Genomic DNA, 144,179 nt, shown 5'->3' on the forward strand with positions numbered 1-144,179 from the left:
ACAGTGTTCCAGGGGGACACAGAGGGTGGAGGGCACAGGGCAGAGGCAGAGGCAGAGGCGGAGAGGGAGAGATATTGTCCTGTTCCTCCACAGTGGTCTCTATAATGCCCTGTAAGATTTCTGGTTGGACAGGACAATTGAAAACCACTTGTTTTAGCATGGCCCATACACAATCATTGCAGATGAGATCTGGATGATGTGGAGACCATTCCATCCTACTGATTCTATGATCCACTAGCACTAGGAAAGTGTTCACAAAGTGTGATGATGGGGACATGCATTGTCATCCATCAGTAGAAACCCCACTCCAATATGTTAACCAAATGGAGCCACAAAACATGAAAGGATGTCATTCCAGTTTCACACATACTGGCACAAGGGATGTCCTACAGTCATACGCGAGTCTTCCCCAAAACATGACTGAAGTTCCTTGCTAAAGGTGGTAGTCTACAATACAGATACAGAGTAAATATTGTGCCCATTGCCTCCACACACAAATATCAGTACTGTCAGGGTGGAGATTGATATGAGTCTCTTCAGAAAAAGAATATTGTCCTCCCATTGCCGCCTAGTACGCAAAGAGGAGTTTTGTGTCCATGCAACACAAGCCCCTCTCCAAACCCAATTTAGAGGTGCCTTGTAAGGTCATCTAGCATGTAATCGCTGCTCATTGAGCCTATTTCATATCATTTGTATGGACACTCGTATTCCCATAGGGGTTTCTGCCTGCTGTTTCACATAGGCATTGGTCCTGCACAGCTATAGCTTTTCTTCCACAGCCACTTCTGCAACAATCTTTGACTGAACCTGTCACTGGAAATTTGTTTCAGATTCTAGAGAAATCATTTTGACTGACAGTGATTTCCAATGTGATATCCAGCACAGTGACTATACAGAGCCTCCAATTGTATGTTACTGTTGTCCGAACCATACTGAAGCACCATTACTCTCATAATAACAAACAGCACAAGTACTGCAATGTTTACAGGTGACAAAGTTGCCACAGAATGCACATACTGCCGCCTATCAGTAGAAACTTGCACTGCTTCCACTATAATTAAATTACAAACAAACCAAAGTACTGGTATCATAATATAAAGTGTGATTCTAATTAAAGTTAAACTTTCAAACTCCTGTAGAAATAACACCACTGATCAAAATGACACCAAATTGCAACGGAATATTATCGGAGAAGGGGGAAAACATATGGCAGAAGAAAAATAAATAGTTACAAAATGTAGTAAGCATCGCAATTTAATAGTGGTCGACTACAACTGACAAATAAATCATACAACAATGCCTAAGGTGTATGTTTGATGTCAAACAAACTGTACTACTCAGTGTGCATGTGTGTACAGGTTTGATACTGTTAGTTACATAAGCCCATCCACCACAGCAAGATTACATCACATTGGATGGGAAAAATCGGTTTTCAATTGTCCTGATGGCAAAAAACACATAAAAGGAACAATCAAAATCAAATCGGGATTATTAATTTCCGTGTGACTGGCACAAATATGTTCAATATGCTATCCACTGTTTTCTGCAACAAGTTGAAATCACGAAACACTGTGTTCCACAACTGATCAAAGTGTTTCCTGGGTCATGTTCAGAATGTGTTGCACAGTGCATGCCTTCAATGCAGCTAAGTTTGCAATTGGAACACTCAACACAACATCTTCCAAATAGCCCCACAGCCAGAAGTCACAGGGATTAAGATCAGGTGATCAGGACAGCCAGGCTGTAGGGAAATGGTGGCTGGTAATTCTAGTGTCAGTAGCTGCTTAACTGGATTTTCAATGTGCAGAGGTGTGCCATCTTGCATAAAAATGATCCCATCCACACATTCACACTGTTGAAGAGCTGGAATGACATGGTTGTGCAAAAGACACTCATAACACTTACCAGTGACGTTACAGGTAACAAGACCGGAAGCACCTGTCTCTTTGAAAAAATATGGCCCTATGATAAATGGTGCCATAAATCTGCACCACACAGTGACATTTTCAGGATGAAGTGGTACTGGTTGATTTGTGTGTGGATTTTCTGTTGCCCATATTCAACAATTCTGTGTATTGACATATCCTGCCTTATGGAAATGGACTTTGTCTGTCCACAAAATCTTCCACAGCCAATCATTCTCCACTTCCATGCAAAAAGAAATTCTGAAGCAAAGGTCTCTCTTGGTGGCAGGGCAACAGGAAACAACTCATACACATGTGTAATTTTGAATGGATAGCAAAGAAGGATATTCCATAGGATTTTACGCACTGTGCTCATGAGTATGTCCAATGTTCAGGCAATTCTCTGTGCATTACACATTTGCACACCACCACTCATCTCCTCCTGCACTGCTGTAGCCACTGCTTCCACTGACATCAAATCAATTCGTTTCCCCCCCTCTACTAGGTTGCACAACAAAAGAACCCGTCTTTTCAAATTTCTGAATCATTTTTTCGAGACCCATGGCAGTCATCGGATCAACATCTTTTTTCAAACCTTTTACTGTCCGGAACGTCTGCAGTGACATGTGCACAGTCATCATTCTTGTAACACAGCTTTATGAGCAGAGAGCGATGCTGCATTGAGACAGTCATGGTGAACATTGCAGACGTGAAAGGAGGAAAAGCTGTGTACCCAGCATGTTTATACCAACTTCAGTGGGTTGTGCGTGTAACAGTTGTTTTCATTTACATATTCTGACACATGTAGCGCCATCTATTGATCAATTTCTACATTATTTTTTTCTTCTGCCATACTTTTCCGATAATATTCCATTGCAATTTGACGTCATTCTGACCAGTGGTGTTATTTCTATAGCATTTTGAAAGTCTAACTTTAATTATAATCACCCCGTATTTCTGGATCACAACATTCAATGTTAAAGTTTCACCAACGTGCAACATTTATTTCGACCACTGTATTTGCATTAATAATATTTGATCATAATCCATCCTAGAAATTTCGTCCATTTCACTAATACCGTTCCAGTTTTAGAAGCATTGCCAGAAATTAGTTTAAATGTTTGAGAAAGCATATCAAACAGAAGCATTCCTACTGCGTTTATTGTGAATAAAACATTTTGTATCTCCTTGGAACAAAAATTATATTGCCATATATTTCATAATCATAAGGAACAATTTGCTGAACAGGGTCGACTACTGTAATGATGTGTACCAGTATTTTCAAAGGCTTCATTTTAACTGTTCTGAATATGCTTGATACAGTCCCTGAATATACACATATGGCAGATTTGCAACTCTATAGTGAGGACAAGAGGATGTGAACTAAAAAAAGCTTTCTGCTGAATTCTTACCAGAAAACAGAATATTACATAAATATTTGGTCTTTCTTTAATCAGAGAAAATGATTGTGTGTTTTATTTTGCAACTGTATACTATGCCCATGTGTGATATTTAACTAAATTTGAGTGGCTGCACATCATATTTATTTACAATTTTCATATCTATTAGGTAAATAAAATTTTGTGGAATAAAAACTCTCAGTTTAAAAAAATAGAACAATCTCTTCCTCTGATATTGTAGTTTTGCGTTATTTAGCTTCAGTGATTGTGAGATGTCGAGTTGTCACTTATGTTGCATTATCAGGTATTTTATTTCCAGAATGAGATTTTCACTCTGCAGCGGAGTGTGCGCTGATAAGAAACTTTCTGACAGATTAAAACTGTGTGCTGGACCAAGACTCGAGCTCTGGAAACATCCCTCAGGCTGGGGCTAAGCCATGTCTCCGCAATATCCTTTCTTTCAGGAGTGCTAGTTCTGCAAGCTGTAAAATTTGGAAGGTAGAAGACAAGATACTGGCAGAAGTAAAGCTGTGAGGATGGGGCATGAGTCGTGCTCGGGTAGCTCATATGGTAGAGCACTTGCCCGTGAAAGGCAAAGGTCCTGAGTTCGAGTCTCGGTCTGGCACATAGTTTTAATCTGTCAGGAAGTTTCTTTCAGGTATTTTATTTTTTACTGCAATAAATTCATGCAGATTTGTTTACAAAATTTATAGCTTTGTAAGACTTTTCTTTTAATATATTACTAAAGTTAGCAGTATTTATATTTTTACATCCCACAAGGGGGGGGGGGGGGGGGGGGGGGGTGCAAACAGAATGCATAATTACTTCTTTTTAACCATCAGCACCCCCCCCCCCCCCTCCCAATTGCTGTTCCTTTTACAATTTTTTTCCCCCCCAAATCGTTTAATTGTCTTGACCACAAAAATAAAATACTTTATACCTGATTACTAGTTTCAGTTACTAAACAACCATCTTCAGAAGATCACTCATGGTAAAGACATTGTGTCTATGTACACTGTAGGCTAGAACAATATCATCTGATATTATTTCTTAATACATGCCCATTAATGAAATAAAAATTCAATGCATGCTGGATATACCAACGAAGTTACTGAATGAAATGCTGAACAAGCTTAACAAGTGGTGTACCCGAGTACAAAGTTCACACATCCTTGTTGCAAAGTGTAACTTGTCAGTTCCCGGAATGTGAAATATAAAAGAATGCAAAGTTGGTCAAGAATGTTTGTCACCATCTAATGCCATTAGAAAATTCAACACTTCATTTTCATCGGATTGTGAAGGCCTAGTATTTTACTGTGTTGGACCTCAATCAGACATAACACCAAATTTCTTTGGCTGAGGAATCAAAGGCTGCTACCACTTTCTGTACGGACTGGAAGCTCTACAGATTTAATCATGTTCCCTTTGGGTTGTCTATGGGAGCTGCCACATTATTGCAATTGTTATACAACATTCTTGGTTCAATAAAATTTAAGTTCTTTTATCACTATTTAGATGAGGCAGTAGTTTTTAGTAAAACTTTTGAGGAACATGTGTGGCACATTAGCGACATGTTGGAGCACTTGTGAGAAGCTAAATTAATGATACAAGGTTAATATCCTTCCTTGGACACTTAGTTTCTGGGCCAGGGGTGCAAATAAATCTTGTACTAAGCCTATTGCAAAGTTTCTGCCCCACCAACAGAAAGGGAATTGCAAAATTTATTGGGATGGTTAATTTCTTTCACCTGTTTGTTCCCAATTCTGAATGAATTACGAAGGAAAGGTTATGGATTTTAATGGTTGGAGCCACAGTGGGCAGTGTTCCAGATTTTAAAACAAGTTTCAGCCAATGATCCTGTACTTTTGGTGCCATTTCTCTTTGTTTCTTTCTTTTTTTAATCCTTTTATCTACCAGATGGATGCATCCATATCAGGGGTTTCCACATAGTTATTGCAAATGGATGAACATGAGGTGAGGTCAATGGCATATGTTTCCCAAACCTTATCAGCACTTAGGGAACAAAGATATATAGTATATGAGTTATAACCTCTACTATTCCATTTGCCTTGGAAAAATTTCAAGTTTATCTACAGTATAAGTGGTTTAGTTTGGAGACTGATAATGAAGTCTTGATTTGGCATCTAGGTAGGCCATGAAAAATGGATAAACTAACATGGCAGGCGGTAAGGGGCTCTGCCTTCTCGTTTGATTTTCAACACATTATGGAAACTGAAAATGTGGTTTTGGATGGTCTAAGTCGCATGTTCTCTGAACAAGAGGATACTGCAGGTGATAAGTCAGAGTCTTGTGCTCCTGATAGTAAAGCTATCAATAGGTGGAGTAATGATCAATGTATTAATACAATCTTCATTGGGTCACCAGTGTTGTTTAATGACTTGATTATGTACCAAAATAAAGACCTCAACATCTGTGCCCTAAAAAACAGTTAGAGAATGGTCAGAAGCTGAAACCATACCTCATTAACAAGCAAGCAGTTTATTATATGAATCAGAGGAAAGGAAAAGATAAGATATACTTCCCAAGGAATTGGTGCTGGTTGTGTTTAATATGAACATGAGTCTGTTATGGAGTGCATATTTGAGAATCTCTAAAACTAGGATGAAAATAAAAGAATGCTATAATTGGAAAGGGATGGATCGTGACAATAATCAATTGGTTAGTAACTTGATATTTGCAAAATTAGTAAACCAAACCAAATGCACTACAAGGGTTATAAATGTCATAGTAAATACATATTCACTGTGGTGAACTCCTTTATTTATTTTGTGTGTTTAATACCTACAAGGGGGATGATTGCAGCTACAACTATTACATGTCTCAAGAACACCTTTTCAAGTTTTGGTCCTCTATAAAACTATTGTAAATGGTAATGTACACCCCATCCTGTAAAGGACTTCCAAATGGTTATGTTTTGAAAGGGTCATTCAGCAAGTCACCAGGACACCATATTAACCTCTGTCACCCTTTTCTCACAGGATAAATAGGAATTTAAAGACCACATTAACTGGTTTTCACCATAACGACCAGACTATGTGGGATCAGTCTCTCCTCTTGATCTGCTTTGCATTTAATATTTAATACTACCATCCATGAGTACCACAATACTGTTCCACTTAAAGAGTGATGTTCATGTAGGTTCCTAACTCTCCCATTTCCTTTTTGTGGTCTATCAATTATCTGTTGCCAGAAAATAAAGACCCTAGTGTTAGGTAAAACTCAAAATGCATGCTAACATTCAGATCCCCATCAGAGAAAGGCACATTAGTATAATAAAGCTATCTAGCCAACCTCACTTCATCCTGAGCAAAAGGTCTTTGTCAGAAACTTCCATATAGCCAGTACGGCCATGGACAGGATCTCACAGAAAATGCCTCCCCATTTATAGAGCCATAAGGAATTCTGAGGTTTGTTACCCTGGTAATTAACCTGCTTAAGAATCTGCAGATGCAGAAAGTCAATGGAGTACATTCATCACAAGTGAAGACTAGTTATGTTTGTAGTCACTCAGGTGGCAAAGCAGCTCTGTATGACATGACAGTATTTAGTGGTAATTGTATTTGTTAAGTTGTAATGTCTTAGTGAGGCAGTGCCAGATGATTGGTTACCACTTTTAGTAGCTGTTGTCTTGCTCTGTAAAGTCTTCTATGGAAGTCCAGTCAGTAATATTTTTTGTCCCACTTTCAGTTTTCCGGCCAAAGTTGACAGACTTAATCACTGCTTTTATGCTGAGACATTTGTTCTGTCCATATGCTACTATGTTTCAGTTATTCAGCAGCCTTTGCTTCTGATTAGACAGGAGAGAAAGAGCCACTTGGGCAACAGCTCTGTTTATCAACTCCAAAGAGTGTCACAGCAAGGGGTACTGTGGCTCAAGATTCTTTATTGCAAAGGAAGAAGTCAACGCAGTGTCTGCTGGTGCTCTCAGTGAGTGAGTGTTCAGCCTTTGTACGACAATAATGCAAGTGCAGCCAGTGAGTGCCGTGTGCACAGTTAGCAAGAGACAGCCAACTAGTGCAGACCCTCTTGCTTGCTGCCTTCCTGCTGTGTAAGGATGGTGCGCTGGTGCAAGCTATGCATATCACATTCTGATAAGGCTAGATAATATGCTAATGTTATGTCAACTGTGGTTGCAGATCAATAAAGTAGCCTCCAAGTATTGGTGGAGTCAACTTTGACTGTTAGTCTGCGATGCTCAACATTTATATCTATTAGGGGAAAAGCTATATATTGAGGTTTCCACATTACTTCTGTGGATCAGCACAATAGTGCGGCTGCTATGTTAAATTACAGCTGATCTGCTTTGTGACAACACTGATACACAGGCATATAGTTTCTTCACGGAACTGTCTTTTCTTTAATTGTCTCTCCTGTTGATTGTTGAGATGTTGGTTGGTCTGGTTATGTTGTTGCCTGCTAGAATAAAATAATATGTAATCAGAACTGCATAGTTTAGTGTATTTGTGTTTAGTACAAGCTTCTTGCAAGACCAAGTGTGAAGATGCTTCCTTTCCTCAGTCTTACTTTTTTTCCAAAAATTAGTATTAAGCTTGGTGTTTTTTCCTATTGGTTAATTAATTATGCTGCAACTGTGTGTCTCTTAAATAATGTTATAAGGTTTAATGTTTTACTAAAAGATTATTTTTATTAAACTTATAACCCTTTAAGTCTTTTAACATTTAGTGCACATTTCACACCAAGATTAGCTAAAAGGTAATTGAGTGTATGAGGTCTGTTTAAAAAATTCCAGAACCTTTGTTATTTTGCCCCAATAGTATGTTGGAGTGAAATGTGGTTGGTATCCCCGCAAATGCCTATGTTCAATGTGTAACTGATGGAGGTTTCATTGTTGTCAGTTATTGTTCAGTGCTGTATTGAGCAGAACACTATGTTACAGAGTTTAATTTTGAGATGGCAGAGTTAGAGGAGCAACACATCTGTATTAAATTTTGCATTAAACTCAAGAAAACCTTTACAAACACACACCAAATGATGCAAGAAGCCTACAGTGATGAGCGCTTAAGCTGTGCTTGTTGTTTCCAATGGTTCACACAATTCAAAAATGACCAGACAGAAGTTAAAGATGAACCTCATTCAAGACAGACTTTGATGTCTATTGACGATGCTCATGTCAGGAACATCAACGAAATTGTGCATGCCAATCAAAGACTGACTGTCTGAGAGATTGCAGAAGAATGTAACACTCTAGTTGGACCATGTCAAGAAATCCTGAAACAGCATCTTGGAATGCATCATGTTGCCGCCATGTTTGTCCTATGGCTTATGAGTTGATCAGAAAGGCATTCGGCTCGCAATCTGTAAGGGCTTTTGGATTGCACAAATGAAACAAGATGTTTCCTTAAGAGAATCAAAACTTGTTATGAGACATGAACCTACAGTTGATGCCAAGACCAAACTTCAGTCTTCATGATGGGTTGGGAAGAGTTCTCCAAGACCAAAAAATGCTGATCAGATCAGGTCAAATGTCAAAGCCATGCTGATAGCTTCCTTTGGCTTTGGAGGATTAGTTCATCATGAATTCATGCCACAGGGACAAACTGTTAATTGATGATTCTATTGGAACATATTACAATGCCTGCGAGAAAATGTGAGAAGGAAATGGCCTGAAATGTGGCAACGCAATTCATGGCTCTCGCATCAGATAATGTACCCACACATTCATCCCTGTTCGTGCACGACTATTGCACAAAAAAATGAAATCACTGTGCTACTTCATCTCCATACTCTCCAAGACCTGCCCCCTATGGACTTTTTTTTTATTTCCCAAGTTGAAAACCCCGTTGAAAGTACGAAGATTTCCAATGATAGGTGAGATAAAAGAAAATTCACAGATGGCACTTCATGCAATTCAGCAAGATGCATACCAAGATTACTTCCTGAAGTGGAAATGGTATTGGCAGTGGTGTATCAGTTATGGAGGAGAGTTTTGCAAAGGAGACCATGCACAATAAATAAAAGGTAAAGGTAAAAAAAATTGTGTGCAAGGTTCCAGAATTTTTTGAACAGACCTCATATATGTAAAAGCAATTCATGAATATCTGATAATTCATGTTCTTAAGGAGTTCTGTGTTTTAAAGATTGGTTTTAAAAAAAATTGAGAAATACTTGCTACTGATTTGTAAATGCCTTTAGCACTCCGTAACAATAAAGATTTGCCCTATCACCCCATTTAGCTTAAATATATGTGACTCTCAAACTGTCATATTCTTTGGCAATTATAAACTGGCTCTTGTAGCTATGTGTAATATTCTGATTGTTCTTATTGATAAAGTTTTGAATTTTTTATATGTCCATGTTAAAAACCTGCACATTCCCTTTCCCATGCCCAAGCTCCATCATCTCCGTAACTACACACTGAATAATAAGATTTTGAAACACAAAACCTTGATAAGAATTTCAATACAGTATTTCATACATGCACAGTAAGCAACCACAAATATTATAAAAATGGATGTCTGTAGCCTCCTAAACCACTGGATCGATTTGAATCTAACCCAGTACACACATCTCTTATTGTCAGGCAATAATTGCTGTGGTGGTCAGAACCACTTACCTATCATAGTTTAGGAGATGCAATGTCACAAACAATGAAATGTTTTGAAAAAAAAAAATGCTGCATCATGCATCAAGCTCTAATACACTTATTCTGTACTACTAAGGCATTCCAACAGTCATGTCAGCTTAAGGAAATCACTCACATCTGACAGCACTTTTGATAGCTTTCAACTGTGAAGCAGAAATGGCTATGATGAAAATGACAGCTGTCTATAGGACTACGAAGAGGTGTTGCCATAGAGACTGCTCTTATACATTTGTAAATTATGCATATTTCTTTGTACAACTGTTTTATAATTTCAAATGTGTTTTCATGAATACATGCAAATGAAACATACCTATCTAATTTTTTTGTTTTCATTCCTGATAGAAAATTGCCAAAATGGGTACCCAGGCAATACCAGATTTGTCAGCTACTACTACTTATAAAGCAGAGAGCTCACCACATTTTAGAGTGGACTTCTTCCAGGTCTATAATACTACTGGGGCAATGAAACTTTATCTCTAATATTTCATTATCACTCTTGCCTCTATAAACCTGAGAAAGGAGCATAAAATAGAGTCTATCATCTGATGACACTGCCACACAAAATACACAACAAACCAATTTAGCCCAATTGCCAACAGAAATCACAGTAGAACACTACACCACAAATGCAGTTCCCTCATGATTTGATAATGTGGGTCAATAAAATTCCATCTTATATTATAATCGATGAAGAACATTAGCTACCTTTTTCTCAACAAACTAATAGCCAGTCAGATTACGAATTTTATTTATGCTCCTTTTACTGAGTAATATGGATAGAAGTGAAAACAATATGTTGGAGTTATGGTAGTGTTGCCCCAACACTATTACATACTCTGATGATGACTGCTTGCTATAGTGACTAAAATGTTGGTACATCATTTTACGTGACAATGTACAACTGACTAGACTTTTATGGAAACAGGATAAAGTTGTTTTCCTCAGTGTCCGCAATTGCTAGAATGTGATATTTTACAACCAGGAGAAATGTGGTATTTGTGACAGCTGCAGGGCATTACATTTTAAAATGACTAGTAAATACATACTGCTTACAATTACCTTACCTCTAATATATTTTTTGCTTTGAGTGGATAATTTCATCTATTTTCCATTAGCTTCATTATTCCATCAATTTAATTTGTTTGTAAAACATATTCAGCTTTATTAAGTCTGAAACACACTGCCCTAGCAAATTTTTAGAAGTTTTGTGTTTTTAACCTATTCTTACACTCATCTTGAAGCCACCAATGCTTCCTTTCTTGTCAATCCTTCTCGTTAAGAAGAATAATCAATAAAAGGTAAGGTGTTAACACTGATGGTTGGTTCTGTGGTTACAATCCATGTATGATCTATAATCCTGATGCATGTTTGTCAACTTTATCTTTCGAATAATTTCCGGTCATCATTCTCGAAGTTAATTACATTCATGATCTTCCTACGCAGTGCCACAGAGCCATGCCATTGGACTTCATTTATGGAAGATTGCTGGAAGAGATCTCCAATCTCTCCAAGCTACTAAATGATGTAAACAGTTTTGTGTCAACTCCTCTGTATTTTACACACAATGTTTTTCTTGTACAGCTTCAGTTATAATAACAGATGAACAGATTTATCTTACTTCATAGCTCATGACAGATTAAAGCATAAATATTTATTGCTTTGACATTAGCCATGTAACTGATGACTGTTCTTGTAACAATTTTTCTGTTATTTATGACCGATTACATTCCTGCACTTGTCTTTCCGCTCTTTGACCTCCAAGGCACCGCCAAGCCAAGATTTCCAAAGAACAAGTGACGGAGTCACACAATCACCATCATGTCTTGTTGATGTATGGAGCTGTCAGCTTTCACCCCCCATCTCCACATACATTAATATTTCCACAGTGGGATGTTCCACTACTTACAAACTACCTAAACTATGTTTTCAGTCACCACAACATCTTTTGTCAGCCTAACACGATAAAGGTGGAACATGTTATTCTGAAGAATCCTATGTAACACCACAAAGTGAAAAAAATTACTGCCTCTTCTATAATGATGAAAAGCACAAGTTAATGGTATTATTTTGTTTGCATTATAAATGTACACTAAGAACATACTTTAGCAGCAAAAATAGAGGAAGATATATTGGAGGAGATTCCAGTCAATCAGCATAAAAAAATTACTTTAACACAGGTGTAGGCAATCTGCCACATACAATATTGAAGATGACTTCAACAGTCGCTATAAATCTTGAGTTTTTTGGTGGTCACACTGTTCACAGGAACATGCTGATTCCTTACTGTGGCAGTAGTTTTGATGCAGTTCTGCAGTCAAGAGGCATACAAAACTTCACAGAAGTGTCAAAATAATGTCCTCAATCTTCTCTCTGCCAGTATAGCCCTTATCATGCTGCAGAAAAGGTCTGATCCAACACCCTGTCATGCACATTCTGATGCCAATTCTAAGCACACCACAAACTTGTCAACACTATAGTTGGCCAATATCTGTCCCCTGTTCCTGTAAGGATGTCCCCTCCCTTTACCACACAGCAGAATCACAACAACAGTGGACAAAGAAACCCATGAACAACTGTTCATTCCACATTCAATGTTACACAGCAAAGCTATTGTAGTGGTCTCTGACAGATGCTTACATTTGAAAAAATAAAATACCATTTTCTGCACTACAAAAAGAGAAAACAATTGTGAATTTCTAAGGTCAAAAATATGTTCTCCCCAGGAACTGAGAAGGTCTCAAACTCTATGGTATGCAACACTGCAGTTTTTATCATCAACCTTTTGACTGGTTTGATGGGGCCCACCACAGATTCCTCTCCTGTGCCAACCTCTTCATCCCAGAGTAGCATTTGCAACCTGCATCCTCAATTATTTGCTGGATGTATTCAATCTCTGTCTTCCTCTACAGTTTTTTCCCTCTACAGCTCCCTCTAATACCATAGAAGTCATTCCCTGAAGTATTAACAGATGTCCTATCATCCTGTCCCCTCTTCTTGTCAGTGTTTTCCACATATTACTTTCCTCTCTGATTCTGTACAGAACCTTCTCATTCCTTACCTTATCAGTCCACCTAATTTTCAACATTCATCTGTAGCAACACATCTCAAATGCTTTGAAGCTCTTCTGTTCCAGTTTTCCCACTGTAGTTTCACTACCACACAATGCTCTGCTCCAGACATACATTCTCAGAAATTTCTTCCTAAAATTAAGGCCTATGTTTGGTAATACGAGACTTCTCTTTGCCAGGGATGCCCTTTTTGCCAGTGCTAATTTGCTTTTGATGTCTTCCTTGCTCTGTCCACCCTTGGTTATTTTGTTGCCTAGGTAGTAGAATTCCTTAAGTTCATCTACTTCATGACCATCAATCCTGATGTTAAGTTTATCACTGTTCTCATTTCTGCTACTTCTCATTACTTTTATCTTTCTTCTATTTACTTTCTGTCCATAGTCTGTACTCATTAGACTGTTCATTCCATTCAGCAGATCATTTAATTCTTTCACTCAGGATAGGAATGTCATCAGGGAATCATATCATTGATATCCTTTCACCTTGAATTTTAATCCCACACTTGAACTTACTTTTGTCATTGCTTCTTCGATGTGTAGATTGAACAGTAGGAGCAAAATACTACGTCCCTGTCTTACATCCTTTTTAATCTGTTCACTTCATTCGTCGTCGTCCACTCTTACTACCCATCTTTGCTCTTGTACATATTGGATACAACCCATCTCTCCCTATAGAATTTTCTCAGAATTTTGAACATCTTGCACCATTTGACATTGTCAAACGTTTTTTCCATGTTGACAAATCCTATGAACATTTCTTGATTTTTCTTTATTCTTGCTTCAATTATCAACCACAACATCAGAATTGCCTCCCTGATGCCTTTATCTTTACTGAAGTCAAACAGATCGTCATCTAACACAACCTCTATTTTCTTTTCCATTCTTCTGCATATTATTCTTGTCAGCAACTTGGACATATGAGCTGTTAAACTGATTGTGTGATAATTCTAACACTTGTCTGCCCTTGCAGTCTTCGGAAATGTGTAGATGTTATTTTTGCAAAAGTCGCAAGATTCATACATTCTGTACACCCATGTCAACAGTCACTTTGTTGCCATTTCCCCAATGATGTTAGAAATTCTGATGAAATGTTATCCATCCCTTCTGCCTTATTTGAGCTTAAGTCCTGCAAAGCTCTTTTAAATTCTGATCCTAACACTGGAATCCCTCTCTCTTCTAAATCAGTTGCTGTTTCTCAAATGAAATTTTCACTCTGCAGTGAAGTGTGTGCTGGTATGAACTCCTGGCAGATTAAAACTGTGTGCCGGACCAAGACATGAACTCGGGACCTTTGCCTTTCATGGGCAAGTGCTGTATCGACTAAGCTACCCAAGCATGACTCACAACCCATCCCCACAGGTTCATTTCCTCCAATACCTCATCTCCTACCTTCCAAACTTCACAGAATGTCTCCTGCGAATATTGGAGATCTAGCACTCCTATTTTCTTCCAGGAACCTCTGTTAAAGAACACTGGGGCAATAATAAGAGTGGAATTCTGTACACCAGAAGACAATCTTAAGACCATGAATAGCTTCCTCAATACTTTTAGCTGCCTATGATTACTAGCCTCATTAGCAACAGAGTACTTCAAGAATGTGAAAACAGTTTCTCCAATATGGTGCAAAGTATTCACACCAATGAGGAATCTGTTCTGAAAGTATCTAATAGACAAAATAGCATGATTAACAATTGTTTATTACAGTAAATCTGCAGTTATTAACTAGTTATTAATGCCTACTTTTAACTTACTTCCCATACTGCCAGTCCCCCTTCTGTATCTTACATTTGACTTTAAAATAAATAAACATGTTTTACCAATGCTCATGCTCATGCTGATCATAAGTAATTTTAAACCTTGCTGACAAGGACTCAACAACTGACCACACCCTTGTTAGATATATAGGAAATATAAATATTATATCCCTCCAAAGAAATAGGATTTATAATGAGCAACAGAGAGGGACATACTGAACAAAAATATGCAAACATGTTATCTTTGTTGCTTCCTCTGGTATGCAAGGGTAGCCGTGCTACGCAGAAGGCACAAGCTTAACCTTGCTCAGATACTGGAGCCAACAAGAGAAATGGAAGCCATGTTTAAGAGATTAATGAAGATTAGAAATTCCTACAGAACTTTTAACATAATTTTGCCTCGGAAAAAAAGGATGAAATAGGGGGAAAAGGTAGGGTAATGTCTGGGGACTGAAACATCTGCCAGGGAATGAGAATGCTATGTCACCAAAAGAATAAGCAGTAAACAAGCATTGAATTAAAATAATAATAATAACAATAATAATAATAATAATAAAACCCGTGGAGGCCCGGGAAAAGAATAGGCCTCCGGTACGTACTGCCAGTCGTAAAAGGCAATGAAAAGAACAAACCACTAATAGGGTTAACCCCCCTTTTAGTGTGATTAGTTGGTTCAGGACAGAACTAATGAAGCCTCGGACAAGCGCTGTCATGGTCGGGGACGACGCTTGAACTCTATGCCCGTCCACAATGGTAATGACACTGCTAGCCACAATGATTTAAATCCAAATAGAGGTGTTTTGCAGGATATGTTTCCTCCAACCACTCTAGAAGGAAAACAAAGACCGAGGATGAGATGGTCAGATGAAGTTAACTGACACCTCATGTTCTGTTATTACCAAGCAACAAACTTAGGAACCAACACAACTGGATACAGATCACAAGTATACACAACATTCATTACCAGATACCCAGAATTAAAATTTTTAACAGAACAACGACTAGCTGATCAGATCCGTGTAATAATCAAAAATAACAGGATACCCCAGTCAGAATTAGAAAACATCAAACAACAAGTACAACAAATACTAGAACAAAATAATGTGCAATCAGAAGAAGAAGAAAATACAGTAATGGATTCAAACATCCCAGAGCAAACAAACAAAGAACAACACGCATCAATTAAACAATCAGAGGAAAACGAAATCTTAAGACAGCCATCAGAACAAGCACAAATAGAACACGAAGTGACACACATGTTAGATATAGAAGAAAAATCTCAGCTGACATATATAGAATACAAAGACACAAATACAGACATTAGGCCATTCTTGCATAGACCACCAAATAACCCACAAGTCGAAACAACAATAACAACTATCAACACAATCATACACAACAAAATAAATGAAAATACAACTATGGAAGAGTTACAACTACTGGTTTATATAGGTGCACTCACTACACTAAATATACACACTAGGCAGAGATCAGAACCAACCAACACACAGAAGAAACCCACAAAACCAGCATGGCAACACAGGCTACAGATCAGAATAGCAAAACTGAGAAAAGACTTCGGACAGCTAACACAATTTATAAGAAATGAAATGTCAGAAAAAAAACAAAAAAGGTTAGGTAAAATCTCACAACAAGAAGCGATAGAGCAATTAGATGAAAAGAAGCAGAAATTACAAGCATCGGCCAAACGACTTAGAAGATACAAAAAAAGTGAAAATAGAAGGAAACAAAACCAAACATTCAACACAAACCAATAGAAATTTTACCAGACAATAGATAACACACACATTAAAATAGACAATCCACCAAACATAACAGACATGGAACACTTCTGGAGCAACATATGGTCAAACCCGGTACAACATAACAGGCATGCACGGTGGATACAAACAGAAACAGACACATGCAAGATGATACCACAAATGCCTGAAGTGATAATTTTGCAACATGAAGTCACCCAAGCAATTAATTCTACTCACAACTGGAAAGCCCCTGGAAAAGATAAAATAGCAAATTTCTGGCTAAAAAAGTTCACCTCAACACATTCACATCTAACTAAATTATTTAACATATCTAAAAACAAAGATGATGTGACTTACCAAAAGAAAGCGCTGGCAGGTCAATAGACACACAAACAAACACAAACATACACACAAAATTCAAGCTTTCGCAACCAACGGTTGCTTCATCAGGAAAGAGGGAAGGAGAGGGAAAGACAAAAGGATGTGGGTTTTAAGGGAGAGGGTAAGGAGTCATTCCAATCCCGGGAGCGGAAAGACTTACCTTAGGGGGAAAAAAATACAGGTATACACTCGCACACACACCCATATCCAACCGCACGTACACAGATTGGAATGACTCCTTACCCTCTCCCTTAAAACCCACATCCTTTCGTCTTTCCCTCTCCTTCCCTCTTTCCTGGTGAAGTAACCATTGGTTGCGAAAGCTTGAATTTTGTGTGTATGTTTGCGTTTGTTTGTGTGTCTAGTCTATCGACCTGCCAGCACTTTCGTTTTGTAAGTCACATCATCTTTGTTTTTAGATATATTTTTCCCATGTGGAATGTTTCCCTCTATTATATCCATATCCTAAATTATTTAACAGTTACATTGCAGACCCATACACATTCCCTGATACACTTACACATGGAATAATTTATCTGAAACCTAAATTTCAAGCAGACACAGCAAACCCAGCAAAATATCACCCCATAACATGCCTACCAACAATATACAAAATATTAAACTCAGTCATTACACAGAAATTAATGACACATACAACACAGAACAAAATTATAAATGAAGAACAAAAAGGCTGTTGCAAAGGAGCACGAGGATGTAAAGAGCAACTGATAATAGATGCAGAGGTGACATATCAAGCTAAAACTAAACAAAGGTCGCTACACTATGCATACATTGATTACCAAAAAGCTTTTGATAGTGTACCCCACTCATGGTTACTACAAATATTGGAAATATACAAAGTAGATCCTAAACTGATACAGTTCCTAAACATAGTAATGAAAAATTGGAAAACCACACTTAATATCCAAACAAATTCAAATAATATCACATCACAGTCAATACAGATTAAGCGTGGAATATACCAAGGAGACTCATTAAGTCCTTTCTGTTTCTGTCTTGCTCTGAACCCACTATCCAACATGCTAAATAATACAAATTATGGATATAATATTACTGGAACATACCCACACAAAATCACACATTTGCTATACATGGATGATCTAAAACTACTGGCAGCCACAAATCAACAACTCAACCAATTACTAAAGATAACAGAAGTATTCAGCAATGATATAAATATGGCTTTTGGAACAGACAAATGTAAGAAAAATAGCATAGTCAAGGGAAAACACACTAAACAAGAAGATTACATATTGGATAACCACAGTGACTGCATAGAAGCGATGGAAAAAACAGATGCGTATAAATGTCAAGGATACAGACAAAAAATAGGAATAGATAATACAAATATTAAAGAAGAACTAAAAGAAAAATATAGACAAAGACTAACAAAAGTACTGAAAACAGAATTGACAGCAAGAAACAAGACAAAAGCTATAAATACTTATGCTACACCAATATTGACCTACTCATTTGGAGTAGTGAAATGTAGTAACACAGACCTAGAAGCACTTAATACACTTACACGATCACAATGCCACAAATATAGAGTACATCACATACATTCAGCAACAGAAAGATTCACATTAAGCAGAAAGGAAGGAGGAAGGGGATTTATCGACATAAAAAACCTATATTTTGAACAGGTAGACAATTTAAGAAAATTCTTTCTAGAACGAGCAGAAACTAGCAAACACAAAGCAGTCACTCATATAAATACATCGGCTACACCACTGCAATTTCATAACCACTTCTACAACCCTTTAGATCACATAACATCAACAGATACGAAGAAAGTAAATTGGAAAAAGAAAACACTACATGGCAAGCACCCGTATCATCTAACACAGCCACACATCGATCAAGACGCATCCTACACATGGCTAAGAAAAGGCAATATATACAGTGAGACAGAAGGATTCATGATTGCAATACAGGATCAAACAATAAACACCAGATATTACAGCAAGCATCTTATTAAAGATCACAATACCACAACAGATAAATGCAGACTTTGCAAACAACAAATAGAAACAGTAGATCACATCACAAGAGGATGTACAATACTAGCAAATACAGAATACCCCAGAAGACATGACAATGTAGCAAAAATAATACATCAACAGCTTGCCTTACAACATGAACTTATAAAACAACACGTTCCCACATACAAGTATGCACCACAAAATGTACTGGAGAATGATGAATACAAATTATACTGGAACAGAACCATTATAACAGATAAAACAACACCACATAACAAACCTGACATCATACTCACCAATAAAAAGAAGAAATTAACACAACTAATCGAAATATCCATACCCAATACAACAAATATACAAAAGAAAACAGGAGAAAAAATTGAAAAATACATCCAACTGGCTGAGGAAGTCAAGGACATGTGGCATCAGGATAAAGTTGACATTATAGCAATTATACTATCAACTACAGGAGTCATACCACACAATATCCACCAGCACATCAATGCAATACAGCTACATCCAAACTTATATATACAACTTCAGAAATCTGTAATTATTGATACATGTTCAATTACCCGAAAGTTCCTAAATGCAATGTAACATATACCGTACAGTTAAAAGGAAGTCACGCTTGATCAAGGTCCGCGTCACTTTCCATTTTTGACCAGACATAACATCTGAGACAGGAAAGAGAAACAATAATAATAATAATAATAATAATAATCATATCATCATCATTATCATCATCATCATAAGTCATCGTGCTCACTGCTGAGTGTCATGACCCCATGAACCAAGCATCTCCATCCCGGATGGTTGCCAGCTTCTCTTAGTGCCTGCTGAAGAGGTAGACCGGAGATCTTCTCGATTTGATCTATCCATCTGCTCGCTGCTCTTCCTCTTGGTCTCGTGCACTCGATCTTTCCTTGCAAAATTATTTTCTCTAGATTTTCTCCATCTCTTCTCACAATATGGCCAAAGAACTGGAAATTTTTTTCAGTGACTCAAAAATAAAGGCATCTGGAGATATCAAGTTGTTCAATAAAGGACACATTTGTTCTTCTTCCGTTCCATTTTATGCATAGCATCATACACCAGCAGCAAAGCTCAAATGCATCAATGTTATAAAATGTCAACAAAAAGAACATATAACCTATCTCAAGATTTTTAAACAGAAACCAAATCAAAACACCTGCAGAAATATTATTCAGTTCCTAGAAAATTTAATGCCATTGACATATGCAGGAGGATAAGAGTGGAGAAACTTCAAGATAAGGAAATCAGGCTCAAGTACATAACAGCGATCTCAGAAAGGTACCAGTTAGTTGAATGTAGTCAATTACAGTCACTGGAAAAGGAATGGACAAGGTACAGGGACACAGCACTAGAAGTGGCTAAAGAATGTCTTGGAACAGTAGTGTGTAAAAGTAGGATGAAGCTAACAGCTTGGTGGAATGACACAGTCAAGGCAGCCTGTAAAAGGAAAAAGAAGGCGTATCAAAAATGGCTACATACTAGAACTCAGGTATACAGAGAAAGTTATGTTGAAGAAAGAAACAAAGCCAAACAGATAATTGCAGCATCCAAGAAGAAATTTTAAGAAGACTTTGGAAACAGGTTGGAGACTATGGGTCAAGCTGCTGGAAAACCATTCTGGAGTGTAATTAGCAGTCTTTGAAAGGGAGGTAAGAAGAAAATGACAAGTATTTTGGACAGGTCAGGAAAACTGCTGGTGAATCCTGTGGATGCCTTGGGCAGATGGAGGGAATATTTTGAAGAGTTGCTCAATGTAGGTGAAAATACGATCAGCAATGTTTCAGATTTCGAGGTAGAATGGGATAGGAATGATGATGGAAATAGGATCACATTTGAGGAAATGGAGAAAATGGTCAATAGATTGCAGTGCAATAAAGCAGCTGGGGTGGATGAAATTAAGTTGGAAGTCATCAAATACAGTGGAATGTCAGGTCTTAAATGGCTACACAGGATAATTGAAATGGCCTGGGAGTCGGGACAGGTTCCATCAGACTGGACAAAAGCAGTAATCACACCAATCTTTAAACATGGAAACAGAAAAGATTGTAACAACTACAGAGGTATCTCTTTAATCAGCGTTGTGGGTAAAATCTTCTCAGGTATTGTTGAAAGGAAAGTGCGAATATTAGTTGAGGACCAACTGGATGAAAATCAGTGTGGGTTTAGGCCTCTTAGAGGTTGTCAGGACCAGATCTTTAGCTTACTGCAACTAATGGAGAAGTGTTGCGAGTGGAACAGGGAATTGTATCTATGCTTTATAGATCTAGAAAAGGCATATGACCAGGTTCCTAGGAGGAAGTTACTGTCTGTTCTATGAGATTATGGAATAGGAGGCAAACTTTTGCAAGCAATTAAAGCTCTTTACATGGATAGTCAGGCAGCAGTTAGAGTTCACAGTAAATTGAGTTCATGGTTCAGAGTAGTTTCAGGGGTAAGACAAGGCTGCAACCTGTCTCCACTGTTGTTCATATTATTTATGGATCATATGTTGAAAACAATAGACTGGCTGGATGAGATCAAGATATGTGAACACAAAATAAGCAGTCTTGCATATGTGGATGACTTAGTTGTGATGGCAGATTCGATTGAAAGTTTGCAAAGTAATATTTCAGAGCTAGATCAGAAATGTAAGGACTATGGTATGAAGATTAGCATCTCCAAAACGAAAGTAATGTCAGTGGGAAAGAAATATAAACGGACTGAGTGCCAATCAGGAGGAACAAAGTTAGAACAGGTGGGCGGTTTCAAGTACTTAGGATGCATATTCTCACAGGATGGCAACATAGTGAAAGAACTGGAAGCGAGGTGTAGCAAAGCTAATGCAGTGAGCGCTCAGCTACGATCTACTCTCTTCTGCAAGAAGGAAGTCAGTACCAAGACTAAGTTATCTGTGCACCGTTCAATCTTTCAACCAACTTTGTTGTATGGGAGCAAAAGCTGGGTGGATTCAGGTTACCTTATCAACAAGGTTGAGGTTACGGATATGAAAGTAGCTAGGATGATTGCAGGTACTAGCAGATGGGAACAATGGCAGGAGGGTGTCCACAACGAGGAAATCAAAGAAAAACTGGGAATGAACTCTATAGATGTAGCAGTCAGGACGAACAGGCTTAGATGGTGGGGTCATGTTACACGCATGGGAGAAGCAAGGTTACCCAAGAGACTCATGGGTTCAGCAGTAGAGGGTAGGAGGAGTCGGGGCAGACCAAGGAGAAGGTACCTGGATTCGGTTAAGAATGCTTTTGAAGTAATAGGTTTAACATCAGAAGAGGCACCAATGTTAGCACTTAATAGGGGATCATGGAGGCATTTTATAAGGGGGCTATGCTCCAGACTGAACCCTGAAAGGCATAATCAGTCTTAAATGATGATGATGATGATGATGATGATGATGACAATAAAGCAATATGAGTGGCCACCAAATTCATACAAAGGTCTATTCTACTTTCTAACAGTGGCAGCAACCACAAATACTGATAATACACAAATGGTGATGTAGTAGTTTTAGTCCAGCTGGTACTACATGTACCACCAATTGGCTCCTGGTACAAGAATAAGATAAATATATCCAAAAGAAGAGTGCTGCAAAGCAATATTTATTTTAATATGAGGATGTTTTTAGGCAGTATTAAAGTATGGTGACAGAATTCCACTTGAACAACTTCAATGACTAATTTGAGACACATTTCTTGTGTCACAGAACTCATTTATAAGAGCAGACACCAGTAAACAGCCACTGATAAAGAATTTACTAGCTGTCTTTTACTTTGGCATCTACAAGGGATTGTCCACATAGAAAGTCATACCTAAGTACTTACCTGTAGTACTGCCTATAGACACATATAAAAGTGAAACACTGTCCAAACTTTCAGACCTCAATTTCTTCATCAGGTAGGAGATAAAGTTAGTTTGGGTTAGGCTAAGTAAAACAAGTCAATCAGACCTGAGAATGAGAGAGACCCCCTATAGTGGAGGCAGATCCAATGATTTAGGCTCTCTGGAAAAAGATTTTACTATGAGTCATGCAATAATCATTGGAGCTGCACGCAAAAACTTGGACTGAAACATCAATCACACAACAAAGGATGATATCAAACACAGTGTTAAGAATGCTCCTCATACTAAATGGACAATCTTGTCACTCTCTGGATGACACAAACTGTAGAGAACACTAATGGCAGACTTAGAGACTCACTCATGAAAACTGGGGAGCTCACAGCTACCTATTCTCATAAAATGCCTTTTACTCATTACAACATATGCAGCATAGGGGTCACATTTTGAAACAACTACCAACAAAAAAATATATATACTGCTGTTTGGACTAACCTGTGGAACAGAAAGAGTACTCATTTAATGTCTTTCATCAAAACACAGCAGCCAAATAAATTAAAGAGATTTAACTTGTGATATCAATAAATGAATATGACAGAGTAAGTAGAAACCCAAAAGGTACAGAGAGTTTATCAGAACATCACTTGGAAGTCTGTAATTGAACACGTAAACCTAGATGGATAGAAGAAGGAATCACAGCAATCATGTGTTAGTCATGATGCAAATAAGTGTAAACAATGAAAAAAAAAGTGATGATAGCAAGTGTATACATGGAGCTTAGAAAGAATAAGACAAGAAGGAATGAAAACACTGGAGAAAAGACAGACCAAACCACAAAAGAAAACAAAAAAGAAAGGAAGAAGTTGAGAAAAAATGAACAAAAATCAAAAGTGCTATAAACCAAACTGCAGCAGAAGAAACAGGACAGTTCAGTGAAATAGAGCAAAGAAATTTACTGCTCTCCAGGAAAGTTCTCGTACTCAAATTATTCTTGGTATTGAGAGCTGGCTGAAACCCGAAGTGCAAAGTTGTGAGATATTTAGCGAGTTGTGGAATGTATTTTGGAAAGACAGATCAGAGGCCGTAGGAGGGGGAGTTTTCATCGCAGTTGACAAAAATATAGTCTCTATTGCGGTTGAAGTTGAGTATGACAGTGAAATCGTCTGGTCACATATAACAGGTGTAGGTGAAACTAAGTTATTTGTTGGATGTTTTTACCAGCCACCAGCCACTGTGGCTGTTTTAGAGTCATTCAAAGAAAGTCTACAGTCAGTAGCACGTAAATACTCAGATCATGCAATACTAGTTGGAGGCGACTTTAACCTGCATACATTGGGATGTCTATGGATTCACTGCGAGGGGTACAGACAGACGGTCATGCAAAATACTTTTGAACACGTTTTCTGAAAATTGTCTTGAGCAGCTAGTTCGGCACCCACAAGCAATGGAAATATCTTAGACCTTGCAGCCACAAACAGGCTGAACCTTATTGACAATGTCAGTATAGAAATGGCGATTAGCAATCATGATATCCTGATAGCAACTATGATTACAGAAGTTAATATATCAGTCAAGTAGGCTAGGAGAGTAATTCTACTAGACAGAGTAGATAAGCAGTTATTAACATCTTACTTAGACAGTTAACTGGCATCACTAAGTACCAATAAGATAGACGAAGAGGAATTATGGGCAAAGTTTAAGCAGATTGTAAATCACAGTCTGGAGAGTTACGTGCCTAGTAAGTGGATAGAGGATGGAAAATACCCACCATGTTTTAATAACAAAATTCGTAAGATGCTGAGGAAGCAGAGTCTGTTGCACTCTAGGTTCAAAAGGGGACACACAAACGATGACAAGCAAAGGTTAGTTGAAATTCATGTGTCTGTGAAAAAATCTATGCATGAAGCATACAACAACTATCACCATCACCCCTTAGAAAAAGCTCTGGCAGAGACCCTAAGAAAATTCTGGTTATATGTAAAATCCCAAGTGAGTCTAAGGCTTCCATTCAGTCCCTTGTGGATCAGTGTGGTATAGCAGTTGAAGACAGCAAAATGAAAGCCCAAGTTTTAAATTTCACATCTGAGAAATTGTTTACATAGGAGAACCGTACAAACATATTATCATTTGACCATTGGACAGACTACCTTATGGATGACATATGTAAATAAGCATACCTGGTGTTGAGAAGCAACTTGAAGATTTGAAAACAAATAAATCATCAAGTCCAAACGGAATCCTAGTTCAATTTTACAAAGAGTACTCTACGGTATTGGCCCCTTACCTAGCTTGCATTTATCGTTAATCTCTCCCCCAGCACAAAGCCCAAGCGACTGGAAAAAAGTGCAGGTAATTCCAGTCACTAAGAAAGGTAAAAGAACGGACCTGCAAAATTACAGACTTCTGTTTGCTACAGAAGCCTTGAACATATTCTTGGTTCGAATATAATAAACTTTCTTGAGACTGAGATGCTTATTTCCACGAATCGGCATGGTTTTAGAAAGCAGCACTCATGCGAAGCTCAGCTTGCCCTTTTCTCACATGATATACTAAGAACTATCAATGAATGGAAATGGGCAGATTCCATATTTCCAGATTTGTGGAAAGCATTTGGCACAGTGCCCCATTGCAGGCTGTTATCAAAGGATTGAGCACATGGAATAAGTTCACAGACATTTGAAGGCCTTGAAGATTTCTTAAATAATAGAATCCAGTATGTTGTCCTTGATGGTGAGTGTTCATCAGAGACAAGTGTATCATCAGAAGTGCCCCAAGGAAGTATGTTAGGACCACTTTTGTTCTCTATATGCAAAAATGATTTGGCGGACAGGATGGGCAGCAGTCTTTGGTTGTTTTCTGATGACGCCGTGATGTACGGAGAGGGGTTGAAGTTGAGGGACTGTAGGATGATACACGATGACTTAGACAAAATTTCTAGTTGGTGTGATGAATGGCAGCTAGCCCTAAATGTAGAAAAATGTAAGTTAATGCAGATAAGTAGGAAGAACAAACCCGTAATGTTCAGATACAGTATTACTAGTCTCCAGCTGGACACAGTCAAGTCATTTAAATATCTGGGTGTGACACTGGAAAGCAATATGAGGTGGAACAAGCATGTGAAAACTGTAGTAGGGAAGGCACATGGTCAACTTCAGTTTATTGGGAGAATTTTAGGAAAGAGTGGTTCACCTGTAAAGGAGACCGCATATAGGACGCTGGTGTGACCTATTCTTGAGTGCTGCTTGAGTGTTCAGTATATGTACCAGATCAGATTGAAGGAAGACATCAAAGCAATTCAGAGGAGGGCTGCTAGATTTGTTGCTGGCAGGTTCAAACAACATAAGTGTTATGGAGATGCTTCGGGAACTCAAATGGGAATCCCTGGAGGAAAGGTGGCATTCCTTTTGGGAAACACTACTAAGAAAATTTAGAGAACTGCCATTTGAAGCTGACTGCTGAACGATTCAGCTCCCACCAACATACATTGTGTGTAAGGACAATGAGGATAAGGTACAAGAAATTAGGGCTCATACAAAGGTGTACAGACAGTCATTTTTCCCTTGCTCTATTTGTAAGTGGAACAAGAGAGGAAATGACAGGGCACCCTCTGCCACACACCTTACAGCAGCTAGCAGAATATGTAGATGTGGATGAAACAATCAGTAACATAGAGATGGTAAAGAAAAGGGACAAAAGGAGGAGAGGTCAAGACAAAGGAGACAAGAACAGTCAGGCAATGTAAAAAAGTTTCCACAGACAACACAGGGTGGAAAAGAACATTAGTTCTTTTACGCTTTTTGTGAGTACTACTCAGTCATCAGTTTTCTGTTACAGTTTCATTTCTGAATGACTGCGTATCCATAATTGTAACACTCTTGCCACCAACACAGGGTGTGCCAGAAGATGGAACTATATTATTCTGAAAATGGTCATAGATAATAAAATATTAGCTCTGTCTAAGCTTATCCTGTTGAAAAAGGGGGAAGGACAGGAGTAAAACCTTGTAAAAAAAAAAACCTTGGTTCACCTGACCTGGGTGATAGAACCTTGTAAGGGCTCCTTTCCAGAATAACGGCAAAGACCTCAACAGCAGTGAAAGTGGAGATGCAGATCATCAGAGTGGTGGAACTGGCAGAAGAGGCAAGCTTTATAAAGAAGGTAAAGCATATTTAAAACTCCAAATACATCTGTGTGGTAACCACCAGAACTCTCGACAGCGTCTGTTCACCATGTGTGATGCAGCTGAGCACGGAGCTCCAGGAACTAACAATTACTATATCTATCAAACCAGCATTAACTGGAACCTAATTACAAGAAGAATGATTTGCACAAGTAATATTAACACTACCCCAGGTGGTCAATCCATTCACCTGTGGTGAAAACCATGCTATCAGATTCTGAGGAGCTTGGGCTCATACAAAAGAGAAAGTCAGATTTCTCTGGTAAATTTCCACAAAAATTTCACACATATATTGGCACTTTTAACACCCAAACACTTATTCAGAGTGGCAAATTACAGAATCTTATTAGAGAACATGACTTTCAAGTCTGCAGTGGGACAAAAATACATTCTGAGCACTATCTTACCAGAGTCAAAATTAAATCCACACCAAAAAAGGAAATTCTAAAGAAAAACACCACTAATTCCAAAATTTGATTTGAAAAAAATATCCAAGAATCAAAAATTACAGAAGTATGGGAAAACAACCTACAAACAAATGGAGAGGTTTCCAAATGACAATTATACAGAAAGCAAAAGAACTGATCCCATTAAAGAAAAAGTCAAAGCACCCATGGTGGAATTCAGATTGTGATAACGCAGTAGAAAAGAGCCAATGAGCCTCCTTAAACTATGATTGTGACAAAACAGAAAAAAACACTAGAGTAATTTTTTGAAGTCAGAAAACAAATGGCTAAAATACTTAGACAAACTAAATGAAAATATCTTAATTAACAACTGAACTCAATTGAAGAAGACTTTAGGAAGCACTAAACACACGGCATTTACAGAATGTTTGTAAATAAAATCAAAGGATACAATCCACAAAACCTGTTTCAGGAAACAGAATAAAAAGTTGGCACTAACTAACAAAGAAAATTGTCAAGAATTATCCAAAATTTCTCGCAACTTCTAAATTGTACGAGATTCCCCAGGTTACAACCAGAACGTACGAATGAAACTTCACTACTGCCAACTCAAGAAGAAATTTGTAGTCACATCAAAAAGCTCAAAAATAAAAGTCATCGGGAGGAGATGGATCTGTAGCTGAACTACTGAAGCACCTTGACCCAAATTCCTTAAAAGAGATGACTCAAGTCATCCAAGAAATTTGGCAGAAAGAAAAAATTCTAGGATTGGCAATGTACACTAATTCATCCACTCCACAAAAAGGGAGAGAGATCAGATGCAAAGAACTACAGAGGCATTTCACTTTTGCCAGTCACTTACAAAATTTTATCCATGCGCCTTCTAGAAGGGGCACAAGAACAGCTAGGACATACAGTTTCAAGACTACCATGCAGGCTTTTGACCTAATACATCATGCCTGGAACAGATCTTTAATCTTGAAACTATATTAAAAATTAAAGCAATCAGATCAAAACCAATAGTCTGCACATTTGTTCATATTTTTAAAAAGCATATGATTCTATAGATAGAGAATTCTAGACGAACACAGAGTAGTCTATAGAACTAGAAAACCAATCAAACAAACACCGTCAGAAACCAAACCAAAAATTAAATTCATACATGACATTTTAGAACCACCCTTAGTTAAAACAGCAGTCAGGCAGCAATAGCCGACAGACACAGACCCAGCAGCAGGCATGTAACCGCATTTGTCATTTACGAGTTCCTAACCAGGAGCTAATTTTATTATATCTATAATAGTTCAGTTTCTTGAGTTTCTGCATGGAAATTTAATATCTATAGCCACAGTTGTCGCGTTTTTCGTTTGCATCTGAAAGTAGAACGATTATGTGACATATTACAAGTTCCATATCAGGGTCAAATTATTTAGTTTCACCTGAGTGCTTCAGTTGTTAGGTTTCTGAATGTCTGCGTATTACTAGACACAGTTTGTGCGTTTTCGGCAGGTTCTACAGAAGAGTTGCACAGCATGTGCCGATAATCCGTTTACCTGCATAGTTTAGTTTTCCACAGTTTTTAGTATGGACAGGGACTGCGATTGCTGTGTGCGAATGCGAGTCGAGTTGGTGACACTTTGCTCTCAGCTTCAGGCTGTGATGGCTTTGGTTACACAGCTTGAGGCTGCGGTGGATGGGCACCACTGTTGTGGGCCAGCCGTGGGGATCCACCAGACGTCCAGCACGTCAGAATCCTCCGATCGGTCCTCACCAGTGGCCAACCCAGTTACTGCTCGCACTGAGGCTGACCCCTCACCTGTGGTCGAGTGGGAGGTTGCTCTGGAGTGAAGCAGGTGGCGAAAGATTTCCCAGGCGGCCGCACATAAGGCCTCCCCAGTTTGATTGACAAACAGCTTCCAGGTACTATCTGTGGCTGATACTGTCGCTGAGCCAGATGCTGTCGCCTGTCCTGTTTCAGAGGAAACCATTCAGCCTGCAAGATCCAGGCAATTGCAGAGGGTGGGATTATTGGTAGTTGGGAGCTCCAACATTAAGCGCGTTGTGGGGCCCCTTAGGGACTTGGCTGACAAGAAGGGTAAGAAAACCAATGTGCACTCCATGTGTATATCGGGTAGAGTCATTCCAGATGTGGAAAGGGTCCTCCCGAATGCCATGAAGAGCACAGGGTGCAGCCAACTGCAGGTGGTGGCTCATGTTGGTACCAATGATGTGTGTCACTTTGGATCAAAAGAGATTTTCTCTGGTTTCGAGCAGCTAACAGAAGCAGTAAAGGCTGCCAGTCTTGCTTGCAAGATGAAAGCAGAGCTGACCACTTGCAGCATAGTAGACAGGACCGAGTGCGGACCTCTGGTACAGAGCCGAGTGGAGGGTCTGAATCAGAGACTCTGACAGTTCTGCGACCGTGTAGGCTGCAGATTCTTTGACTTGCACCAAAGGGTGGTTGGGTTTTGGGCTCCACTGAATAGGTCAGGTGTCCACTATATGCAGGAGGTGGCTACATGGGTAGCAGGGGCTGTGTGGCATGGACTGGGCAGTTTTTTAGGTTAGAGGGTCTCGGGAAAACACAAGAAGAGCTTCAGTCACAAAGGGGGCAGGCTGAACAGAGGAAAAAAGTAGATACAGGAACCTTTGGTATAACAATTGTAAATTGTCGAAGCTATGTTGGGAAAGTACCAGAGCTCCAAGGGCTAATAGAAAGCACTGATGCTCAAATTGTTATAGGCACTGAAAGCTGGCTGAAGCTGGATATAAGCTCAGCCAAAATTTTTGCAAAGAACCTAACGGTGTTCCAAAAGGATAGGATAAACACGGTTGGCGGTGGCGTGGTTGTTGCTGTCAGAAGTAGTTTAACTTGTCACGAAGTTGAAGTAGATACTTCCTGTGAGTTAGTATCGGCAGAGGTCATTGTTGGCAACCGGAATAAAATAATAATTGGATCCTTTTACCGACCTCCCAGTTCAGATGATACAGTTGCTGAAAGGTTCAAAGAAAACTTGAGTTTTATTTTAATCACGTACCCGACTCATACAATAATAGGTGGTGGTGACTTTAACTTACCCTCGATATGTTGGCGAAAATACATGTTTTATTCCAGACGTACGCATAAAATGTCATCCGAAATTGTGCTAAACACATTCTCTGAAAATTATTTCAAGCAGTTAGTTCATGAGCCCAAGCGAATAGTAAACGGTAGTGAAAACACACTTTACCTCTTAGCAACAAATAATCTTGAGTTAATAACGAGCATCAAAACTGATTCAGGGATTAGTGAACACAGCGATGTTGTAGCAAGATTGAATATTGAAATCCCCAAATCCTCGAAAAATATACCTATTCAAAAAAGCAGATTAAAAATTCACTTGATGCCTTCCTGAGAGACAATCTCCACTCATTCCAAATTAATAATATAAGTGTAGACCAGATGTGGCTTAAATTCAAAGAAATAGAATCTGCAGCAATTGAGAGATTTATACCAAAATAAATTAACAAATGACAGAGCTCATCCTCCTTGGTACACAAAAGTGTTAGAACACTGTTGCAAAAACAACAAAACAAACATGCCAAATTTAAACAGACACAAAATCCCCAAGATTGGCAATCTTTTACAGAAGCTCAAAATTTAGAGCAGACTTCAAAGCAAGACGCCTATAACAGTTTTCACAATGAAACTTTGTCTCAAAACTTGGCAGAAGATCCAAAGAGGTTCTGGTCGTATGTGAAGTATGTTAGTGGCAAGAAACAATCAATGCCTTCTCTCCATGATAGCAATCAAGATACTATCGAAGACAGTGCTGCCAAAGCAGAGTTACTAAACACAGCCTTATAAATGCCTTCACAAAAGAAGAAGTAAATATTCTAGAATTTGAATCGAGAACAGCTGCCAACATAGAAGTAAATATCCTTGTAGTAGTGAAGCAACTTAAATCACTTAATAAAAGCAAGTATTCTGGTTCAGACTGTATACCAATTAGGTTCCTTTCAGAGTATGCTGATGCATTAGCTCCATACTTAACAATCATATACAAACATTCGCTCAACGAAAGATCCATACCCAAAGACTGGAAGATTGCACAGGTTACACCAATATCCAAGAAAGGTAGTACGAGTAATCCACTAAATTATAGGCCCATATTGTTAACGTCGATATGCAGCAGGATTTTAGAACATATATTGTGTTGGAACATAATGAATTACCTCAAAGAAAACGGTCTATTGACACGCAGTCAACATGGGTTTAGAAAACACCGTTCTTGTGAAACACAACTAGCCATTTATTCACATGAAGTGCTGAGTGCTATTGACAAAGGATTTCAGATCGATTACATATTTCTGGGTTTCCGGAAGGCTTTTGACCTGTACCACACAAGCAGCTCATAGTGAAATTGCGTGCTTATGGAATACCGTCCAAGTTATGTGACTGGATCTGTGATTTCCTGTCAGAGAGGTCACAGTTCGTAGTAATTGACGGAAAGTCATCGAGTAAAACAGAAGTGATTTCTGGCATTCCCCAACGTAGTGTTATAGGCCCTTTGTTGTTCCTTATCTATATAAAAGATTTGGGAGACAATCTGAGCAGCTGTCTTCGGTTGTCTGCAGATGACGCTGTCGTTTATCGACTAATAAAGTGAAACTTCCTGGCAGATTAAAACTGTGTGCCCGACCGAGACTCGAACTCGGGACCTTTGCCTTTCGCGGCCAAGTGCTCTACCATCTCAGCTACCGAAGCACGACTCACGCCCGGTACTCACAGCTTTACTTCTGCCAGTATCTCGTCTCCTACCTTCCAAACTTTACAGAAGCTCTCTTGCGAACCTGCAGAACTAGCACTCCTGAAAGAAAGGATATAGCGGAGACATGGCTTAGCCACAGCCTGGGGGATGTTTCCAGAATGAGTAAAGCTGTGAGTACCGGGCGTGAGTCATGCTTCGGTAGCTCAGATGGTAGAGCACTTGCCCGCGAAAGGCAAAGGTCCCAAGTTCGAGTCTCGGTCGAGCACACTGTTTTAATCTGCCAGGAAGTTTCATATCAGCGCACACTCCGCTGCAGAGTAAAAATCTCATTCTGGACTAATAAAGTCATCAGGAGATCAGAACAAACTGCAAAATGATTTAGAAGAAATATCAGAATGGTGCGAAAAGTGGCAGTTGACCTTAAATAACGAAAAGTGTGAGGTCACCCACACGAGTGGATGACCTCCATAAATTCACCTAAATACCTAGGTAATACAATTACGAACAACTTAAATTGGAAGGAAAACACAAAAAATGTTGTGGGTAAGGCACACCAAAGACTGCGTTTTATTGGCAGGACACTTAGAAAATGCAACAGACCTACTAAGGAGACTGCTTACACTACGCTTGTCCATCCTCTTTTAGAATACTGATGTGCGATGTGGGATCCTTACCAGATAGGACTGACAGAGTACATCGAAAAAGTTCAAAGAAAGGCAGCATGTTTTGTATTATCGCGAAATATGGTAGAAAGTGTCACAGAAATGATACAGGAGGTGGGATGGACATCATTAAAAGAAAGGCATTTTTCGTTGGGACAGAATCTTCTCAAGAAATTCCGATCACCAACTTTCTCCTCCGAATGCAAAAATATTTTGTTGACACAAACTTACATAGGGAGGAACGATCACCAAGATAAAATAAGGGAAATCAGAGCTCATACGAAAAGATATAGGTGTTCATTCTTTCCGCACACTATACGAGATTGGAATAATAGAGAATTGTGAAGGTGATTTGATGAACCCTCTGCCAGGCACTTAAATGTGATTTGCAGAATATCCATGTACAAGTAGATGTAGATGTAGCAGTAAGACAAGTAGGTTAGATCTCACCACTATTATTCAATATAGTTTTAGAAAAAGTAATGAAAGAATGGGAAATGGAACTAAGGAAATAAAACTTTTGGAAGCCAATCAAGTTCAAGGAAAACCGTATGTTCCATACTTAGCATTTGCCGATGACCTGGCAACAGTAAAACAAATTGAGACCCTCAAAGAATGTGCAGAGAAGGTTGGCCTGCAAATCTTCTTTGAGAAGACTGAATCCATGTGTTCCAATTTAGATATTCCAAAATTTGAAACAAATTATGGTGAAATCAACAGAGTCAAACCCATTAAGTACCTCGGCGAAATTATTGAACCAATAGGACTTCAAAAACTAGCACAAAAACCAGATTGTAGAAAACCAAGAAAGCGTCCAGACCGTACCTGTCAAAAGGCACTAAAATCAGACACTACAACACAGAAATCAAACCAACAGTTACACATGCAAGTGAAACACTCTCATTGAATCAAAAACTAGATTTACAAGGAATTAAGAAAGTAGAGAGAAAGATTATTAGAAAAATTCTGGGACCGGAATATATACAAGATGATACAGATTGCAAACCATCAAGATAACAGAAAAATTATCAAACATCAAAACTGACATCAGAAAGAGATGAAGTAAGTTCTATGGACACTTAGACAGATTACCTGGAAACAGACTAACTAAACATCTATTGGACTGTGTGACATCCCTTAAAGCATCAATACCTTGGTAACTGAAGTTAAGAAGGATTTGACAAAAGCAAAAATTGACATAACAAACATATCAGACAGGAGTACATTCAGAAGAAAAACTGATAAGCGGAAGTTTATTCCAGAGATGGAACCAAAACAATACCGACCAAAGTGGACCAAAGAAACAAAGAAGGCCTTCAAGGAGAAAATGAAGAAACATTGGAGGAATAAGAACCCTAAGACAGATTGAAAATCACCTGCTTATCATTCTCCAATGGAGACATTCGCTAATAATAATAATAATAATAATAATAATAATAATAATAATAATGAAATGTGATTGGCTCAACAGGTGTTGTGGGTTTCATCATTTTGTGAGAATGGACATGTGCAGTTGCGATTGCCCTACAAAATATACATTTTGTGAATGTAAAAAAAGCCTAAATGATCAGTTGAGAAGTGAGACAGAAAAAGTAAGAGAGCAGTGATTAAAAAGACTGTGATGACATAGAAGACATGGAGAGGAAAGGGCAATATATTCCTGGAAAAATAGCAACAATATTTGCAATTAAAGGTTTACGTTACCATTGGGGGCTATATAATATAGCTTGAAATCCTTCATAGTATTTGGCTATATAATACTTAATAATTGTAATTCAGTGTATGTGATTCAAAGAATATGTTTAAGAGGTAGTTAAAATGTTATACACCACCACACATAAGGAAACTGCTGCACCATTCAGTTGCTTCATTAGCTTCATGTTAATAGAATGCATTTATATTGTCTCTGTTCTTTTTTCTACTCTGTCTTAAAAAAAATGCAATTTCAGGGTCCTCAGACAGCCATTTTGTAGTTAACAGATTTTAATCATTCTGTATTGAAAACCACTGGAAAAATATATATACAGTCTTTCTGGTGAACCCTGACGAGCTTTCTACATATTAATTTTGTGATTAGAAATTCCCTGATTACTCATCATCTATGTTTTTCCTTCAAATATTTTTGAACCACATCACTGCAAGAAACCTTTGCCCACATCTTTTTTCATTGCCTGGAGTTCATCAGTTACTGCATTTCCTACACTAGTGTGCTCAGTTGAAATGTGACTTACCACTGCCTTAACTTTGTGATCGTACTGGATGATTGGTTCCAAAACAAGGAAGCAATCCAAGTTTCACTCACCCAAGCTTTAAAACTGTTGCTGAGTCCACCGGCACAGTCATTGAGCATCCAAGTGTAAGACATAACACTGCATTTTATTTTTATAAATTTATTTTTCTGAAAGCTCATCCTGAGCTGCTGGAGTTGGTGGTCATGAATGCATGATGTGTGCTTTCTTGTGTGTATGAATAGTGTGTGTTTCTCTTTTGCTGATGAAGGCTGTGGCCGAAAGCTTTATTTAAGTGTCTTTTTACTGTGCCGGTCAGCAACATAATGCCTCTTTGATACAGTAAGTAGCAATTTATCTTTTCATACATTGTTGCATTTAAAATCGGAACTTTCCAAGAATCATATGAAAAATAAGAGTGCCGTAGATTACATTTTTAGTTTCTTCTTTGCAGATGTAACAGACACTGCTTGAAACAGTTGATTGACGATGAAAAACTACAAATGTTTTCTTAATTCTATGATCTGACAACAAAAAACGAACAAGACATTTTTCTGCAAAGTATGATTGAGGCTGAAACAGTGTACCACAAATGTTCACACCTGGAAACTCATGTGGAATTACATAAACCTAGATCTTCTAATTTTCTTCCATCATACAGCGGGAACACATGCGCCCAAAACGCAAGCATTGAAAACATCGCACAGGTGGTGGGACATACAGCTTCATGTCACACAGATAACACATAACCTTGATCTTCTCTGGGAGGGTATCACCCTCAAATGGTGGAATAAAGGTACCATTATCAGTGTGATTGTCATTACAACCTTTCTGAACAATCCAAACAAAATGAATTTCCTGTCATTCCACACTGACCTGGAATTCCTTACAGTTTGAAGGATGAGGTTCCTTTGAAAAATGACTCCCTGAACCATGTTCAAAGACTGGTGAGAATTAATTGACACCAGGATGTCGCCAAGATGGTCACAAACATGAAGGGCTTCAGAGTGGGTGGCAAAAGAAGTTTTGATCAACAGCGAACCCAACTGCATCTTACTGAGCACTCCACTCCACAAAACTTGTTCTCAATATTTTCCACAAAAAATAACGGCTTGGTGGTGGTGAAAGTGTCCCCTTCAGTCCTAGTGCACACCACGTAGCAAGGAAAGTGTTTTATGCCCAGCCTGTGGGCGTGGATGTCCTCCCAGGGTGTAGCCTGGGAAGAGAAGGCTGCAGGGTCATAAGCAGCAGCATTAAATGATCCATTGCCAACTGAAGAGATGCCCACAGAAGAACAGCCAGGTTTTTTGGAGCTTAAGAAGTTTCATATCCAAAATATCCGTCGTGATAATACCAACTCCAATCAGAGGCTCTCCGTAGTGACAGCAAGGACTGTCTGACAGTGGCCATTGCCAGGAGCTGCGATTCTCCAAAATGACAAGCAACCACTTCAAGGCAAACATGGGGAGGTAGCAGCTCATTATCGGTAGGGTGATTCCTGTGTTGTCAGGGGGCTCAGCCAGATGGTTACATATCAGCTCCACCACACGGACTGGTTACATGTGCTGGTGACCTAGCAGGGTGAGACAGGAAGAGGGGCAAGAGGGGGAGAGAGGAATCCATGCTGTACATGCTGGGGGGGGGGGGGGGGGGGGGAGTTCATCCCCAAATGGCTCACACCGCAGAGAGAAAATTTACAAGTGGAGGTCAAATCCCAAAGGTGGACCAAGAACACCAAAAAGGAAGGATGAAAAAGAAAAGACAAGGGGAACAAGACTGGAAGGAATAAAAGAAACCAGGTGGATAGGCAGGTCACCATGAAAAAGAACACCGAGAGAAGGGAAGGAGGGGGACAGGGAGAGAGAGGCACGGAGAAGGCAATGCAGCCCAGGGAGGAAAAATGGGCCACAACAGCTCGAAGCCCCATGCATGTCACACATGAACTCATTAAAGAACCGGGGTGGGGGGGCATAAATTTTGCTACGATTGTGGTTATTACCACTGGTGTGGTTCCCAATATGAAAATTTTGCTGAATGTCATGATGGGGTCCACAAAAATCATTAGATGGTCCAATTTATTTAGTGTTACTAGTACAGGCAATAGCCCTCAAGTTTCATTCATGATTATTATGAATTTTAGTCCCTTTGTGAAACAGATCAATTGAATCAAGACCAAATATTAAATCTTCTACATTCGATTCATTTACATGGATCAGTTTTTCAGGTGCCTCTACTGTAGTTTCCCCTTTAGTAAGCATAAAAGATCATAATGAAGACATAGGCTCATCCCAGTACTGGGTTTCGTTGAGCTCTTTCTCAAAATAATGGTTCAAACTGCCCTGTCTTAAGCTGAATGGTTCAAGATTAAACACCTTCTTGTGTAGTCTTCCCTCGGTTCCTATTGACCTGACAAAGGATATCTATTGCACACATCACCACATTTGTGATAACATTCCACAAAATACTTCTATGAACTTGACTGGGTGTGTACTTCTCTTATTTGGCACGAATGTTTGAAACTGCCTTATCAGGTACAGACCCCAATGCAATTTTCTGTGGTTGCAACAGTGTGCCAGATGGTGACGCTCGCTCATGACACAGCTGTCCTACATTCGAATCAAATGCATGAACACCATCCAGCTCTAGTATCAATGACTGATTATCATTTACAACCTCTTTACTTCAGACAATTCATAAATAATTCTTTCTACCCGCTGGTTGAAATTATCAAGCCACAGCGAGAACCCTTCACCCGGCTCTTTTTTCATTGTCTTGATTTCATCAATTAGTGTTTGCTACACTACTGCACTCAGTTGAAACCACTCTATTAACTCTGTGATTGCCTTCTCAAGCTGTTCATCCTTGGACAATATCCAGTTTATGAAGTCAGTCACAAACTTCTCACCCTGTGAGGCGCAATGTTCACTTATTTTCCTCTCTTGTTTGAGTGATGAATTATCATCTCGCTGAGACAGATTATTAACAGACTCGGGTTAACTATCTTGAGCGATATGAATTCCTACTTCATCATCATCTACAAGCTTATTTATGGTTTCAGGTGAGGCGGACAGGTTTCCGCTGCCTCAGTTGCTCAAAGCACAGCATTCCCACACTGCACACATTTCAGCTCATTAATCTCTTTTGTTAACGATACTGCAACATTAGAATTTTCATCATTTGTGGGTATAATTTCTGGTTTCACTGAGCTAATACTAACATGATTAATAATAGGAAACATAGTTCCTGCTAGTTTTTCCATCTTATGAAATAATTCCGCTAATGTATCTTTCAGTTCAGTACTCTGTGTGGTCCACTCAACATTCTCAGCAGTTGTCTGATAATAGCCATTTTGACTTGTCTATTTTTAACACAACAATCAAAAATTCTCAAAAGAAACTGAAAAATATAACAAACAGAGTGTTACAACTGATAATTAATAATAATGTTCAGATCTAGTTGTTTTAAATAAGACTGCTAAAATACATTAGTAAGAAAAAACAGCAACTGACCTCATAGTGTCCAAGCTCACATGGTATGGCAATTTAAAAAAGAAGTTTGTATTTCTACTATTCTACCAAATACCTACCCAACAGGTTGAATTCTGAATGATTAGATTAATTTTTACTTCGTACAATCTACCAGATCCCAGTAGTAAGTACGATGAAACTTTGTTAACTTTTGCTGGCTCCACCATGAAGTCTTCAGCCATGGAAAACTTTTTGTCCTTGTACATTAACTGGACTCAGTTGGTAATACTAGACTTCAGTGCTAATACAAGTATAACAAAAGAATCACAAACATACGATACATATTTACACAATCACTATGAAGGGATTTTTCATTTAATTTTCTACAACTGTATACAATTTGCAGGGTCCCCAGGCTGATGAAATGGTCATTTTTTATTATAGTTTATATATTCCATTCGATCATGTGTGTGAGATTTTAAAACTGATATTATTATTCCAATTATTATTATTATTATTATTATTATTATTTAAAAACATATTTCTCAAAGTGAATCAAATGGTAGTTAATTATTGGCTTAAATATGTCACACAAAAACATCAAATGGTGGTGAAATGTACATGGTACTGCTATGCATAGTGATCTTTTCCAGCTAATGGCCCACAATGTTTGGTTGCTGTAAAAATAATTAAATCTTTCTTCAAGTAAGTAGCAGAGTTCAAAACTTGATCCAAAGTTGCAAACTGCATTGGGCCAGATCATAAGCTGACGATGATTCCATTCCACATACATTTACAGATGCTTGAAGAAAAAATGCATTCAAACAATTGTTTTTCCTGTGCTCCACATGTGACCCTCTGCCATGGACCTCACAGTGGTTTGCAGAGTATAGATGTGAATGTAAATGTAAGAAGATAGATAAGTAATCAGAGAATTTCTAATTACAAAATTAATATGTACAAAACTCATCAGTCTGACCAGAAACATTGTATTTATATTTTTCTAATGGTTTTTGATACAGAATAATTACAATATGCTCATCACGAAGTGGTTACCTTAGAACCTTGAAATTGCACTTTTACTGGACACAGTACAAACAAGAACAGAGACAATATAACTGCATTCTTTTAGCATGATGCTAATGAAACAACAGGATACCACAGTAATTTTTTTACATGGAATGGCATCTGATGTTTTGACTACGGCTTAAACATATTCTCTGAATCATGCATGGAAAATTATGATTAATAAGTACTATACAGCTGAACACGGCGAATTATTGTCAAGGTATATTATTATACATACAGTTGTGGTTACCCTATAAGAAGAACACTATGAGAATTTACAAAAGGTAAAATGATCAGTTCAGAAGAGAGGCAGAAAAAGCAAGAGAGTGGTGATTAAAAAGAAAGTGATGCTGTAGAAGGCCTGGAGAAAAAGGCAAAATGACACACTTAATAGGAAACTGCCATGAGTGGTTACATGTGCTGGTGACCTAGCAGGGTGAGATGGGAGGGGGGCTACAATTGGATAAATGGACAATGAACTGTTGGGGAAGAGAAACTGATGATGAAAATGATAAGATACTTTACACAGAAGAAGAAATAAGAAAGAGATGGAAGAGGTGCATGGACGACCTATACAAAGCAAAGGAGAAATCAGATCTAACCATTGAAATGAAAGATAAGGTAGAAGCGGAGAAAAAGGAGTTTCTGTTCTGACCTCTGAGGTAAAAATGGCTGTAAACAATATGAAGTGCTGTAAATCTGCTGGATTGGATGGTCTGCCTACAAAATTATTGCAAATGACTTAGCAGAAATTATAGCTTTATGCATTGTAATATATGAACTGGTACATAGTCAGAAGACTGTCATAGCACAAATCCAAAAGAAATAAGGTACCAAGAAATGCGCACAATACAAATCAATAATAATAACCTTTCATGCTGCCAAAATTATGTTGCACATACTGAAACATAGATTGGTACAGATAATGGAAGAAAACAGTGGAAGAGCTACTCAGTTTCAGAAAAGGCAGAGGTACAAGAGCTGCCTTGGACTAATTAGAATGAGTGGTGAAAGATGTAGTAGAAAGCGGAAAAGACTTGGGAGAAGCCTTTGACTGAGTGAAATGTCGTGAGATGATAGAAATTCTAAAATTTAAGAAGGTGAACTGGAAGGACACAAGAGTAATTAGGCAGTTACAAACAAAGCAGAAAGCAATCGTGAAGCTAAGAAAGAGTATGACACACCTGTTAGAAATTGGAAGAGGAGTAACAAAAGGGCTGTTGTCTTTCACCTGATGAGATGGTACTGCTTGCAGATACAACAATCTCTCTTCAAGGAACACTACCCACATTTGGAGGAGGATTATAAGAGTACAGAATGAAAGTCAACAAAAAGAAAATTAAGATGATAAGATCGCAAAAAGGACATGAACATATTTCATTAATTATACTTAATTACATCCAATTCAGTCTCTCTCTCTCTCTCTCTCTCTCTCTCTCTCTCTCTCTCTCTCTCTCTCTCTCTCCACAATGGCGTACTATTATTAAAACATAATTTCCCCTTAGCCTGATCACCCATGGATGGCATATCTGCAATGACAAGACTTCTCTTGCCCTGTGTGCTCAGAAAGTCCTTCAAGACACACACTATGCAGAAAGCATAGGCTGCAAACAGATTTTCTTTACACAGCCCTAATACTTCCACTAACCCCAAGAACCAGATGCAAAGGAGCATCCCCCTTGTCACCCAGTATCACCCCAGACTGGAGCAACTAAACCATGTCTTTCACCTGGGCTTCAACTATCTATCATCATCCCTAGAAATGGAGGACATCCTACGCATGATCTTTCCCATCCCTCCTAAAGTGGTATTCTGACATCCACCCGACCTACACAACATCCTGGTCTCATCCTATGCCACCCCCACACGCAAACCATTGCCAGTGGGGTCATATCCCCGTGGAAGACCCATATGTAAAACATAACTGATTCATCAACCTGGAACATCCTACTCTAGTCCTGTACAGGCTTCTCCTATCCCAACAGACACCAACCTATGAAACCAGCCATGTCATATACCACCTCTACTACAATTTCTGTACAACCTTTCGTGTGAGCAAGAGCACCAACCAGCTGTCTACTAGAATGAATGGCCACCACAAAACAGTGCCCAGGAACAGAGCTGATCACCCAGTGGCAGAACACACTGCTGAGCGTAACATGCTCAAGTTCAATGTTTGCTCCATAACCCTTGGCTTCTAGATCCTCACCTCTACCACCAGCTTTTCTGAGCTACGCAGATGGGCATTATCCCTGCAACACAGTCTTTTCTCCTGTAATCCTCCTGACCTCCATCTCTGCTAAACAACTGAACCCACATCCTCTTCCTGAAAGTCTCCCATTCCTCTGTCCTGTTGCACCCTCCCCCCCCCCCCCCACACACACACACACAAAAAAAAAAAATCCAAAACTCCAAGTTCAGCTCACACACTGTAGCTGCAAATATACTGTAGTTATACATTCAAACAATGGAAAATCCAGGATGGAATGTAACAATACTATGAAGAGGAAAGTTGCTACTCACCATATAGCAGAGATGCTTTAAAGATAATTTTATTACCTATTAAATTCTTTACTGTGCAGGGTAGGTGGTCAAAAACTTTCATGACTGAATACCTCTCTCCTTTATGTGTCATATTAAAACCAAATGAAAAATAGTATAAGTCACTTTTCCTTCTAGTATTATATTTATGTATGTCACTTTTTTTTAACTGCCATTGATTGTTGACAAGAAAATTACATAAGGGAGTTAACATACTGCTGTCAGTACACCCAGTTGTTTAAGAATGCCTACAGATGGTTCTGTGTTCCCTCAAAGGTGAGTTATCAACAATATGATACCATATGACAAAAGCAGATGAAAATAGCAACAGTATGTCACCTTTTTGACATTTTCGTCTACAGTACCTGTTACTTTCCATAACAAAAAAGTTCTGGAGCTTAAATTGTGCTGTTAAATAGATGGAGATGTAAATGATGACCTTACTTGAAGATATCTTAATTTTTTCCTTTTCTTACTGATCAGTGACATGTATAATTGTCCAGTTTTTCACTATTTCCCAGAGTAATGTTTCCAGTGTAAACTGAAGATCAGAGTGCAACCGCCACTGACAAGGTGTTCTTGAACTAAAACACTTCCAGCAATTTGAGTGTAAATTATTTTGTAAATATGTTGGTCAAATGACAGTAAAATATGCCAGATCATACAAGAAAAATGTATGGTCCTCCAGTGCAGCATATATGAGGCGGGTGAATACCTATGTATTGTTTTTCCGTACGTTTAATAAACACAACAGATTCACATTACAGACTTCAGTCATCAATATTATGTTCTACTTCCTATTTACAACAGTCTGCCAACAATGTAGTAACATCTCGTTTCTGTAACTGTAGAAAACATGTGGTCTTGTGGCATGGAACTCATTGAGCCATGTTTGGAGCTCATTTTCATTCAGAAATAAAGATCCTTGAAGGCTTTTCAATACACAATGGAAAAGGTGAAAATCTGAGGTCACAAGATCAAGTGAATAATGTGGCTACAGAATGACTTCCTAACCTAACTTCTGTGTACTGTTTCTCGTCAGTCCAGCAGAATGTGGTGGGCATTATCGTGGAGTAGCATCACTTCATGCAGTCTTCCTGGTCATCATTCTTGTGATGCATCTGTAAAATGTATGATTTGTTGACAAATATGTCAGTAGTGATGGTCACAACACAGGGAAACAATTTGTCGTACACTACTCTGTCGCGTAATATTATCTCTTGTGCGCACACACGGATCTTTGGACAGGGAGTTGCTATTTGTCTTGGGTTCAACTATTTCTTTCTTTACCTCATGTTAACATAAAGACACAATTTCTTGTCACCTGTATTTACAGGATAGGAATGGTCATTGTTGTTCATGAGCCAACTGATGATGAGCAAGCAGAGAAGCACATAAGGCCATCCACTGATTTTTGTGATTTTTGCTTAGAGTATGCAGTACTCATATACCCAATTTTTGAACCTTCCCCGCTTCATGCAAATGTTGCACATTGGTGGAATGATTACAGTTCTGAAGTACACTGACGTAGATCATTGTGGATTAAAGCGTTTCAACAATCTTCATCAAACCCCGGAAGTCTTCCTGAATGTGGAGAGTCACTAATGTCACAATGATACTTCATGAAATGCGAAAGTCATTTTCTGCCCTGTTCTATCCAATGGTATTATCCCCATACACAGCACAAATGTTTCTGGCTAATATTAGGTTAGTGCATAAATTCATAGCACTTTTGTTTTGCATATTGGTATTCAAATTGCTGTGGATTCATTTATCAATTGTCATTTTTTATTTATAGTTCACTGTTGCTATTTGAGCTGACATACCATCATTTTGAGATAGTTAGTGGAGCTCCAGCTCTGGCTGCTACAGAATGGAGTGCCGAGTGGAAAAATCAGAACATTTTTGTCATATTCTTCTGCTTCAGTTTGACAAGGGGGTTGCAAAAGTGGAGGCAGCCAGAAACAATTGTGCTGTCTGTGGGGATAATGCCACTGAATAGAGAATGACAATAAATGGTTTTCCTTGTTTTAAGGAGGGTCGTTTTGACATTAGTGACTCTCCATGTTCAGGAAGACCTTTGGGACTCGAAAAAGTTCATTTAAACATATTAATCCACAATGATCTATGTCAGTGTACTTGAGAACTGACAAAAGTGATCATTCCACCATCATGCAACATTTGCATGCAGTGGAGGAAGTCAAAAAAAATCGGGTGTATTGGTATCGCATACTCTAAGCCATAATCACTAAAGTCAGTGTGTGGCAATATGTGCACCTCTGCTTGCTCATCATCAATTGGCTTGTGAACAACACCAACCATTCCTATCCTATACTGTTACTGGTGACAAGAAATGGTGTCTTTATGTCAACATAAGACAAAGAAAGGAATGGCTGAGCCCAAACAAAGCAGCAACTCCCCACACAAAGACCTGGAACATCCACAAAAGATAACGTCATACATCTGGTGGGACAGCCACAGTATGGTGTATTACGAATTGCTTCCCTGAGGTGTAATCATCACTGCTGACATTTACTGTCAACTACTGAGAGATCTTGAAAATGCAATAACAGAGCAACGCCAACAAAGACTGTGTTAAGTGATGCTACTTCATGATAACACCCACCAGCATTCAGCTAGGCTCACAAAAAACATTACACACGAGTTGGGCTGGGAAGTCATTCCACACACTCCGTATTCACTTGATCTTGGGCACTCAGATTTTCATCTTTTCTGCTCTCCATCAAACAGCCTCCAAGGAACTTCCTTTCCAGATGAAAATGCACTCTGAAAATAGCTCAATGAGTCTTGGGCTGGAAACCACACAATTTCTACATTCACAGAATCAAAAAGTTACCTAAGAATTCGCAGAGTGTTGTAAATAGCCAAGGAGAATATATTATTGATGGCTACAGTCATCTGTTATGTTTATTACACTTATGGAAAACTACTATGAACTTATTCACAAATCCAATAGATCTTAAGAAAGTTGTCCATAACAGCTGAAATCAGTACTCTATAAACTTAAATGCAATTTTACCTTTTCTGGTAAGCTGAATTAAGATTAAGCTCAAGTTTCAAGCTAGGTAGAGCCATCTGTGTGTGAAGAAACTTGGAGTGACCACTCGTTGAAATATTGCAGCATTTCAGTGGTTTGACGGAGGTGAAACACAGAAAATTTTACAAAAGGGAAATATTGTTCAATAGAAATGTAAAGAACTCAGTAGTGCAGTTAAGGAAAAGTAGTAAGAGTACTGGAAATGTAAATATAATGCAAACATTGTAGGTGAAAAGTGTAATTTTTTCGTAATTTATTCCTATGCATGTCTGTTTTTCTAAAATTATACAAGGAAAAATGGAACGAAAGCAAGGATTATGCCTACACTTAACAGTATCTTGTGCCAGGAAGACAAAACTCTACCCGATTTGGAGGAAAAGCTGTAGAGAAAACTCCATTATGTCTTATTCTGTGTAATCTCACAGGGGGTATAACGTGACCTCCTCAGAATTTAGTCATATTTGGTGCATGGATATCTACAAGTCTTAGTAGTAAAACTGCCCAATAGCACTGTCCTAACCAACCATTTTTGATAAATTGGGGTTTGAAGACTCAAGGGTGAGTAACAGACTTTTTCCATGCTATTCTTTAAAGCTGTGATTAAAAAAAAAAATAATTTCATAACTTTGCACAGGGAAACAGGACCCCAGCTTGTGCACTATAACTCTTTGACCCTAGTATTAAGTAAAAAAAAAAATAAAAATGAAAAGCATTTGGTGTTGGGATTTGTATTTGTTGCCTATTTGTTGAATATTGATTTGATTTATTGCTGAAATGTTTGCATATCTGGTAGCAACCTTAGGTGCAAAGAAGAATGCCCTAATTGGCTTTATACATTGGCAAACAATGAAATAAATGTGCCACTTACACATACAACCCACATTCACCACTACAGGCAATTAGTAAATAAAAATCATGTGTATTCCTCAAAAAATTGTTCCTAAAATATTTGGGAGTTGGCCTGTAGGTTGGAACTGTAAACAGGTGTGAGCTGAAAACTATCATCAATCAGTTTTCCTTGATGCACTCCACTAAGTTTCCAATTGTATCTGTCATTTCTTTTCCATTTCAGTTTTAATTGTTACTGCTGTTATCTGTACTGTAATCATTATTCCAATTTGTATAATTTTGGCACCGTTTCACCATATATTATGTTGTAAATAGGCCTACAATTTTGCAAGCACAAGTAATTGATGATAATGCATTGCCCAAGCACAAATTCATTTTTCAATCGACTACTTCAAGTTGCCATACTTTTTATTTATTATTCGAAACATACAGGCCTATTTTATTTAGGCTACTTGCTTTTGTGGTATGACATCCTTCAGGCAGTGCTATTACTAAAAGGCAATAGCTTCTGCCTAGTCTGAAGGCTACAGTGTTCCTATTTGAAACAGATTCCCCACAGAACATAAAACACAAAAGTAACAAGAATTTTACAACAATTATTGAAAGACTTTATTGAATTATTATAAAATGAAAATGATAGGGTCTATATGGCATATACATATCAACTATATACCTGCACAGAATCTCACATTGTTATGTAACAGTGGAGTGAGAGAGAATATGAAATATGTGTGGACGTATCAGACAAGATTATATCAGTTCCCTGGTAAAAACACGTATATTATGAAAATTTACACATAAGTATAGACTGAGCCTCTAAAATAAAGAGCAACACGAATTCTGCTGCCTAGGGGTACTCAGAGCAGCCTAGTACACAATGTCAGACGAGTAGACCCAATTTAACTGTTTGTCATTGAAACATCACTAGAATGAAGTAAAAGATAACCATTTAAACATCTCAAAAGTACACAGATTTGTCATTACACTGTGAATCAATTTTATCAACTGTGACAGTTGATGACGGGTACTTTTGTTGATTACAGCAACACTAAATTATCTCCTGACAGTGTACAAAATCTCAGAAAATCAATTTCATTTCATATAACTTGAACTACTTTTATCAAACCATTCATTTACATAAATGAGTAATAAACAAGTACTCTATTCTATTACAAATTACAAAACAATTGACAAAGTTCATCATATCCATTTCTTGAAGCTATTTGTGCCAGAGTTTCCTTATTTACATTTTTGCACTTTTTTATTGCAAGAAATTCAGAATATTTTATGTCCTTTAATTCATTTAATTCTTTTATCACTGTGTTATCCTTTTTCTTTATTCTAATAAATAATCGTTCAATCCGTTTTAGAGTATCTGCAACTTCTTTTTTCCCTCCTTCTTGGGCAAAATGTAATGGGGTTTTTTTACCTGTTTTGGTTCTTGCATTGTATACTGCACCATGTTGCAATAAGGTAGACAATATTTCATGATGCCCAAATTTTGCTGCATAATGCAGTGGAGTAATGCCATTACTGTTGCTCAAATTAATACTGGCCCCATTTTTAAGCAAAACATTAACAATAGGTAAATGGCCTTTCCAAGATGCATACACAAGCGGTGTTTCATACTTGATGCTTCTGCTGTTAACAGGTGCCCCTTCTTGCACACATTTTTCAATTTCAGCACACTTAGCTCTTTTCACAGCTTGAAACAGCTTTTCAATAGATCGCAGTAAAGCATTTATATTCTCATTCCTTTCCACATCACACTCTGGAACGGTAATGTTATGAAAGTAGGGATGGGGCTTCAAATCATAATAAGCACCATTCTCTAACAAGATTCTAGCAACTGCTGAATCACCATACTTTACAGCTAGGTGCAGAGCTGTTTCATCGTTACTTCCCTTTGCATTTACATCTGCTCCGTTTTCAATGAGAGCTTTCACGCTACTAAGTTTCGAGTTCAGCGCCTGTGCATCCGAGTGTCCTGACTTTTTCAGGACGACCTGGGTTCCCTCATCTGTTGCAAAGTGAAGTGGCGTCCAGTCTGTGTTGTCAGTTGCATTAACTTTGGCACCTCTCGCCAAAAGGTATTTAACTACTTCGGTGTGCCAGAAGTCTGCTGCGAAATGCAATGGTGTAATATGCCTGTGAGCCCTTGCATCAACTACAGCACCACCGCTGATCAGAAGTTTTACAGAATCCAAGCTGTCGGCGTAAGCTGCGCTATGCAATGGCGTCCACGTTCGCTCCTCAGTGGCATTAACGTCTGCTTTGTTTTTGATCAGGATGTTTACTACATCGGCGAAATCTTGTTCAGCAGCAACGCTCAAGGGTGTTACTCCACTTCGATCCCTCGCATTTACGCTAGCACCTTTCGCAATCAGAAGTCTAGCAGTTTCCGCTGGGTATCCACTTTGAGCTGAACTGTGCAAAGGAGTCCATCCGTCGACATCTTTCGCGTTGACATCTGCTCCACTGTTAATCAAAAACTGGGTTACTGCGGCTTGTCTGTTTTGGATAGCCACATGCAATGGTGTGAAGCCTTCCAGGTTCTTTGCATTAATCGTGGCCTTGTTCTGGATCAGGAACTTCGTTATGTTGACATTTCCCTTTTCTGCTGCGAAATGCAATGGTGTGTTACAGTCTGAATTTCTGGCATTTACAACAGCACCGTTTTGTACAAGAAATTTGGCTACGTCTTCAAAATTCTGCACCACAGCGAAAAACAATGGTGTGGCTTTTATATTGTCCTCGGCATTCACGTCTGCATTCGCAGCAACAAGTGCCTTCACTACGGACAAATGGCCGTGCTTTGCTGCCAGATGCAGTGGAAACGTGCTAGAGCTACTCTTGGCGTTCACATTAGCACCAGCAGCGATCAAAGTGAGCGCGAGATTCGAGTCAGCATTATCAGCTGCTAAATGTAACGGCGTGATGTCCCGCTCCATCTCCTCGGACAATGGAGCATGACAAGACGCCCGTGCATTTACATTACAGCCCCGAGCGATAAGCGCTTTAACAATGTCCAAATGGCCTTTCTTCGCAGCAATATGGAGCGGTCGTACCTTGAAGGCATCTGCGGCTTCGGCGTCAGCTCCTTTCGCCAACATTTCCATGACATCTTCCAAGTTGCCGGCACCTACAGCAGCGTGGAGCGCTGTTAATATGATGCCGCTGCTCGTGTACATTGTTCACATACTATGTTGCCGACACTAACGCAGAGAAACAACGCACTCGCACACCTCTTTCTGAACACCACTCTTACGCATCAACAATTGCTTGCGATAAAAATCCCTCGACATAAGCAATAGAACAAATGAAAACACGCCATCCGCCCAGCCCAGTTACTCCCAACATGAGCCACTAGTCTACGTCGATAATGCAGAAGCGAGAAAAAATTATCTACAAAAGTGGCCAAACTGATACTATCGGAAAATAACACTGCGTTCATTGAACAGTCTTATTTAAATAATATTGGGAAATAGATATAGGTGCAACGACTATTCAAACCACACACTACTCTCCATCGCGATTTATCTCCTGTTGTCCTCCATTGAAAACAGTGCGCACAACTTTGAATTTACTGAAAGCCGCTGCCAACTGTCGAGACAGTTGCCTACGGGCAAACGCATCGCTCTTTCCCTAACACACGGCTGTACCTTTATTTACATGGGTGAGCTTGTTTAGGAAGAGCTTGTTTACACCCTAACGAGTTAAGGAAATGACGTCAAGCTGAAATAGTCGAGCGTCTGCGAAGTATGGCGAGATATCGATCGGCGGGTAAAAATCGAACTGACCTGAAAGTAGCGGGAGAGTCGTCTGCTGGGTAGTTACTGGTTAGTTAAATTGTTTGTTCGTTGTGACTTGTGAGGGTCTGTAGTGGTTGGATGTCAGACGCTTTCTTTATGGAGAAGTCTGCGAATATGCCGGCTGACCGTGTTACAGACCAGGAAGTAGACATGTTCGAAGGGTTGATGAGGTTATCACTAAAGGGTCTGACTTCGTCGTTGTAGTACATTCAGTTTGGAAAATGTATGCGCAGTACAATAAATTCTTGCAGTTGGATCTTCCATGTTGCATCTAAGCAATTGACAAGTTACAAGTACTGTTTATAAGAGAGTTGCAGTTAAAGATCACCTTCTGTGTGACATCAAAATACGTTAGTAGCTGGAATTTTCTCTTTCCTAAAAAATTAAGTATCACTTGCGGGCGAAGTTATTCGAAAAAATCTTGTCATTGTAAACCTATTCAGGTCACACAGTTGTCTTCCAGCGGAGGAGAGGCAATATTGTGGTCACTCCTCTGTACCTCATTCTCTTGCGAAAAGTATAACTTAATCCACACACAATAAATGCACAGATGTGGTAGGCCCTACCGTTACAAATGTTGCTGTGGCACATTACCTGGATGTGGAACATCGAGGTATGTTAAGTGAAAACATTTACATTGGTACATAGTATGTACAGGTAATTATTTTAAAGAAAATAATCCACTTTTGCCTTCTATACTTACAGGCAGACCACATCAGTCCAAGGAAAAAATATAATGGATAGAAATGAGAGTGAGCTCCGCTACAGTTTCAGGCAGATGTGTTTCTATTTACCAGTTTTTCTGTGCAGTGAGCAAATGATCACTGGCTGTTATTATAGATGCAGGAATGTTTTGTCTAACAACTTCCCCATAAATAATTTGATTCCTTTGTATTGTGTTACAGGTTATCAGGATTCCTAAAGCAAGAATTGAGGTCAGAATTTCTGTTGATATACTGCTACTAGATCTTCATCTTTGGGGTATCACAAAATTTCTGCACAAATTTTCCTTACCAATGGATCGTTCCGTGTAATGTTCCCCAGTTTCTAGTGTTGTATGTCAGATTTATAGCTTGTCGGTTAACTTCCTTGTTCCTATGATAAAGAAGTTGGGCTTCTGAGATTGTGTGCTTTGGTTTTTTGCTCCTCACTGCTGGTGTCCTCTGAACTTTGCAATACAGGGCTAGTATGAGCAAAGTAACTACCGCTCAGACCAAGCCCAAGTCTTGTCAAGACAAAGGGCCATTTCTATAATCTTTGTTCAGCTCTTGGAACCTCCTCCCCACATTCGATGGCACAGAAGTGGCTATTTCCACCTTGAATAGACGTAATGTGCTATCAGGTCTCGTAAGATGAACCAAATAGTAAGTCTCTGGACATACCACTTCCCACACAAAACAATCGCTCATCCATTTCTCACTGAGCTTCTGGTAAGTTCAGTTAGCACCAAAGAATACCTTTTCATTACCTTATTCATAGACCTTTCTGTGTTGTTAATATGCAAGAAGCGATTTGCAAGATTTGATTACTGAATTTTTCCAACAATTTTTAAAAAGCCTAGGGGAAAAGCTGTTAACTAAAATTTTAGTAACACCTGTCAATGTTTTGCCCACTGTGTGTCTAAGGAAAAAATGTTTCAACCTTTTATTCACTGATTCACCACTATTAGTTGTATTAATATTGTTTTACTTGTTCTCACAAACTGTCAGCCAGCTTGGAGACACTGATAGCCAGTGCTTATCAAGATTAGCAAGTGCATTGTTATTTGTTATAAATACTGCCAGTTTTAAGCTTTTATTTGTTTGTCCTTTGAATCATTTTTGTACAAGACATGCACGCACACACAATTCATGTTGGACAATTCATCATAGCATGATGTGGTTTGATGGGAATGTACAAACATTATTTTAAATAGTTATTTTATTTTAGTTCCATTTCTTTCTGACATGCATACAAAATTCATACCTGGTTGGCACAAATAAAGTAGAGCACACAATTTGCTTATTTTAAATGGTATATACACACAACTATTTTACATTAATGTTTACTTCTTAAATTCATTCCTGCAATTGATTTATTTCTTTTCACTCATACATGGCAAAAATTCTGATTCTGTGTAAAACAATGATCAAGCAGGAAGATTTTCAGAGTTGTATAAAATGAAAACGGAGACTTACCTGGTGGCAGTTGTATAGTTGGGTGCATTTGTTGAATGGTGAGTTTTTGAAGGTGGAGGCACACATATTTTGAACATGAAGTTTCATTTATTGTCTTGTACCATGTTCATTCACATTTTTGTTGAATTTGGTAGTATTATTGCGTACAAACTTACATGTTTCTGATATGTAGAGACTGCCAACAGGAAGAGTGAGTGAACTTTGGGAGAGAAGTCCACAGTTGTCAGATGGCTTTGCCCTGTTCATTATTCTTACAGCTCTCTTCCAGGTGAGCGGAATGTCTGATATGTGGAGTCCCTCGGGAATAGGATACCATACTGCATTACACTATGAAATTGCACGTAGTATGCAGTGCGAGCGGTTTCTGCGCTTGTGCGGGATGTAAGGATATGGGGTCGACAGAAGCGTCCGATCCAAGGGGTCGGCTTTGACCCGTGACGTAAGGGTGTTGTCGTGTGTGACGTCATGACGGCGCGGAGTTTGGATTGAGTGTGGCTGTCTCCAGTTCCGTTTTATCTTATTTTATTTACTTTTCTGATCTGTTTGTTCTATCTCGTGAATTTTTTTTAATTTAAAAACACTTATTACTTATTTTAATTATCTGTTTCCTTGAATTTCTGTTTTAGTTTATTATATTTATCTTTCTGATCTGTTCGTTCTATCCTGTGAGATTTTTTTTTTTAAAGACAAAAAACACTAATCAGCTACTGAAGCATCTTTATCTTCTATGGGTTGCAGGGGTTACGACCCCTGGGGAGGTGGGTGGGTATTCATGCATGGCTGTCTTCACTTACACGTTGTAGCTACGCAAGGCGTCTAAATTTGTTTATATTTAGTTTGCCCCCACCCAAAACACCCCATTTCCCGCGCTTGTCCCGTTAGTGTCATTAGGCTTCTTGTGGAAAGTGTGTGTGTTTGTTTTTGTTTCCGCCATATTTGTGATGTCATGGGTCAAAGCAGACGGGTGGGATCGGACGCTTCCTTATTTCCAGGATATGTAAGGCACAGCAAAATTGGTTCAGCTTACTGTTCATTTTGCTGATGTGTGTTTCCCACTTTATGGTGTCCTGGATTCACAGACTTAAAAAAACTTGTTTCTGATGTGGCGGATATTGCAGAGCCATTTAGTTCCATACGGGCTTAAGTTTTATGCTTCCCAGGTGGAAGTTTAGGAAGATTGTTTCCTTTGTATTGACTATCAGATTACTTCTGTCAAACCAATCACCCAGCTCATCTGCACTTTGTTATGGCCTCTTGCAGCCCATGGCCATTTCTGGTGATATTCAAAGGTACTGGTGTCATCTGCAGAGAGTGTACTGGTAGTGGTGCTGGTGTTAAACAGTAAGTTGTTAATATAAAGAAGAAACAGAATTGGTCCAAATATTGAGTCTTGGAGCACACCTTGTGCAATATTGCCTTAGTCAGAATACAAAGTTTCAGTATGTCCATGATCATTTTCTGTTACTGCAATTTTTTATTTCCTGATTGAGATATATGATCTGAACCTGCCTTTGGTGTCATATAACTGCAGTTTAAGTAGAATATTGTGGTGTACAACGTCAAATGCCTTTGACAAATCTGGGAAGATGCCAACTGCTTTTTGTTTTTGTCTAGGTGGAATGCATGTACTCATTTATTCCTGTTTTTGTGGATTTATTTTTCCTGAAGCTATACTGAGCATCTGAGAGGATTTGGTTCTTTTCCAAAAAGTTTATTATTCTTTGATAAATTACTCTCCAGAAGTTCACCAAACATAGGTAGCAATGATACAGGTCTGTAATTTTCCACATTATTTTTCTCACTTTTCTTAAAGATTGCTATAACTTTTGCCACATTCAGACGAGCAGGAAATGTACCTGTCATCAGTGATGGGTTGTACACATTAGAGGAGACACCTCTTTTATTTATGCAGTTCTTTCAGATGAAATCTGGAATGTCATGGATTCCAGATGATTGTTTTTAAGGCTCTTTGTGCTTAATGTAATTTCATCAGCAGTAGTTTCCCAGAAGAATACAGTGCCTACAGAAGTTTTTATTTTATTTTGTTTATTGCATGTGGGTGTGGGCCTGTTCATATTTGGTAGTAGTTGCTTTGCAATACTTCCATGGTAATTATTGAAAATATTTGCAGTTTCTTGTGGATTAATAACCTTGGAACTGTTTGTGGGCAGTGTTGCATTTTCATGTTCATGAGGCTGCTGATTTGTTTTGTTTCTTATGATACTCCATACTGCCTTGGCTTTGTTTTAGGATGTTGCCTCATAGTTGTCATTTGTGTGGCTTGTGCTACTACTTTTTTAAGAATTCTGAAATTTGCTTAATACAAGGGTTGGAAGTTAAATAGTGGCAACTATTTATTCACAATTGATACAAAAGTTAAATGTTTGCACCTGTTATTGTCCTTCAAAGTAGTCAAGTGTTGTGTAGAACCCGTTGCCAGTGATGTGGAAGGTGTTGTAGCCTGTTCTGTCGATGGTGCAAATGGAGTGGTCTACTGCTGTCAAATCTACACCGTATAGTAACACTGGATGAGACATGGGACACATTGCACGAGCCAAAACTGAAACACCAATCCAATGAATGGCGTCATTATGGGTCGCCGTGAAAGTTAAAAGTGCATCAGAGCCCCAGAATGGTGAAAGTTATGGTGATTCTCGCTTACAGCTGTGATGGTATTATCCTAACATGTTCAGTTTCTCCATTGCAGAGTGTCAGTGCACAGTATTACTGTTTATTTCTGGAGCATCACCTGCGACCACCTTTGCGAAAGAAGCAGCAACACTTTCTGTGCAACCCAGCCGTCATTTTGCACGACAATGCATGGGTGCATACAGCGCAAGCTGTAGCTGCTCTGTTCGGTCAGTGGGACTGGGAAGTACTGTACCATCCACCATACTCCCCGGACTTAAGTCCTTGTGACTTTGATTTGATTCCACTTCATGGTATTCGCTTCAGAACTGTTCCAGAGATTTGACAGGCAGTAGACCCCTCCATTCCCACCATGAACAGAACAGACTCTGCTAACGGTATACTATGCCTTCCACATCGCTGGCAACAGGTTCTACACAATGCTGGTGACTACTTTGAGGGACAGTAACAGGTGCAAACATGTAACTCTTTTGTATCGGTTGTGAATAAATAGTTGCCAGTATTTAAGTTCCAACCTCGTATCTCTCTGTTTCAAGTATATATTTCTAACGTCGATCAGTTGTAGAATTTTGGAACACGTATTATGTTCGAGTATAATGACTTTTCTGGAGACTAGAAATCTACTCTGTAGGAATCAGCATGGGTTTCGAAAAAGATGGTCGTGTGAAACCCAGCTCGCACTATTCGTCCACGAGACTCAGAGGGCCATAGACACAGGTTCACAGGTAGATGTCGTGTTTCTTGACTTCCACAAGGCGTTCGATACAGGTCCCCACAGTCGTTTAATGAACAAAGTAAGAGCATATGGACTATCAGACCAATTGTGTGATTGGATTGAAGAGTTCCTAGATAACAGAACGCAGCATGTCATCCTCAATGGAGAGAAGTCTTCCGAAGTAAGAGTGATTTCAGGTGTGCCACAGGGGAGTGTCATAGGACCGTTGGTATTCCCAATATACATAAATGACCTTGTGGATGACATTGGAAGTTCACTGAGGCTTTTTGCAGATGATGCTGTGGTGTATCGAGAGGTTGTAACAATGGAAAATTGTACTGAAATGCAGGAGGATCTGCAGCGAATTGACGCATGGTGCAGGGAATGGCAACTGAATCTCAATGTAGACAAGTGTAATGTGCTGCGAATACATAGAAAGAAAGATCCCTTATCATTTAGCTACAAAATAGCAGGTCAGCAACTGGAAGCAGTTAATTCCATAAATTATCTGGGAGTACGCATTAGGAGTGATTTAAAATGGGATGATCATATAAAGTTGATCATCGGTAAAGCAGATGCCAGACTGAGATTCATTGGAAGAATCCTAAGGAAATGCAATCCGTTAACAAAGGAAGTAGGTTACAGTACTCTTGTTCGCCCACTGCTTGAATACTGCTCAGCAGTGTGGGATCCATACCAGATAGGGTTGATAGAAGAGATAGAGAAGATCCAATGGAGAGCAGCGCACTTCGTTACAGGCTCATTTAGTAATCGCAGAAGCGTTACGGAGATGATAGATAAACTCCAGTGGAAGACTCTGCAGGAGAGACGCTCAGTAGCTCGGTACGGGCTTTTGTCAAAGTTTCGAGAACATACCTTCACCGAAGAGTCAAGCAGTATATTGTTCCCTCCTACGTATATCCTGTGAAGAGACCATGAGGATAAAATCAGAGAGATTAGAGCCCACACAGAAGCACACCAACAATCCTTCTTTCCACGAACAATACGAGACTGGAATAGAAGGGAGAACCGATAGAGGTACTCAGGGTACCCTCCACCACACACCGTCAGGTGGCTTGCGGAGTATGGATGTAGATGTATTTCAACAGGTCTCTCTTCCTTCCGCGAGAAACCGTTAAGCCTGTTATCCACAGCTTCTTTTGATTTAATATGTTCCAGTTTGAGAGGGGAGCAATATTGACGTGATACAAGAATGTATTTAAGGAAGATTTTGTTTTTTATCCATATCAATTGCTTTGTATAGTTCCTTCCATTTTTCTGGTGCTAGGGAATCGCTTGAGGTTTTCATATTTTCACTGCTATAACTTCTTACTTTAGTTGTGTACTTTTTGTTGCAACTTGGAGGGAGGACATTTGTAAGGCAGAGGACTTCAGCCCTGTGATCACTACAGCCTGTATCCATACGATCTACAGCCTGGTAGTAGCAGTTTATAAATACCTGGTCTAGAGTTGTTTTGGTGTTATTTTTGCATGTTGTGGGGAAAGTTACTGTAGTTTTTAGACTGAATGAGCCTTAGAGGTTGAATAGGGATTTTCTTGCATAAGGCAGAAAATCAGTATTAAAGTAGCCACAGAAAATAAGTACTTTTTTGTTTTGGTGAAGCTTTACAGTGTTAAAGGTGTTTGAGGAAGGCATATATATTGTCTGTTGGGGAGCAGTAAAGCATGCAGTCATAATATTTGTTTCTAGAATTTCAGTAGCAGCTAATTCAAAATCCTTCTCTCTCTTTAAATAACTAGACTGATCAAAACTTTAATATTTTAAGGATATATACCTTTCTGATTTTTCTGAAATAATGAGATGCTAATTTGTAGCTCGGATGTGATCTGGCTTCAGTCAGTGTTCTGTAATGCATATGACATTTACATATTCTAAGTCTGTTGTAAATAAGAGTTCAGTGTCTGCAAACTTGTTTGTTATTGATTATACATTGTGGTGTCACATAGAAATGTTATTTCTCTACACTTCTGGTGGATGTGGCATACTATATTATTGCTTACAGTTTCTTTGGCATTGGTTGCCTGGATAGGAGGCTTGGCCATAAAAAAAAGTTTTTTGAGATAAATGTGCTACACTCATTTGCATTTTCAGTATGTTTTATACAGTATTTGTCTTTGGGGAAAATGTTTTCATTCCTGATTTTGGTTCTCTATAACTGAGTTGTATTATGGAGGCACACAGTGCTTTTCCTTTCTTTGCAGTCTCTGAAATGAAATTTGCAATTTCTCATGTCCCAGTATTAAGTGAAACCAGTTTCATGTATAAAAGTGTCTGTGAAATTCACTTGCTTTCATTATGGTAATAGTCATGAATTTTGAACACAGTCTGTAGATCTGCGAATTTATGCTGGTCACTTCCATGTTTATGTGACCAGTTTGGAAGTTCATGTCTGAAAAGGCACAACCACTAAATACATTTCCTTCAATACAGTGGATGATAGTTTGGTCTTTAAAGCTTTTATTAGATATTGGCTATTGCTGCAGGTAACATCGTTTGTTCCTGTTACCGTAATCTCAGGGGTACATGTTTTGGGAGTGTTTTGGTTAACGTTTTTTAGTACAAAACTTTCATTTGACTGGGGGTAAAAATAGCCTGGTACGGCTAAATTTTCCTTCTATATGATGGTTGCTAATGAAGTCAGCAAAGGTAAATCATGGACAGAGGCAGTGTTCCTTCAGTTGCCTGTATCTTGAACTCAGGTAATGGGCTTCTTGAATTGAATTTGTATTTTCCAATCAAACAAAGAATACACCAACTATTAAATACTATATATTACAGTTCACTACCATGAAAAATAATGGAATGTCATATTTCATTGTTTTCGAGTGAACATATCCTACCATATTACTTTGCCCTTGTACTGATAATATACAGTCTGGATCCACGCCACCGCTATGGTCGCAGGTTGGAATCCTGCCTCGGGCATGGATGCGTGTGTTGTCCTTAGGTTAGTTAGGTTTAAGTAGTTCTAAGTTCTAGGGGACTTATGACCTCAGCAGTTGAGTCCCATAGTGCTCAGAGCCATTTGAACCATTTTGTACTGATAATAAAAGGGCAATCGCTGCACTTCAGTCTCATCTGTAAAAAAAAAAAAAAAAAATCCGTTATCCCTAGATTCTTTTCTCCCCACATTAATTTGATTCTGTAACACAACTTGGTCAATAGGGCCTAATGGTTTTCTTTAACTTGGAGCCGGATTTGTAAGTCGATACAGTGGAATCTGTCTGTTAGGTATAACATCATGCTCATATGATCTTGTTTGTTTTCCCCAGCAAAGTTAAAGTGTACAAAGCTGGAAAATGTTAATCAATACAATTTCGTGATGTTCATTTGCAGCAAGTGTGTCTGTTTCTGTATTAAATCTTGTTCACTCACTCCCTCCCTTACAACAAATAAGCTGTGTGTGAAAAGGCTTTTCATTTAGAAACGTGTATCAACTCAAATAAAATTTATATGCAGTGTTCATTTAGGTCCCCCCCCCCCCCCCCTCCCATTTCAATACGCATGCTATATTTTAATTAAGGTATTAGTATGCCCTATTGGAATCAATAAGTTCAATTATGTATTTATCATTTCCTTTGCTGATCAATCATATGAGCTAAATATATCACATTAGAGGGAATAAGAATGTTTGTATCATCTTTGTCAGAGAATACTCTTGTATATACTTTGTTCCTGTAAGCTTTCCTATAATCTATTGTTCAAATTGACTAGTAGTTATGGTGTTAAAATGTTATATTACTGTATATGTCAATGTGTTTAGAAAAGTAAGTTTAATGTATTTCTTGTTGTAAGTAGTAAAAGAATGTGCTATCAACAATTATGGACAGTTTTCTTAATGCAAATTACCCACTAGAACTCACAGACAGGAAAGTAGTTTCTGATGCTGATTCCTGAGCAGTGTAAGCAACCTAACTAATTTAGAGCTTTTATATTTATGCACTTCACAAGAGGATTAGGAGAACTTAAAAATGATGGCACATACTCTTAGTAAGGAGCCTGGTATCTCTCATCCGAGCTTGTCATTTGCCCTTTTCTTTGGCATTTCTGGAGCCTCTCCCGCGCTTTTCCATTTTTCCTTGGTACCACCGTATGGGCACCAGATGGATGGTAATTTAGTGTAGGATATTCTGGGGAGAATGAACTCAAGGCTCTACTGATAGTGAATGTTGTAAGAAATGCTGGTAGCCAGCAAAATGGGCCATTACTCCATCGAATAATTCATGACTGGGAGTTTGTTGTAACTATCTAATATGTTACAAATTGTTAATAAATACTCCTGCATATCACTGTTATAGCTGAATTAATAATGGTTCCAAATTGTAGTTATTTTATGTTTATAATTCACAATCTTTCAAATGCAGTTTTTTAGTTTTCACAATAAATCATGTAGGTTATGAGATACATTACATTTCAAATTGTAGATAATGCAAGTGCTTCCCAAAACTTACCAAGGTTAGAGCAAAGTCTACAAAGAAGCCATGGATTACTCGAGGAATAGGGGTATCTTGTAAAACAAAAAGAAAACCGTATCTGTCAATGCGAAACATTTCCAATGTTGATGCTATAGCACATTATAAGAAATACTGCAAAATATTAAAGACTGTAATACGAATGTCAAAGCAAATATATTACAAGGAAAAGATAGTCATATCAGATAACAAAATAAAGACAATATGGGATATAGTGAAGGAGGAGACAGATAGAACCAGACATGAAGAGGAACAAATAGCATTAAGAGTAAATGATACATTGGTGACAGATGTGTGTAGTGTTGCAGAACTTTTTAACAAACATTTTATAACTGTTACTGAAAAGATGGGGTTGTCAGGTTCGGTAGATGCTGCTATGGATTACCTTAGACCAGACATTTCAAATAACTTCCATAATATGAATTTGACCCTCACTACCCCAACAGAAATAATGTCCATCATAAAATCTTTAAAATCAAAAACATCTAGTGGGTATGATGAAATATCAACAAAGTTAATTAAAGAATGTGATTCTGAGCTAAGTAACATATTAAGCTATCTGTGTAACCAGTCATTTATCAGTAGAATATTTCCTGAATGGCTGAAATATGCTGAAGTTAAGCCACTGTTTAAGGAGGGAGATAAAGAAATAGCATCAAATTTCCGTCCAATTTCACTGTTGCCAGCATTCTCAAAAATTTTCGAAAAAGTGATGTACAGTCGTCTTTATAACCATCTTATCTCAAATAACATACTGTCAAAGTCACAGTTTGGATTTCTAAAAGGTTCTGATATTGAAAAGGCTATCTACACTTACAGTGAAAATGTGCTTAATTCATTAGACAAAAAATTGCAGGCAACTGGTATATTTTGTGATCTGTCAAAGGCATTTGACTGTGTAAATCACAATATCCTTTTAAGTAAACTAGAATATTATAGTGTAACAGGAAATGCTGCAAAATGGTTCAAATCTTATATCTCTGGCAGGAAACAAAGGGTGTTATTAGGAAAGAGACATGTATCAAGCTATCAGGCATCATCCAACTGGGAACTAATTACATGTGGGGTCCCACAAGGTTCCATTTTGGGCCCTTACTTTTTCTTGTGTATATCAATGACCTTTCATCAGTAACATTACCAGATGCCAAGTTTGTTTTGTTTGCCGATGATACAAACATGGCAATAAATAGCAAATCAAGTATAGTCTTAGAAAGATCAGCCAATAAAATATTTGTGGACATTAATCACTGGTCCCTAGCCAATTCTTTGTCACTAAACTTTGAAAAAACACACTACATGCAGTTCAGAACTTGTAAGGGGTGTCCCAAGAGTATATGTCTAACATACGATGACAAGAAGATAGAAGAAGTGGACAGTGTTAAATTCTTGGGATTACAGCTTGATAATAAATTCAACTGGGAGGAGCACACCACAGAACTGCTGAAGCGTCTTAACAAATCTCTGTTTGCAATGTGAATTTTGTCAGATGTAGGGGATATAAAAATGAAAAAGCTGGCATACTATGCTTACTTTCATTCCATAATGTCGTATGGGATTATTTTTTGGGATAATTCATCAAGCCAAGCTAAAGTTTTCCAGGCACAAAAACGTGCAGTAAGAGTTGCATGTGGTGTGAACTCAAGAACATCTTGCAGAAGCCTCTTTAGGGAACTAGGGATACTAACTACTGCTTCCCAATATATTTATTCCTTAATGAAATTTGTCATTAAAAATATATCACTTTTTCAAACCAACAGTGCAATTCATGGAGTCAATACTAGAAATAAGAATAATCTTCACAAGGATTTAAAGTCACTTAGTCTTGTACAAAAAGGTGTGCATTATTCAGGAACACACATTTTCAATAAATTGCCAGCAGCCATAAAAAGCTTAACAACCAATGAAATTCAGTTTAAGAGAAGCCTAAAGGATTTATTTGTGGCCAACTCCTTCTACTCCATTGATGAATTTCTTAGTAAAACCAACTGATTTGTATATAAGTACAACAGAACTTCTGCACAATTTCAGTGCAGTAATGTGTTCATTGAAAATTTGTGTGTGTGTGTGTGTGTGTGTGTGTGTGTGTGTGTGTGTGTGTGTGTGTGTAAGTATAATCTAACAGTGCAGTAATGTGTTCATTGTAAATAAGTATTACAGTAGTTGTATTACATGTTTATTACCTAATAAATAAATAAAAAACTTTTTTATTTTAAATTCAGTGCATTAGTATTTGTAATATGACTCTTAGTGTTCATTAAAAAATGATGATCATTCCACTTGGGACCTGTGGAATGGTACATTAGCTTATTTGTTTTAGTTGTAAATATTTGTCATGTATTGTTGTTTTTCTGACATGTTCCACATCCTGGAGGACCTCCTCACTACGGATCAATTGGAATGAAAGTAAATCTTATGTAATCTAAAAAACTTGCCACTAAAGATTCCCTGTGTAATGCATCACAAATGCAGAAAAGATTCTAAAAATGAGCCCGCACTGTTTTTATTGTGGTACTTCAACTTTTGTTAAATCTTGTATTCCTATTTTCCTTCACTGCTGATGCCAGAACATCAAGTAAACAAAAATCTGCAAATGAAGACCTTCTTGGCTTCGTTTCTCATTACCTGAAAGGACCAAAATGGAAATACTTTAAAACAAGGAGCTAAAATAGTCACTGCAGGTATTCTAATTTACTACTCAGGAGTACTATGATGTGTTGTGGGTTGTTGTTCTGACAGGCAGCATCTTATGAATGTTGATCTAGCAATATTAAAAGCAGAAAGGACTCAATACATTTAATAAGCCTCCATTGCACATTCGCCCTCCCCCCACAGGGTGCTCGCAGTGCTTTCGTGAGTTCGTACGTGGCACAGATGGGGCTGAGCTATTGCAGCCCATTCTTCCTTCCTGGGCTCCACCATGCCCCTCGCTCCCCATCATGGCCTCTTTCCTGGGGCCCCCTCCTTCCACCCCTCTCGGTGTTTTTATGTTTGGCAACCTGGCTACCCACCTGGTTCTGTACAGTCCTTGAGTTTTTGTTCCTGTTCTTTCATCCTTTTTGGGGTTTTTGGTCTCCCTTTCGGGTTTGACCTCCACTTCTAAATTTTCTGGTATCTGTGGCATGGATTCCTCCCTTCCTTCCCCTCTTCCTTCACTACTGTAGCCCCCTCCGCCCCGCTATGTCACCAGCACATGCAGCCAGTCCATGTGGTAGGCCTGCTATGTACCCATCTGGATGAGCCTCCAACAACACGGATCACACTAACGATACTTGAGCTGTTCTCTTCCCATATATACCATGGAGAGGTTACTTGTCATCCTGGAGCATCAGAACTCCCGGCAACGGCTGCCGTGCCAGATAGCCGTTGCTGTGTCTGAGTGACACCTATGGGGAGAGCCCCTGATCAGAGTGGGTGGTATCAAGGTGAATGCATGGCTCGTGAAATGTATCAAGCTACAAAAATATGTCCATTCTCAAATAGCTGTCTTCTCGAGCGGTAGTGGATCATTGAACCTTGCTTCGTATGATCCTGCAGCTTTCCCTTCCCTGGCTACGCCCTGGGAGGACAGCCATGCTCCCCTTCTTGAGATGGAACACTTTCCCTGTTACAAGGTTATGTGTTACTGATGTGGCATGAAGCAGTACATCCCACCACCCATGAGGTGCTTTCGGTGATTCATTTTGTGCACGTCTTCCTGCTCTGCAAGGTGACTAGGGGCACCCAATCCATGAGGGAAACCCATGTGTTCCACCACCTGTGTGGGTCAACATTCATGACTACCGCTTTCCACTCTCAACAGATTTCCCCATTTACAAGAAAGAAAAGAAGATCCAAGAGTACAAGTCCCTGGACTGTCTATCTTACACTGAGGCTCACCAAAAATATGACTGACTCCACCCAGTTACATTTTTTTCTACTTTTGCCTCTTTTACATCCATTCCCCCTTCTACCTCTATCTTACCGCAGCCCTGTCTTCCTCTCTCCTGTGGTTCCCACACCCTCCCCTTTAGGTGTGCCCCCCCCTGCCCGGCCAAAGAAGTGCCCCTCTTCTTCAGCATTTGCCGGTGAAGGGGCTTTGCCCCATGATCCTCTTCTCCCATATTCTTTCAGACCAGAGGCCTGCTGCCATAATTCGACCACGGGATGCACCATATGTGCACCCTAAGGACGCCCACTCTTTTTCAGTTCCGGATCTGGTGGAAGCCTGCTTTCTACCTGTGCCCTGCCTCCCTCAACCTTCAAAAGAGGAGAATAAGAAGAAACGTAAGTCTCAGGACAAGATCCCCTACCCGTGGTGGCCTCAGAGGTGCTGTCTCCCCCTTCGCAATCTGATTCTGATATCTTATTTATGGATGTCACCCATCCTTGTCAGTGATGACCACTGGCCCTGTGACATGACCTTCCCTCGGCTTCCGTATGTCTAACCTAGACTCTCACCACACGATAATCCAGTGGAAATGCAATGGATATTATTGGAAATACAACAACTGATTTCCCCTTATTCTACATTCTGTCTTGCTCTGTAAGAAACACTCTCCCATGATGACCACTCTCCAACATTTTGTGGTTATCGGGTGTTCTGTCAGAACCATGGTAGCCCTGGGATAGCATTTATGTCATTAGTGACTGCATCCCCCTTCATACCAACCTGGAAGCAATAGTGGTATGAATGGGAACAACACGAGCAATCACTAATTGCATTGTCTACTTCCCTCCAGGTAGGCCACTTCCTTATGTTGACCTGCCTATCTTCATACAGCAACTCCTGCCCCCATACCACCTCCTTGGAGACTTCAGTGCCCCCCAACCCCTGTGGGGGAGTGCTGCTTTGACAGGTAAGGGTCTTCTGATTGACCAAATTACTGCAGACTTTGATTTGTCTTCTCAGTGATGGTCCCCTACCCATTTCAGTGCCTCTCACGGCACGTTTTCTGCTATCAATCTCACAATCTTCTCCCCTGCTCTCGTGGCTTCCCAACATTGGTCACTCCATGATGATGACCTTTGTGACAGTGACCACTTCCAGTGACTTTATTGTTTTGCTGCAGTGCCAGACAGGCCCCCCGCAGTGGGCATTCCGCATAGGCAATTGGCCTTTGTATTAGGGCCCTATGTTTCCTCCCTGGGGATGTATGCCCCTTTGTCTCAGGTGTGGTCGAAGCTCTGTAGCCTCCGTGGCTGCCAGTGATAATGAACTGTCCAGGGTCTTACCCTACCGGGTCTCTGCGTACTGACACATCGGTCCTTGCAGAACACCTCGTGACATACTTTGCAAAAGCATTGGCGTCCTCTTCCTGTCCTGCTACCAGTCTGGCAGAAATGCCAGGTTGAACAAACATCCCTCTTTCTCAACCCCCACCGACCTGAATCCTATAATGAATCCTTCACTGAAAGGGAATTCCTGCAGGCTCTTACATGCACATGTGGGCCTGCTTGACTTTATATCTCATAATTGAAAGGATCAAAATGGAATGTTTAACACAAGCTACTAAAATAATTCTCAGAGCAATTTTCCAGTTTGCTCATGGGGAGTACTACGATGTGTTTGTGGGTTGTTGATCTGACAGGTGACATCTTATAAATGTTGCTCTAGCAGTATTAAAACAGAAGAGACTCTATACATTTAATAAGTCTCCACTTCACATTTGAAGCATGGAAAAAGCGTGTTTTGTACACTCGAATGTAGTGGGATGTGCTCCATTCGACCCAAATTTTACTGTGGGTCATCACTTATTTCTCTGTACCGACAAGGTAATTATGTCACAAGCTGAATATGTAGTACATTTTTCAAATACTGTACACACATTTGAAAATGGCTGCAATTGAAATTTTGCTGTGGTGTTCTAATACATTGACTGCCACTTGCTTAGTGATGGATGTTTCCCTGCCAGGCATATGGCCTTACATGCAAGACTCTGCTGTGGCCTCCAGGGTCCACATGGTGTCAGACAAGCGGTTCTGCTTTAGTCACTAGTGGCCACATGGCAGTCAGTGCATTAAATAAATAAAAACAAGTTGCTGGACTGATAATTTTAGTGCAGTACTCCACACTACTGTAATGGAAAACCTCATTTAAAAATGTGACCAGTATTAAAGTAGAGGTGGAGCATCCTCTTGCTGAAGAGCACAATACAAGCCTATTCATTGGATGCTTCAGCAACATGACAGAATGTGTAGACAATGGTCATTTCATGTTCTTTTTGTAATGCATCACAAAATGCTAAATGGACACGCACTGGCGTAGACCAGCTGTGTAATTATTCTGTGCAAACATGTATTGTTGTGCAAAAATAATTACCAAATGACTGAAGACTAACAGTTTTAGGCATTTGTAGGGGATATGAAAGCTGATGAAATGCTGGTAGTATATGAATCTCCCATATATCGATTCAGGACTTTTATGGTACACAACAGATCTGCTACGTCTAATACTAAAAAAGAAGAAATTATCTTAAGATTTTTTTACATAAATTTTTAACTGATTTTCACTGTTTTTGCAATTCAGATCAGTTAATAATTAGGTGTGCACTGAAAAATTTACAACCATAAACTTTGGTGTATGACTGTCTACTGTATACAGTACCAACAATTTTGATACTAAATTAAATTATGCATAAACAAATTTTTATCACAATTTCAGTATGTATTTCCAAATACTTAAATTGTCAATGTCTGGAAATAAGGATGGATTAAGAAAGACAATCATTAATCCAAAAAGAAGCAGCTTGGTAGTACCATTGCAGTATTTCAAAAGGCAAAATTATTAGCTACAACTTATACCACAAGGCCTGAACGACTGGTAGAAAAAGATAATAAGCAGTACTTGAAATGGGTTCCAGTGTCTGAAACATAATGAAAACGCATTTGTAAACAGAGCTGATGGAGCACATAATATACCCAGGAATTAGGTTTTGACCATATTTGCTTTTGCATATAGTAGAAGGGGACAGCACACAAGTGTAGACAGAGCTGTTCTTAAATGGCAAGTGATAGCTTGTGGTAAGGACAGGGCATGTGCTCTCCCTCCATGACTTAACACATTCTTCAGTTGTAGTTTTTAACTCACTGTTATTACTGTAACTGATGCTAGTTATCATTTATACATTCATCAAGCCAATCTCCATGACATTGCCTCCTCTCCTCTTATGGCTGTTACTGTCTTGGCCCACAGGCCTCCCTACCTGCCATTTTGTAATAGTGTAGCCAGGAGCTTTGTTCATAGTGGTTTTTGGTCCCCTCATCTCCTCCATGAAACCACTTATGTTCAAAAGCTAAGGTAAAGTATATTATGTGTGCACACTTTTTACTGTTACCACTGATCTCCGTAGAGTGTACGGTGCTTGACAATCTGTCTTGCTAACAATGATCAAACTCACACAATTTTAATCACAATCAATAAAATACAGAGAATGGTTAAGTTGACTCAAGACTGAACTGGACCTTCCTTATTCTACTACATTTGTACAAGAGACTGGAGTATAAAACTTTTGCTCTTTGATGGCAACAACGATGACTGTGACTTTCTCCCACCAAAGGGTGAAGTGCTCAGTGTGGCTAAAGCTACATAACATTTCTAAGACTGTGGAAATGGCAGTGAGCAACACAAAGTAAACTCTGGGGAGGAGTACAAAAGAAACTACACTAAAACAATGTTTTTTTCCATTAAAACTGTCTTCAGTACCAATATTTGTATGAAAACAAATAAATCAACAAATTGTTGTGGTGGTGTAATTGACAAACTTGCATGGGTTACTCAACTGTTTCCCAAAGAAGCTAACTACTTCAGCAATTTTCATACAATATTGGCATATGGGAATACATTCCAAATACAGGTGAGCAATTCATAAATGATACACAAGAAATAAATGCAATGATTCATATTTTTCAAGCATAAAACAAATTGTTGTTAACGGAATCCATCCCATCCCTTTGGGTAAAAGAGGATGAGAAGGTGCAAATATTATTCCCACTCAACAGCCTATTAAATCACACAATTAGTTCATTATTTTGTGTTTAATCATGTACTGTCATGCAGTAGGTAGTGTGTATTATTTTCACTTTTTATTAACAAATTAGCTTGCACTATTCATACGGTCCTGTTAGCCTGGAACCACGATAATCTATGTATAGCTGGAGGCTGTGCATTGTTCTGAATGAGAAATGTTGAAAACAATAGTGCCCTTTCACAAAAATAGCTTTCACATAAGAGCACCAATAATTGGTTCATAATTTATTTATATTTATTCTTAAATAGTCAACTCTTAATGAAAATTGTGTAATATAATAAATATCCTTTTACAAAAATAGTGTTAACATAAATACATCCACATTAAATTCAGAAATTGTGAAGATAACTCGAGAATGAATGCTATAAATGATTTGCTGATAAGAGTGGTGTTATACATTCAGTAGCATAGATAGGTAAAGCACTGTGGAATCCATCCCACCCATTGGGAAAAGAGGTTCAGAATCTGCAAATATTATGTCCACCCAACAACCTCTCATCTCATACAGTTACCTCATTATTTATTTTGCATTTTATGTTTAATCACATACTGTCATGCAGTAGGAAGCATGTTATTCTCATCTTTTATTAAGATGTTATCACACACTATGGTAGAGTACTGTATGTCTGGAGACAAGATCGTCTACACTGAAGAGCCAGAGAAACTGGTACACCTGCTTATATCCCGTAGGGCTCCTGCAAGCATGCAGAAGTGCACAACATAACATGGCAAGGACTCTACTAATGTCTCAAGTAGTGCTGGAGGGAACTGCCACCATCAATTCTGCAGGGCTGTCCATAAATCCATATGAGTACCAGGGGCTGGTGATCTCTTATGAATAGCACGTTGCAAGGCATCCCAGATATGCTCAATTATGTTCATATCTGGGGAGTTTGATGGCCAGTGGAAGTTTTTAAATTCAGAAGTGTGTTCCTGGTGCCACTCTGTAGCAATTCTGGCCATGTGGGGTTTCACATTGTCCTGTTGGAATGCACAATGGACATGAATGGATGTAGCTGATCAGACAGAATGCTTACATATGTGTCACCTGTCAGTCATATGTAGACATATCAGGGGTCCCATATCACTCCTGCACATGCCCCACACCACTACAGAGCCTCCACGAGCTTGAACAGTCCCCTGCTGATATGCAGGGTCCCTGGATTCATGAGGTTGTCTCCATACCCGTACACGTCCACCCGCTCGATACAATTTGAAATGAGACTTGTCCAACTAGGCAACATGTTTCCAGTCATCAACAGTCCAATGTCAGTGTTGACGGGCCCAGGCGAGACATAGAGCTTTGTGTCATGCAGTCATCAAGGGTACACCAGTGGGCCTTCAGCTCTGAAAGCACATATCGATGATGCTTTGTTGAATGATTTGCACACTGACATTTGTTGATGGCCCAGCATTGAAATCTGCAGCAGTTTGTGGGAGAGTTCCACTTCTGTCACATTGAACAATTCTCTTCAGTCGTCATTGGTCCCATTCTTGCAGTATCGTTTTCCAGCCGCAGTGATGTCGGGGATATTTACGGTACACTCGTGAAATGATCGTAAGGGAAAATCCCCACTTCATCGCAACCTTGAAGATTCTGTGTCCCATTACTCGTGCCCCAACTACAGCACCATGTTCAGAATCTCTGAAATCTTGATAAGTTGCCATTGTAGCAGCAGTAACCAATCTAACAAATCTGTCGGACACTTGTTGTCTTATATAGGCATTTCCGACCACAGCACCATATTCTACCTGTTTACGTTTCTCTGTATTTGAATACGCGTGGCTATACTAGTTTCTTCAGCGCTTCAGTGTACATGTGGCTGGAGACTGTACACTGCCCTTCAACAAAATTGTGTAACATAATAAATTTTCATTCACAGGAACAACTTTCATGTGAGAGTGCTGGTGATTGATTCGTAATTAATTGTTATTTCTTATTAAATAGCTGTGTGAACCACATCCACATTAAATTCAGAAGTTGCAGAGATAACATGAGGATGAATGTTAAAAATTATGTGGTGATATGAGTAGTTTTATATACTCTGCAGTAAATATAGATCAAGAATTCGGCCGTCTCTGACAACTTTTGTTTTTTAGTGAGACTTTAGTGGATACATTGCAACAGATTGATTTGTTTCTTTTCTACCAAAGCAATTATAGGCATTTTTCGATTCTGCGTGCACTGTTTCTTGAGTGCATCTGCTAATAGTGTATTTCATTGTTAAAGTATGGAAAACAAGTAAAATTTTGTAAATGTAAATGGAAGACATATATTGTATGGATATTTTACCACAGATGAATCAACAGACTTAGTGTAGTTAGTTAGAATATCAGTATTCTTTAAGGTTTATCCATGTTATAACTACACGGTTTTATTGCCTGATCAACAGCCAGTACACCTACATGGAGACTCCATGAAAGGTTGCACCTGAATGGCTCTGGCTCACCTAAATCTGTCAGCAGTTTTGAATGTGGCTGATTGCTGCAGCTATTTAAAAAACAAACAAAAAAAAAGATAAGATTCCAATGATTCATTGTGGTTTTTGATGTTATGAAGAATTTCATATTCTTTATACTTTGCAACAGTTACAGTGGTCATAGCCATGCACCAAATACACTTTGTCATTTCGTAGCTTAAATGCACTTTGGGTCACCATGTATGAGAATCTGATCTTGAGAATCTACTATACTGGCTACAGGAGTAATATGTACATCAGAATATCTTCAAAACAACAACAGAAATTTATTTCACCATAGAATGCTAAATAAAGAGCTCGTGAGGATGAATACTAAATATCAGGCTCGCAAGACTAAGAACACAAGAACAGATCAATTATAGTTAGTGAGCTCATTGTTTGCTTGCACTACTAGGTGCAAGACTAAAGGTAAAAAACACAGAATAACCAGCATACAAAAAGTAACAAAACAACGAATAAAAGCTCTGCACATCATGAGAACAAAACAAAGCACCCCTACTGGAATACACGGAACTACTTGGAGCATGGGCCAAAATTTATGCTTACACTTGGGTTGACACTCACGCACTGACACAACGTGCGCCAGATGATGGCTGCAGTCACTACAGCAGCCCCCTCGTCTGGAACGGAGTGCCATCTAGAAAGCACAATGTGAAGTGCACATAACATCCAGATCTCGTGGTGTGTTGTTGTACAGAAGCTGTTGCCAAAGGAAGTGCAGTTGTGCAGGTCGCTTCTGGGGCACACATGGGCACTGGACGGAGAGGCGGAGGCAGTGGTTGTCAGCCCATGGGTGGTGGCTTCACTCTTTCTACAGAGACCACGGTACATTTTCCATTGAAGAGAATGTCCGTGGTGTGGTCTCCCTTGCTGATTACCTGGTGTGGACCAGTGTAAGGGGGCTGGAGAGCCAGTCTGAAGGCATCGCTACATAGCATCATATATGACCATGAGCTGAGGTCCTTGTGTGTGAAAAAGAGACTGGTACCATGTCTGGAAGGTTTTGGGGACATATCTTCTCTATGTGCTCTGTGAGTAGATGGGTCGATCTCTTGTCATGGGGCAGCTTCTGCGAAATTGCAGTGTAGTCTCAGTATTCCCCGTAACTAGCTCTGTGGAGGAGCCACCCAGGTCTGGTCTGCAGGTGCTACAAAGGTGCAAGCTTTAACATGAGGGCAGAACTACTTGACGGCTTTGTACATTGTCAATAATTCCCTTTCATATGCTCTCCATTTCTTCTGTGAGGTGCTCAGTTTTTTTAGAAAAGAAAGCTAGTGGCTGCCAGGTCTCCTCAATACATTGTTGAAATACACAACCAATTGTCATGTGACTCACGTCCACTATTGCTCATTTAGACTTCTCAAATGCCGAGATCATATCCTCTGTCCAGGTAATTGCTAAGTTGCCTTTAGTCTTCAGGCCCACCAGCGCTGCTGTCAGCGGATCTTAAAGTTAAGCTGTATGTGGCAGGTACTGTTGGTAAAGTTCAACATGCCTAAATAGTGCCTTAATTTTTTGTATGTGACCAGCCGGTCCAGGTGGCAGATAGCATCACCCTTGTTCAGCAGTGGTGGTGAGACTGAAGGGGTAATGCGTTGGCCTAGACAGTCTATCTGCAGCTGTCTGAAGACACACTTCACCACATTCAGCATGATCCATGTTCACTCAGTCACTGGAAAACCTGTATGAGATGCCACTGGTGTCATTCTGGTGATGTGGAGAACACTTAAGATATCATCCAGGTATGCGAAGCAAAATGACAGGTTGTGCAGCATGGAATGGACAAACCTCTTCCACGTATGTGCTGCGTTCTGGAGGCTGAAAGTCATGAACTCACTCTCAAATAATCCAAATGCCTTAATATGGCTGTCTTTAGTATGCCCTCACCTGCCACCAGAATCTGCGTGTAGGCGTTGGCACAATCTAGTACACTGTAGACACAAGCACTCCTCAATGCATAGTTACAGTCACGGAGCAGAAGTACCAGATATATGCCAGGAATCGTGTGGTTGTTCAAAGATCTGTAGTCTCCGCAAGGCCACCAAGCTCCACACTTCTTAGGAATGAGGTGCAGTGGTAAAGACCAGGGTCTATCAGATGTATGCATAATGCCTTCTTTGATCGTGTTCTTGAACTCGACTTTTGCTGTCTTCAACTGGTCCGGCGCTACTCTTTGATATTGACAGCAGATCAGCGGCCCCTCAGTCACCCTGATGTGGTGGACAGTGTTGTGTTGGATGTCCTTTGGTATGCCTGGTGGCTTCGTTAATGCCAAAAAGTCTTCCAGTAGCACAGAATAATCATAGTCTGCAGTAGTTATCAGCTGGGCAGATTGAATGGGTGTATGGCACTGGAAACATGCGGCCGTCAGCCCGGTGGTCTGGTCTACAAGGCAGGCATTTGATATGTCTAACAAAAGGTTAACATATTCCAAGAAATCCGCACCTATTATTGGTTCACCCGTGTGTGCTATGGTGAAATTCCATGGGAAGGAGTAGCGGAGGCCAAAATCAAGCTCTATTCTGTACAGGCCATATGTGGAGATAGGTGAGTTATTCACAGCCACTAGGCAGAATGTCGTATGTGGTCAGCATTGATGTAACAGCATGCTTCGGTAGATGCATAAGTCAGAGCCAGTGTCTGTCAGGTACCAAAGGCCAGTGCGTCGATCACTGCTGAATTAGGTGCTGTGACACTGGTCGCCAATCTAACGAAGCGCTTACTGTCAATTGCTGCTGGCATTTGGGTACGCACCCCTTGATGCAGCGTTGTGCACATTGCACAAAATGCCAATGATACCAGCAGATATCCTTCTGTCCATCAAGTGTCAGCACAGGTGAGCGAGATGCAGCCCTGCTGTGAGAGTGCCTTCTATCCCTGTGCCGGATGTGATCTCCACAGCGGAGGCAATATGGCATCCAGTACTTTGTCTGCCATTTCTGGCACTGCTCTAGTGACATCTCTGACTGCATCGTAATAATCGCCTTGCCTTGATAGAGGGAGGCAAGTGACTGCTCCTGATAATATGCAACAGCTGATTGGGTGCAGTACCTGCATCAATTTTGCTTCTGAGATACTGCAAGTACTTTAATGGTCATCAGTATCCTGTTGCGTCAGTACCTGTCTAATGCGGTGAGAGAGATGCAGAAACATGACAGATCAGTTCTGACTTCAAGTGGTCATACGCATTCGCTTCAGGTGGTGCGACAGTGATATCTCTAACTACTGCCGCATATTGCTACTCCAACAGGCTCATCACCAATGCAAATTTTGAAGCATCTGCAGTCACATCAGAATAGAAAAAAATTACCTGCACCTGGGCGAACCGCAAGGCTGGGTTGTGCAGCCAGAAGGTGGTAGCCTCACGACTGGTCTGGACGCAGTTGAGTTCACAATCTCTGGACTTTCATCCATTGTGTTGTTTAATTGTGTTACAAATGTGCAGGTGGCCTATCACATCGGGGTCACCAGTTTGGCCACTGTGTATGAGAATCAAGCCTTGAGACTCTGCCATTCCTGCTATATGAATAACACATACACCAGAGTATCTTCAACACAACAAAGGAAATTTATTTCACCGTGGAAAGCTAAATAAAGAGCTCATGAAGATGAACACTAATATCATGCTCATGAGACTAGGAAAATAACAGATCAATTGCACTTAGTGAGCTCGTTGTCTGCTTGCATTATTGTGTGCATTCAACATGGGAACCCACACAAGACTAAAAGTAAAAAACATAGAATAATCAACACACAGGAAGTAACAAAACAAGGAATAAAAGCTCTGCCCATGGTGATAACAAAACACAATGTTCGTAGTGGAAAGTGTGGAACTACTTGGCACATGTGGAAAGCTGACACTTGCACTCAAGTTGACACTTGTGCAATAACACAACACAGGCACCAGATGATGGCTGCGGTCATTACACATTAGAAGGAAGCGAAGTGACATGTGATACAATGGCGAATTTTCATCAAAGTAAGGTCCTCACTCTAACTTTTATCAAGGATATTCCCTATTACACTGTCAAAGGTTTGACGAAGGGGCTTTGATAAGTATTTATCATTGCCACGAATACTACATTCCTGACATCATATGGTCATGCACTCAGGCCTGTATTTATGACTGGTTGGGTAGAAATATTTCTACTCTACGGCCACGCATTTGACACAAGTGACGTCCCTAAATTGTCTTCATGGCCGTAGGTTCCACATGAGTTTATACACGTGATTCAGAACAACATTCACATTGTGTATGGCATCGTGTATTATCATCAGCAGCAATGAAGTTTCAATGCTATTTATAATAGTTATTCATTAACAGCTAGTATAGATCATTATTATAATTTCTTAACAATCAATGAGCATTTTCAAGCACTTCTCAGATTATGCTTCAAGGTTATGTCGTAAGTTATTGGTTGGTTTGTGGGGGTTGAAGGGACTAGACTACAAAGGCCTTTGCTCCCCGTAAGTTATTGTACAAATCAAATAAATATATACAAATAGCTTTGTAAAGTGTGTGTTTTTACATTGTAACAGAAATATAGAACGTCTATCTTCAGACACTAAAAGTTTCGAGGTGCTGTACAAATCACAAAATCAATCTGTCATTACATTTTCTTTACCCAGGCGATGAAGAACTTAAGGAAAAGTGGCCGAGAAAAATTCCTACTGATGTCCCAAAGTTGCAATATGCATAAAACAATGAGGAGTGCATAGTAAAAAGAGAATAGGTTATAGTTGATGGAGAAATGTAGGCATCTGTAAGAAATTACCTAAAGCTGAACCAAATGCAGTGCCATCAATTTTCTGTAATTTGTGACACTACTTGACAACAGATGCACCTTCGTGCAGAAGGTTACATGATGCAGAAAGCAATAATTGGGGGGGGGGGGGGGGGATTGATAAGAACCTTGGAAGGCAGTATGAAGAGCAAAATACAGTTACCAGTTTTGGAGACATACAAATATTTTTCAAGTTTTACACATATAAACGAGGAACAGTGGTGCTGTATTGGGACTGAATGAAGGACAGAGCAGTGTTTAATTCATATTAGTGATGTAACACCCAAAATTATTGTGTCAGAATTGTTGAGAATGATTTGAGTGCCCTTTTTGCCTTGAGAAAGTATAAAATTCCACAGCATAAAATGCTCAAGTATGTGCAGTAAAATCCAAACTTTTGTTTAACAGTCTAATTACATATGTCAAGTCAATATTGTCTAAAGAAGAAATCTGAAACAAGAGTTTTATGGTCCAGAATATAGTGAATATGTTAGAGGCAGGTTGTCAACAGTCACAAGTAACAGTGAATATTGTAATGTACTTTTCAGTAAATAAATATGTTGGCTAAATACCGTATTTGTTTCAATCATTGACTCCCACTTCTCCTTTATCATAAATATTTAACTACGAAATCTGAAGAATCTTATAAACAAAACAGAGAAATCCAATGTGCAGTTGAGTTTGTCACCCACAAACAAACTCCATCTGAACAGGCCTTGGAAGGCCCAACAGTACTGACCAGCTGCCATGTCACCCTCAGCCCACAGGCATCACTGGATGCAAATACGGAGGAGCATGTGGTCAGCACACTGCTCTCCCGGCCGTATGTCGGTTTACGAGACTGAGCCACTATTTCCCAATCAAGTAGCTCCTGAGTTTGCCTCACAAGGGTTGAGTGCATCCTGCCTGCCAACAGCGCTCGGCAGACCGGATGGTCACCCATCCAAGTGCTAATCCAGCCCGACAGTGCTTAACTTCGATGATCTGACTGGAACCGGTGTTACCACTGTGGCAAGGCTGCTGGCACCCACAAACAGCTACTCATTTCATTTAATATAGCACAGCATGAATAGTAAGTAAATGAGATCATGTATTTATATCAACCCAGTAAATTACTCTGCTGGCATCATCAAAGTGCACCCAGGCCAGTATCTACAGTTGTGTCTGTTGGCCCTAGCTTTGTAATTAGTTGTGAGATATGTCAATACTCAGTAGAGTGCTATAGAGTGTTTCAGCTGTGTGTCCTGAAATGTGTTCAGGAACAAGGTTTGAGTGTGATAAACCTAAAACGTGGTGACTGACTGACCTGTAGACTGAATTGGAAGCTGGTAATTTAAAGCCAGATCAGAGTGCCAACACAATTAAGAGATTGTATTCACATTCACTAACATGTAACCAAACTGTCACCTTTCCAGCCTAATCTCTACCTTGAGCTGTGCTAGAGATCAGTCTGTCGCCACACCCAACATTCAGGGAAAAAAAGACACACACACACACACACACACACACACACACACACACACACACACTCTGTATGTGATCAAAAGTATCCGGACCTGCCACCTGGCTGAAAATGACTTAACAAGTTTGTGGCGCCCTCCATCAGTAATGCTGGAATTCAATATGGTGTTGGCCCACCCTTAGCCTTGATGACACTTTCCACTATTGCAGGCATACATTCAATCAGATGCTGGAAGGCTTCTTGGGAAATGGCAGCCCATTCTTCACAGAGCGCTGCACTTAGGAGAAGTATTGATATTGGTCAGTGAGGCTGGGCACAAAGTCAGCGTACCAAAACATCCCAAAGGTGTTCTATAAAATTCAGGTCAGGACTCTGTGCAGACCAGTCCATTACAGGGATGATACTGTCATGTAACCACTCCGTCACAGGCTGTGCATTATGAACACATGCTCGATCGTGTTGAAAGATGCAGTTGCCATCCCCGAATCGCTCTTCAACAGTGGGAAGCAAGAAGGTGCTTAAAACATCAATGTAGGCCTATAATGTGATAGTGCCAAGCAAAATAACCCGGGGTGCAAGCCCCCTCCTTGAAAAATACAACCACACCATAACACCACCACCTCCGAATTTTACTGTTGGCACTACACGTGCTGGCAGATGATGTTCACCGGGCATTGGCCGTACCCACACTCTGCCATCGGATCACCACATTGTGTGCCTTGATTTGTCACTCCACACAATGTTTTTCCATTGTTCAATCGTCCAATGTTAACACTCCTTGCCCCAAGCGAGGCATCGTTTGCCATTTACTGGCGTGATGTGTGGCTTATGAGCAGCCGCTCGACCATGAAATCCAAATTTTCTCACCTCCTGCCTAACTGTCATAGTACTTGCCGTGGATCCTGATGCAGTTTGGAATTCCTGTGTGACGGTCTGGGTGGATGTCTGCCTATTACGCATTACAACCCTCTTCAGCTGTCAGCAGTCTCTGTCAGTCAACAGACAAGGTTGGCCTGTACACTTTTGTGCTATATGTGTCCCTTCACATTTCCACTTCACTAGCACATTGGGAACAGTGGACCTAGGGATGTTTAGGAGTGTGGAAATCCCGCGTACAGATGTATGACACAAGTGAGGCCCTACCACTTGACCATGTTCGAAGTCCGTCAATTCTGCAGAGCACTCCACTCTGCTCTCTCACAATGTCTAATGACTACTGAGGTCACTGATATGGAGTACGTGGCAGCACAATGCACCCAATATGAAAAATGTATGTTTTTGGGGGTGTCTGGACACTTTTGATCTCATAGTAAATGCGGGTGGCTGGGTGGGTGGTGTTGCTTGTTTCACAGCCACACTGTGTCAGGGGTATGAGGCTCTGCTCTGACTGTCAGCAGCAGCCTTGTGGGGCATCAACATGTTAAACAGCATTGTAAACAATATTTAAAAAATTTGAAAATACCAACAGTTACATAACAAGTAAATAAAAACACCTTCAGTTGTCCTTATGATTTTATTTTATTTTGTCGCTACCAGTTTCAACACTTCATTGCGTCATCTTCAGGCTGTTTTTGATGCGATACAGGTTGATGTGATTCCCATGCGTACCATATCTGTTGCCAGCATTACTGGATACACAGATAATGTGTCGACACTTCAACCATCATATGGCGATAGTAAATGGCCGTCATCCCAGAGACCTCCTGCTAAAAGTATGAACATACAAAAACCAACAGTTACATCCCTCTTCATTCAAACTGTTGGCCATATACACAAATGAAGGTCAACAGGACTCCAGACATTTACAGTCTGTCCCTCAACATGATACACCAAAAACAGCAGGCTAACAACACAGTTGGCAGACTTAAAAAACCCCAAGCCAGTTACAAACACTTGGGTTTACAATTACCAGTATACAGGGTGTGTCATTTACCTTGACCATCCTAAATAACCGTTTTTCCAGACGCAGATTACAAACTGATTCAAGCAAATGTTCTTTAGCCATCAGCGGGATATCAATCGGCATGATTGCCTTTGTTGTAGCTTTGTTTTTTACAAAGATATGAACAGCAGTATGATTTTTTTAAGTGACACCCTGTATTTTTTATTCAGTAATTCATTTCCTCTCCTAAAGACTTACTCAGAAATGTATCACAGTGTACCATTCACTGAAACACAACATTATTAATTACATAACACAACATTGACTTTGAGCCCAGGATCACAAACTCGTCCACTTGCTGGAGTTGTCAGAAAACAAATAAAAACCAAGTAAAAACATAACACAAAATTGACTTCCACTCTCCTGTACCATTGCCCAGGAGCAGAACATTCAAAGGTGCTCAAAGCGGTGACCCTGGACACATACACTGGTGCACTCGTTGAATGAAAGAATTATTTACTGCTTCCAGTGTTGCCTGCTGAAGAGAATTACAAGCAAACACAATACGTTCCTGCATGTCCTCTGGAGATGTTGGAATATCACGATAGACAACGTCTTTAATGCATCCCCAAAGAAAAAAGTCCAGAGGATTTAAATCAGGAGACCTAGCATGCCAAGTAACTGTTCCTCCTCGAGCAATCCATCTGGCAGAATACCTCCGGTTCAGAACACGACATGCATGCAAGGCATTAAGTGCTGGAGATCCATCGTGTTGATACCACATAAGCATTTGGTTCTTAGTCGCACTTCATCCAGAAGAGGAGGAAGAATTCATCTGAGGAAGTTGGCATACGCTGTGCGGTTTAGACTACCACTGATGAAGTAAGGGCCAATAATTATAGTACTAAGAATCCCACACCAGACATTAACTCTCCATTGACGCTGAAGTTCCACCTGTCTAAGCCATCATGGTTTGTCGCTGGGCCAATAATGCATGTTCCTTGTATTTACCTGTCCTCTGTTTGAGAAGGAACATTCATTGGTAAATAGGACATTGGAGAGATAGTTCAGGTTGGTGAGGATTTGCTACTGTGCTCACTGACAGAACTGTACACGGTTTTGGAAATCATTCCCATGCAATTCTTGATGTATGTGTACATGGTAAGGATGGAACCAGTGACTTGTGAGAATACAATGTACACTGGTTTTAGGATTGCCAATCTCGTGTTCGAGCTGTCATGTGCTTACATGTGGATTCATAGCAATGGAAGTGAGAACAGTAACTTCAGCAGCTTTGTCTGTGTGAGTGCTACGATGATTGCGTTGTCGTGGGTTGAAACTTCCCATTTCCTGAAGTGTCGCAACAAGACAAGAAAACATCCATTGGGAAGGTGACTTCTTTTCAGGATATTGCTCTCTGTACAGTTCCGTTGCCTGCGTAATATTTCGCCTACCTTCAGTAATAACAATAAAAGAAATGTTATGTCGATGCAGTTCGTAGGAAGGACAGCTTTTACTGTATGCCTACTCTACACAACAGTATTTAAAAGGACTAAACTACTGTACTAAATGTACCTGTACATAAGAAAACAGTATTGCAATAACTGTTCTGCTAACTTACATTCCCCATAGATGAGTAGCATTTCTAAACTTCTCTTCATTGGTGTACCTTCTACTCACACAACTTTTCAACTGATGGTGGTTGACAGAATGACAGGTGTGCATTCTACTTACGTTTACATTTGTCCTCTTTCAATGTCAGCGTGTGGATGTGTTCGTTACCCCAAGTACTTGCACTAAGTGCTGGGAGTGTCCATGTCAGTGATGTGTTATGTAATTAATAACATTGTGTTTCAGTGAATGGTACACTGTGATACAATTTTGAATAGGTCTTTAGGACAGGAAATTAATTACTGAATAAATAATACAGGGTGTCATTTTAAAAAGTCATACCGCTGTTCATATCTTTGTAAAAAACAAAGCTACGATGAAGGCAATCATGCTGATTGATTTTCCCCCTGACGGCTAAAGAACATTTGCTTGAAAAATTTTGTAATTTGCATCTGGACAAACAGTTATTTAGGGTGGTCAAGATAAATGGGACACCCTATATAACAAATTGCCAGCACAGGCATAAGGTGTGCTACACAGTGTATTTGGAAACACTACGTGAAACTGTCTTGGACAAAAGGCATTTTAATCGATAGAAGAATTTAAAATGTGTCGCCTAAGTGATACTGAATACTAATATTGTGTAACCACTTATTTTATCTGTGTAAATGAACACTGGCATAACAAGATTGATAAGACCAACCTATAGCGTTGCCTGAGATCAAAGTTAGGTTGAAAATTGGCGATTTAGCATAGACAACAAATGTGAAATCAATTCGGATTTCATTACATAATGTCATTTCATTTATGCTGTATGTGTGTAGACACACAAAGTATTGTTTGATGAACAAGTTATATTTTGATAGCAATTTACTTATTTTTTTCAGCCAGGAATCATCTCATAATAACACAGGATTTGTCATCATAATACAAAGAAAATAAAACAACACTAACATGCACAATGTATTGTCGAGTGGTTTTTTTGTGAATGATTTCACTATCAATCTCAAAAAGACAACATATTCAGTTCTGCACATCTAATGGTACTACACCAATGATAAGTGTAACTCACGTTGACAGTGGAAACTTCAAGCTTTGTAGGTGTCCATGTTGATGATAATTTAAACTGAAAAAACACATTTTGGAACTCCCAACATAACTTAGTTCAGCCACAAATGCCCTTCAAATAGCTGCAAATCTTGGAGAGAAGCAAATCAGTAAGTTGATTATTTTTTGTATTTTCGTTCAATAATGTCATATGAAATAGTGTTCTGGGATCACACAAATTAAAAAAAGAAAGTCTTCACTGTTCACAGATGTGTTATAAGAGTAATATGTGGTGCTCCCCCACAATCATCTGGTAAATGTCTGTCTAAGGAGTTGGGCATCTTGACTAATGTTATTTCTTCTTCTTGTATTGTCAATATGTACATCATTACATTCCTTTTGAAGTGCAGTGGATTATTTACAAAAAAACTTCACAGGGCGATAAATATAATGTGAAATATTAGTCATGATGCCCAACTCCTTAAACAGAGGTTTACAAGTTGATCGTGGGGGTGAACAAAATATTCTTCCTGTAACAAGTTTTTGAGCAGTGAAGACCTTTTTTCAATATGTGTTACCCCAGAACACTATTTCATGTGACATTACTGAATGAAAATATGTCAATTTACTGATTTATTTCTCTCCAAGATTTGCATGGATTCAAAGAGCATTTGTGGCTGAACTAAGTTATGTTAGGAGTTTCAAAATGAGTTTTTTCTCTTTCAGTTATCGTCATATGGATACCTAAAAAGTCTGAAATTTCTAGTGTCTACATGTGTTACATTTATCATTGGTGTAGTACCACTAGACGTGCAGAACTGAATATGTTGTGCCTTTTTGAAACTGATAATGATACCATTCACAAAAACCAATCAATGATACATTGTGCATATTAGAGTTGTTTTACTTTCTTTGTATTATGATGACAAATCCAGTATCATTGTGAGATGATCCGTGGATGAAAAACATAGATAAATTACCATCACAATACAATTGGTTCATTAAACAATACATTATATGTATACACACATACAGCATAAATGAATGGCAGCTGTAATGTTAAGCTGCTGTTTTTGTGTATCGTATTGAGGGATAAACTGTCAAAGTCTGTGGTTCCGCTGGTTTTCATCTGTGTATGTGGCAAACAGTTTAAAATGGAGAACATAACTGTTGCTATTTTCAGATTTTTGAAATATTGTTTACAGTACTCTTTTAACATGTTGATGCCCTATAAGTGTTGACTGAACAAATTCATCTGACTGCCTTTTTCTGCTAATTAAGAATTCCCATTTTTGATTGAGAGGAATTGTCCTATAACAGGACTCTGATCACTTTGTACACAAATATTTCACATAGATTTTCCAAGTTAAGTTTGAGTCAATATGAATCATGCTGCCAAGTTTTTTCAACTGTAACAAATGTGGTGGCATCTGCATATAGTAAGCATTTGCAAAACATAAGACTTTTTACATAGATTGTGAGGAGTAAGGGTCTAAAACAAGACTTTGCTGCACAGTCCATACGCTATCCAAAATATTCATTCTGTTGTTGAACAGTGGTATTTCTTTTTTATCACTCAGGTACGAGCTAATCAAAGAGGGATTTTTTTTTACCAGAATCATGTGACTGACTGAGTCAGATGCCATGGCCAGAGACATTTGTTGCGCCTGTCTGTGACTCAACATCTCCCCTAAATGGTGAGTAGCAATAAATCTTTTCATATTTCCATGTAGTTTCAGCTTTTTATAACAAAAAGTGCTTTAAATATAACATGAATGTAGGAATTAGGCTATGTTACAAGTAAATTTGTTGCAACTTGTCTTGTGTTGCTTTCATATTTGTTGCCTGTGCCAATATGTAACCAAATTGCCACTTTTCAGCCTAACTTTTACCTGAGGCAATGCTGTAGATTGGTCTTATCGATCTTGTTATGCCATTGTTCATTTAGGCAGATAAAATAAGTGGTTATGCAATTTAAAAGGTCATTGGTTTATGGAATGTGTTACATAATAGCTTTTGAGATGTAGTGTTACGGAATAATGTTGAAGATTATATGGATAGATCAGTTAACTCAAGTGATATCACGAATTGCAGAGTAAAGAGTTTTATAGCACAACTTGACTAAAAGATTAGGTTTATAGATAAGACACATCTTAAAGAATCAGTGATCATTAACTTGGTAATGGTGGGAAACATGGAGGGAAGGGATGGGGTAAAACTTGTAGAGGCACACAAAGGTTTGATGACAATAAGCAGGTTCAAATGGATGTAATTTGCAGTTGCTATAAAGAGATGATGAGGCTTGCCAGGATAGACTAGCATGGATAGCTGCATCAAACTACTATTTGGACTGAAGGAGAAGAAGACAATGACAATAACATTTGAAAATTCTGAAGTTTATATTCCGAACAAAAGCGCTGGCAGGTCGATAGACACACAAACAAACACAAACATACACACAAAATTCAAGCTTTCGCAACAAACTGTTGCCTCATCAGGAAAGAGGGAAGGAGAGGGGAAGACGAAAGGAAGTGGGTTTTAAGGGAGAGGGTAAGGAGTCATTCCAATCCCGGGAGCGGAAAGACTTACCTTAGGGGGAAAAAAAGGACAGGTATACACTCGCACACACGCACATATCCATCCACACATACAGACACAAGCAGACATATATGGTCTTTAAATATGTCTGCTTGTGTCTGTATGTGTGGATGGATATGTGCGTGTGTGCGAGTGTATACCTGTCCTTTTTTTCCCCCTAAGGTAAGTCTTTCCGCTCCCGGGATTGGAATGACTCCTTACCCTCTCCCTTAAAACCCACTTCCTTTCGTCTTCCCCTCTCCTTCCCTCTTTCCTGATGAGGCAACAGTTTGTTGCGAAAGCTTGAATTTTGTGTGTATGTTTGTGTTTGTTTGTGTGTCTATCGACCTGCCAGCGCTTTTGTTCGGTAAGTCACCTCATCCTTTTTTTTTTTTTTTTTTTTTTTTTATATATAATTTTTCCCACGTGGAATGTTTCCTTCCATTATATTGAAGTTTATATTCCTATGCACTGACAATTTTTTTTTCCTCCAACTGATCTTCTGACATATCTTTACTCCAGGTATACATTTTATTACTTTACGAGTGTCTACAGGCAATTTAAGAATCACTGAGGCTAACCTATTGAAATGTAAGCCACACTACCTCTTAAAGATGTTTGGAACCAAAGGATATTGCAGCCATGTCTCTCACAATGAAAATAACTCCAAAGTTTATATACCCAAGTGAAACAATTTGTTGCAGATGTCATCCAGATGTTGTACATTTTTCATAACTGTTTTTATAGAAGTGTGCTTTATAATGAAATGCAACAAGTTTATGAGTAAATTACTTATAACTTCAGCTAATACTTGCTAAGTGTGACATCCAAATGTGTTGTGTGTCAATAATTATCAGAGTTGCTTCTGAAATATATTTCTTGATCTTTATTAGTTTTAGTTGTCTATTCCTATTTGCAGTATATTTCAGATAATGCTGGATGTATGTAGAGCTATTTATAATGTGGTTCCAGCATGTTCAAGAAAATGCTGATTCTATTTTGTGCTGTGGCCAAAGGAAATGAGGCTGCATCTGCCTTGTACTTCTTAATTTGTGAATTTTGCAACTCTCAAGCTTTCTTATTGATATAACTTCACTCATGACGGGTGCGATTTCAGAGATTGCATCCATACAGTTCACAGGCTCACTTATAGAAGCCACCTGGCTTGGCCCCCTGGCGCAGCCCCCTGGTGAGCTGCCAAAGAAACAGTATTATTTAAGCAATCACAAACGAGTGCTCGGTCTTCTATGTAACTTCCAGCACTGTTGTCCATACAATGTGTTCAGTGCTACACTCAACCTGTACTTCTTTGTATCTTATGTTGGCTCTATAGAGTACTATGTTCCGTAAATCGTGTTTGTTCTCGCTATAACACTTACACTAAAAAAAAATTGATAGAAATTAAATTTTAATCATTTTGTGCTCCTGATATTTAAGTTTTCCTATCTAATATTTCTTGTTACTCCTAACAGATTTTTGAGTCTGAAATATTGTTTGTAATGTTGCAAAATAACTGATTAAGGAAGCAAGATGTACAGGACAATTCCCCATAGCAAAATTTGCACTCTTTCGCAGCGCTTTTAGTCTGTCAGTGGTGTTACAAATGCATACATCTTATACTCAGGGTCCTCACAAACCTAGCTAAATCTGGAGAATTAAGCAAGGAAAGACTCAGGGAATATTGTAATGTGTAAAATGATTCCAGTTCAACATTTTGCTATTTTTTGCTAAGTGCCTTTTTTGCCAGAACTGATACATAAGCAAAAATGCCATTGCAAAGATTCCAGCACAGTATACATATCTACAGAAGACTAACAATATGTACTTTAGTGTTAAGTTACTTTATATTGGACTTAAATGGATAATGATACTTCAGTAGCAAAGCCATAAAAATTCACAAAATGTGTGTAGTCTAATTATTACTGAAATAATCAACTGGATGTATCAGTTAATCAGTTAAAGCTTGTTAGTTTAATTTACTAGGATAAAGGTATGAACAGAAACAAGGTACACAAATCATTTTCTTTCTTTATTAAAAATACTCCAATTTTCACAGCACCATAAAAACCTAATGCATAACTCATTTTTCACGTGGCAAGTTTCTCCAGTTGCCCTATAAACCATGATGTGAATCAAGAGCAGAGCAGCAGTTAATTTCAGTATGTGTGATCAGAGCCAACTCACACCACTGTCGGGTGCTGATTATCATATGTGCAGAAATCCCGCATGATGTAGAGGTCCTGTCAAGTGATAAGGTGACTTCTTCAGTATGGATGGAAGCTCTAACATCATCCAAAATCCTGAGTAAAGTTATATGTTTCACAATTTTAACTGTAACATTTTAATAGTTAGCCAAACTGTGAAAATACCACAAAACAAATATTACTAACTATGCATGACATTCTGTACTTTATATCATTCTGTCAGGGTGATTCCTGGGTGACAGCAAATGACCTGAACTGAACAGTTGATGCAATGCATAACTGCTGCAAGGTATAAAGCTTACTGCGGCTCAGCGAGGACCACAAAAACAGACCAGTTTTAATGTAATAAGGCTATAAAGAAATTATATCTTTAACAGAACTAAATAGTATGTATAATTTTACTTTCAATATGTGGAAGAGAAACAACACCAATATGTTTGGATGTGTATAAGATGCCACATGAAATTGGAGGGCATTCATTGGCAAAATACTGTCTACAGAGATACTCTTGCTTAGAACATAGACTAGAGTAATATACTTTGTGTACTCCAGGCGAACCTATTTGGGAAAATAGTGATGCCAAGTAAATGCAAAACCTTTACTACAACATAAACAAAATAAAACTGTCCTGAGACAGCAATTTTGTGGTAATGTTTCAACAAAATTTCACATCAACAGTGTCAGTTTGAGGTATGTGCTCTCCACTAACTTAGTCAATGAATTTTGGGTCAGCCTCAAGTGTTTTCCAGTTTGTGGTTAACAAAAATAAACAGTATGCTAATAACCATGGATTAGGGTTTTTGCGACTTCAAAGCAGAATCAAAGCTACTTCTTCAGAGAAAATGCCATTAATGTGAGGGTGAGTCAAATTAAAACCTTAAATTTGTAATAACAAATCGAAATTTCGCACCATTATCTTGTACGTTGGTAAGCGTGCTACAAACAGCATGCAGAATGGCCTGTAGGTGGCAGCATAGTGCAGATGCACACATAGTATCAGTACAAAGATGGCCGCCCCACTTGCAACTTGCACCAGGGAAGAACAGTATTCTGTTATTCGGATTTTGCGTAGTGAAGGTGTGAAACCTATTGAAATACATCGATGAATGAAAGTTCAGTACGGTAATGCATGTTTGTCACAGCAGCAAGTCTATGAATGGAGTAGGAAGTTCGCAAACGGTGTGACTTCAGTGGAGAATGCTCCTATTTCAGGTCAGGCACAACAAGTTGTGACTCCACAGAACATTGCAGCACTTAAAGCCATAGTGAAGGAAAACTGCCAAGTGACACTGAATGACATTGCAGCCTGTTTACAGATTAGTCATGGGTCAGCACACCACATTGTGCATGATGTGCTCCAGTTTCACGAAGTGTCTGCAAGATGGGTGCCACAGCATCTGACTCCTGAAATGAGAGAACGACGTGTTGATGCTTGTAAAGAACTTCTTTGGCACTTTGAACGAGAAGGTGATGGCTTTCTTGCAAGAATTGTTACTGGGGACGAAACCTGGGTTCAGTTCCACCAACCGGAAATGAGCAAGGAATGGCGACATTCCTCATCACCAAAACCAAAGAAGTTTTGAACAGAACCATCAACAGGGAAGGTTATGCTGACTCTCTTTTGTGACGACAAAGGCGTCATTTTGGAGCATTACATGCCTAGAGGGACTACTGTCACCAGTGCATCATACACAGATCTCCTAAAAAATCATCTGCGGCCTGCAGTCAAGTCAAAGCTACGTGTATTGCTGTCAGCAGGTGTCCTTTTGCAACATAACAATGCAAGGCCCCACACTGCCCATACAACAGTTGCAACAATCACAGACCTGCATTTTGAGTGTCTTCCTCATCCACCATACCACCAGACATCGCCCCAAGTGATTTCCAGATGTTTGAACCACTCAAAGACGCAATGGGAGGAAAGAAGTTCCACTGTGCATGAGTGGTTGCGAGGACTACCAAAAGAATTTTTTTTCTAAAGGAATTTATGATTTATGCGCTTTGTAAGCACTGAAGGACTTGCACTGAGCATGGGGGAGATTATGTTGAAAAGTACCAGCTTTGTACCATTTCTGCACAATAAATAATATTTAAAAAAATATTTAAGGTTTTCATTTGACTCACCCTCGTATAAAGCAAAATCTTTATATATGCACTGAAATCGACTCTCAGTTTAAAACTATGTCAAAATAACAAAGGGTTAAACTTGATAAATGTTCCAATGCATTCTATTACTGTTGTTGGCCATCTTACGGCACAAACAAAACTACCTTAAAAATGTCTGCATCATAAACTGATAATTATATTGAGTTAGTACCTGTCTGATGACTGGAATATAATGGGAATACTGAAGAAGGGATGCTTTGACCAATGATGTCAGAAGTAATCACAGATGATGCAATGCAAAGATTTAAAAGGATATATGAATGATAAGCACAAAGGAATTTAGTACAGAGAAAGCAGATCATGAACAGATATAAGTACTTTCATAGTAGAAAGTCCTAGTATCCTATTCTTCAGTTGACCTATATAGGTCAGCTGAAGAATAGGATACTAGTGCTAGTGTAAAAAAAATAAAAATTAAAAATTAAAAAAGGCTACACATGTAATTTGAGTATGTCAGTTGATGTAAAATTTGTATTCTGTACTTGAGTTGACCCCTATAGGACAACTGAAAAATAGAATACAACCTTCATATTTTAACTGAGGTACAGAAAGCCAATGTTGTGTTTATCACTTTCTTTGCTTTTGCTAGTACTTTCATCCTATTCTTTAGTTGATGTACATAGTATGAGATATGAATCAACTGCAGAGAAAACAGCACCCCTGACAATAGCATTCACAAAATACTGGTCTTACATAAACAGTTAATACAAACGAACCCAAACACTACAGAGAACAGTTCAAAATGACAATGAAATAAATGAAATAACCCAAAATTAGTGTAAAAAAAGACACTAAACCAACCATACACAACTCCTCTGGAGAAAATCAAAGCTGGCCTTAAGAGATGCCAACAAAAATTACACATGCACATACATAAAAGAAACACATCATCACGACACAAAAATACATAAATATATACATAACAATACCACAGAAGGAAAGTTGCTACTCACCATGTAGCAGAGATGCTGAGTCATGATAGGCACTATAAAAATATTCACACAATTAAAGCTTTTGGCCATTAAGGTCTTTGTCAGCAGTAGACACACATACACATGCACACATGCACTCACATAAACACAACTTGCACACACGTCTGCAGTCTCAGAGAGCTGAGACCACACTGCGAACAGCAGCACCAGTGCATGATGGGAGTGGCGACTGGGTGGGGGTAAGGAGGAGGCTGGGGCAGGGAGGGGGAGGCATAGTATGGTGGGAGTGGTGGACAGTCAAGTGTGGAAGTTTAGACGGAGGGGGAGGGCAGGAGATAAGGTGCGGAGGGGGGAAGTAGCGGAAAGGAAAGGAGAGAGAGAGATAGAGAAAGAGAGAGAGAGAGAGAGAGAGAGAGAGAGAGTGTGTGTGTGTGTGTGTGTGTGTGTGTGTGTGTGTGTGTGTGTGTGTGTGTGTGCGTGTGCGTGTGTGTGAGAGAGAGAGAGAGAGAGAGAGAGAGAGAGAGAGAGAGAGAGAGAGAGAGAGAGAGACAGACACCCTTTTTTATTGTGCCTATCGCGACTCAGCATCTCCGCTATACGGTGAGTAGCAACTTCCCTTCTCTGGTATTGTTACATTCCATCCTGGATTTTCCATTGTTTAAATATATATACATACAAAAACATACACACAGAAACACACATAACCAAAATTAAAGAAGAATTAAAAAAAAAAAAACACAGGTGAAACATTACCTAACATAAAAGAAGGATGAGAGATGAAACATCCCAAAAAACCCCAATCAATATCTTAACAATCCCCACCAACACCCACCGTTTTCTGTAATTAGCATTTATCCCCTGTTGTTGTGATCTTCAGTCCTGAGACTGGTTTGATGCAGCTCACCATGCTACTCTATCCTGTGCAAGCTTCTTCATCTCCCAGTACCTACTGCAGCCTACATCCTTCTGAATCTGCTTAGTGTATTCATCTCTTGGTCTCCCTCTATGATTTTTACCCTCCACACTGCCCTCCAATACTAAATTGGTGATCCCTCGATGTCTCAGAACATGTCCAACCAACCGATCCCTTCTTCTAGTCAAGTTGTGCCACAAGCTCCTCTTCTCCCCAATTCTATTCAATACCTCCTCATTAGTTATGTGATCTACCCATCTAATCTTCAGCATTCTTCTGTAGCACCACATTTCGAAAGCTTCTATTCTCTTCTTGTCCAAACTATTTATCGTCCATGTTTCACTTCCATACATGGCTACACTCCATACAAATACTTTCAGAAACGACTTCCTGACACTTAAATCTATACTCGATGTTAACTAATTTTTCTTCTTCAGAAACGCTTTCCTTTCCATAGCCAGTCTACATTTTATATCCTCTCTACTTCGACCATCATCAGTTATTTTGCTCCCCAAATAGCAAAACTCCTTTACTGCTTTAAGTGTCTCATTTCCTAATCTAATACCCTCAGCATCACCCGACTTAATTCGACTAAATTCCATTATCCTCGTTTTGCTTTTGTTGATGTTCATCTTATATCCTCGTTTCAAGACACTGTCCATTCCGTTCAACTGCTCTTCCAAGTCCTTTGCTGTCTCTGACAGAATTACAATGTCATCGGCGAACCTCAAAGTTTTTATTTCTTCTCCATGGATTTTAATACCTACTCCGAACCTTTCTTTTGTTTCCTTTATTACTTGCTCAATATACTCGGGGATAGGCTACAACCCTGTCTCACTCCCTTGCCAACCGCTGCTTCCCTTTCATGTCCCTCGACTCTTATAACTGCCATCTGATTTCTGTACAAATTGTAAATAGCCTTTCGCTCCCTGCATTTTATCCCTGCCACCTTCAGAATTTGAAAGAGATTATTCCAATCAACATTGTCAAAAGTTTTCTCTAAGTCTACAAATTCTAGAAATGTAGGTTAGCCTTTTCTCAATCTTTCTTCTAAGATAAGTCATAGGGTCAGTATTGCCTCACGTGTTCCCACATTTCTACGGAATCCAAACTGATCTTCCCCGAGGTCGGCTTCTACCAGTTTTTCCATTCGTCTGTAAAGAATTCGCGTTAGTATTTTGCAGCTGTCACTTATTAAACTGATAGTTCGGTAATTTTCACATCTGTCAACACCTGCTTTCTTTGGGATTGGAATTATTATATTCTTCTTGAAGTCTGAGGGTATTTTGCCTGTCTCGTACATCTTGCTCACCAGATGGTAGAGTTTGGTCAGGACTGGCTCTCCCAAGGCCATCAGTAGTGCTAATGGAATGTTGCCTACTCCTGGGGCCTTGTTTCGACTCAGATCTTTCAGTGCTCTGTCAAACTCTTCACGCAGTATTGTATCTCCCATTTCATCTTCATCTACATCCTCTTCCATTTCCATAATATTGTCCTCCAGTACATCGCCCTTATCCCCTACCCAACATGAATTTAGCCAACAAATTTTTGTGAACAAATGTTTATGAAAACAGTACACTCTGCCCCCAAGAATATACATCCAAATGTTTCTGTGAAGTTGAAATGTGATGTTTCCCTCTCCTTACAACAGACTGTTACTTCGCTTGATTACTAGATCTGCATTGTTCACCAGTCACGACTAGACATATTGTGTCAAGATTACACACATATGTACAAGTTACTCACAATTTTTGATACATGTAAAGAGAAATATAAGATGAGATTTTATGCCTGGCCCAAATAGCCCTCTATACTATTCATACAAGTCCCAGTAGTCAGACTTCCGATTTCAATGTTACGACTGACAAGAAGTTGCTGAAAGCCTCTCTTTCCCAAATCCCTCTATGATGAAAACCTGCCCAACATCACTGTAGCATTGTTGAACACATGCTCCTCAATTAATTTAACCAACACCCTTGTTTGATTGTGAATCAGTTTGACAACTACATCAGAAAACTTTGTATCTGAAATTACAGCCCCCCCAAACACATAACCCCACTGCAGTAACCCCCCCCCCCCCCTTTCTATTCTTTGTACACAATTGGATTCACCATTTTCAACCATAGTACCCAACTCCTCAAAGACCCTCTACACTTTAAATATTATCCACGGACTTCCTGACAAGATGAGTACCAATCAAGAATGGTATGTTCATTCATATGACATTCGTGAACACACAACCGTACGGGATACCTCAAACACCAAACATATTTGATTTTCATGATATCTCTCAAGGTCAGCTTTAACTAGGTACTCAAATGAGTTTCCTCTTTGAATCGAATACCATAATTTATATTTGCAGCACCTCCAAATGTATAAATCGTGGGTATGAAATGCTGAAACACTAGCCAGGCGCATATGTTGACTGCACTCATGACAATGAATACAATCAACCATCAAACACATATAATTAGCCCACATAATTCTAAGAAATGAATCGTAGACAGTGTATATATACTCAGTTCATCCTTATTCAGAAACAGAAATACAGCTTCAAACAGCCAAGATCGCAATTGTGCAGCATTTATTGCGATTTTTCAGCAAATTGCGTTACCATCATCAGATCTTCTACAGAACATTTCACTGAATCTTGACCAAATGCACTGTATACCACATTATATCATAGAATAATATTTCATGAACACAAGAACAGTAGTACATCAGCAAGGAAGCATAAAATAATTATTACACAAACAATATACATATTGCATATTGTCTTCATTCTGCTGATGTATGAACATGAGCTTGTATGATCTACATGTACATCTATACTCTGCAAACCACTGTGAGGTGAATGGCAGAGAGTACATCCCATTGTACCAGTTATTAGGGTTTCTTCCTGTTCCATTCACGTACAGTGAGATGGAAGTACGATTGTTTGAATGCCTCTGTGCACGCAGTAGTTATTCTAATCTTATCTTCATGTTCTTTGTGTAAGCGATATGTATGGGGTTGTAGTATATTCTCAGAGTAATCATTTAAAGTCAGTTCTTGAAACTTTAAATAGACTTTGTTGGGTTAGTTTACATCTATCTTCAAAGAGTCATCCAGTTCAATTCCTTCAGTATCTCTGTGACACACTCCCATGGATTAAACAAACCTGTGACCATTTCTGCTGCCCTTCTCTGTGTATGTTTAGTATCCCCTGTTAGTCCTATCTGGTACTGGCCCCACACATTTGAACAATATTCTACAGCTGGTTGCACAAGTGATTTGTAAGCAATCGCCTTTGTAGACTGATTGTCCCCAGTATTCTACCAATAAACAAGTCTACCACATGGTTTACCTGGGACTAAACCCATATGATCATTCCATTTCATAGCCCTACAGTGTTACAGCCAGGTATTTGTATGAGTTGGTCAATTCCAACAGTGGCTCATTGATATTATAGCAATAGGATACTACATTTTGTGAAGTGTACAATTTTACTTTTCTGAACATTTATAACAAGTTACCAATCTTTGCACCACTTTGAAATCTTATCGAGATCTGACTGAAAATTTATGCTGCAAGGTCATTAATATACAACATGATCAGCAAGGGTCCCAACACGCTTGGCTGGGGCACACCTGAAGTTACTTCTATATCTGATGATGACTCTCTATCCAAGATAACATGCTGTGTCCTCCCTACCAAAAAGTCCTAAATCTAGTCACAAACGTCACTTGATGGCCCACATGATATTCTTTGGGCAATAAGCATAGATGTGGTACTGAGTCAAATTATTTTCAGAAATCTAGAAATACAGCACCTACCTGAGTGCCTTGATCCAAAGCTTTTAGTACATCATGTGAGGAAAGTGCAAGTTGGGTTTCACATGACTGATGTTTTCAAAATCCATGATGTTTGGCATTGAGGAGGTCATTCTGTTCAAGATATCTTATTATGTTTGAGCTCAGAATATGTTCTAAGATTCTACAACAAACTGATGTCAAGGATGTTGTACAGTAGTTCTGTGAATCACTTCTACTACCCTTCTTTTAGACTGGAGTGACTTGTGCATTTTATACGAACTGGGCATGAGTTTTTTTGTCTGAGGGATCTACAATAGATTATAGTTAGAAGAGGGGCTAACTTAGCTGCAAAATCAGTATAGAATCTGATTGGAATTCTAGCAGGCTCTGGAGCTTTATTCAACTTTAATGATTTCAGCTGTTTCTCAACACCACTGACAATAATACTTATTTCATTCACCTTTACAGTGGTTCAGGCATTAAACTGGGGAAATTCTCCTGGGTTTTTTCTTTGTAAAGGAACATTTGAAAATGGAGTTATGTATTTGCCTTTACATACAACCAGAATTTCTTTGGGTTCTGTGAAAGATCACTTGACAATATTCTGCTACGGCAGTCATTGAAAGCATGCAATAAGTTTTTTTATGTAATAGCTATTTCATTTTTGACTTGCTGATATATTATTGTTCTCATGTTAATGACATATAGTTCCATGATATGATAGGATATAAGATGCAGTTGGTTAAGATTCAGTCCAATGTACTGCAGAAGATCTGATGATGGCAACATAGTTTGTTGAAACTGGTCATCACAACAAATGCTGTATAACAGCGATCTTCGTTGTTTGAATTTGCACTTCTGTTTCTGCGTTAATCTAGAGTGCTAAAAACTTGACAGTGTCAAACATAAGCTATCCTAGTTCATCGAAATGGATAAATTCATACTACTGTGGTGACATCATCCAGTTACATAGTGTTGTAACGCGTGTGTCACCTGCGTATGTTTGGAAACCGCACCGTCGAACATTTTATGCATCAGCCATCAGAGGCGATACAATCATGCCATCAAACATTTTGCAAGCCAGCCACTGGAGGTTCTGTGTTTATATATGTGTGTTCTGCTTTTGTATCTTCCACACTAGCAGTTTAGTTCGTGTGTAGTTATGAGATAATGCTGAAGTTTTCGTTCCTACATGTTAAGTTACTTTCAACTGTATGTTCAGAATGAGTGAACAAGCTGTGTATTCTTTGCCGCCTCCTGTAGTTGTGATCAATAAATCTAACAGTAATATTGCTCAAAGGAGTTTTTGTGTACTGCGATTCCATCAATGAAGTGCACGCAGGTTCTAACAGTCAAACGATAGTCAGCCCAGCTTGTGCCGATAAATTGGGACCCCACTGTTACATACCTGTGAAGTACCATTGGATTAACAAACATTTACAGAAGAAACTTACAAAATGACGACACGAACTAGTGCAGGAGGAGGCCAGTTTTTTCTGTTCTGGAATTTCGGCAGATGCTACCAATTTTGCACTGGTAGTAAGCCAATCAGATCACCAGTATGCTGCAGACGTGCAAGATATAATTACCTCGCCACCAGAGGCTAACTCCATTGACCAGCTTAAAGCAGAATTGATCCGGCAAGTGTCAGCATCACAAGAAGAGCAAATTCATCAAGTTCTCACACAGGGAGATACTGGAGACAGAAAGTCTTCGCAGTACTTGCAGCACTCAAGAAGCAAGGTAGACATGGGAACTGTTCCAGATAGCTTACTGCACACAATAAGGAGCAGTTGTTTGCTACTGCCCTGTCAAAGTAATTATAGCATCACAGTCTAACACACTGTTGGATGCTGTAGCAGAACTGGTCAATAAAACCCAGGACGTGATGACACAGCTTCTGTCAGCACAATTACTGCGCAGTGCACTAGCGTGATGCCAACTGTTTCGCGCGCACATATTCTGCAACTGAATAGTAGCAGCAAGGTATCTGCTGCTATCACCGGAAATTCGGGGAGCAAGCGCACAGATGCACAACCCCTTGCAATTACCCAAATCGCAATGTCGGTCAGAAGTAGGTGCCTCCTCCAATTGCTGATCAGTTTCTCTGCACTTGTTCTTAGTGACTGGCGGTCCAGATGGAAAAATTTAACAGATACTGGGTCCGATTTTTCCATTTACCCACGGACTACGTTGCACAGGAAGCGATCACCTACGTTATTATGTCTGACTGCTGCAAACAACTCGGCCATAACGTATAGCACCCTGCACTTGGAACTAGACTTGGGTTTACAACGAGCATTTGCACATGGGATTTTACCATTGCAAACATAGCCGAACTTATCTCCAGAGCGAACTTCCTCACCCATTGTAGTCTCCTACCAGACATTAAGTACTCACACCTAGTTGACAACACAACAGGCTTAATGGCATCTGCATCTCAGCGGAATGCAGCCATTCATACTGCCAAAGTAATACAGGTGGTGGACGGCGAGTATGTGGAGCTACTGAATGGATTTATGACTCGGACATGAACTCCTGGAGCACCTAAGAAGGTAAGACATGACACTGTCCACTACATAGAGACGACCAACGGTCCTCCTACATCTTGCAGACCACGACGTTTGGCTCCAGATTGTCTTAAAATTGCAAAAGCAGAGATCGACAGTACAATTCGTGAAGGCGTAATGCCGCCTTCCAACAGATGGTCCTCACTGCAACATTTGGTCTCAAAAAAGGGTCGTGCATGGCAGCCTTGTGCTGACTACAGACCTCTGAATGCTTCTGAACCAGACAGATACCCGGTGCCGTTGTTACCCGACTATAACTATGCGTTGAGTGGTGCGGTTATTTCCAGCATCCTGGACTGTGCAAAAGCATACACACAGATGCCTGTAGCCAAACGAGACGTTCCCAAGGCAACAATCATCACTCCTTTTGGCCTGTTTGAGAGCAAATTTATGACTTTTGGACTCAGGAACGCTGCTGAAACATGGCAACGCTTCATTGATTCTGTGCTGCAGGGCCTAACTTTTGCTTTTGCTTACCTGGACGATATTTCTGTTTTTTTCGCCATTTGCGGAGCAACATTGCCAACAATTAACAAAATTGTTTAAACAGTTGGAACACTGTGGCATCATTCTGAACAGTGCCAAATGTGTGTTTGGACAGCCCCAAGTGGATTTCCTAGACCATGGGATAACAGCAGCAGGATTGTTACCACTGCCAGAGGAGATGGAAGGTATCTTACAGATTTCACGCCCAAATACTGATAAGGAATTGCGCCGATTCCTCTGTATGTCAAATTTTTATCGCTGTTACTTGCCACACTGTACCGAGGTACAAGAACTGTAAATTGCAGCGCTCACCAGCCCAAAGAACAAGGGTAACTTGCCTATAACATGGACTGACCGAACGTGTGTGGCATTTGAAATGGCGAAAAAGAGCATTGCAGGTGCTGCACTACTGGCACATCCTGAGCCTACTGCACCTTTGGCACAACATTGCAACAATGATGTAGTTACACTTGGCAACCACTCGGATTTTTCTTGTGCAAACTATCGCCCTCACCAAAGCTGTGAAGCACCTACAACAGAAAACTTTTGGTTGTTTGACCCCATCAAATAGTTCCGACCTCACCTGGAAGCTAGAGACTTTGTTATCTACACTGATCACAAACCACTAGCTTACGCCTTTTGTCAAAAAAAGACAAACTGTTCACCTAGATAACACAATCAGCTAATGTTCATCTCTTAATTCAGCACGGAATTCTGTCACATCTCTGGTATTGACAGTGTGGTATCCGATTGTTTGTCTCTGGTTGGAAGCATTACTAGCACGATTGATTATGCCAAATTTGTCATTGCTCAAAAATCATATCAACAACTACAAGGACTGTTATTGGCAGGAACATCAGCATTAGATTTGCAACTTATCAAAATTCCAGGGAGCGACGTCAAGCTGTGTTGTGACATGACCGTATCGAAACTGCGGCCATTCCTATGAATTGCCTTCAGAAAAGACTTCCTCAATATGTTACACAACTTGTGCCATCCCGGTATTTGATCAACAACACACCTCATGACGAATTGTTACTTTTGGCCGGGTGTACAGAAAGACTGCCGTGAATGGGCAAGGTGTTGTCTTAAATGCCAATGCAGCAAGACATACCGCCACATGCAAGCACTGATAGGGAACTTTCCGGTCACCACAGCCCATTTCAGTCATGTCCACATCGATGTTGTTGGGTCATTGCCATCATCTGACAGTCAACATTACATACTTACAATGATAGACCGCTACACCCACCAGTGGACAACGTGACAGTAGAAACTCTGACTTTCGCTTTCATGTCATTTTGGGTGTCACGATTTGGCTGTCCGTTACGTGTCATGAGAGACAGAGGACGGCAACTTGAATCCGGCCTTTCTGCACAGACTGTGTAGGTAGCAGCCTTGGAACCGGCAACACAAAAATTTAAAATAAAGTAGTTCTTGTTTACATACTGAGGTGCTGGCCCTCTTTATTGTATAGACTCAGTTATTTTGTGTGAAACTGAATCTTTCAAGGGTCAGCTGATTATTAAACGGCTACCCAGTTCATGGTTCAGCTTTTACAGTTGCAGGTTGCCTTACTAACAGCTTCCAAGGACAACAAAAATTTGGTTTTCAATATTTTTTACAGTTCTTGACAGAAATTAAAAATTTAAAATGCTATTGTAACTACTCATTAAGTGGTGTAATCTTACACCACACATTACGACAAGTATCACACTTAGGAACTGTGTGTATGTGTTAAGGCAGCATAATTCATGGTGCGTAAATACCTAAGCTGTATTCATCCACTATTTGAAAAAGAAAGCACGACCTCCAACAAACTCTACACATTTTTTCAAACTTTAACGAATTTTTTTTCTGGCTGACACCCCCATAAAATGATGAAAGGGGAAAGCTTATCGCTTACTACAACTTCGCTGTTCAAGCAGCCAAACTCCTGCACCAGACATGACATTTTAGTTTGTTACTTCTTTACTATTCAGTCATTTTGCAGACAGTATTCACATATACCACTGGATGTGCCTGCAAAATTCTATCATTGAATGATACACTGTGCAGAAGATAGGATGTCATAAACATTGAGATGCACGCAAAAGTAACTTTCGCTTCAAACGGAGCACGAATTACGCAGACTATATTCATCCAGTGTTTATTAATGACAGTACTTAGCAACTTCCAATAGGTACTGTAGGCATTATTTCAAATCTTTTCTAAAGTTTTTCTTGTTTATATACTTAACGTCTAACATTTACCACATTAGCTCATTTGCAAAGTATTCAAACGTTTGAAACTGTTTTATACGTGGGAGTTCAAACGTTATAGAATGGAGGGTACCTGGTATTCTTTTAACAAGAATGGCTAACAGAATTTTCGAAGTGAGTTCGACTTTGCATAAAGATGGTTTATTCCATACCAGTACTTCATTTTTCATCCAAACTACCTGTCATCGGATGCAAGTTCTGCTTGAAGATGGGGAAACCATTTTCATATAACTTTGTTCCTGAGTGAGATATTGCAGGCAACTACAAGATGTCTTACCATATCGACTAGTGAGGTCACAGCAATGTCAAGCAATCACCACAAACGTTTTAGCAATTAGCTCTGTCACCACTCACTATTGTGATATTTTAATACGTGGGAGTTCAAACGTTATAGAATGGAGGGTACCTGGTATTCTTTTAACAAGAATGGCTAACAGAATTTTCGAAGTGAGTTCGACTTTGCATAAAGATGGTTTATTCCATACCAGTACTTCATTTTTCATCCAAACTACCTGTCATCGGATGCAAGTTCTGCTTGAAGATGGGGAAACCATTTTCATATAACTTTGTTCCTGAGTGAGATATTGCAGGCAACTACAAGATGTCTTACCATATCGACTAGTGAGGTCACAGCAATGTCAAGCAATCACCACAAACGTTTTAGCAATTAGCTCTGTCACCACTCACTATTGTGATATTTTAATGCAATGAAGTTATGAAGGTATTATAAGTACCTTCGTTATTAACTACTGTATGAGGAAACCAATTAGCCAATAAAAGTAGCTGAAACTTTGATTTTAAGGCTATCTGTTTGGCAAATTATTGTACCTTGAATTACATGTAAGTAAAATTTCTGTGGTTGTTACATTACTTTCATCATTTAGAATTTTGCTAACAAACACGTTTGCTTCTAGAAAAGAGAAACTTTGTTGCAGGAGAAGTCAATGATATTGTTTTATTATTTAATGAATAAAACAGTCTTATTAACTGTTACGACAACTTTCGTCTTCATATTTAAGACTAGAATAAAGAGGAATAATACATTAGTTGTTTCATATCATGCAAGCTATTTACAGTAATATATGAAAATGCACCGCATTACCTAAACTACAAAACAGTTGTTACTACTGGCATCAGCTGCTATGCAATGTTACAGATAAATAGACAGAAAAATCTCCGCAATAAAATACGATGTGTGTGGTAGTGGATACTCGTTCTATCATAATAGTAACGCTAAGCCTCTGATACTCTATTATTTGTATCATCTTGGCTGTAATGCCATGTGGAGAGGACACAATCCACACCTTTATGGAGTAACCACCAGCTTGCAGTGTGCCTTGTTGACAACTTGGGTCTGTGGCTTCGTCATGTCTACACCAAACTCAGCAGTCTTATTCGTTTAGGGCTCAACCGATATGGTCACAAGCCCAGAAGAGGCACTGCAGCTGATGTTGTGCTGGTTAGCAAAGGCACTCGTGTCAAGTCGTCTGCTTCCATAGCCCATTAAATGCCACATTTCGGCACACAGTCCTAACAGATACGTTCATCATATGTAGCAGATTGATTTCTGCTATTATTTCATGCAGAACTGCTTGTCTGTTAGCACTGACAACTTTACATACGCGCTGTTGCTCCCGGTCATTAAGTATAGACTGTCAGCCATTGCATAGTCCCTGATGGGGCGTAATGCCTAAAATTCGGTATCTCAGCACATTTATTGATACAGTGGGTTGCAGAGTATTGAATTCCCTAATGGTGTCCAAACTGGAATGCCCCATGCATCTAGCTCCAACTGCCATTCCGCATTCCAAATTTTAATTCTCGTCATGTGGCAATAACCACATCAGAGACCTTTTCACATTAATCACCTGGGTACAAATGACAGCTCCGAAAATGCTCTGCCCTTTATACCTTGTGTACATGATACCACCACTGTCTGTATATGTCCATATCACTATCCCATGACTTGGATGACCTCAATGTGTATGCAGTAGAGCCACTCGTGGAAAATGAAGAGTTACACAAAACGCATTGTTTGTGTGCAGAAGTAAACACGTGTAATACTGTAAGTCTGGATAACTTTGATGTGGACATGGTTAGTCTGTCAAAGGGCTCAATGATTGCTACTTTAGAGGTGTTACATGAAGAAGGTATAGTAAGGTCATGTAACGATCAGACACAAGCAAACCATTGATACAACATCTGTATGTAAAAAGGTGTGTCACTTGCAAGGCAATGCTTGGTAGGCAATGAGCAAACCGTCAATGCAGCAGTGTTATGTAAAAAAGTGGTTCACTTGCTAGTCAGTGCTTGATAGGCAATGGAAGCTTTGCTTCTACAGTTTATCATGGGGAAATTTAAAGTAGCCTGGGCAGCAATGAGACTCTGAATTGAGGAGGAAGGGGTGCCAGGGTAATCCGTGCAGTTGTGTGAACCACTGTGCCATGGTGGCTTGGTGTCTGATCCACCTGCATAGTAACCAGGAGACCCGGGTTGGATTCCTGCCTTGGTACAAATTTTTAGTCACCACTGCAGTCTACATACATAAAATCATGCATGTATGGCACCAGTAAAGTCTTTGAAATAGTGACATTTCATTTATATAAGTACCTGCATCTGGGTTTCATACTAGATCCCCCATTTACACATTTACATTCAAATGCTGAGGTGCTGTTCCAGAACATGGAAACCCTCGGCAATTCTGTTCGTTTGTAAGGGGGAATTTAAAGTTGCCTGAGGTGGCAGTGAGAATTCGGTTCGAGGAGGGAAGTGTGCAAGGGTAATCCGAGCAGTTGTGTGAACCTCTATGCCAGGCTGGCTTAGTGAGACCCAGGTTCGATTCCTGGCCTTTGTACAAATTTTCACTTGCTGCTTCAATCTATATACACAAAAACAACACGCAAGACATGCTTTTGGAACTCAAATGGGAATCCCTGAAGTGGAGGTGAAATTCTTTCCAGGTGAAATTCTTTCTGTGGAACACTACTGACAAAGTTTAGAGATGTGACAGTTGAACCTGACTGGGGAATGATTCTACTGCTGCCATTGTACATTTCACCTAAGGACTGTGAAGATAACACAAATTAGGACCCATATGGTGGCATATAGACACTCATTCTGCCTTCAATATTTGCCAGTGGACAAGAAAGGAAATGACTACTAGTGATACAAGGTGCCCTCTGTCACTGACTAGACAGTGGCTTTCAGAATATGTATGTAGATGTAGATGTGGAAAATTATTAATACAAACACTCACAGAAACAAACCGTTGTCAAGTAACATTAACTTGAAAGCAAATGAGAGAGTAGTTTCCAAAGAAAAAGAAATAACTGATGAATTCAACTCCTACTTCACATAAATTGCTGAAAATCTGACAGATCACTTCAGGAATAATTGTCCCCAAAAACTGTTCCAGAATAATTCAAACCAAAATAAAGAAAAAGTCTTCCTCAGGATCAGATACAAATCTGTGCTTCCTCCATAAGTGCAGCAATCTTATAAGTAAACTTCTGTTCCAAATTATGAACTCCTCATTCTTGAATGGCACATTTCCTAATAAACTGAAAATTGCAAGTCGTACACAAAATAGGAAGTAAAGGAGATGCTGACACCTACAGGCCAGCTGTAGTAATCTCAGTATTTAGCAAAATGTCTCAATACACCTTGGCCATTACCTAACTACATTTCTGAGAAATAGGAAAATTTTGTCACTCACATATTCTGGTTTCCAGGAAGAGAAAACTACAGTTGATGCAATACAGAAACTCCCAGATTTTACTCTAAGTCTTGTTGACAAAAAGCTACTAGCCATAGGTATTTTTCTTAATCCCACATAGGCCTTTGACATGGCTAATCATATCACCTTGCTGCAAAAAATTCATTCTTATGGAATAAGAGGAACTGACCATGACTGGTTTGAAATTTACCTCGAAGAGCAGTATGTTCAAATAAATGAGATCAAGCTTTCAGGAATTGCCAGTGCTGCACTTTCACCTATACAAATAATATAACTTGAATTTCCACAAGCATCAATCCTAGGTCACTTATTTTTCCTGCTTTACGTCAATGACCTTCCCATAAACTTATCTACCAATAAAACTAACAGTTTTCCTATTGACACAAAAAGCAGCCAGACTGCAGTGGAAAAAAGCACAATCCAACTACACTGGTGGCTTAAATCAAACTGACTGCTCCATAGTATGAACAAAACAGTTGTTTAAACTCCAAAAGAAAGCAGCCAGAACAATACTGCCCAAACAGCAAAAAGAAATATTTAAACATTCTTTAAGAAACTGAGTATATTACCGTTCCCATACCAACAGATACTAAAACTACTATATTTTACAAAGGAAAACCTCAGTATACTGGATAGAAACTCACATTTGCGGCACTACAAAATAAGGTAAAAAAACTCACTAAGATTGGTTTCCACTCAAAAAACTGTACAGCTAAAGTATTAAATAAATGGGAATACATTGTACAATTGCACTAATAAAGAAAATCAGGAAGTTGAAACATTTCAGAGTAAATTTAAAGTAACTCCTAATAAAGAACTGCTTTTACAGTGCACTGGAATTCTTAGAACCTGATCTGGCACAATAAACAGCAGCTTGTTTAAACAATGTGTGGGATATGTGTAAGTCATTTTATCAACTTAGGTTATATATGTGAGTTCATGCAAAGAGTATAAATGTTATGGTTGCAAATCTTAGTGTCTGTAACCTACCTGCATAATTTGATAATGATATTGTCTATGGAGTTCAAAATTCCTATTAGTATTTATTTCTTGAACTCTTTGGTATGTATTTCTTTTCACATTAACATCCATTATGTGAAGCAATGCATCTTTAAATGTTATCTTCATATAAATGTTAATTACATATTTTCTTAACTCTTTAATGTGTATTTTCTCTTAGATTAATACCCACTACGTGAAGCAAAGTACAGTACTTAAATATAACCATCCCAACACTCGCCATCACCTATCAACAACATTCACTCTGATTTGTCCAATATCATGATGCACTTTTAAAAGACTAGTAAAAATGTGATGCACATAAGTCAATGGACCACGTGGTGACAAAACATTTGAAGTCAATGTAAATAAACAAAGTCAAGCCTGATTTTACTGTAACAGATGCAAAAGCCCACGAGCAGGAAGAAACAAATGGCAAAGTTCTATCTGCAAATGATGTCACAATACCGTCAGACATCCATTCCACTACTAGGATGCCCTACCTGTGATGAGGAAGCAAGCAGTGATAGTGTCAGAATACAAGAGATAAATGGAACTCAAAATATCACTGTCACTTGGAAGACTGATGAAACTATCATGTTTACTTTTTTTTGTGCTCCATAGTATATAAAGTATCTTCTGCAGAGTATTCATTGGGAAGAAAAGAACACACATAAGACACTGATTGTTGCAGCCCTCAATGTTGAGTAATTTATGTGCAGTTGCCTTTCAAGATTAGTAATACAGTGTTAAATAAAGTTAGTATTAAAAATCACAACAGTGTTTCACAGAGGCAAATGTCAAGTGATAAAATCTGGAGAAACAGATAATCATACCCGTTATTTTCTAAGCCTCATAAGTGATTATGTTATGGACATGTGAGAGTAAATATTTTTAATGTCTTGCAGAAGCTCCTGTATGATATCCTAGTAATATCCCTCTACATCATTGTAACTACATGTAAATCTGTGCTTTATTCCTTTATTATCCCACACAGATTGCAAATTCAATTGCTAAAGTATTGCTGGCATGTCTAACACATTCAAAAACTGAATCACTACCACAATGATACATGTGATGGTCATTTAGAGTCTGTACATCATTATAAACATCAGTTCCATACACTTCCCATGCATAAATGCTAATCATGTAAATTCCCAGTAACAAAATAATAATAAATAAATAAATATTTGTGTGGTACTTTCATGAAATGAAAGCTGCACCTAAGTGTTGTTAGCATTTGTCTATGAAATGTACTTCCTGGGTGGCACACTGCCAGAACCTTTTTATTCCCAACTTGACTTTCTTTTGTTTACACTACCAGTCAATATTATCCCAGAATTTTTTTGTCCTTTGCCCCCCCCCCCCCCCCCCCCCCAATGATCTACACTACCGACTTCAAAATTGAGGCAGCACATAATATTTAACATAATTCACTTGACACCGTAGTCTCACATTGTAATCACACTATCAGTCATTTTCCTTTAAGGACTTTACTGCTTCGCAAATTCTTAATTTGTTATCCTCTTCAGAATATTTTGTTGGATAGCATTTTGTAGATCACCAATCTCCTCTACAGTAATCCATAAGAACTCCACAAGCAGTGAAATCCAAGGTGTTCTGCACATATGAGAGATCCAGAAGACTGCAGATGGTAGTGCCCAGGATGATGCCATGTTCCTTGACTTCCAGAATACTTTTAATATGCTTTTACTTTATCTCATAGTGAACAAAATAACAGCTAATGGAATGTATGACAAGCTGTGTGACTAGACTGAAGACTTTACAACAGGACTCACTGCGAGATTCCCAGTGGGGAGAAATCATAACTGTGTAAATAGCTGTTGGCGTACTTCAAGGAAGCACTCACAACATATATATGATTTGTGGAAGTCAGCTTCTTTATATGGGCTGTTTGTAGACAATATTTTTATAGACAATGAAGTGGCAATACCAGAAAATTGTAGTGAAATGCAAGAAGGTCTCCAAGAATTGACGACATTCAATGTAGAAGTGGCCAGCTGACTCAACACAAAAGTTATGTAGCATGTATGAATATGAAAAAGTCCTATTATTGTTAAATACCACCATCAATGATCAAATTGTAATGACAAATTATAATGTATTAGTTCAGTACATTAACTAAAATAACTCTGTGATTCACATTGTGATTTATTGATTTCTATATTAATAAATGAAACAGTTTACATTGTATGGATTTTGACATTAAAAACAGTGAGTAACTTCACAGGTTAAAACTAATTTCTTACACAATAAATGACAACAAATTCTCTTTTAATCTAATTTCATGTATTTTTAGTATTAGCTAATTATTATTAGCTTTATAATTTTTTGTATGGGCTAATTATTATATATTATATAAAACTTTTATTTTGTAAATAATCTTTTAGTTTTCTTTTGAAGGAATAGATAGTATCTATGTCCCCTGTATGTTCTGGTAATTTATTATACGGGGTGCAGCGGCATTCATAGTGGGATATTAAAAACACACCATCAGGCAGTAACTGTAATTTATGTATTACCTCTTATGTCAATTAGTATGCCATTTACTAATGTGTAAGTCATTTTCATTACATGGATTACTTTTTGAATATGACTCCTGTCAAATGATGCCCCCTCTGCACAACACATTCATCTAGGCAGCATTGGAAGCTTTCCATAACTCAGCATAATGTATTCTCTGGGACATTGCCGACAGCAGTTCTGATGCAATTCTTCAACTCAGGAATGGTGGCACAACGTGTTTGGAACACTTCTTGCTTCAGGTAGCTCCAAAGGAAAAAGTCTGCACATGAAAGGTCAGGTGAGTGAGGCAGCCAGGAAATGTCACCAAAACGGGAAATTACTCTACCATGAAATGTCTGTCGCAAGAAATTCATGCAAATTCTGGCCACCATTCCTGAGTTGAAGGATTGCATTAGAACTGCTGTCAGCAATGTCCCAGGGAATACGTCATGCCAAGTTATGGAAAACTTCCAATGCCGCCTAGATGAATGTGTTGTGCAGAGGGGGCATCATTTGACAGGAGTCATATTCAAAAAGTAATCCATGCAATGGACAATGACTTACACATTAGTAAATGGCATACTAATTGACATAAGACATAATAAATATATTAGTTACTGCCTGATGGTGTGTTTTTAATATCCTACTATGAATGCTGCTGCACCCTGTATAATTTGATGCCATTTTGCAATAAACTCGGCTGAGTTTTAACTTTATTTTTTCAGCCTTGATGCAACTTATAGATGTTTCTAGTTTTGTAACTATGTACTAAACAATTTTTAACACAGTAGTCGATTTTTTAATATTTGTAACATTTTGAAAAATAGATTCCACAACAGACAATTAAGATTTCCAGCACAATAAAAAGTTTGAGACAGTCTGAATATAGGTCAAGCTTATTCATTATGGATGTTTTAGGACCTTTGACCATTTATTCAATGTACGTACATAAAACTGCAACCAGTCACTTTTTTTGAAATAGTTATTTATTGTTCCATGAACGGGTTTTCTAACCTTTTCAGGCTCGTCTTCAGATGTAACTTTCAGAAAACAATATGGGAATTACCCTGAAAAGCTTCAAAAATCAGTTCAAGGAATAATAAATAACTATTTTGATAAAAGTGACTGGTTGAAGCTTCGTGTGTTCTCATAGTCTGAATATAGCTTGAATATTTTTCGTATTCACTCCCCAAAAAGTTATGCCATAAGTAATAACAGAATGAATATAAACACAATATACTGATCTGATCCGTAAATACTGCTCAATGGTGTAAGAATTCAAATGGACATGTGATGGTGTAGAAATTCTGTTACCAACAGGAAGTATCTTTACAACTCTTCCCACTTTCATCGACTGTCAACGTGCATTCCAAAAAACTTTTTTGCTTTCCACGTATTGTATGAAGACATTATTTATTTTCAGGTTATTGTAATCTGTTTCTTTTTTTATGTAAAATTTCAGAGTGCTTGTTTTTCTACCTTACTTCTGGTTCAAAAAATATTATTTGCTCATTAATAACAATTCTAGACCTAGCACACTATACTGTTAATATATTTAGTGTCAGAAGTATATTTTTCAATATATTTAGAGCTACTGGATACATTTCAGTCACTGCACACTGTTTTCTAGATCTGACTGGTACCACCTTTTCATCACCCCCCCCCCTTTTTCTCACATCATCTAGTTTGTATAATAATATTTTGTGGTCGACAGTGTCGAATGCTTCAGTTAGATCACGGAATATACCTGTTGTACAATTACCTTCATCCAATGCTCCTGGGACATGTTTTGTAAGATAGACATTTGCCATTTCAGTGTCTTTCCCTGATCAGAAACCAAACTGATCATTGGAAACAAAGTTGTATAAGTCTGTCTTTCACAACAGTTTCTATTATTTTTGCAGTGCCTGAGAGTAGTGAAGAGAGGCTGTAATTTAGCATATTTTAAGTAGCCAAGAAAGCAACTCTGTTAGGATGATTGATTTATAATGTCCACTAATGGTGGTGTTAGGTTCTCTAAACAGTCCTTTATCAGACTAATTGGTATTTCGTACAAATCTGCTGAAATCTTATTTTTTTAGTTTGCAAAGTGTCTTGCAAGACTTCCTCCTTTGTTGTGGGAAGTAGAAGCATTGAATGTGGTACACATTTATTTAGCTTTTTGACATAAGCAGCTGTTTGAAAATTTTCCTGTGTAATTTTGTTCCTACATTGCTGAAGCAGAAAATTATATAGTTTGCCAAATCTTTTGGCGAGTGCCTTTCCCTTTGATTTTATGTGTGATTGATTCATCTTTCTGGTATCTGTTTCCTGCTTATCTTCTGTACTGCTTTGCTTTCATTTTCAGCAGTATCATTTAAGAATTATAAGATCTCTTTGCTGTAAGCAGTACTTCCGTGTGTGTTTGCTGTACTGTTTATAAAAGTGTCGTAAAGGTGTATTAGAATGACTGTTGTAATGGAACTGAGGTACTTCAGTGTTTGGAATCCTTTTTTTATACCTTTTGTCAACCATTTGCTTTTTCCTACTGTCGATAATAGACATAATATTACAGGAAAAGTCTCTTCAAATTTCAGTTTGAAATGTCATTAAATTTTTGAATTTTTCATTTGCATCTACCTCTGTGTCTATTACTTCCCGTGTTTGATGTGCTATTTGTTCAAAACCAAAAAGGTATGAGTCTACAGACATATATTTTCCTTGTTTTTATTGCAGCCAATTTTGTATTTACTATTTGACTGAATGATCAGATAATTCTTAATCTACTACACCCACTCTAAAGTTTTCTTTGTCCAAAACTATTAACATATGATCAACAGCTGTCACTGACTGGTTTGTTACTCTTGTTGCACTGTTAACCACTGACAGTAAACTGAAACTTAAAGAGTCATGCTTAACTTAGAGGTAGCATCAAGATTGAGTGAATTTATATTTATGTCTCCAGATGTTAGGATGTTTCCCTATATGTCACATCAAGCACTTGATTTAGTATAAACATTAAATTGCCAATTTTCTACACTTACAATGGTCCCTTAGTTGTAGTGCCACCAAAAGAAAATGCTTCTTTTCACTGATTGCACTTAGATGACTTCAGACATTAAATGGATGAGTCTGTTTCACTTAAATGCAACACACTTCACACTGCTTGGATGATCTACTGTGTGCACATGCTAAATTTTCAGACTTTAAGATTAAATTATTAATTTCTGATTCTTTCCACAAATATTCTGTGATATAAACAACAGAGCAATCTACAACCTCCAGCTCAACCACTAGCTGTTGCACTTTATTTGTTAGACACCGAATGTTTTGGTGAACAACTATCACTTTTTGTCATATATGTCATATGACACCGAATATTTTGGTGAACAACTATCACTTTTTGTTATTACATTTAGCTTTTCCTCTTCTCTGTTTTGTTGTCACTGTGAATGAGTTTAAATGCATTGTATTAATGTATTTTATTTTTGGAAGACATTTGTGAATTGTCGCTTCCCCCAATCGCAAAGCTGGTCGCAGGTGATGCTAAAAAAAAAAGTAAGAAAGAAAGAAGCGGCGACACTTTCTGGACAACTCACCTATCGTTTTGCACAACAATGCACGGCCGCATACAGCACAAGCTGTGGCTGCTCTGTTCAGTCGATGGGACTGGGAAGTACTGTACCATCCACCATACTCCCCGGACTTAAGTCCTTATGACTTTGATTTGATTCCAAAGATGAAGGGACCACTTTGTGGCATTTGCTTCGTAATTGTTCCAGAGATTCGACAGGCAGTAGACCGCTCCTTTCGCACCATCAACAGAACAGGCTCTGCTAACGGTATACTATGCCTTCCACATCGCTGGCAACAGGTTCTACACAACACTGGTGACTACTTTGAAGGACAGTAATAGGTGCAAACATGTAACTCTTTTGTATGGGTTGTGAATAAATAGTTGCTACTAATTAAGTTCCAACTCTTGTATTTTGCTATAAGTCGTACCTAGTCTTTTTAAGTGCACTTTCACCCTTTCCAGACATTTCTCAATCATTGCAGTGTTCCCTAATATCATAGTTTATTTTGTTTGCGTTAAGTACTGCTCACTGATCTTCTGTGCAAAATTCCACTGATTACCAGTCTTGAGCTTGTATGCATACTTTTCTTGAATGGTTTCATTTACGATTTCTTGCTTCACGAAAATTTGTCTCAAGGCCATTACTGTTTTATGAGATTGGACTGTTTTGCATTAAAGATATTTTTCAAATGTTTGATGACTTGCTCACATCAGATGCTCAGGCGAACAAAATGGTTGTTCAGTAAGTAATGCCCCACATTTTTTAAGCCATTAATATACACAGACAAATGTCCTTGTTGGTGCTTCACATTTGATGTTTGTTCTGTCCACTGGTGAAATTACGAACCATTGTGGCAGATGGCAGAGCCGTAGTACAGCATCAAAATGACATCTACATGCGACTCACATTACAAGCAGCAGGCTGTTATTGAATACTTGTGTGCAGAAAAAGAAACCATGGTAAACATCCAAAAATGTTTGTGTACTGTGTATGGCAATGCTGCAGTTGATTGGAGTACAGTTGGTCAAAGGGTAAAGAAAGTTACAGCCTCAGGAAATGCAGAAACAGAGCTCCATAATCAGCCACACTCAGGACATCCTGTCACAGCCACTGCTCCGAACATGCTAAATCATGCGGATGCCATTATTCATGCCGACTGGTGCATCACAACTCTACAATTGGCTCTACAGTTGTTAGTCAGCATTGGAAGAGCATCTGCAATCATTGAGACTCGGATATTCAAAGAAGTACTCACAATGGGTCCCACAAATGCTCACAGCAGACCACAAGATTCAAGAACCATTTCATCTGAAATGTTGGAGCGTTTTGAGACAGACGGAGAGGCTTTTCTGTCACGGATCGTTATGGGGGACGAAAGCTGGGTGCACCACTTTGTGCCAGAAACAAAAAGGCAGTCCATGGAGTGGCATCATCCTCATTCACCACAAGAGAAGAAATTCAAGACACCACCCTCTGCCGGAAAAGTCACAGTGACAGTCTTCTGTGATTGTGATGGCGTCATTCTTGTGGATGTGATGCCAGGAGGGTCAACCATCAATTCAGATGCATACAAGAAGACTGAATAAACTCAAGAACCATTTCTGACATATTCAATTGGACATGAATCCAGCAGAAATCCTACTCCAATATATTAACGCACGCCCATACAGAAGTCTGAGAACCCGGGAACATATCGCCAAATTGGGTTGGACATCATTGCCTCATCCATCCTACAGTCCAGATCTGGCACCCTTGGACTTACATCTCTTTCGGCCACTTAAGGATTCTCTACAGGGAACACACGTTGAAGATGACGAGTGTGTCAGTCATGCAGTGAAAACATGGCTACGCCTACAGGACAAGAGCTTTTACCGGCAGGCAATGGCATATGGCCATAGAACATGATGCAGACTATGAAGGAAAATAGGACATGGACAAGACATGTTGATGTATATTTTCACCAAATTCTGACTCTTAACAATAAATATGTTCTGAGAAAATAAATGTGGGACATTACTTATTGAAAGACACCCTCATAGTTTGAAACTACTACATTTTTCAATACAGACTCACCAGTAACAAGAAAGTCATTTCCATCACCCAGTTCTATTAAAACATTTTTACATCTGTACAGTGTGTCTCACAAAAGACACCAGGGAGGAGTGCACGGGTCATGCGGCATGTTTGCCACCTGATGCTGCATCTGCCGGTTGTCACTATGCGTAGTTCTTGGACACCTATATTTTGCACGTTCTCCCTACACTATGCAACTGACTGTACTGGCGCTTTCTTTTGAAGTTGTTGTTTTTTTTTTTTTTTTGTCAAGTTTAATTACTTCAAATATTGTTGCTGGATGCCATTATTTCAACTGTGCTGAGTCTTTCCCTGTCAGTGTATCACTGGCCCTGGTCTCCAGACAGAAACACTATGCACGTGTCTCCTATACTGAGCAACTGAGTGTTCAAGTGTTTTGTTTTGTGTTTCCGATCAAGTTTCCATTTGGTATGTATACACAAAGAATGAAGGAGTATTTCTTGTGTTGAACTATGCATAAGCAGGATCATATGTCGAGTGTTGGCTTGAATTCATACGGAAATTTCTCAATGTGCATGTTCCAAATGCTTCAACGATGTGCAGATTAGTGAAGAAATCAGGGGAAGCGCATGAGCAGCTGACTACTGACAGATAAGTGTCCGAGTGTCAGGCGCAGCTGCAGATGCAGTGGCGGCAGCCATTGGCTGTGCCATGTGACCCGTGACCCCTCCTGGGTGTCTTTCATGAAATGCCCTGCATCTTCAGCAATGGGAGCCTGCCACCAGTCAACTATAGTTCTTTCTCGATCACCACATCCTTGCTGTTTTGCGAGTACACGTAGAACCTTGTCAAATGTGACTGACAGGACACCACCAACACTACTATTTGCCATTGCATTTTGTCACGTATAAAAGCTATTTTATTCAATATGTAGAATTATGCATCTGCGGAACTTTAAGACAGAAATAGTACCTGAAATTACTTACAAGAATGGCATATGCTACCTTGTGGCTCACTGGATGAAACTGAGCAAATATTCAAAAAGGAGATGGCGTACAAAACCTATGTTTGTTTTTTAATGATTGCTGCTCAGTCTGTCATTTACCAGGTGGGATTAGTAGAGGCTACAGAGATTGTAAAAAGCTGTGTGTTTCCTCATGGTGTCATTTTGAGTCATGAGATGCTCATCCAATGCATAGGAATAATTGTGCATCGTGAAGCCAAGAAGAGTTGAGCAACATATTGCTTCCTCCCACACATATCTTACTAGATGACTGATAATATGCTGAAATTTGAGTTCACGAAGAGAGAGAGTATAAATGTGGATAAACCTACTGAAATTCTAAGCAGACTTCTTGTGTAACAAAGAATTATAATGATGTTCAATGAGGTATAAGGATTGCAGCCGGATCACGTTGACTTCTTGCCACAATATTTCACCTGGCAATCATCCAGCCATCTTCAGATAAGTGTCTGCAAGTTCCCAGCGTCAGCTTTACAGCAAAAAATTGGCACGAAAATGCATGCGCATTGGTAGCCATCACAGGAGTATCTTCTAACGAAATCCGCACCCTCTGGAAATACTGTTTTATCTGTTGAGTGCAGGTGCTTGCCTAAAGGTGAAAAATACATGTTTGCCCTCTATCTGAGTGCACACACACATCGCTAAAAACAGACATCAGATATCGCCAGATGTGTCATTATGAACAGACTGTCTTCTCTCAGAAGAAATTACAGAGATTACCGTGTCCCAAGCTTTGTCCAGTTGAAAACTGCCCTCAAGATTTATAAGAGTTTGTGCTAGGCATATCTCTACAGATTCTTTAATTACTGAATCCCAAAAAGTTTTTGCTGGGGCCAAGACTTTCATGGCAGAAAAATCCATAGCACGTTCTGTGGTAATACAATCCTTAGCCAAAGCCGACTTACTGGGCCACGAAAGGTGAGTGTGGCACTCATGTTCAACATACCTTTCACGTACTGCGCGTGCCATCTGGCCGATGTAAGCATTGCCACACTGGCAAGGAATTTTGTAGATCCAGGCCTTCCACAGACCCAGATCGTCTTTTACCGAATCGAGAAGGGCACTAATCTTCGCTGGTGGCTGAAAGATTACTTTAACTTGATGTTTCCTTAGGATCCTGCCTACTTTAGATGAAAGATTGCTGACATATGGAAGGAACGCCATGGACTTGAACAGCTCCTTATCTTCTTGATGTTGTGGGTAGTCACATTTATTCCTTCTTAGTGCTGTTCTAATCTGTTGTGGAGCGTAACCATTATCTCTGAACGCCGATTCTGGATGTTCCAGCTCCTGTGGCATGAAGTCAGCTTGATGCGGCTGCAATCCTGAAACCTCATCAAACATTCAGTACGCTAGGAAAACTTCAAGAATCACAATTATAATGATATCAACATGTTATTAATTGCATGTATCAAATGAAATTTTTAGCTGTTAAATGCAAAGGAAACTGGTATGACAACTGTCGTACACAAAGCCATCTAAGAATTTCGATACAGGTGACAAATAAATAGTAAAATTAGAATACAGTCATCTTTATTTATGTTTTGAACAATACAAAAAAGTACATGTAATCTTTACAGGACCATTCACATTTTATCATAGCTGCATACACCTTTTGGACAACAGATGTAAGTTCTGGTTTTATGCCTTCTTGATCTTAGGAAATAAAGTTCATGTGCATCCAAGTGAGGTTTTAATGGCCTGAAAGAAATAATTCACCATAATTTTAGTCAATACTTGTTAGTCTGTAAACATTATTACATAGCAGTTATGGAAGATGTAACAATGAGAACATTTTTTTTAATAAGGGACTTCAAAACATACCTTTGTAATTAAGCTACTTTCAATAGTATTACTGATATGAATATTGTGGTCTAAAATCCTCATCCTTGAGGAAAAATGATAAATTCAGCTCTTATTAGTTACGTCATTTAGCTGCCAAGAAAAAAATATTTATTTTACACATTTTTAAGTGTATATTTCTAGCCAAAGTAACTTAAGAACAGCTGCATCAGTGATAACTCAGGTTAGCAAGGAACTAATATCCAAGCAAAGTATCTTAACATTGGACAGCATTTGTCATATCAGTAAATGCCTGTGATAGAAATGAATGAAGGGAGCGGGAAAAATTGCAGTTTAACAATCTGTCAACAGCAGGGTCTTTAGAGATAGAGGAAGAAGGAATCTTTGCATATAAACTTTCAATATCAAGGTCATTACAGATGGAATAAAATCTCATTTGGATAAGGGTACAGAAGAAAATCGGCCATAGCATTTTCACAGAATCATTCTACCACACCCTTAAGCAATTTAGTAAAAATTGAGTTGACATTTTGTGTGTTGTTATGCAGCCATTGTCTCAACTAAACTGAGAGAAAACTCAACACAGCAAAAAGATACTGGAATTTTTAAAATTTTAAATTTTCAGCACTGTTTTAAACAGAGAGAATAGTTGAAATTGCCTCTTACTCTTTGGATTAACTGATTTCTATTGTTACTGGTGGTAAAATGTCAGATAGTGACAACACCAGTGACAAATGTCAGGAAATACTGAAAAAAGAAAGACGGAGTGCAGTTTCTGAAACATACAGCCATAAAATGAGTAAGAGTGGAAAATGAAGCGTACATAAATTGGAAATTATGTTACGGCTGCAGGTGAGTATTGCTTTAAAATCAAGGTTTAATAATCATGGTGAACACAATAATGTACAACATTAAATTCACTTGAATATGTAATTCTATTTCCAGTTTTGAGAAGCACAACTAAAATAATGGAAGGCTCCAAGACAGAATTATACACGAAATTTATTGACTTCCAAACAGATAATGTTGGCCAACATTATTAAGCACCTTCACTTGTTCTCTGACTCTTGTGGAGACCAAAATAAAAACCATGCTATGTGGTTGTGGCACAGGGAAGATTTCAGTTCATCACCCTTTCCTTTCCAGTAAGAGACCACTCTTACCATCCTCATGATGAAGATTTCAGCTATTCATATGAAAGTCTTAATGTTGTTAAAATTATGCTATTCATTGATGGAGCAGTAGAGCACATATTCGGAATGGCTGATCCATCTGTAATTCCAGCATGCCCTGTTAAGTCAGGCTTATCAAGATCCTGTCCCTATAAAGGTGTGTCCAGACGATACCTTTTTGGTCATGCACAGTTGCAGATGCGCGGGAATAAAAGGGCATGCATTTGTGGAAAGAATGCATTTATGCATGGGTGTTCTCGTGTCCACATGTTACCTCATTGCGCAAGCAGTCTGCTATGAATCCTCTTATCAGAGATACAAGAAAATACAAAGTGATGACGACATTCTGTCTGCAAATTTTGGTAGGTCAAACTAGATTTTAGATTTTCTGCTTTGGAAATTGCAGCAATAAAGTTGGCAATAAAGTACCTGGCAACTTATATTACTCATCTGAATTATTTATTCTTCATTTCAAAACAGTGGATTTCAATTCAATAAAATTTTGAGCTGATAATGTAGACTAGTTGTTGAGTTATTATTTGATTTGTTTTATACCTCTTTTCACTGTAAGAAATGCCTAAGCTTGCAATTATTAGCAGGTTTTATTCCTATATAATATTAAAATTTGTTTAGCATCTATAAGCACTGTTCTGATGTGTGATTATGACTTGCTCAATATCCATGCAATTCTCTTGCATATTGGATCAATGGACCATGAATAACAAAAGTGATTGTTCCTGAAACTGAGAAATACTTAAGGGAGATTCTTAGTCTTATGTGAAGGTTAAGAAGGTTAATTTACTTTCAATGCATCATTTGTATTTAATCATAAGTATGATATGTAGATTAACATTCCTTTCATTTGTCTTCATATCATGAACAGCAAATACAACTATTCCTCAATTTTTCATATACTTTTTAATCTGCAATGTGCCAAGACTACAGGGACATAAAAATGAGAGGTGACAAAATTGTTCAGCTCTGTAAGACCCTTGCTGAGAGAGACTGGTTCAACCAATGTCATGGTGACACAAGTTATAGTCTTAGTGCTGATTTGTCAGGGAAACTATTATTTGAGAGATTTTTAAAAACATTTCTGACACAATTTAATGACAACATCCCCATAAAGAAATGCAAATTAACTGACAAAGGCTTTACAAACAGGGCTACAAACAGACAAAATTCATGGTTCACTAAACAATTATCAAATATGAAAAACCAAGTTATGGTGTTGCACAATATATGTAGCAATCAGAAAACAGAACATGCCAGATTAGCCTATATAAAATGCAGGAATGAGTATAAAAAAGCCATCGTGGAAGCCAAAAAAGCACATAATTTCAATACCATTGATAATTCCACAAATAAGTGCAAAGCTGCATGGAAATTAATAAATGGTGTTGCTAAAGATGTGAGAAGCAAAAAAATTAATATAAGTCCCCAAAAATTTAATGATTTCTTTATTAAATCTGTTGAAAATGTAGGAAATACTATAATCAAACCTGATATCAGTTCATCAGAGTTACTTTCTAAAAATGTTTGCAGAACACCAACAGACACAGGTACGTTTATGTTCTCCGAGGTCTCACCTAGTCACGTCCTAAGCATTGTAAAACGGATGAAATCTTCAGACAGTGTAGATATATATGACATATCCTGTAATTTACTAAAGAAAGTAATAGACTATATTGTGTACCCCTTAACATTCTGTATAAATAAATGCATATCTGAAGGATATTTTCCCGAAGAACTCAAAGTGGCTAGGGTAATTCCAATATATAAAAAGGGAGATATGGACTCACCTTCCAGTTACAGACCAATCTCCATAGTCCCAGCGTTTTCTAAAATACTGGAATGTGTAATTTACCAACAGCTATCTGTCTATTTTGAAAAATTAGGAATAATTAGTGAATCTCAGTATGGTTTTAGGAAAAAGTTGTCTACTGTGAATGCTATAGACTTTGTAGTCAAATACTTACATCAAGTGTTTGAGGATAAGGGCTATGCTCAACTCACATTTTGTGATCGAAGCAAAGCTTTTGACTGTGTAAAGCATAAGCCACTCCTAGAAAAACTGGAATTCTATGGCATTAGACATAACAGCCTTAAATTAATAAAATCATATCTTCAGAATCGTAAGCAAGTTGTTTGTGTAGGGAGAGAAATGTCGAGTATAGAGCAAGTCAAGGTAGGTGTTCCGCAGGGATCTGTGCTGGGCCCCTTTTTGTTCCTGATAATGATAAATGATCTGCCGTCATTTATCAAGTCCACCACTGTGTTGTATGCAGATGATACAACATTTCTTCATGCTAGTGAGGATTTCAATAGCCTTAAAATTTGTGCAGAAAAGACAATTGACCAAGCATCCTATTGGTTCAAGGCAAATGGATTCTTCCTGAATGAAAACAAAACACAGCAGATGGTCTGTAGTCTTAGAGAGAAGCTTCTGTCAGATGATCCAAGTTATGTCAAATTTTTGGGGGTATACATTGATGATAAATTATCTTGGGGTCAACATGTACAATATATTAGTGGTAAATCGTCAAGAGTTATTTACCTGTTAAGGCGACTTATGGATTGTGTTCCTGAAAAATATGTTAGAACATCCTACTTTTCCTTCTTTCAAAGTATAATAACATATGGAATTATTTTGTGGGGGAACTCTAGCTGTGTACATGACATATTAATACTGCAAAAAAAAAAAAAAAGCTATTAGGATAAGTACTGGTTCTGCATATAAGGCACACTGCAAACCATTGTTCTGTGAACAGAAAATCATGACTGTTATAAACTTGTACATATACTATGTTCTAATTTATATGAAGAAGAAATTACCAGAAACAAAAACCAGAGAAAATGTACACAGCCGCAATACAAGAAGGAATAGGTGCCTCTGTATTCCCTACCACAGATTGTCAAAGTCACTCAACAGCTACGAAATCATGGGGTACAAATTATTTAATAATCTTTCTCAATCTGTTCAAGAATTACCTGAACAATTATTCAAACAAACAATTCATGACTGGCTAGTCCTCCACCCATTCTATGACATAAGAGAATTTACCAACTGTAATATAATACTATAATGTTAACAAGAAACCTGTTGTTTCTTTCAAACTATTAATTGTATTTTAGTATGTATATGATGTTGTCTATTGCTGTAATGGCCGAATGACAATAAAATTATTATTATTATTATTATTATTATTATTATTATTTACTGTTTACTTTTATCATTAGCTCCTACATCATGCATCTCTAATTTCTTACAGGTTTGTATCCTATCTTATTGATCATATTATATACCACTTCTTTATTTGTGATACATTGCACTCCTGCCCATTGCAACTAATTTTCTTGGAAAATGCATATTTCCATCATTAATTTTCTATTCAAAATGGCTTTTGTATAATAAATTCAAAGCTTATGATTCAAAAGAGAAAATAACTAAATAATCAAAAAATCATTCTTGAAACAAGTCACAGGAGATGAATTGAGGAAAACTATAAAGGGACTGTAGCTCAGGAACTATAAAGGAACTAAAGCTAGTAAGTGAAGAAAAAAATCACACAATTACTAGACATAGCCCACAGCTATTTCAGAAATTGAGTTTTTCTTGTATCATCACAGCATGGTTACAGGAAGGGTAAATTTACACAATCAGCAATTGCCAGTCGGACAGAATACATTGTCTTGCAATGTTTCTGGATCTCTCCAAAGCATTCAACATCAATGCAATGGCGGGTGAACCAAGAAGGGGTGGCCCATCCCAGGCCTCTAGTCCTGGTGGGCCACCAAACCTTTAGGGCGGCAAGAGTAGGAAGCCCCCAGGACCACACATTTTTTTAATCAAATCCCAAACATGGCCAAAATATGTTCAGTAAATAAGAGGCTTAACTATTGTCAGGCCAGGGCAACTATCAGTAGGGGTGTTCAGGATATTTAAAATTATTGTAAAGCTAGACGCCATTAGTCTACATGAAACACAGGTGTACTGTAAGTATGGTGAAAAATACGCACACAAGTACAGTGAAGAGGTTACCAATGATTTATTAATTTTTTTAACTAACACATTACATTTGAAAAATTACTTCTTGAATGGTTATACATAACTATTACGTAGTTTGTTTTATGACATGAAAATCCATTTAGATGAATTAAAGGATATTTCAAAAGATAATCAACAGCACATCAAAAAGATATGCTGCATACTGCATTGTTCAGGAATCAAGGTTATCAGCATGAGGCGTACATGGAAGAGTACAACAAAGAATCTGAATAGTCAAAGCAAAAGTTCTGTTCAGTCTCTGTGCTAATTGTCTATTAAATTTCTGTGAAGTGCATGCATTCTCGTGTGTTCCCCTCTAGCATCACCTGTTTTGGGACCGTAGAGAAGAATTTATATTCATTCGTCTCGCCTTCTATACATATAGATGGGAAAAAGTTTGAAACAGTTGTCTGATACTGGAGTGCTCATTACAATTCAGTTGAAGTCACAGGAGAAAACGTGAAAAACAATTGTGGGCACTTTGTAAGATATGCAAGATCTATCCAAAGGAAACCTTGATATAGTTCTGCAGCAGTCTTGCTCCTTCCAGCTATATCGACCTTATCGACCTACATCAACATTTGGTACACGATACTGGAGGAAGAAAATTTAGCCCAACAATATGAACGGACTCCAAAAATTAATTTGCATAAAGGCTCGCCAAATTAAAGACCATGAATGAGGTTAAATGAGTCAACGAATTACAGTTATAGACAATGCTGTTATTTCCAGCACTAAAAAATGCAATGATATACACATTAACATTGACCAAGGAGGAATCAGAAGGGTAAATAAAACAATGCTGGGTGAACTAGCTCATGACACTGGATTATCAATTCTAAAAGAAGTTTGTCAATCAATGTTTGAATGCACAGACCAATTTATACAACTATCACAACAATACACTGCTATGAAGTAAATCCCTGAATTTTTTCAAACTGTTGAAACAAAATTTATACCTGAAGTTTCTGAAGACACTCTGTACTCTGTCTGTAGTACAGGAGAATATCATAGAAATCTACGATGAATTTGATAAGGAGCAAGTGCTCCAAGAAATAAGAAGGTATCATAGGCATCTACAAGGAATCGATACAAGTGTGGATGCTGCTGCTAGATAGACTGCCCAAAAAGTCTTCCAATTTATAGTTAAACTGAACTGAAATAGTTCATTACCCTGTGCTCCACTTACAATCAAATACTTCTTGACCATTTGTGTCGAAGTCACTTAATGTGAGAGAAATTTTTCTCAATTGAAATAAATAAGAAATTATCTTCATCCAATGATGAATCGAGAAAGACTAGTTGATCTGTTCATTTCATCAACTGAAATAGAAGTTTCAAATATATTTGAAGACATTAAAGAGAATTTTAGTAAAATAAAGATACAAAAACATTTTATAATAGCATCAGTAGCAACTACTGTCTCATACTAAGCTCATGAAACTAACTGATACTTTACTTGTACAAGCCTTGAGACATTTAAAATGAAAGGTATATGGAGAGATCAAAAGGTTCCAGTCTGACGGCATTGCTGCAGGGCATATGCAGTGCAGTGCAACTCCGATGCGAGTATTTAAGCACCAATGTGTAGGCAAGGGATTCGTGTGACATTCATGTCTTTATGGCATGTATGTGGAAAATGTGGGCTCATGAACTGTGACGACGTTATTAGCAAATTGTTACAAACAGAACGAACATGCTGTTATTCTTTTCTTGGCTGCTGAAGAATAAACATCAGTAGACTTACATAGGAAAATGAAGAACGTGTATGGAGCAGCACATCAGCCAAAAACCATCGTAGAATGGTGCACAAGTTCTGTGCTAGTCATGATTCAACAAAAGACACCGGCTGATCTGGAGGCCATCCATTAATTTACTCAAACGGGAGGCACTCGAGCACCCACCCTATAGTCCTGACCTCTCCTCATGTATCTCGGGCCCCTTTAAAAAGGCCCTGAAGGGTCAACAATTCCTATTAGACAAGGATGTGCAGCAGATAGTTATGGACTTATTCACAATGCAGGACATGGTATTTTACCAACAGGTATCTTCAACCTGGTGCATCAGCAGGATGATTGCCTCAGTTTTCATGGTGATTTTGCCTCATTGGCACACCAATTCTGAACTGTAGGGCATTCACAGGGAAACTTTTTGATCACACCTTATAATTCAGGGTGTATATGCGAACAAGGAAAAGAAAATCGCGGTTTTTTCCTGGATTTTCCGGTTACAAATACACTTTCTCCTGGGCGAGTTAAGTGACATTATACTTTCCTCCTTAAATGAGAGTCAAACGCTCTGTGATTAAGAAATTCATTGTACATTCTTGCACATAGTTCATCTTGCGTAAAAGGAACCAAATATTTTCCCGCGACTTGTTAGCAATAGGTTCGCTTCAGCAGTTGCCAGAGAGCGCCAGATAACAGGCGTCACTGCTCTTGTGCAGTTATGAGGACGCAGGAAGCCCATATGTAAAACATTAAAACTTGTAAAACATTAAAAGATCTTACATTATGTCGTAAAAGAAACAAGACATCAGAGGATACTCAAAGAGCATCAGAATTTCGTGAACCATATAAAATGCATAATTTGGTTTATAGCGCACATTCATATCTCCAGATTCCCAATGATGTAGGCCATAAGCCTCAACCTGATGTTAAGCTTTTGGATGTGGTTTTCACGATGTAAATTCTCTTGGAGTACCAGTACTGTATTATCTCATGTTTGGTTCTTTATTATGACATAATGCCATACACGCTAGAGGATGAAAACATGCACTTGAAATGCAGCGAACAGTTGAAACTAGCCAATAGTGTGCAATTAAACACTTTGTTTCAAATAAATTGACTGCCTCAATGGTAAAGATTAATAGAAGCCAAATTTCTTTAGCTAACCGACAAGATCGACCTCATTGTTCTGCAAGGTGATTAATGCTTGATTGTCGGAAAGGTGGGAATAAAATAAAATCTAAAACTAATAACATATTTTACCATTCCATAATTATGTGAATGTATTTTAATTCACTTGATAGCTCCCAGCCACAGAAGTCCGTTTTGTTTCCACTTCATGTGAGAGCTTTAAACAAAGAGAAAACAGCAAAATCACTAATTGTAAACATGGGTCACGTGGAGACTACCCACCTCCCCACTGCTCAGCACTTCAGCCCCTGAACTATGACGTTTCCAATTGGTGCAATACTAGTTAGTAAAGTTAGTAACGCCAACCCTACCCCCCCCCCCCCCCCCGCCCCCTCCCCGGGCGTTTGAGATAAGACATCAAAAATTTACAAAAATCGGCTTTTCAAATATCTATTCATTTTGTAGCACTCATCTTTCTGAAGAGTCTGATACATAAAACACATATGTTCGAGGAAATGTAAGACAAGTTATTTGGTTTAAAGTGTGCCGAAGTGCAGTGCCACACCTTTTCATACAGCATTCTTCTACTGCATGTCACTGTATTTCGCTCTGTTGAACTCAAATGTGTTTATGTTGTAATGGATACTATCAAACTATATTCAGGACAGTGGAAATTATTATGTCCTGTGGTGCCTCTCCTACTCCCAGTCGGCCAGTTTGACATCCTGCCCCTCAAAAAAAACTCGCAATTACTACTGGGTGGGATTATTTGTAACCAGGAGAACAAGAACTCTGTAGAAAATTTGCACCCTTTATTGCCTATTAGCTAATAACTTGCTGTTTTGTTAACATAAAATTAAATATATGGTACATGAAACCAGTAAAGACAAAAGACAAGCAAGACAGTACACATTTCTTCAATCCTTAGGTTGTAGCATTTTTTCTCTCTAATCTTGCTACAGCTTCACAAGGCGTGCTTTCCTTTGTTCGAAAGAATCTATTACCTCTTCAAAGTTCATCAAACGTTCTCTTACATGAAAAATCGAAATGTCGTTGTCTATTACTGAAAAAAATGTTAATATAAATAGTACCCAACAAAATAGGCCTTTCTAATATTGCAGCAATTGTAACACACACCAAATAAACGAAACTGTTTTGGCACAAAACGTCATTTTTATAACACGACAGAACATATTCACAAAGTACCATTACCATATGTCTATTGGGCCTACTACAAGCAAAAAGCTTTTTGTTAGTAAACAGTTTCAGATTTCACTCATACACTCCAGTTTCTCAAGCATGAGATCAAAAAGTAGTAATATGAAATTTTATATAAATTTGGAATTGTCATATTCTTCCATGATCTGTGTGATGTCCCCATTTCTGCTCCTTCCTTGGTCTAACAAACAATCTTTCCATCACTAATTCTGTAATTATTCCTGCCATTGTCAAAACTTATTCTCCAGTTAACTTCACTAACCCCACCAGAATCACCGTTTTAGTTATCCCGCAATTATTCTCCAGTTAGGCATTATTACATGTTCGAACAACACATTTTCCGTGCTACTCTCAGAATAGAACTTAAGCAGCTTCTAGCCAGGAACTGTACAACCATCCCTTACTAGTGTAAATTTCATTTTCTTGAATACACCGAGAAGATATTACGCAATCTTTATTCCTGTTAGTCATTTGTGTCCACTCTGGTAGTCTGAATCTATGGATTTCACTAGTAATTATAACAATGCTGACCATTTGCAAATCCAGTCAATCACATAGATAAACAGCAATTGGCATTCATCCGTTCATCTTTATTCCACTCAGCTCGTATAGCCCCATCCCCTTTTGTCTGCAGGAAAGTTTATTTCTAGATGCAATGAGGATTTTCCTGGCAGAAACATCAAGTACACTATGCATGCATTCAAAAATCAACTTAGATTCATTCAAAAATCAGTTGAGAATATGTTCAAAAAGCAACAGGGATGCGCTTAAAATCATGTGAATAATCGATAGGCTAAATTGTCATGTGAATAATCGATAGACCAATTGCACTGGATGCTATAGGAACTTTGTGAAACAAGGTTTCTTTTCTCAAGAATATGAATTTGCCCCCCCCCCCCCCCCCTTTTTTCTGGACCTGCTTTGCATGTGTGAATCTGCAGCTTGGGCGTGCCAGTAAAATTTTTCCAGGTAGCATCTGGCCACTTGCTGCTACTGCTTACACAACCAACGGCCACATTTCTGTAGCCAGAAGTGGGAGAAGGTACTACTCATATGCTACTCAACTGCGTATGCACGTGAGCCCACTTGTAACTGATCAAACAACTCCAATGTAAACAGTTGTGACGTTATGCTCATTGGAGCATTGCATAGTCTTTCTAAAGCCTTTGACACATTTTACTGTTGATATACACTTATACAAACACTGTGTTTTGTTGTTGTATATGGCACACTTCCTTTGCAATTTAAGTTTTACTTTCGTTTTTTTCTCTTGTTCATGTTTTATTGCTGCAGTATTATTCTGCAGTAGCATTGATGCAGTAACATCCTTTGTTAGAGTATCAGTCCTTACCAGTCAACATCACAAAAATTTAAGTGAGAAGTAAAACAATGAAAAATTCCCAGAATTCTAAAAAATTCCCTGGTTTTTCCAGGTTTTCTCCCAATGGAAAAAAATTCCCTGGTTTTTCCTGAATCTCCCGGTTGTCCCAGGTCGTATATACCCTGATAATCATATTACTCTATTCTTCATTATTTCTTTACATGCTACTTGATGTTAGTATGCTACATGCTGACATCTTTAAGTATGTGTATTACAATTAGTAGATATTAGAGTACACACATTATAAACACTTGATTTTTAAGTCAGCAATTACATTTATAGTATTAGTATTATGGAAAGAACAGTTACTACTCACCATATACTGGAGACGCTGAGTCACAGAAAGTCACAACAAAAACACTGTCAGAAAACACATGACCACAGTGGTCATTTTGTGTGTGTGTGTGGGGGGGGGGGGGGGGGGCATGTCTCAAACATAAACGTCTATTCATTAGTATAATTGTCTTGGATGGATTCTTGATTGGCCTTAGAAAATTTAATTACTGCCAATAATGCTAGAAATAGATGAATTATTATTATTATTGTGATAATAAATGGTGGATTATTACACAATTTGTCTAGAGATATTTCGTGATAATTGATTGAATTATTAACATTTATAGTTTTGCTATTTAAAAGAAGCCAGTAAATATCATTTTAGATATGATAATGTGAATATAATGATAATTCATGTGTTGAAGTTTCAGTATTCCATTTATTATTTCTATCACAACATTCAAATGAAGAGGCATTATGTAAGTTGGCTGTGGAACTTGATCTAGAATTAAATAGCCACATAGATCCTCACACTATCCTAACCTCAATGAAGTTCCCTATTAAGTCTTTAACATAACAATTGGAACAATGCAAGGTAAAGTTCTGACAAAGTACAGTGTTACACACAACAAGCATGACCTGCAACATCAACAGCAGAACATCACTGCTGAATAGCTGAACAGCATCAACAGCTGGTTTTCAAAAGCATCCTTCGCCTAACATCTGAGAATGAAGTATCCAGGGTTGTTATTCTATCCTTGCAATGCTGCATTTTGCATCGGGGAATTACTAGGATGAAAATTCTTGTTAGTAAATATTTTTATTAGCCCAAAATGGATGAATAAATTACACATCTTGTGCAGTACTGTCAGGCATACAGAAGGCATCAACCAGTACCTCCCTGGACTCTCTCCTAATGGTTGTAGGCCAGTGGTTCCCGAACTTTCTTAGACTGTTACCCCTAAGTACTATCAGACATTAGCTAGTAACCCCCCCTCCCCCTTCTCTGCTATCTGTTGCCCCTCCCCCACATTATCACCAACTTCAACATCTAACTAAAAGGGGGGCTGCTAGAATGAATGACGAAGAATTTGTGGTACATAGCAAGTCCTGCTCGCAACTCCTCAGATAAGAAAGAGTGAGGGTAGACACTTGTTACAAACATTAGTCATAATAATTATGTGTAAAGTGCTATAGTAACCCGTATATATAGTTACTGCTGTGCATTGTTTTAATTTAATTCGTTTATCTCTTCCGTAGCGAGTAATGAAGCAATTTCTGGACTACTGCAATGACTACTATAACTTGGAGAAGACATTTTCTTGAGATATTTAACATTCGTTATGCATATGTCTCACTTTTATCATCAACGATGTATGGGACAAAGTACATGTGTGTAGTGGGCGAACTATGTGAGAAACCTGTAACCTCCACAGCATTAATGCTGCTAATTGAGGAAACGTAATTATTGATAACTCATATAATCAATATCAGTCTTACAAAATTGTGATAATAGTAATGATCTATTCAAAATAATTTAGCTTCTTGATTGAAACAGTGTTGAATCATTCACTTTTTATTCCTCAGAAAATTTCATTTTAGCCCTCAGGGAGTATTTACCTCCAGGCTGGAAACCACTGTTGTAGGCCAAAGAAAGTGGGAACATCTCTGTACTGATTTCACTAGAACCTTTCTGGAAGCCATGTTGCTCACTGCAGTAGTCACACATTTATTTTCTATATGTCTTCAAGCAGCAGCAAACGACAGTGGTCGCAATCACCATGGCTTTGTCATAGGTCTTCATCATTGACAGTGCAACCATCACCTTTGTGACAGCCATCTTTAAGCGCTTCTGCATCTACATGAATGAAGCACCTGTCTACGCCCACATTTCTTCCACATCCATTGGCAAGGTGGAGATTTGTGGGTACTTTTAAAGCTCAAATCCTTAATAATTATGAGTGCCCATTTCTGAAAGTGCTTCCATTAGTATTTACAGCAAATTTTACATAGGAACAACCTTCAATAGGTGCAATCTCCCTGGGCTGCTTCATGCCCTCTCTTACTGGACACTCCTTGAACTGTTCCTCCCACCAATAGATTGGGAGGAGGACTACAATATATTATTCCAAGTTGGCATTCCACAGTTGGTGTCCACTTTGTAGCCACACCATGTTGGATCTAGGGATCCATCAGGGGTTGATGTAGCCATCTGTTGATTATGGTTGTAACATCGCAGGGGAAACTACAATGACAACGAAGTCAGGTGTGATTATGCCATTCAGACATATTGTTAACAGCTCTCTCCACAATTACAATGCCCACCATCACCTGTGAGTCCCCAAGACACCTAGCAACCACTCTTTGAGACTAGTCCCCCATTTGGATCTCTAGGAGAGGACTGCCAAGGACTAACCAATGACGGGACAACATTCTACGAGTCGGAGCATGTAAAGCTAAAAAGTCTGAAATGGGAAATGCACAGGTTAAATCAAGATATAGTGGGGGGTGGGGGGGGGGGGCATCATAGGCCGGGAGGCCCCGTCTGGGGAAGTTTGGCCGCCAAGTGCAAGTCTTATTTCAGTCATTACCACATTGGGCGACTTGCGATGATGAGGACAGCACAGCACCCAGTCCCCAAGCGGAGAAAATTTCCAACCCGGCTGGTAATCGAACCTGGACCTGCTTGCATGGGAGGTGAGCATATTACAACCCAGTTAAGCAGGCGGACAAGTAGAGCAGAGAGTTAGCTACTGTGAACAGTCCATTGACAGGATGGTTCTCATTAGATCTGATAGAAAATCAACACTGACAATGATAGTTAAAGTATACATCCTGGTATCGCAATCAGAAGATGAGGATATACATAAAGTACAGTATATTAGGATATTGTACAGATATATGAGGATACTGTACAGATAATTCAGTATGTAAAGGGAGATAAAAATCTAATAATCACGGCCGACTGGAAAGCAGTTGTAGGGGAAGGAATATAAGATGGTGTTATGGGAGAATATAGGCTTGGCAGTAGGAATGAGAGAGACGAAAGACTAAATGAGTTCTGCAATAAATTTCGGGTGGTAGTTCAAGAATCACAAGAGGAGGAGGTATACTTGGAAAAGACCCTGAGACATGGGAAGATTCCATGTGGAATGCATCTTGGTCAGACAGATATTTCAAAATCAGATATTGGATTTTAACGTGTACCCAGGAACAAATACAGACTCAGATCGCAATTTGCTAATGATGAAGAGTAGACTGAAGTTTAAGAGAATCATCCAGAAAAATCATTGTGGAAGAAAATGGGATACTTAAGTACTGAGACATGATAAGAGGCATTTGAAGTTTGCTAATTATGTGGATACTGAGACAAAGGAATAACGGAGCAGGCATTTCAGTTGCAAAGGAATGGCTGTGTTAGATGATACTGTTGTTTGCCATGTAGTGTTTTCTTTTTCCAATTTACTTTCTTCATATCTGTTGATGTCACGTGATAGGGTTGTAGAAGTGGTTATGAAATTGCAATGGCGTAGCCGACATATTTATATGAGTGATTACTTTGTGTATTTTGCTAGTTTCTGCTCGTTCTATAAAGAATTTTCTTAAATTGTCTACCTGTCCATAATATAGGTTTTTTTATGTCGATAAATCCCCTTCCTCCTTCCTTTCTGCTTAATGTGAATCTTTCTGTTGCTGAATGTATGTGATGTATTCTATATTTGTGGCATTGTGATCGTTTAAGTGTATTGAGTGCTTCTAGGTCTGTGTTACTACATTTCACTACTCCAAATGAGTAGGTCAATATTGGTGTACCATAAGTATTTATAGCTTTTGTCTTGTTTCTTGCTGTCAATTCTGTTTTCAGTATTTTTGTTAGTCTTTGTCTATATTTTTCTTTTAGTTCTTCTTTAATATTTGTATTATCTATTCCTATTTTTTGTCTGTATCCTTGACATTTATACACATCTGTTTTTTCCATCACTTCCTTGCAGTCGCTGTGGTTATCCAATATGTAATCTTCTTGTTCAGTGTGTTTTCCCTTGACTATGCTATTTTTCTTACATTTGTCTGTTCCAAAAGCCATATTTATATCATTGCTGAATACATCTGTTATCTTTAGTAATTGGTTGAGTTGTTGATTTGTGGCTGCCAGTAGTTTTAAATCATCCATGTATAGCAAATGTGTGATTTTGTGTGGGTATGCTCCAGTAACATTGTATCCATAATTTGTATTATTTTGCATGTTGGATAGTGGGTTCAGAGCAAGGCAGAACCAGAAAGGACTTAATGAGTCTCCTTGGTATATTCCATGCTTAATCTGTATTGGCTGTGATGTGATATTATTTGAATTTGTTTGGATATTAAGTGTGGTTTTCCAATTTTTCATTACTATGTTTAGGAACTGTATCAGTTTAGGATCTACTTTGCATATTTCCAATATTTGTAGTAACCATGAGTGGGGTACACTATCAAAAGTTTTTTGGTAATCAATGTATGCATAGTGTAGCGATCTTTGTTTAGTTTTAGCTTGATATGTCACCTCTGCATTTATTATCAGTTGCTCTTTACATCCTCGTGCTCCTTTGCAGCAGCCATTTTGTTCTTCATTTATAATTTTGTTCTGTGTTGTATGTGTCATTAATTTCTGTGGAATGACTGAAGTTAATATTTTGTATATTGTTGGTAGGCACGTTATGGGGCAATATTTAGCTGGGTTTGCTGTGTCTGCTTGATCTTTAGGTTTCAGATAAGTTATTCCTTGTGTAAATGTATCAGGGAATGTGTATGGGTCTGCAATGTAACTGTTAAATAATTTAGTTAGATGTGAATGTGTTGAGGTGAACTTCTTTAGCCAGAAATTTGCTATTTTATCTTTTCCAGGGGCTTTCCAATTGTGAGTAGAATTAATTGCTCGGGTGACCTCATGTTGCAAAATTATTTCTTCAGGCATTTGTAGTATTATCTTGTATGTGTCTGTTTCTGCTTGTATCCACCGTGCATGTCTGTTATGTTGTACCGGGTTTGATCATATGTTTCTCCAGAAGTGTTCCATGTCTGTTATATTTGGTGGATTGTCTATTTTAATGTGTGTGTTATCTATTATCTGGTAAAATTTCTTTTGGTTTGTGTTGAATGTTTAGTTTTGTTTCCTTCTATTTTCACATTTTTTGTATCTTCTAAGTCGTTTGGCCAATGCTTGTAATTTCTGCTTCTTTTCATCTAATTGCTCTATCGCTTCTTGTTGTGATATTTTACCTAACCTTTTTTTGTTTTTTGTCTGATATTTCATTTCTTATAAATTGTGTTAGCTGTCCGAAGTCTTTTCTCAGTTTTTCTATTCTGATCTGTAGCCCGTGTTGCCATGCTGGTTTTGTGGGTTTCTTCTGTGTTATTATTATTATTGCTATTATTATTAGACCCCCCCATGAACCATGGACCTTGCCGTTGGTGGGGAGGCTTGCGTGCCTCAGCGATACAGATAGCCGTACCGTAGGTGCAACCACAACGGAGGGGTATCTGTTGAGAGGCCAGACAAACGTGTGGTTCCTGAAGAGGAGCAGCAGCCTTTTCAGTAGTTGCAAGGGCAACAGTCTGGATGATTGACTGATCTGGCCTTGTAACAATAACCAAAACGGCCTTGCTGTGCTGGTACTGCGAATGGCTGAAAACAAGGGGAAACTACAGCCGTCATTTTCCCCGAGGGCATGCAGCTTTACTGTATGATTAAATGATGATGGCGTCCTCTTGGGTAAAATATTCCGGAGGTAAAACAGTCCCCCATTCGGATCTCTGGGCGGGGACTACTCAAGAGGATGTCGTTATCAGGAGAAAGAAAACTGGCGTTCTACGGATCGGAGCGTGGAATGTCAGATCCCTTAATCGGGCAGGTAGGTTAGAAAATTTAAAAAGGGAAATGGATAGGTTGAAGTTAGATATAGTGGGAATTACTGAAGTTCGGTGGCAGGAGGAACAAGACTTCTGGTCAGGTGACTACAGGGTTATAAACACAAAATCAAATAGGGGTAATGCAGGAGTAGGTTTAATAATGAATAGGAAAATAGGAATGCGGGTAAGCTACTACAAACAGCATAGTGAACGCATTATTGTGGCCAAGATAGATACGAAGCCCACACCTACTACAGTAGTTCAAGTTTATATGCCAACTAGCTCTGCAGATGACGAAGAAATTGAAGAAATGTATGATGAAATAAAAGAAATTATTCAGATTGTGAAGGGAGACGAAAATTTAATAGTCATGGGTGACTGGAATTCGAGTGTTGGAAAAGGGAGAGAAGGAAACATAGTAGGTGAATATGGATTGGGGCTAAGCAATGAAAGAGGAAGCTGCCTGGTAGAATTTTGCACAGAGCACAACATAATCATAACTAACACTTGGTTTAAGAATCATGAAAGAAGGTTGTATACATGTAAGAACCCTGGAGATACTAAAAGGTATCAGATAGATTATATAATGGTAAAACAGAGATTTAGGAACCAGGTTTTAAATTGTAAGACATTTCCAGGGGCATATGTGCACTCTGACCACAATCTATTGGTTATGACCTGTAGATTAAAACTGAAGAAACTGCAAAAAGGTGGGAATTTAAGGAGATGGGACCTGGATAAACTGAAAGAACCAGAGGTTGTACAGAGTTTCAGGGAGAGCTTAAGGGAACAATTGACAGGAATGGGGGAAAGAAATACAGTAGAAGAAGAATGGGTAGCTTTGAGGGACGAAGTAGCGAAGGCAGCAGAGGATCAAGTAGGTAAAAAGACGAGGGCTAGTAGAAATCCTTGGGTAACAGAAGAAATACTGAATTTAATTGATGAAAGGAGAAAATACAAAAACGCAGTAAATGAAGCAGGCAAAAAGGAACCGTCTCAAAAATGAGATCGACAGGAAGTGCAAAATGGCTAAGCAGGGATGGCTAGAGGACAAATGTAAGGATGTAGAGGCCTAACTCACTAGAGGTAAGATAGATACTGCCTACAGGAAAATTAAAGAGACCTTTGGAGATAAGAGAACGACTTGTATGAATATCAAGAGCTCAGATGGAAACCCAGTTCTAAGCAAAGAAGGGAAAGCAGAAAGGTGGAAGGAGTATATAGAGGGTCTATACAAGGGGGATGTACTTGAGGACAATATTATGGAAATGGAAGAGGATGTAGATGAAGATGAAATGGGAGATATGATACTGGGTGAAGAGTTTGACAGAGCACTGAAAGACCTGAGTCGAAATAAGGCCCCCGGAGTAGACAACATTCCATTGGAACTACTGACGGCCTTGGGAGAGCCAGTCTTGACAAAACCCTACCATCTGGTGAGCAAGATGTATGAAACAGGCGAAATACCCTCAGACTTCAAGAAGAATGTAATAATTCCAATCCCAAAGAAAGCAGGTGTTGACAGATGTGAAAATTAATGAACTATCAGTTTAATAAGTCACAGCTGCAAAATACTAACACGAATTCTTTACAGACGAATGGAAAAACTAGTAGAAGCCAACCTCGGGGAAGATCAGTTTGGATTCCATAGAAACACTGGAACACGTGAGGCAATACTGACCTTACGACTTATCTTAGAAGAAAGATTAAGGAAAGGCAAACCTACGTTTCTAGCATTTGTAGACTTAGAGGAAGCTTTTGACAATGTTGACTGGAATACTCTCTTTCAAATTCTAAAGGTGGCAAGGGTAAAATACAGGGAGCGAAAGGCTATTTACAATGTGTACAGAAACCAGATGGCAGTTATAAGAGTTGAGGGGCATGAAAGGGAAGCAGTGGTTGGGAAGGGAGTAAGACAGGGTTGTAGCCTCTCCCCGATGTTGTTCAATCTGTATATTGAGCAAGCAGTAAAGGAAACAAAAGAAAAATTCGGAGTAGGTATTAATATTCATGGAGAAGAAATAAAAACTTTGAGGTTCGCCGATGACATTGTAATTCTGTCAGAGACAGCAAAGGACTTGGAAGAGCAGTTGAATGGAATGGACAGTGTCTTGAAAGGAGGATATAAGATGAACATCAACAAAAGCAAAACAAGGATAATGGAATGTAGTCTAATTAAGTCGGGTGATGCTGAGGGAATTAGATTAGGAAATGAGGCACTTAAAGTAGTAAAGGAGTTTTGCTATTTGGGGAGCAAAATAACTGATGATGGTTGAAGTAGAGAGGATATAAAATGTAGGCTGGCAATGGCAAGGAAAGCGTTTGTGAAGAAGAGAAATTTGTTAACATCCAGTATTGATTTAAGTGTCAGGAAGTCATTTCTGAAAGTATTCGTATGGAGTGTAGCCATGTATGGAAGTGAAACATGGACGATAAATAGTTTGGACAAGAAGAGAATAGAAGCTTTCGAAATGTGTTGCTACAGAAGAATGCTGAAGATTAGATGGGTAGATCACATAACTAATGAGGAAGTATTGAATAGGATTGGGGAGAAGAGAAGTTTGTGGCACAACTTGACTAGAAGAGGGGATCGGTTGGTAGGACATGTTCTGAGGCATCAAGGGATCACCAATTTAGTATTGGAGGGCAGCGTGGAGGGTAAAAATCGTAGAGGGAGACCAAGAGATGAATACACTAAGCAGATTCAGAAGGATGTAGGTTGCAGTAGGTACTGGGAGATGAAAAAGCTTGCACAGGATAGAGTAGCATGGAGGGCTGCATCAAACCAGTCGCAGGACTGAAGACCACAACAACAACAACAACAACATTATTATTAGTGTCAGTAGTCGGGAGCAAAATATTGACAGCCTGATGTCTTTAAATTTCTCCCAGTAGAGAAGTCAAACAATCAGGTGATTTAAAGACAGTAAGTACAGCACACATTTTAACTTAAGTGATTTTAAATGAGGGTGTGTGGCATGGATGAAGCAAGCATCACTAAAAAGAGGAGTAGGGGAGAGGATGTGTGTTTTGTAAGATGCTTCTACCTTCAAGGTGGGTAGTCAGATTTAAAAACATTTTTAGAAGCACACAATACCAATTGTGTCACTGACAAATTAGTTCGTTGTTGTTGTGGTCTTCAGTCCTGAGACTGGTTTGATGCAGCTCTCCATGCTACTCTATCCTGTGCAAGCTTCTTCATCTCCCAGTACCTACTGAAACCTACATCCTTCTGTATCTGTTAAGTGTATTCATCTCTTGGTCTCCGTCTATGATTTTTACCCTCCACACTGCCCTCCAATACTAAATTGGTGATCCCTTGATGCCTCAGAATATGTCCTACCAACCGATCCCTTCTTCTAGTCAAGTGCCACAAACTTCTCTCCTCCCCAATCCTATTCAATACCTCCTCACTAGTTATATGATCTACCCATCTAATCTTCAGCATTCTCCTGTAGCAACACATTTCAAAAGCTTCTATTATCTTCTTGTCCAAAATAGTTATCATCCACGTTTCACTTCCATACAAGGCTACACTCGATACAAGTACTTTCAGAAATGACTTCCTGACACTTAAATCTATACTCGATGTTAACAAATTTTTCTTCTTCAGAAACGCTTTCCTTGCCATTGCCAGTCTACATTTTATATCCCCTCTACTTCGACCATCATCAGTTATTTTGCTCCCCAAATGGCAAAACTCCTTTACTACTTTAATTGTTTCTTAATCTAATTCCCTCAGCAGCAGCCGACTTAATTTGACTACATTCCATTATCCTCATTTTGCCTTGTTGATCTTAATCTTATATCCTCCTTTCAAGACACTATCCATTCCGTTCAACTGCTTTTCCAAGTCCTTTGCTGTCTCTGACAGAATTACAATGTCATCGGCGAACCTCAAAGTTTTTATTTCTTCTCCATGGATTTTAATCCTACTCCGAATTTTTCTTTTGTTTCCTTCACTGTTTGCTCAATATACAGATTGAATAACGTCGGGGAGAGGCTACAACCCTGTCTTACTCCCTTCCCAACCACTGCTTCCCTTTCATGCCCCTCAACTCTTATAACTGCCATCTGGCTTCTGTACAAATTGTAAATAGCCTTTCGCTCCCTGTATTTTACCCCTGCCACCTTCAGAATTTGAAAGAGAGTATTCCAGTCAACATTGTCAAAAGCCTTCTCTAAGTCTACAAATGCTAGAAACGTAGGTTTGCCTTTCCTTAATCTAGCTTCTAAGATAGTAAGGTCAGCATTGCCTCACATGTTCCAATATTTCTACGGAATTCAAACTGATCTTCCCCGAGGTCAGCTTCTACCAGTTTTTTCATTCGTCTGTAAAGAATTTGCGTTAGTATTTTGCATCCGTGACTTATTAAACTGATTGTTCGGTAATTTTCACATCTGTCAGCACCTGCTTTCTTTGGGATTGGAATTATAATATTCTTCTTGAAGTCTGAGGGTATTTCACCTGTCCCATACATCTTGCTCACCAGATGGTAGAGTTTTGTCAAGACTGGCTCTCCCAAGGCCGTCAGTAGTTCTAATGGAATGTTGTCTACTCCCGGGGCCTTGTTCGACTCAGGTCTTTCAGTGCTTTATCAAAGTCTTCACACAGCATCGTATCTCCCATTCCATCTTCATTTTCATCCTCTTCCATTTCCATAACACTGTCCTCAAGTACATCCCCCTTGTATAGACCCTCTATATACTCCTTCCACCTTTCTGCTTTTCCTTCTTTGCTTAGAACTGGGTTTCCATCTGAGCTCTTGATGTTCATACAAGTGGTTCTCTTTTCTCCAAAGGTCTCCCTGAAACTCTGTACAACCTCTGGTTTAGTCAGTTTATCCAGGTCCCATCTCCTTAAATTCCCACCTTTTTGCAGTTTCTCCAGTTTTAATCTACAGTTACTAACCAATGGATTGTGGTCACAGTCCACATCTGCCCCTGGAAATGTCTTACAATTTAAAACCTGGTTCCTAAATCTCTGTCTTACCATTATATAATCTATCTGAAACCTGTCAGTATCTCCAGGCTTCTTCCATGTATACAACCTTCTTTTATGATTCTTGAACAAAGTGTTAGCTATGATTAAATTGTGCTCTGTGCAAAATTCTACCAGGTGGCTTCCTCGTTCATGTCTTAGCCCCAATCCATATTCACCTACTATGTTTCCTTCTCTCCTTTTTCCTACTATCGAATTCCAGTCACCCATGAGTATTAAATTTTCGTCTCCCTTCACTATCTGAATGATTTCTTTTATTTCATCATACATTTCTTCAATTTCTTCATCATCTGCAGAGCTAGTTGGCATATAAACTTGTACTACTGTAGTAGGCGTGGGCTTCGTGTCTATGTTGGCGACAATAATGCGTTCACTATGCTGTTTGTAGTAGCTTACCCGCACTCATATTTTTTTATTCATTATTAAACCGACTCCTGCATTACCCCTATTTGATTTTGTATTTATAACCCTGTATTCACCTGACCTAAAGTGTTGTTCCTCCTGCCACCAAACTTCACTAATTCCTACTATATCTAACTTTAACCTATCCATTTCACTTTTTAACCATACAGTAAAGCTGCATGTCCTCGGGAAAAATTACGGCTGTAGTTTCCCCTTGCTTTCAGCCGTTCGCAGTACTAGCACAGCAAGGCCGGTTTGGTTAGTGTTACAAGGACAGATCAGTCAATCATCCAGACTGTGGCCCCTGCAACTACTGAAAAGGCTGCTGCCCCTCTTCAGGAACCACACGTTTGTCTGGCCTCTCAACAGATACCCCTCCATTGTGGTTGCACCTACCGTACGGCTATCTGTATCGCTGAGGCACGCAAGCCTCCCCACCAACAGCAAGGTCCATGGTTCTTGGAGGGGACATTAGTTCATGGTTTAGTAAACCACCTACAACTAAATATCATTTGTCTTTTTAAAAATAAAAGTGTTAAAATGGAATTGTTTTTCTTTCCTAAGTTGAGGTAATCGCTAATTTTGATGACGGCGGGACAGGAGGGTAGCAGCTAATAACTAACTCCACTTATGGGTAACAGCTCAAAAATGTTGGGAACCACTGATATAAAGAGTATAGAATACGGATTGAGAATAAACCAGAAAAAAGTAGCAACACTAGTAATTTAATATAAAATTGGTGATTATGAAGAAGAAGTTAAGGAATCTTGCTACCTTGTAAGTAAAATAACCCATGATGGATAAAGCAAGGAGGACGTAATGAGCAGACCACACCCCATTTCACATAGGATGGCGCTTCCGCACATAGAGGCGGGACGATAGGGAAGTGTGGAGGGGATGAGGTCTGCACATGCGTGGTGGCAAGAGCGGTCAAACAAACTCTGTGTTGCTGTGGACAACAATCAGGATCTTTTGCCTTTGGCACATTGTATTGTATGTTCAAATCTATGAGGGAACAATACATTTTACAACCAATTTCGATTACTCGTCTACACGTGAGGAATCTCGCTTCATGTCTCGAGGTTGTGTCCACTGATGTACAGCAATTGTCTGTGTGATGTCGTAATACGAGAACAGCTGACACAGCTTTGCGAAGATGTCGAGTACAATTTTTCTCAAAACAATGACTGTCTAATGACTAAATCATCAAAAATGGTTGCAATAATTGCCATTTACTGCGATTTGGACTGTATTATTAGAAAAAATGTAATACTCAACAAAATAAACTTCAAACACAAACCAAAATCATTATATTGGTTTGGAAACTGCTTCTACTTAATATAATTTGTTTTTAATGTGTGTAAGGCGCTTATGTGGGTTCAAAGTAAAAAAGAATTACTAGTAGCAAGGACTAGTGCACAAGACTACTGTAAAAATGGTCAGAATGTTTCACATTTTTCAGTGTCAGCAGGAATTATGAGTTTAAGCCAATTTGTTCGACATTACAGTGGGAGAATAGATTTATGAGCCACTGAACAAACAAACAATTAACCATCTGTGAATAACCCGATGGAATGCTGACCGACAACGTCGAAGGCCACCGATATCACAGTTGTTGGTTTGCTTTCCACACAACATTATCCATGCGATCATTGCAAGTTAAGTTATTCATAATTGTAATACCTAAGTATATAGTTGAATTTTACAGCCTTTAAATTTGTGTGTTTTATCCTGTAAACTGAAATTTAGTGGGCTCCTTTTAGTACTCATGTGGAGACTTTCAGATTTTTCATTAATTAGAGTCAATTGTCACTTCTCTCACCATACAGATTCGTATCTTATCTAAATCATTTTGTAATTTTTTTTTAATCATCTGATAACATTATAAGGTGGTTAATCACAGCATCATCTGCAAACTGTCTAAGAGGGCTGCTAAGATTGTTTCCTAAATTGTTTAGTAAATCAATAACAGCAGAAGATCTACAACACTTCCTTGCAAACGTCAGATAGCACTTCTGTTTTACTTGACATTTTTCCATCTATTACTATATAATGTGACCTTTCTGACAGGGAATCACGAGTCCAGTCGCACAGCTAAGACGATACTCCATAGGCACGCAATTTAATTGCAACTGCATGTGGGAAACTCCAAATTTATTGCCGTCACCTGACATGTTCATTTGAAAATCACACTAAAACGTTTACAGATAAACATTCAAAACTATACTGCTACAAGAAAGCAACATCGACATCTCAATGAATAATTTGGTCGCTCTGTGAATGAAACTGCGTTGTCACAAAATATGGCAACAGCACAGCATGCGGTAGAGAGATTCTTGCAGTCCAGTTTGTAACTTGTGGCTAGCCGCTGGAAGAGAGAATGAAAGAATGAATTTTATTGGCTGCTAGCAGTTAATGGTGGGGGATGCGCAGAACAGCTGAAAGTTGGGCCGCCTTCCTACATGGTGTGAACTATGGCAGTCTACTGGTATCAAACATAGTCTTTAATCTGAGGAAGAAATTTCTGAGAATGTACATTTGGAGCAGAGCACTGTGAAGCATGGACTGTGAGAGAACTGAAACAGAAGAGAATCAAAGTGTTTGAGATGTTGGTACTACTGCAGAATGTTGAAAATTAGATGAACTGATAGGATAAGGAATGAGGAAGTTCTCTGCAGAATCAGTGAAGAAAGGAACAGATGGAAAACACTGACAAGAAGAAGGGTCAGGATGATAAGATATGTATTAAGATATTAGGGAATAACCTTAAATGTACTGGAATAGGGTGTAGAGGGTAAAAACTGAATGGGAAGACAGACATAGGAATACATCTGGCAAGTAACTGAGGAAGGATGTAGGATGACTAAAAAAAAAAAATTTGTCTACTGAGGAGTTGTGAACTGCCCATTGTAATGTCTGTGGCCATGTTCCATGTGAGCTGGTTGCCTGAACCTATATAAAGCCAGCCATAGCCCACCGGAAGCCATGTTGCTATTTACATTTGCCTACATCTTACAGTGATACCACTACGCTCTTCATAAAAGACTGTGCAAACTTCAAGTACTGTGTTTTTGTTGCCCTTTGGGGTGGTAGCACTGGCACAAAACTTGTGCTTGGACTGCAATAAGTTTTCTCGGCATGACCTACCTGCCTTTGCCTACAATGAACTTCTCTGATTCCAAGTACCTGATGACACATTATTTCATGTGTTTGTTCCAAGTTCTGTAAAATAAATTTTGAGTGCAGTCTAAAAAGTTCCAATTTTTCATTTGTTGTGATGATTCAAATTCCAGTTTATAAACTGGTGACTTTGCAATATTTGGATTTTTCTCCAAATTCAAAACTCAGCAAAATGCCATGAGCTTTTGGATGAGTGTTATTTGGCTGTCTGCAATGGCTAAGGAGTACTCAACCTTAAGTTCATGGAAGTACACCACTTGACACAGTTGGAAGACCAAGGAAATATTATTTGCTCACACTGCTTTGAAACCATTAGCTCACACATCAGCATACTTCTTACAGTCTTCGTAATCAAGAAAACTATTGCGTGAGTAGGGTCTCAACATAACTCCAACTCAATATCTTACAACCAATACACAACTTTCAAAGCTCAAGTGGTAGAGCTTGCACTAAATAACTTGGCCTACCATGTGTAAAAATGCATTCTTGAAATGCATTCTTGTCCTTAGTGTTCAGCCCTCATATCTCATAAACAATTTGAGATAGCAAACTAGTTTTTGGCAAATGGTAGCAGGCAATGAGAAAAATATTTCACCATATAGTTAAGAAGTGAAATATCCAATCTGCTGCAGTATCTGAGTAACTACAGATTTTTTTCAGTAAAATAATGTAATTTTATGACTGTAGGCAGTTAGTGAAATGAGAATTAGTGTGCATTTGCCATGTAAGTGAAGAAATTACACTTTCTTTTTATTTCGAGAATGAGCTTTTCTTAAGCTATTGACTTGACTTGTCCTCAGTTACTTGTTTAATAAGAAGAAAGGTTAACAAGCAAGCAAAAAATCATTTCTTTGTTGAATTTTAGCATAATCCTGTAATGCCATGTGTTTTAAAAAGAAATGAATGACTTGTCAAATTACTGGTTGTACTGGTATAATTGATTAATAAGACTGTTTACAGATTCGTTAGCTGTTGATTGCCAATCCTGTTTGTGACTAGCCTTCCCCTCACCTATTGCACAGTGGAACCCCCATCGCCACCATTGTCCCCTCCCCTACAACACCGTCTGTGCATGTACAGGCCACATTATTTTGTGAACCTTCTGCCAGCATGTCAGATTACTGAACTGCATTAGATTTTCTATTCTTTAGAAAGGAATTACATAAACAAGTATCATATAACAAACTTGGAGATCAGCTGACTGAAACTATAAGCAAAGACCGACAAGAGTCCAGGAAACATATGTTGGAGAATCTTGACATGAAGCATAGTAGCAGAAAAGCTTGGAACCTCATAAAACGATTGTCTAGCAACTCAGCAGCTTCCAAGGATCAGGTTTTCATGACAGCTGATTAAATCGCACATCAGCTCACTTTGAATGGTAAAGCAACCAGGAACAGCAAGATTGCCACCTCGTATAAGAGGCAACAAGTTGCTGAAATACCACGCAGGTCATACTTCACTTCAACAGAATTGGAAGCTGCTATCAGTTCCTTGAAACCCAGGAAGGCCATGGTCCCAATGATGTCATTAATGAATTTATACAGAATATAGGGCCCATAGCTAAAGAATGGCTCTTACAACTCTATACTTTCTGCTGGTCTAAAAAGACGGTATCTAATCTATGGCTGAAGGTGAAAGTAGTAGCTATCCCAAAGCCAGGTAAATCAAGAGATGATGCTAAGAACTATCGTCCAATATCCCTGCTGTGCAAACTATATGAACATCTAATCTTGAATAAAATAGGACCACAACTAGAAAGCCAAATCATTCCACAACAAGTAGGATTCAGACCCGGTAAGTCTTGCACTGGCTAAGTCCTCTGTCTAACTCAAAACACAGACCCCAGTTTTGAGAAGAGAGAAAAAACTGGTGTGGTGTCTGTCGACTTATCAGCAGCATACGACACGATAAACCACACTGATCTCCAACAGAAGATACTATGTGGAATTTCAAGAGCAAAGAAGTCGCTGGAAGCCTGAAGAATGGTAGTGTTTTGTCCCCTCTACTTTTCAATCTGTATACAAATGACCAACCAACTGGATCAACAACAAGAAGTTTTATCTATGCTGATGATGTAGCCATTGCCTGCTAATCCAGATCAATCAAACAGATTGAGAGAAATCTAACAGATGCCTTAGAAGTTCTAACTGAATATTACAACAGGAACCAGCTTCGACCAAATCCAGCAGTGACGCAGACTTTTTTATTTCATCTGAACAATAAGGGAGCAAACAGAGAATTACAATTGGAATGGAACTCAATTAAACTTAAACACTGTCCAAACCCAGTTTATCTTGGGAGTCACGTTAGATCAAACATTGTCTTACAAGAAACTTGTAGAAAAAACTAGAGCGAAAGTCAGCTCACAGAGTGATATAAACCGCAAACTTACCAACTCACACTGGGGAGCAAATCCTGAAATTCTACATGCATCATCCCTGGCATTGTGGTTTGCTCCAGCTGAATATGAATGCCCTGTATGGAGAAGATCAACACATGCCCAGAAGCTAGATGCAGCACTGAATGACTCATGTCGATTACTTATGGGATGCCTGAAGCCTACAACAAACCATGATCTCCTTTATATGTGTTCTAGAATATCCCCCCCTCCCCCCACGCAGATCAGATGGCAAACATTGGTGATGACCAAACGAAGCAGGCAGTGCGAAGATAGAAGACATCCCCTGTACGTACATCAGCCAGCAGTGGCAAGAATTAAATCGAGGGAAGATATCATAAAACTTGAACGTCCACTAAATGAAAGTCAATCTACGACCAGAGAATAAATGTGGTAACAGAAGTTGGATAAAGGCAGCCTGAAAAGTTGGAACGTTAAAGAAAAACTTCTCGCTGGATCACAATTGGAATCGAGAGTCTGGAAGGGCCTAAATAGACTTAGGTGTCAAATGAGAAGATCAAAGGATAACTTGTTCAAATGGAGATACGCCGAAGAAGAGCCCTGACCTGTTGACCTGTCCATCCTTGCTGGCTCCATGCACTTTCCAAGACCTGCAGTTGGCCAAAGATGCTGCAGTGAAGTGTGCTGCACACTGGAGAGAGATATGAGCCCTGCTATTGACAATAATGATGACTTACGATATGTGAAGATCATTAATATATATATATATATATGTATTTGTAGTCTAGTATATATAGCCTATTAATTAATTACAGATGCAGCTCAGACATGATTAAATAAATATAACAAAGTATTCCTGGTAAGAATAGTGTTAAGACAATAGAAACATATGATTGAGGGATACGTTTTGCAAATCAATATTTACTGTACTTGCTTAAAGTTTCTGTCTTAAGTCTATAAAACATTATATTTAAATCTTAAAACAAAATTCATAACATATTTACATACTTGGCGTAAGAGACAGCTAGTTGCTTTATAGCAACATCATTTATGGAATCAAGCAGACTGCGTAGTGTGTAATAAAATTTGTGTGGAAGCACAGCTGGTGTAAGCCTCTTGCGCATCTTCTGGGCAGCTATCAGAAGCCTCAGCAGGTGAATAGTTGAACGTGACCCATATGAAAATACATCCATAACTGCACTCAGCACTCTGCTTCCTAAATTGTACATGTTGACTCTCAAGCGATGGGATGCCTCATGAGAAATTTGCTTGTTGCCTTCTGCCTCAGCTTCCTAAAGAACAATGCATGTCATTAACATATGTACCAGAAGAGTTAAAACAGTGATTTTCAGAAATTTAAATTAATTAGATTACTACACTGAAACATTTATTCTGAGATAAGCTAAATAAAAGTGCAACAAAATAGTGGAAAAGACGTAACAGGAGATAGTTTCAGAAAGTTATAACAAAATTAGAAATAAATAATGAAGGCAGTTTGCTCCAGAGGCATTTATATTCACACGCAGAAAAAATATTAACCATTCTGTGGATATCAATACATTTTAACAAACGTGGCTATAAATGTTTCACCAATTGTTACAGATACTGTTAGTGAGTTTTAATAATGCAAGAGATACAGATTATGTATGTGTGTTGGCAGAAATATAGGCATGTGAACTTCAGCTTCAGTATATTTGGCTCCTGATGACATA

The 144,179-nt window shown here is 38.8% G+C and overlaps 1 protein-coding gene, 1 long non-coding RNA gene and 1 pseudogene across 3 annotated transcripts; 1 reads left to right on the forward strand and 2 right to left on the reverse strand.

Annotated features, from left to right (window-relative positions):
* Nucleotides 1-46,371: 46,371 nt before the first annotated feature.
* Nucleotides 46,372-49,691, reverse strand: LOC124774872 (ankyrin-1-like). Its single transcript, XM_047249522.1, has one exon. It carries the CDS (start codon nucleotides 49,170-49,172, stop codon nucleotides 47,151-47,153), a length of 2,022 nt encoding a protein of 673 aa, XP_047105478.1. The 5' UTR covers nucleotides 49,173-49,691; the 3' UTR covers nucleotides 46,372-47,150.
* Nucleotides 49,692-49,789: 98 nt separating this feature from the next.
* LOC124774874 lies at nucleotides 49,790-110,080 on the forward strand. 2 transcript variants are annotated; one of them, XR_007015567.1, is made up of 3 exons: nucleotides 49,790-50,406; nucleotides 82,681-82,797; nucleotides 110,026-110,080. It is a non-coding gene; the product is annotated as an uncharacterized LOC124774874 (long non-coding RNA). The 2 variants fall into 2 exon arrangements; XR_007015566.1 differs by lacking the exon at nucleotides 110,026-110,080 and adding an exon at nucleotides 104,141-105,094.
* On the reverse strand, nucleotides 76,006-76,123 carry LOC124778854 (annotated as a pseudogene).
* Nucleotides 110,081-144,179: the final 34,099 nt, after the last annotated feature.

Source organism: Schistocerca piceifrons, chromosome 2 (assembly GCF_021461385.2).
Source record: "Schistocerca piceifrons isolate TAMUIC-IGC-003096 chromosome 2, iqSchPice1.1, whole genome shotgun sequence".
Lineage (NCBI taxonomy): Eukaryota > Metazoa > Arthropoda > Insecta > Orthoptera > Acrididae > Schistocerca > Schistocerca piceifrons.

Excerpts from the sequence above, each read along its gene's own strand:
- LOC124774872 (XM_047249522.1), bottom strand. The coding sequence starts at position 49,172 with ATGTACACGAGCAGCGGCATCATATTAACAGCGCTCCACGCTGCTGTA.